The sequence below is a fragment of the Cnephaeus nilssonii genome (genome assembly GCF_951640355.1).
Source record: "Cnephaeus nilssonii genome assembly, chromosome: 5".
Classification (NCBI taxonomy): domain Eukaryota; kingdom Metazoa; phylum Chordata; class Mammalia; order Chiroptera; family Vespertilionidae; genus Cnephaeus; species Cnephaeus nilssonii.
This window is the reverse complement of record NC_137076.1, coordinates 87942202-88063441: the sequence shown is the minus strand read 5'-3', so window position 1 is coordinate 88063441 and position 121240 is coordinate 87942202. Positions and strand designations below refer to the sequence as shown.

Here is a 121240-nt window from a genome sequence, read left to right as displayed (position 1 = left end):
ACGACACAGCTCTCAGGGCCAGCCTAGCTCCAGGACTAGGTCCACTGCAGAGGCTGCCTTCTGGGGAACCCAGCTCGGGACGGCAGTTCCTCCCATTGTCGCAACTATGTCTTTAAGAGCTGGTTTGCTCAAATCTGACCCAGACACGTTCTACACTTGTAGCCGTCTCTTAAGTGGGTTTAAATCCTTTTCTTGTTGCAGGGTGTCAGCTGGCCCATATTCTGGATGTGTCCGTTTGTTTCCTCTGCCCCGGATTCTCCTACAAGCGGGTGTTGGCTCTAGGAGCTCAGAGGAAGAGTACACGGTTCCTCCGAACTGTCCGTAAACCACGGATCTGCTCTCACCTCCCTTTTTTTTAGATAAACGAGGAGGTCGCGGGCCAGCCAGGGGATGGGCTGGGCGAAGTTCACGGCACCGTTCCCTGGCTTCCCTCCAGGAGCCGGAGCCCACGCTCAGAGAACACAGTGTACGGGGCACGGGTCCCTGGGACTCCCACAGCAGGTCAATCGGAGCTCCTGACGCACGAGCCCTGCCCAGGGTTTCAGTCATGTCAACAGGGAGCTGGGCCTGGAGCCCTCATCTCTTACCTCCCACGCTAGATTTTCTGGCCTCCTGAAGTGGACACTCTCAGAGCAGGGGTCTTTTAAGCAAAGGCATGTCCCTACGCACGTCACACGTAGTGGTTAAGAGGCAGAGTACAGAAGGGGAATATACAGGCGATGCTGCTGGTGCAGGTTCCCTCCACTCTCTGTAGTCCTCAGCCTTCCCTCCTGGGTCATGATCCTTGCCACACACGATGAGGGTTGCACCTCATGTTGACAAAGTACCTCGAATGTCGTAGGTACTGTGCACAGTCTAAATTCATCCTCACAAACAACCCGATAGGGTGGGAACGATTACTAGCCCCATTTATCACATGACGAGGAAGAGACTCAGAGAGGTTAAGAAACCTGACCAAGGACACCCAGCTGACAAGGTGTGAAGTCAGGACTCAAAGCCAAGCAGCCTGACACTCGATCCTGGCTTATCACCATTTTGCCTGCAACGTGCTGCGTCTGAGAATCCGCCTGATTTAGGACCTTGGAGTCCATCTCAGCGGGTCATCTTGTTTCATATTTGGGGAGGCCAGGGGCCTAAGAGGTGCCTTGTCTAAGCTTGCACAATACTGAGGTGGCAGAGCCAGGTCTCAAGCACAGGCTCCCATTCTATTACTTGCACCACCGACTGCACCTGGGACCTGGTGGCTTGGTTGCCTCCCTGGCTCTGCAGTCGCCAGGCCATGGACAGGCGCCTCTCACTCGCCCATTCATGAGTTCCTGACGAGTGGGGCTGGGCACCCTGCCATGAATGGAGAAGCACCCCGTTCTCCTGGAGATGAGCATCTAGTAATGGGGTGACCGATACTGAGTAATCAATCACATAACCTCTCTAAGGACTCTCATTCCTGCCAGGGAACCCGCCACTAAGTGTAGGCACCCCAATCATTTTTATTTTTTTAAAATATATTTTATTGATTTTTTACAGAGAGGAAGAGAGAGGAATAGAGAGTTAGAAACATTGATGAGAGAGAAACATCGATCAGCTGCCTCCTGCACACCCCCCACTGGGGATGTGCCCGCAACCAGGGTACATGCCCTTGATCGGAATCGAACCCGGGACCCTTGAGTCCGCAGGCCGACGCTCTATCCACTGAGCCAAACCAGTTTCGGCATCACCCCAATCATTTTTAAAGGGAAAAATTATGACGCGTTCCCTTCCCACCAAAAAAATCAAGACAAATTCCAAATTGAAAAAAATAAATCCCCCCAACAATGACAAACTATTTCTGTAGGCAAAAAAACAAACAAACACCACATCAATCTGAGAATCGTTTGCACATAAGATGGAATGGCTTACTGTACCGTTAATTATATGTGATCTTCTTCACCAGCGTTTCAACCCTCTGGGGGCACATGGGTATCATGCTCTCAGACTGCACTTAAAAATACGAATGTTAAAAAACAAAACAAACGCAGCTTTAGGGCAAAATAAAGGCTAGACACAAGAGTGCTTTGAGACTGAGGACATATCCACACACCCAAGGCTCAGTCTTGGAAAATGCCACTTCGGCGCTCAGGCCGGGGGTAAGTGAGCAAAGGGAAACGTTTCTAGCTCACCTAAAACTACGGCGCACAATTCAAACCTGTTCTCTGCCGCCTCTGACCGAAAGCTGCTTAGAGCCGTCAGTTGGTGAGTGTTTCTGCCTGAAAACCACAATGTCAAAATATCGCATCCAGCACACTCATTTAGTGTGCCCGTGTGAAAAAGCTGCTACACCCAGACAAGGGAGTCCTTGTGCGGAAAGTGGCAGAGCTTTCTAAAAGTCACGGCCAAAGCCGGTCATGGGACATCTGTTACGCGAGGGGAGTCTGAATGATTCATTATGAGCCAGGAAAAGCGCTGTGAAGGAAAGCAAAGTGAGCTCGGAAAATTCCAGACGGGGTGCGGGACCCACCTTGACTGGGGTCTTTGCTGAGAAGGTGACGCCAAGACCAGAATCCTTTCCCCAGCCCCTCAGTGAGCACGCAGGACCCACAAAGAAAGACACACCTGGGCAGGGCGGTGGGTGGTATTTCCTTTTTAATCTCCATAGTGTATTTGTTAAGTTTATTTATAAGCAGATCACTTCACTATTTACAGTACATGAGCATAGAGATTCTACAGTTTCTGTGATGTAAACAATAGCTCCACAGTGGGAGTCAGAAAAGAAGCCAGTTCTGAAGTATTTACAGACGTTAAAATAGAACTTTATACTCACAGAATAATAATACATAGAGCAATCTGGTTAAATTACCTATGAAACTATAGAATCTGACAATGTACAAAGACAGGGAAACATTTTCTCATTTAGAAGGTAAGACGGATGAATCACACCAGAAATAAAATAGGGACGGTGACGACCACGAGAATGAAAAGCAAAGAAGGTTTCTTCCTTGCCTCGTACGGACAAAGTATTTATATAAATAAGGACACAACCCAACAAGATGGAAAAAAAATATATAAAAATCCTCTACCAATTAAAAAAAAATAGCAAAACTAAAAACTCGAGATTCCCAATCATTAGCAGTGTCCTTTAAAAAATTAAAATTTAGCTTTCTATTATAAATAACAAAGCGATGTGTCCCTCTGTGTAGGTGAAATTCTTGCACCTTTCTCAAGAAATGCATCAATGTAATTCCACACGTACACGTACACACAGACAGGCATGCGGGTGCACGCACACACAGACACACACACACGCGCACACACACACACACACACAGCCTTGCACTCACGCACCCCAGGCTGTAGTTACCTTGTTGAGCTTCCTAATAAATAATGCCCCCTACGAAGTACCCCTGGGGATACCCAAACCTCACAGGGTTAGCCATTCCCTGGTTTGACCCTGTCGCAGAGCCGGGGAAAGCCCTGGCTTCCTATTGCTCAGAATTCTCGAGGGCAGGCTGCATGGTCACACCAAGAGAAAAGGATTTGGGTCCAAGATTTGGAAATGCTTGGAACGCGGGGACCACCTCGCCCAGTGGATTAAGGCTAGCTACAAATACTGTCTCTTTAGAAACCTGGGGTTGGGGAGAGAGAGCTGATGTTGGTTTCCACATCAGCCGCTGCCCCTGGAAGAAGCAGATGCTCAAAGCCAATATTAAGACCGTGGCACAAGGAGGTGTAGGGGGTGGGTGTGAAGTTCCGGAGCAGATTGCACTGAGCCGGACTTCTGGATTGGCCACTGTCCCCAGAAACCACCTGGAGAGCAAAGTGGCCCACCTCCCTGTCCCACTGACCAGCCTGACCACACGCCCCTTGAGATTTCCAACCCGTTTCCCTCGGAATCGGAGCATCCCTCAAGAAACAAAGTTGGGAATAGTTTATGACTTTTTATTCCTAACACAAAAACACTTGACAAGATTTTTAAATACAAAATACAGAAACAAAAACGAACTAGCAACACAAGTATATAAACTGTTTGGCTATTCGGTGGACCCTATCAAAGGCCATGGCAGCCCCACACAGAATCCTGACACCCAATCTCGCGGCTTGTCCCGAGGGGACAGCGCGGGCCACCCACCAGAGGCTCACTTAAGGTCAGCAGCTGGGCGGCCACTATTGCAGTTACAGTAAACCCCTCCCGGGCACCTGGACACGGGGCCCACTCCTCTGCCCACAGGAGAGTTAGTGTGCTGCTCAGTCCGTGTGCATCGAGGTGGTTGCTTAATTCTCCTGAGCAGTGTTCACCGGGCTCTAAATATTATAGACAGTTCACTCATGACATTACACTTCATTCCCAAACTGGGTGTTGGACAGCATAGTGGCAGAAAGGATTTATTTGCCTTCCATCTGGGTAGCTGGTGGATACAGTCTTTGGCCACTAGATGGCGACTAGACGTTGATAAGGCAAAGTGCTGAAGTGGAAGCGAACCAATCCTTTCAAAAATCACCCAGAGCAAGGCCAGCGAAGTGGAAAAGGTTTTATTAGGCTTCCTTGAAGGATCCTTTGACAAGAAAAATACAGCACAGAGGGGCTTCTGGCTGCATAAACACCTTTTTGAGGTGCTGCTGCCCAGCCCGGGGACTGACCACCTACAAAACTATTTTTCCAAGCTCCCGATTCAGGCAGTTGGGTCTATGAGCTGCTTCCAGATGTGCAAAGTGTTCTGATGAGACAGAATATCTGATCAGCTGTCCCTCCAAATCATGAAGCTCCAGTCACCGCCGCAATACCATTAAAGAAACGAAAAACAAAAGCTGCCTGAAACATACGCAGCGTGATCGAGGCCTCCTGTTGCCCCGTATGTTTTACAATCATTTGAAAAAAAAAACCAAAAAAAAAAAAAAAACACGTGTGAAAAGTGCCTCTAAGTTAAGCTGTTTTGAAAAAAAAAAAAAAACCACAGTGTATTGCTAGTATTGTCTGAGAGCAAGAGAGAAACAGCCATGTGGTCAGGACATTCAGGGTGAGAGCTGCTTGGTGGGGATGATGACAAGGCTAATGTGAGATGGCACGTCGCCACCTAGCCACGCTGGGGTGGGACGTCCCACCCTCCCCACCAGAAACTATGGCTTAGATCTGTCCTGGGGAGCCGGCCTCCGGGGATACGGCTGCCCTGCCAGGACCATGTGTGTTTGAAACTGCTGCTGGTTGGTTCCCTTGCAGAGAACTTCACCCTGAACGTGAGCTGGGCACAGCCAGAGAAGGGAATCGGAGCCTATTGGGTGAACTTAAGCGTTCGTCCAATATTCTCATATGTCGGATGAGGAAACAGAGGCCCAGGGTCACAGAGCAGGGAAGACACATCGACTTCCTCAGTCTGAGATGGCTTATAGTTAAATGACTTGGTCTGCAAATCCATGTCAATCAGCTGGGCTGTTGTGATTTAAAGAACGAAAAGGTACCGGAGGTCTAAACTCACCGTTCCCTGTTTCTAGGGCCTCCAACAAAGAGGCCAGCCTAGGATTGGCTCTCCTGCCGCTGATGACTCAGAGGTGTCTCCGCTCTCTCCTCCCTCACACCAGCCCCCTTCCCTGCCCAGTCCCTAGGGGAGCACCTCACCCAGCCAGAGGCGACACATATTTGCCAGTGCAGACACCTGCGGCCAGGCTGACGTGCTGTGGTTTCCTCAAAGTGCTTTCATTGGTTCAATGCACAGTCAGCCAGCCTCTGCCTACTTCTGGGCATCGTGCAGCAGGCTCCCACGGGCTCTCCTCCCCCCCTTGTTTTGGGCCAAGGGCATCCCTGTGCCAGTGGGTTTCCCAGCTCCCAAGCCCTCCCTCCATTTACCCTGTGCCTCCGGCGTTGGCAAACAGCCCTGGAGCCCATCTGTGTGTGCAAACGCCTCAGGGACTTGGGACCAGCTTGAACATATTGCACGTAAGTACTAAGCGGTTTCCTTTCGCCCCAATGGGAAAGGGTGAGGGGGGGGGGGGTCCCTCTTCTTTGGCCTATGAAACCATTAGGTTCACTTTATTTGCTACTGTACATCCAACTTCCTGCCTCGATCGTGTCTGAAGGTGACTGCTAAACCGCAAGTGCTAAGAAAATTACCGCGGTTCTGACGTGAAGTGAGTCAGTCAGATCGACAAGTCCTCTGGGGTGGCTTCTGCTTCACAGTGGGAATGACCCATCTCTCGAGCTGCAGGCTCAGCTGTGAAGTCAACTGAACTTGAGCCCAAGGTGGGGTTCTGACCTGTCCAGGCATAAGAATCTTGCTGCCCATGTCCTCCCTGCTCCCTCCACTCCCCACCTGCACAGCGGCCTGAGCATGAGTATGGCAGGCGCGTGCCTAGAAGAAATCGCTGTCAGAACATCTAGGCGCGTAGGCTGTGGGCGATGAAGGCTTCTTATTGCATCATCTCCTCCCACATCAGGACTTGGGTGTTGCGTCTTTGAGCTCAGAGCATTCCTCCCTCCTCCTCCCGCCCCCGAAGCCCTGCCTCTCTCCCGAGCGCCTCCCACAGGCAACGATGCCAGATCTCATGGTAGATGCAGACACCCAAATGGTGCTTTTTGACTCCAAGCAGTTTTCTGATTAGGGGGACAAGGTGTGAAGGGGCCCGGGGGTGGGGGCCTTAGCTACACTCCATCCACTCATATTCTTTACCTCTTTGATGCATTTTCCTTCGGTAACCAGAGCCCCCGAGAGCGAGGATTCTGATTCAGCCTTGTACCGACTGAGGAAGGAGATGGAAGAATTCCACTTAGCGGTTGGATCGGATATTTTTGGAAAACATCAGCACGGCACAGAGATGGACAGTACAACCTGCCCTGCGTGGGCGGCGACCGACACAGTCTACAGGAAGCTTTATGGCAATCACATGTAAACATCATCGAGAGCAAACACTAGGACAGAGCGACAACGAGATGGTTGCCAACGGCAGCTGCTCCCTCTGGGCGACTCCTTAAGTTGGTGGGAAAGAGCCCCAGGTTGACCAGTTTTTCTGAAGAGACCTTGGAGTCTCCTTGGTGATACACAGCACCGAATGAGTCTTCTGGATAGAGGAGGTCTGCAGGCCAGTCAGCTTTAGAACCTGTGGCCTTTTATGGAGAGGGCGGGGAGCAGAAACTGCTGGATGTCCTTGGCAGGCCCTCCCATCAGCGGCCCCCCCAGCTCTGACCTCAGGCACATCGCGCTCCCCTGCCATGCTCCAATCTCTGCTCTGCTCAAGGGCCAAGTTTAAGTAACTTCAAGAGCCCTGTGTTCATCTTAAGGGAAAGGACAGCATCAGCTGGCCTGGCAGAGGGGAGAGGCCTGCCCTTCACTAAATCTGCATTTCTTTACCCTAAAGTACCACCTGCCCATGCCAGAACCTCTGGCCTAGTGCAATCGCGGAAGAAGCCCATTGGAAGGGCTTAGAGATGGCCTAGTCCAACTCTGAATCTAGAGTTCTTTCCTACTGGCTACCACAGGGCGAAATCTCCAGGCCCTCCTTGGTGCAAAAGAGGACTCGGGAGGCTTTAAATTCCATTCCATAGCCATTTATTCTGTGCCTACTGTGTGCTAGGCAGTGAATAGCTATAAAAGGAATTTAGAATGTTCAGGTCTGAGCTGCGGGAAGTCCCTTTATTCGGTCCATCCTCATAAGCCCTGCCTCCCCCAAACAGGTTCACGCCTGCTTGTTCCAGTCTCCACCCCGACCCCAAATTATGTGTCACAGTAATATTGGGAGTCCTGTGCCAAGCAATGACTTTAGGGAAATTTTCTCTCATAGGTCAGGACATGATTGACAGGAATGGGCCAGCATGAAACCCAGCCACCATAACTTTTAAGACGATTAGACCAAGATGTCAAATAGGTTAAACTCTGATCAATTAGTAATGTCTGCCCAGAGCACTGTGATGAAGATTCTAATAGCACAACCAGGTTCAAAGAACTTCAGTGCTGTGGTCAATTAGTTATGTCTGCCACTGGCCAAGGATGTGGCTGCAGTGGCACACATCTGGAGCTAGATACTGCAGAAGCTAAGGCTGTAGAGCTGGCAGGGACCTTGGGGACCACCTTGCCTAATTCTCCCCCAGTCTATTTCACAGAAAAGGAAATTGGGGCCCAGAGAGACCAAGTGACTTGTCACGCAGGAGCTCAAATTCCCTCTTCCTTCTAAAGCCTGCCTCCTCCAGGCTTCTCTGTGGGCCTGGAGTATGCTCACCACCCAGGACAAGCTCATCGGCTTGAAAACCTTAAAAAAACCCCACCAACTATCAATTCTGAAAGGACTAGGCCTGGCGTTAGCAATAGATTAACTTAGCTTGTTTAGTTTAATGACTCAATCTCAAACTTTGTTAAAGCAGCAGGACCTGTTTTCTTTTCTTTTTCAATGTAAAAATTTACCAAGGAACACTGGTGTCTGAAAGGGAACCAGCGGGAGCCGCTCTTTCTGCAGCAGAAGCCACATGCTCAGCCCCTGCCCGGCCATGCTCTCCCTCCCGAATGGCCCCCAAGGCACCTGCGGAACATCCGACCCCGACATGGCTTTGACATCCCCCGAGAACACAAAATTTACAGTAAAGCCCAATTAGCAAATTTTCTGAGTTGAAAAGAAGCTTGGAGATTGTTTTATCCGTCCCCAACCCTCTTCCTGCTTCCCTGTCCCATGCCACCCAAACAACTTTACAGCTGAGGCCAAGGAAAGACCAGCTGGAGGGAGTAAGACGGGGTGGCGACTGGTCCAGGAAGGATGGCTGCTCCCAGACTACCTGTCCGTGATGCTCCAGGTGTGTCACTGAAGCTCTGGTGGCATGTCCACGGGAACAGGCAAACCGCGGGACCCGTGGATCAAAACGCACGCCACAGCTTGGACTCACCCGATGCTGCCGAGACGGCTGTTGACATAACTCCCGTGATGAGCCCGTAGGTTTCTAGTTTGTTGCCCAATGTAGCTGACCTCACCTCTCAGCAGCCCTGGAACGTTGCATCTGTACCCCGGCTACGGTGGCAGCATGGGACCAGGAATCAGGAGGCCTGGGCTGGGTCCCTGCTCTGCCTGGGGGACCTCGCAGGTCATTTCACCTCTTGGGGAACTGCCTTCCTCCGGCGGATCCGAGGACTCATGGCCAGGCAGAGACTCTAAGTGTGAGCGGGGCACCGGACGAGGGCTCTGATTGTCATCGGACCCAAACCCGCTCCTTGAGAGACAGGGCCGGGCTTGGCAGGTCAGGCCCCGAACCCTCTCTTTGGGACTGCAGGCCGCACCTCCCCAGCCCCCCAGCACCCGTGGGGCATCCTCGCAAAGGGAGCAGAGCAGCTCAGTGGCAAACACCTCAGGACAGTGCATAGTTAAAAAATCAAGGAAGCGATACAATAACCCCAGGCACAGCACATCTGAGCCATAAATACATTGTTTTAAGGATATACTTTTTCTTCAATTAAAAATGAGTTTATAATCCTGATTCTATTCACAAGTAACAATTTCATCATCACACGCTACAGACAAGAAATGCTATGGTGAGTACGGCTGCACGTCTACGAGGGGAAGTCAGTCGGGGAGGGAGGGGGGCGGGTGGGTGACTGACCCAGCACTTGGAGACGCACCCGGGACAACCCGTCGGAAGCGAGGACACTAATGTGGCAGTGGAACGTCAACACCATGGAAACTCACAGACAGAAGCAGCTTTGTTCAATGTAAACATTGATTTTTTTTTTTTTAAAAGGACAGCAGTTTCAAGTCTCTCTCTCTCTCTCTCTCTCTCATGTGTATTCTCTCATGCGCTCGCTCTCTCTCCTTCTCATATACTTATTTTCTTTGAAAGCGTAAACATATTGAAAGGGCCTTGTCTGAGGTATTGAGGTATTCCTCGAAGGTTAAGGCTGTGATCAGTGCAGGCTCTGCTGGGCCTCCTTCAGTAAGCTGTCAAAATCCATGGCTTCGTACTTGCTTTTCACTGACGCACGGAGGGCCTCTTCGGAGTTGGAATCTGGGCAGGGGGCGGAGGAGTCGGTGAGTGGGGAAGGCGGTGAGCAACTTGGGAAGGACGTACGATCAGAAAATCTGCCTCGGAGAGCCCTGGACAGCGGGCACCAGCTCTGCCACGCTGCTGTCACACGTCTGCTGGGTCACCAAGGTCTCGGGGCCGTTGGCTGCCACTGGTAGAATGGGGGGCTGACCTAGAGCACCCCAGGGTTCTTTTACATCCTATAATTCTACTTCCCTCAAGAGCGTCCTGCCCATTAGCAAGCCGTTGTGCATGTCGGCTAAGGCAGCCTACAGAACTAGGATGCCCTCCCTGTCTGGCGATGAACCCGGGTCCCAGACATGGGCATGCGCCCGGTGGAGCGCTGCCCGGCCCGGAACCCTCCCAGCCCTCCGACACGCAGCCCCGTGCTAAGGAGGCTGCAGCGGACTCTCCCCTGCAAATAATTCTCTCCTAGACTACACTTCTTTGTCTTTCTTCACTATCTTGCCCCCAAACGGGGAGGGCAGGGCCACAGTATTGTTCATGGACAAGGCTGCTGCCTGTGGGGGCCACCACGGAATGCCCCCCCAGGGGGGCAGGGCAGCCAGTGGTGCTGCCACGTGGCTGTGGGCACAAGATTGGACCTTCCAAGAGGTCCCGGGAGACCTGAATCTCTTTTTGGTGCCGGTCCTAGGACAGGACGAGATGGGCCAGAGACCAGAAGGAAAGCAAGGCGGCAGCCGCGAGGGAAGTGGCCGCAGAGCTGTCCGAATTGGCACAGGGAGCCGGGGTTGGGAGCTGTGTCCAGATGGGGTATTAGGCCTGGGTTTCATGAAGGGAGGTCTCGCCCTTTGTGCTTGGGTCTCAGGGATCGTGGGGGCCCGCGGACTTACCGTAGTCCGTGTACCTGGGCCAGCAGAAGCCCCGGAGCCCCCCGCAGCTCAGCCGGAACGAGGGCTCGTTGTGCTTGCGCAGGGCGGCGCCGTTCCGCAGGGAGAGGGCGGCGTGCTCGGAACACCGGTAGGTGATGAAGCCGTACTTCTCGCCTCTGCGGGACAGGACAAGGGACTGTGACCCCGGGCCAGCTTGGTTGACCCTGTCAGACCACCCATGACTGGATGAGGGGTAGAAAGCCAGTGACCCAGCACCCATGTCGCATGACCCCCCCAAACAGAGACGAGGACAATGGCTAAGCTGGCCTCCGTGATGTAACAACAGAGCAGGCGCTTTACGGGATGCCTGCCAGCGCTGGCCGCCACCCACCACCCACCCCCCTCAGCGGGGCTGCTGCCAGCTCAGCGCAGGGAGGAGGGAACAGGTCAGTGGGCTCAGGGGGTCCTCACTCAGGCCTCCCGCCATGAAGGCTGCTGCGCTTCACACTCCCCTTCGCCCCATGACTCCTGTTTTCTGGGGTTTGCCATGCCTTCCCCCCCATCCCACCACTTCCTTGGCTGCTAACCTGGCCTCACCCTCCCTAATATCGCTGGTACGCATCTCATCCTTCATGGCAGACATCTGTGACATTTGCCAAGGCTCGGGGAGCCCAAAGTCAGTCCTACCCCACCCCCAGCTCTTCGAATCCCGACTGATAAATCCACTGCTGTGCAGACTCGGGGGCAGAGACAATGTGGAGGTTCCCCTCACCCTGCGACAGGCTTGCCAACAGCAGGTGCCTAATAAACACTCCACTGAATCCTGGGTCCTGACACTTGTCTGAGCCAGGCCAACGTCGAACCCCTTCTGCCTCTTTAAATATGTCTGAGACTCGTGTGTGCATTAAAAATATTAACTGACCCTCCTCTTTAAAAATTAATTTGCGCCGAAACCAGTTTGGCTCAGTGGAGAGAGCGTCAGCCTGTGGACTGAAGGGTCCTGGGTTCGATTCCGGTCAAGGGCATGTACCTTGGTTGTGGGCACATCCCCAGTGGGGGGTGTGCAAGAGACAGCTGATCGATGTTTCTCTCTCATCAATGTTTCTGACTCTCTATCTCTCTCCCTTCCTCTCTGTAAAAAATCAATAAAATATTTAAAAAAATAAAAATTAATTTGCTTTTTGCTTTGGCATGTGATCTACATATGGTATCCTGAAGACTGCACAGAACTTTAAAGAGTTCCATTTGTATGATGGCTCTTTTAAACAATTGTGGTAAAAACACATCACATAAAATGTACCATCTTTACTATTGTTTTAAAATATTTTTCTTAATTTTTAGAGAGGGAGAGAGAGAGAAACACTGATGTGAGAGGGGAAACATTGATCGGCTGTCTCCTGCATGGTCCCAACCAGGGGTGGAGCCTGCAATCTGGGAGTGTGCCCTGAACAGGGATCAAACTGGCAACCTTTCGGTGCATGGGCTGATGCCCAACCCACCGAGCCACGCCAGCCAGAGCCATCTTTACTATTTTTAAGTGTCTAGTTCAGTCGTGTTAAGTATATACACATTGTTGTGCAACAGATCCCCAGAACGTCTTCATCTTGCAAAACTGAAGCTCTATACCCATTGAATAACTCTCCCTTACCCCCTCTCCCCAGCCCCTGGCAATCACTATTCTACTTTCTGTTTCTATGACTTTAACTGGTCTAAGGACCTCAGACAAGTGGAATCACACAGTATGACTTTGTGAGTGGCTTTATTCCACTTAGCAGAATGTCCTCAAGATCCATTCATGCTTATAGCATATAACAGGATTTCCTTTCTTTTTAAGATTGAATAACATTCCATCATATGCATATACTATTATTTTCTTCATCCATTCACCTGTGGATGGACCCTTGGGTGCTTCCCACCTGTTGGCTATGGTGAATCATGGTGCTATGGACATGGTTGTGCAAATATCTCTGTGAGATCTTGCTTTCAATTCTTTTGAGTATATACCCAGAAGTGGGATTGCTGGATCCTGTGGTAATTCTATGTCTAATTTTTTAGGCAATTTCATACTGTTTCCCACAGTGGCTGCACCATTTTATATTCCCACCAAGAGTGCAGAAGGGTTCCCTTTCCTCCACCTCCTTGCCAACACTTGTTATTTTCTGTGGCCATCCGAATGGATGTGAGGCATACAATGATTTTTATGCAGACGCTATTTTCTCATTGAAGCTTTAAAAATTATGATCAAATTAGGATTTAAAAACTTTAATAACGTAGCTTGCAAGTATAATAGGAGATACTTCAGAATTATTTCAAAACTGACCACGTTTTTGACATCTAAGTTGTACCTTCATATACAACCTAGTGTTGCAGACCCCTGACAGAGGCAACACTGCTTGCCCAGGTGAGTGAGGAAAAACCAGGCTGCCCAGGAGAACGGACCGTCTGTGCACGGCTGCCGCAGAGAAAGGGGGAGGGGTGAGCAGCGTGGAGCTTGCAGAGCAGCGAGGTCCCAATGCATCGATGCCGTTCACCCCCACGGGCTGTTGGCTGCCCTGTCTCCGTTCTAGGGCGGGGAACCTGGAGCAGACACGTGGGCTGCTGATCTGGCTCTGCCACGAACCAGCTGCTCAGGTACCTTGTCTGAGCTCCCCAATAAAAGGTCAGCCCTAGGAAGGATGGGTGTATATGTCACAGGCACAGTGTTGGGAAGTTTAGAGAATGCACGGAAGCTGACTGGTACTTAGCAAACCCTCAGCACGTGTCCCCTGCTGTTACTGGGCTGCACGATCCTTATTGGTCCTTCTCCAGGTCCAGGCTGTGGATTTCCTCCAATTTGTTCCACAGACCTTCTAGGGCATCTTCTGTGTGGCCAGCCCTGGATGGGGACCTCTGCCCCTCCGCACCCCCCTGCTCCGCCAGAGCTTGATTCCACCCACCTCTTGCTTCTCGTCAGCACCTGGCACTCCACAATCTCGCCAAACACTTCAAAGCGCCTCTTCAGCTCGTGGGAGCTCATGTCGCTGGAGAGATTTCGAACATACACCACTCGGCCTTCGCCCTGCTCGAGAAGGGGGACACAGAGGGACCCCGTCATTGCCTGGCTTCCCGTCCCCCCCACCCCCCCGGCAGGCTCCCAGGGATTCCTGGTGCCCAGGCCATGACGCCTGGCTAAGCGAGTGGCACCAGCGGGGGCTGGAGTCAGAGAGGGCACTGATGGTCGCTCTCCCAGAGGACCTGTCCTGCTGGAGAAGGGGGCTTCGGGGTAGGAAAGTGACCCCCAAGGGAAGCAATTGCTTCCTTGAAGAATATGAGCAGAGACTGAGCGGAGAAAACAGAGGGGCTCATCACTGTTACTATAACTTCGTACTCAGGAGCTCCCACATTTGTTTTGAGTCTGAGACTTTTTTGGGAAGTGGGGGAGGTGTGGGGGTGGGAAGGCCAGGTGGCAGCGGGCAGCCCTTGGGAGCCAGGTCGTCCAGGGAGTCAGGTGGGCTGGGAGGAAAGGGATGGGATAGGAGACACAGGGCTTCTGGAGCCAGCATTATCCTTGGTTCTGCCAGGGCCCGTAGACACCCTGCCGGAGGCCACCTTCAGGTGAGCTCGGGACCGTGCCCAAGGGCCCCTAGAACAGCCCAGCAGAGGGCAGGGGTGGGGAAGCCCCGCCTCTCCTCTTCGACCTGTGGCTGCGCCCAGCTAAAGCCACTGCCAATGGACGAGTCGCTTGGACCTGCTTTGACTCCAGCTATGTCTCTGGGGACCTGGGAGCCAGTGCCTCCAGGGGCAACAGGGACAGGTTCTGGCTGGGACAGGCTTTCTCCAGGAGCAGGTCAAGGCCAGCGACCCTGGAGCCCTCCCAGGCTCTGCCGTCAACAGTCATGGGAACTGTGCACCCCACACCAGGACACGATGGGTCTCAGTTAAGCTCAGTGAGTAAGCCCCTCTCCGGGCCTCTGGGCGTTTCCTTGAATTCATCACACTCTTTCCTGCCTCTGCCCCTTGTTCTAAGTCTTTGCTTGGCTGGTACCTTTCATCCCTCAGGGCTCAGCTCCTGGAAGAGGCCCCGCCTCCAGACCACCAGATACATACATCCTCCCCAACAGTCAAAACAGTCAGACGGTCTCATTGTGACGGGATCACCCTCACGGCGCTTCTCCTAACCTGTAATTACAGTGCTTATTTCTTGTTTATGAGCCTGTTCTCACTCTCTCTTCTGCCCTCATCTGTCTTGTTCATTGTGGTCGTCTAGGGCCTAGGACCGTGCCACACACGTCACAACTCCTGCCTGGTAGGTCACACCTGGATTCTAAGACGACGCTCCACACACAGCTGTGGGGTTAAGCACCTGCTGGCAGACAGCTCTGTCCCTCTGTGGCAGGGATACCCCGTGTGTGCCCCCTTTCTCCTCCCCGAAGCACCCGTCATGGGGAAAGCAATCGAGTGAGAGTCCGTTTGTCTTTTTGTGCTTGTCTCACTCCGCCTTCCCTCCTTTCCAGTGACATGGAGGGACTGGCTGACCCTCAAACCCCACCCCCAGCGTCCCGATTAATGTTGTGAGGCAGGTGCTTTGCAGTAGGCTCACTAGGCAGGCTGGGTCTGTGTGATTTCTCTGGGGGAGGATTAGAGAGGTGCGTGGTGAGCAAGGGACGGGTTCTCTTGGTCCCTTAGACCTGATCAAGCTGGGGGACCCTTAGGAAGCATAAGGTCCAACTCTCTTGTGTACAGATGAGTAAACTGAGGCTCAGGGAAGCAGGGATACCTGCCCAAGGTCACACAGAAGGTGGAGGCGGGATTAGTGTGTGGCCTGGTCGGCCTGGCTCTGTTTCCCCAACCACACCTGCCCTGAAAGAGCTTCAGGCCTACAAAGTCCCGGTCCTTCCTGACACCCCTGCTGGTTCCCATTTGCTCTGGGCTCCGGGGCCCCAGGTCACTTACAATAGCCTTTTCCCGCCGCTTCCTGGCATGCCGGACGCTTGGCGTTCCGTCTGAACACGGCCCTCTGCTCTCACATCTGTCGGTGAACAAGCAAAGCAGAGGGACTCACTCTCAGAAGGGACCGTGTGGGGTGGGCGGCAGGACTGTGAGGACCCCCCTGGGCAAGGGCAGCCAGTGCCTCACGTGGGGCTGAACACTGACACACGCCTCCTGCCACCTTCTGGGACTAGATCGCCGGGAACCACCACCTTGCTGCCAGGCCCTTACGGATAAAAAGGCCCTTTCACTTCACTCTCGTAGTTGATCGGAGGAAGAAACCAATGCAGTCTTATGTTTCCCCATTTTCTAGATGAAGACCCTGAGGCTCAGGTGCAGAATGGGATTTGCCGAAACTAGAACGTGCAGAAGCCAGAGGAAGAGGGAGGTCTGCTGAGTCAGACCCACTGCCCTCTGGTGGTTGGTGCTGGGGTTGCCATCACAGCCCCATGTCCGGTCCGGCCATCAGGCTTCTCAATCCAGAGGCACAGCCCGAGGAAGCCCCCACGCCTGTGCCTTCCTGCCTGTCCGCACGCTGCCCTCTCCCCCGGAGGGAGCATGGCACGTGAGGAGTGGCTGGGTCTGGCTCTCCCACAAGCTGTCTGCACCCTTGGGAATGGGATACAGCACGGAGGGTAAGAGCAGGGCTCTGCAGTCAGACAGCCTGTGCTGGAAGCCTGGCTCTACCGCCTCCCTGCCGGGTGACACCGGGCCAGGTACCTAAGCCCTCTCAGCTTCAGTTCATCCGCAAAGCAGGGAGGTCGATGGTATCCACCTCCTCAGCCTTTTGTGAGGGTCCAATCAGAAAACGCACGTAAATGCCGAGCCCAGGACCTAAGTGCATAATAACTGCTGGCCCTGTATTTCTGCTGAACCTCTTTGGGCCTCAGCTTCCTAGTCTATAAAACGGGGATAGGAAGCAGATGCACTCTCCAAAGGCATCAAACAGGGTAAGAGAAGGGGACGCGACCGGCGAACTTTAAAGTGCTCTGCAATAACAGCATCATCGTCCATCTGCCATGGAATTGGCAGTGTCCCCCCAAGAGCTGAGAGCGACTGGAAGATGCTGCGGGGCTTGGGGTTTGTGTTGTTAAACCAGCTCAAAACGCTTCCTGTCAAGCAGTGTTTGATGGCGGAAGCACAGGGAAAGAAGTGTGGGCCTGGAGAAGGCTGACGACTAGTTTACCGGGCTCGCCAGGTGCTGAGCTCTGCCAGGCAGCCAAGCAGGAAGGCAGTCAGCTTCCTCCAGTGAGCAGAAAAGCCAGGCTGAACTTGGCCAAAAGCGAGCGGAGAAAAGAAGTCCTGGGGGTTTCTAGAAAGGCTCCCAACTCTTCGCCAGCCAGCCCTGAACGCAGGCCCTGCCTGAACACCCCAGAACCTGTCAGCGGGGAGGAGCCTGGGCAACTCCAGCTCCAGTGTTGGGGGATGGGTTTGACAGGAATAGAACCTCAGTAGCTTTGGAACCAGGAACAAACATGGCAGAGAAACCGCCTAATGTAAACCCGGAGTCATTTAGCTCCCAGCAGCCCCGGGGGGAAGGAGGACGGAGCGGGAAAGAGAGTGGAGAGAGGTCTAAGGGAGCCGGTCCTGACTGATCATCCTGGCTTATTATAGAGAAGGGCTTTTAGAGAAATCGCTGGGGAGCTCATTTTGAGTAACATAGTCCAGGGCTTCTAAACATCAGTGCCTGGGGAGTCCCATAAAAATTGAATGACCAGTTAGATGTATAAGCACATTTTTTAATGGGGGAGGAGCCTTTGCATTCATCAGATTTTCAAACAGTGAAGAGCTGCTGGTATAGATCTGTGAATAGGAAGCTGAAATTTTCTAAGAAAAGGTATCTTTCTATTCCTGAATTCTGGTTCTCAGAGTCATACTCTGGGGACTCTGGGCATCCTCACCTGGGAACTTGTTAGAAATGCAAATTATCTACCCCCAGACCTACAGAATCAAAAACTCAGGGGGTGGGACTCAGCCATCTGCTGTTAACAAGCCCTCCAGGTGACTCAGCGGCACTGCTCTAGACCCAATAGCACCATCTAGTGGTCACTCAGGTGCATCTCAGACAGAGGGTTTGGGACCTGCACCAACCCACCTCAGGCCCTCCTCCCCCAGGAAGATCCTGCTGGGATCAGGGAGAGAAGCAACCTGCCTCCACCAAAATATGCCAGACCTCCATGCTTTCTGCCCAGCAATCCACTGACTTTTGGACCGGCTCCCTCTGCAGGCCGGTTCAGTGAGCACGGGATGAGCAAACAGGCTCATGACGCACCATCGCACCATCGCACCATCGCACCATCCCTGAGCAAAGGTAAAAGGGGGGTTGACTGGAAAGTCACAGTGCAACTCAGCAGCACCGGAAAAGGAGATAAAACCTCATCACTGCTTTAAACCCAGGCATGTTTCAGAACACAGAATAGAATCATGCTAATTTTCCTTTTACATGTAAGTGTCACGTAGGTATGAAACGGTGTGGGTATGTATATGTTTCCATAAAAACCTACCCATCTTACAAGTATATAAGCAGAAAACAGATGAATAAGAAGTAAGTTCATTTAGACATAATGCTCCAAATGGTGGAAAGTAGAGGTTCTTCCCCTCCTGAGGCCAGGAGATTGGGGCCACTCCTGGCTGGCACTCAGCAGGCTCTGCTTGCCTCCGGGACTAGCCCACAGCTCCCCCGAGGAGACCACCCTCAGGCCTCTAACCGGGTCACGGACCACACAAGGAAACGCAGACCCAGGTTCAAGGCTCCTCCCTCCGCTGGTACCCTGGGAACTGGGGTCTTCAGCTGCCCGTCGTCCCTCCTGAGGCCACCCACCCATACCTGAAGGTCCTGCGGATGGCTGGTGACCGGGAGCGGCAGGATGAGGAGCCAGAGCTGGAGCGGCTGCGGGAACAGAGCTGCCGACTGGCCTTGCTCGGTGGGCTCTGGTAGGGGCAGTAGTCAGAGCGAGGGGGGCTGACCCCTGAGTCTTCATCATTGTCCTCCTCCTCCTCCTCCTCCAGGAGGAAGCTGCTCTCGCCACTGCTGCTGCTGCTGTCCTCAAAAACAGTGTCGTACTCGGGGCTCTTGCACAAGGCCAGGTCTTCGTCCTCCAGGGCGGTCTCCAGGAGCCCAAAGTGCTTGGTGAGGCTGGCGCGGATCTCGTGGTCTCTCAGCAGCAGACTGTCCTTGGCGGGTGCACCTGCGTCACCGCTTCGGTGTTCCTCCCAGCCAGAGGCCTGCGCCTCAGCCTGCAGGGCACCTTGCTGGGGCCAATCCTCCAGGTGGACCCCAGATGGCTCCCAGGACCTCAGCACCTTCCTCTGCAGGGCACCCTCGGGCTTGAGCACCTGGCAGTAGTCATGGTCTCCAAAGGAACAGGAGAAGGGGCGCTTCTGGCCGGCCTGGGAGGCGGGCTGGGCTGTGGGGTGCCGCAGGTGGGACAGGAGCTCACTCCGCTCGGGGTGCTGCTTTGGCAGCTTGTGGGCCGCCCCTGTGGCAGCCCGGAGCTGGGGGCCCTCCGGGGTGGGGAGGCCGGGAGCTATGTCTTGGCCTGGGCTGTGCTTGATGTCCGGCTTGAAGGGGTCCTCCTCTGTGGGCTTGTAGGGAGGGGTGGTGGGTGGGGTGAGTCCTATCCATGCGAGAGGAGAGACATGTGAGGTGCAGACAGATCACTTCTCCAAGAGACACTGAAACCCTGGTTTGGGATGGCAAAGTGGGACCCCACTTCCCAAACGCTATGGGATGGCAGGCATCCCTAATCGGTTACTGCACTTCTGGCTGAGCCTGGGCATGGCCTGGGACTCCGCAGAGTCCACCATCCATTTTTCGGAGCTGACGTGATGAAACCCATTTGCCATCCCTTCTGTAGCCTGGCAATGGCAGCCGAAGCCCCCGACCATCCAGGATACCTTCCTGCTCCCCATCCGGTCATTCAACAGGACCTCCCAGCTGCCTCCCACCTGGATTTGATCACCACGGTGTCCTTAGTGCTCCTGCATCTGACCTTGGCCTCCATCCTCCCCCACACACAAGAGGGGACTCGGTAAAACACCACAGATCGCTTCCTCTCTTGGGCTCCCGAAGGCTATAGGATCAACACCAAACCCCTCAGCCTGGCCTTCCTCCCAGCCTCTTGTGGCTGCTCTTTCCTGACCCCCCGGGTCTGCCACGTCACAACGCCAGGGGACCGGCCTCCTCCGGGGCCTCTGTACTTCCCCTCCTCTTGCCTTTGCTCGTGCTGATTCTGCTGCCAGAGATACCCTTCCCCTTCTTTGTCTCCCCAACTCCCACTCATCCTGCAAGCCCAGCTCAAATGCCCCCTGCAAATCTGCCCAGGCCCCACTTCCGCCCCTCTGCACCGCCCCCTGTGCTGCCAGAGCTCTGCACATGCTTTGGAATTAGTGAGAACGAAACAGTGCTTGTCACGGTGTGGGTCTGTCTCCCACACAGGACGGCGGACTCCTTTGCGGGGAGACAGTGGCTCTGCCTTTGCTGACCCCAACATCAGCTCACAGGCCAGTTGGCCCCTGAGTCTGCTCCTTAGAACACCCTCAGTATGCATCTCAAGACCCGGCACAGCCTGTGCCGCAGTGGCAGGGAGAGCTCAAGGGGCACCCCTCACCGCCCGAGGGGCTGCTCAGTGTGGGGGACTCGTTGCTAGGCATTGTGCCAGCTCCCCCGAGGGCAGCCCCGGCTCACCTGCCGTGCCACAGAGTTCCACTGTCAAGGTCTGCTCAAAACTCTTCTTGCCAAAAGGAGGGTCACTGGTGGGCGGGGAGGACAGAAAGGAAAGAGGCCAGTCAGCAGCAGGCCTCACCTCCCCGAGCATGGGAGAGGGCAAAGGGACACCGTGATAGACCCTGGCCCTGCTGCCCATGGAAGTGAGGCCTGGGGAGAATTTGCTGGGGACCCCTCCCCCGCCCCTTCCTGGCTTTTAGAGGAAATTCAAAGCTGCAAGAGAGATCTACTGGAGAGTGGAGAGAGGGCAAGGATCGTCAGCCTCCTTATTTTACAGATTGAGCACCTGAGGCCCAGAGAGGGAGACAGACTTGCCCAAAGCCACACAGCATTTCCAGCTTTCCCCCATCGAGAAAAGAACTCCCTCCCTGGTCCTGGAAAGGACAGCTTACAAAATGGTGGAGGCCTTGATTCCCCACCCTTCCCTGCAGAGACTAGTGCCTAATAGCAAACTCCCTTCTAAGGGAGCCCAGCTCCGAGGGCCCCGGGGCAATGAGGGCATGGGCATGGGGGCAGGGCCAGGCTCAGGACTGATGGACCACCCAGCTCCCTTCCCCCCCACCCCCGACGTACACCCCCACAAGGACAAAGTCTCATGGAATAATAAACCGATAATTTCCAAAACCTACCTTTGTGACAAGGTCAGCGTGAGGCACCTGGAAGAGTCTGAAATGCAGACAAAAGAGAAAAAAGTTAAGATCCCTCAACACGGCACCATTAGCAAAGGCTTCCCTCAGGAGGAGACCCCAATTGGTACCAAGCACAGCTCCCTTCAAGCACGCGACCCAAAAGCCTCTGCCATTTTTAGGGGACAACCCAAAGACACCTTCATCCCAGGGTCTCAGCAACATGAGCCCCTGGCAGATTTACTCCATTTCCCAGAAAGAGCAGATGAGTGCAAAGGGCGACCCCTCTTGGCCACACAGTGTAGCGCAGGGGGAAGAGCTGGGAGCCGAAGGCCAGCAGCTAGGGGCTCTGGCACCCATGGACTCGGGACTAACTAGCTGAAGGGATCACTAGATATCTCTGTGCCTCCATTTCTGTGTCTCAAAATGGGGATTATAACAGAGTAATTATATCCTTGCGAGGGGTCAGTGGGGATCATCCGTGTTAGACCAGGGCCTGGCACAGTAAGCACACAGGTACACAGAAGAACAGAGAACTCTTAATATTATCACCGCTACTGTTACCACTTAAAATTCACCTTCATTGTGGAGCTGAATTTACAGACACACCTTCTGTCACATCATCACCCACGAGGTCTTCTTTAGAGCACTGATCACAATATGTAATGATCTTCCTTTCGTGCTTACTCTTTGGTCACCTGCCTCCCCCACTGAAACACAAGCCCCATCAAGGCAGGCATCTCACTCCTTGTGCATTAAGTGGCGTCTGGCCCATGCATGGTGTACGGGCAATTCCTGAAGATCTGCCCAGCTAGCCCATTGTACAGAAAGGAAAGTTGAGATCCAGAGAGGAGAAGGGACTTGACCAATGCAGGGCTCCCGGCTCCCGGCTCCCAGCACAGGGGGGTTCACCACATCCCACCCCTGCCCCTCTCCTGCAGACGGACTCCGACTACCTCTGGAAGGGAGCCGCGGGCAGCTGGGGTCCTCATCCGTGTCCCCACACCCACTCTCACAGGGGCTCTCCAGAGCCGGGATCTGGGGTCCCCGGGGTTGCTGCTGGTCTTGGCCACTGTCCTCGTCCGTGGGGCTGCCCTGCTCCCCCTCCGTGTCGTAGGCCTCGGGAGCCAGGCTCAGCGAGGGCAGAGCTCCTTCTCCTGGGGGCTCCGAGGGGCCCAGCGACTCATCGGTGAACGTCAGCCAGGGGCCAAGCTCCGGGTTCAGTCTCCTGGAACGCCGCACGGGGCACACCGAGCTCTCCAGCTTCCTCCCCAGCTTGGTCCACGGCAAGCCTCTGCCCGGCCTTTTCCAGCCCCACTCTTCCTCCTCCTCCTCTTCTTTTTCTTCCTCCTCCTCCTCCTCCTCCTCCTCATCTTCCTCCCGCCGCTGCAGCCTAGCCAACCGGCTGACACGGCCTTTCACCTCCAGCCGCAGTGGGCGCAGGCTGCGGCTGGGCCCGGTGCTCTTGGGTGAAGCTGCGACCCTCACCTCCTCCACAGGACACGGGCGGCCAGGGGAGGCCTGACCATCTCTGGGCCTGTGCTGGGGCCTGAGGGAGGCGTAGACAGGTGTGGCCAGGCGGTAGGGTTTGCTGACATCACAGAGGACATCTTGAGCCAGAAGTTCCCTCAGGATGGAAAACTCAGCCCACGTGGCTTTGGAGGGGTGCGGGGACCGGGGTCTGACCTGCTTGGAGGGGTTGGTGCAGGGCTGAGGGGCTGGCTCTGAGGCCGGCGTGGGCAGCTTCCTCTGGGGGAGGCAGTAGGTGTGCATGTAGCGAATAAGCTGCAGCACGGCCTGCATGTCCTCCGGGGAAACCTGGGCGCCAGGGCCTGCCCTGCCCTGCGCCGCCGGGGAGTCCCAGGGAGAGGATGGAGCTGGCTGGGGGCTCAAGAAGTCCTTGCCCGGCTCCTCATCCTCCTTGGCGGGGAGCCGGGGAGGCAGGGGGGCTGGTGGCTGCAGGCCCCTCTCTGGGGAGTGGGCTTTCGCCTGGAGGCAGGATGGCACCGAGGTGAGGTGCTTATGCAGTTCCGAACAACTCCGGCTCTGAGGCTGCGTCGTGGGGGCCTTCTTCTCTTGGGTGCTGTCCACCTAGGAAGGAAAAGAGACCGGAGTGAGGAGGGAGGCCCACCCTGCTCCTCCCCTCGGCCCCACCCCTGCAGCCACTGGCCGGGCTCAGGAAGGGTCATCCAACACGGCCAGGTTTCACGCATTGTGTCCCCAGCACAGAGCCCGGCACCTGGCTGTGCTCAGGCGATGAGGCACGAAGGAACGCCGGCCACCCAGCCTGGATTTCACCCCTTCCAGAGCCACAGCAGAGCCTGCCCTGCCGCCCCACAGCCCTGCCCGCTGCCTCAGTAACAGCGCCAGGAAGACATTGTGGGTTGCCCGGGGCAGGCGTGGGAACAGGGATTAACTATAAATGGGGCACGGGATCTTTCTGGGATGGAGGAAATGTTCTAAAACTGGTTGTGGTGATGACTATGTGATCCTGCAAATTTACTAAAAATCATTGAGTTGTGTTTCCCAAACAGGTGCCTTTTATATGTAAGTGGCACCTCCATAAAGCTGTTAAAAAAATACAAAAGAGCCCGGCTGGCGTGGCTCAGTGATTGAGCATCGACCATGAACCAAGAGGTCACGGTTCAATTCCCGGCCAGGGTACATGCCCAGGTTGCGAGCTCAATCCCCAGTGTGGGCTGTGCAGGAACATCTCTCATCATTGATGTCCCCCGCCCCCCTCTCTCTCTCCTTTCCTCTCTGAAATCAATAAATATATATTTTAAAAAAGAAGAAGATAAACTCAATAGCTTCCCAGTGCCCATCAGATAAAGGGAAGACCCCTTGGCCAGGTACTGGGGGGCCCTCTGAAATGTGGCCCCAGAGACTCTGACCAGCCTCCCTGTCTCCACTGGTCTGTCCAGGGCTCTCCTCCAGGGCACCTGTGTCTGCTGGGCCTGATGGCTGTCAGGCGTGTCTCACATCTCCTAGCCTCCCGCAGGACAGAGAGCTTGCTCATCAAGGAGCTGAGCTGCTGCCCGCTCCACAGAACAGAACGTAAGGGGCGGTCCTTTGTTTTGGAACTCAGCCAGGGAGAGGGCATGGGGACAGGTTCCTACACAGAGCCAGGGTCCGAGAGAGGCCACCCCACTCTGCCGTGAGGTGGGACTGCAGGCCAGTCCCTGCAGGAGTGTCCCATGGCAAGAGGGGGAGGGCTGCGTGCAGGCTGTAACAGGGGCGCTGGGAAATCGCCCCTGAAACTGAAACCTCTCCTGGGAAGTCTCGGAAGACGGAGCCCAAGTGGGGGAAAGGTCTGGCTTAGCTCCTGGGTGTTCATAATACAGCTGCCAACTCCCCACGGCTCCCCCAAAAGAAACCCAGCTCCTTACTGTGGTCTCCAAACCACAAGATCTGTTTCACGCTGTCACCACATAGAAAAAGCCCCCTGAGGACAGGCCACGCCTCCCTTGTCCCTACTCTAGCCCAGTGTCTGACACTGCCTGGAACCCCAACCTGGCCTGGGTCTCATGAAGTGCCCAGCACACCAGGTACAAGGACTGCGGGAGGAGGAAGGGGGGAAGGTGGATGTCGACTGAACTTGAAACCCCTAACAAGAGCTGAAGGTTGCACCCCCACCCCCAGCCACCTGGGGGCCAGGTGGGTTTCAGGGCGCGTGCAGAAATACCTTGACACAAGGCCGCTGACTTTTGGACCTGAGGCTGGTCCGGCGCCAGGCGGCCCCTTCCTTCTGGGAATCGGAGCCGGACGCTGGGTAGGATGTGGCAAGCAGGAGCTTCTGCAGCTGCGGGAGAAGCAGAGAGAAGAGAAGCTGGGCTGAGCCACAGCCAGAGGCCATGGAGGACGGAGAGGCCCGAGCCCCAGCAAGCCCCTCGGACTGATCACGCCCTGACCCGGTCATCACAGGACCTGGGAAGAACATAGGACAGGCATTCAATGACCTAGACCCGTGGTCGGCAAACCGTGGCTCGCGAGCCACATGCGGCTCTTTGGCCCCTTGAGTGTGGCTCTTCCACAAAATACCACGGCCTGGGCGAGTCTATTTTGAAGAAGTGGCGTTAGAAGAAGTTTAAGTTTAAAAAATTTGGCTCTCAAAAGAAATGTCAATCGTTGTACTGTTGATATTTGGCTCTGTTGACTAATGAGTTTGCTGACCACTGATCATTAGTCAACAGAGCCAAATATCAACAGTACAACGATTGAAATTTCTTTTGAGAGCCGAAAACCAACTTCTGCGGATGGGCCATGAAGTTTCAATCGCACTGCACGTGCGCGCCCGCACATGGCATTTTGTGGAAGAGCCACACTCAAGGGGCCAAAGAGCCACATGTGGCTCGCGAGCCGCGGTTTGCCAACCACTGACCTAGACTATGTTCCCAATATACAGAGTGGGGCAAAAGTAGGTTTAAAGTTGTTTGTATGGAAAGTAACACCATAATGAATACATAATAATAATAATACAAGAATAAACTCTGTGTTTCGTGTACTCACAACTGGAGACATGCTTTTGCCCCACCCTGCACATCGTACTCTAACAGAATGGGCAGACATGACCCAAGATCTGGTTGGGTTTCTCTAAGTCACAGATAGTCTTCTTAGGTAATTAGTTTTGAAAAGGATTTACATTTTATTGGGATGCTTGTGTGTGTCTGGGGCTGTTAGACAATCAGCTCTCTGTACTTAATACTATACACGTAGCGCCTCCGGCCACCCAACGTTGCTACACAAGAAGAAGCATGTGACACTTCAGCTTGTCTGGCTTTTCTAGTTTTTCTATAAAAACTGCTGAGACACTTACACGTCTGCATCCAGAGGGCAGGCACACAACGTATCATAGCCGAGCTAGCAGGGAGCTGAGTGCAACTGGAGCCCTACCAGGGATCCGATCTCGGCCACGGCTGTGAGCAAAAGCCAGGAAGTACGGCAGGTTTTTGCTAAAGCACCGAGTGCTGCCTTGGGGGTCATATCCCCCAGGTTGTCCCAACAAGGCGTGCCAAAGGCCCAGGAAGCAGAGAAAAGGCCATCCCACACTCCTGTAGGAGCTGGAGGATCCCCATCTGGACCCCAAACCAACACACACACACACACACATCTGTGATTCTCTGACGTGGACAGGAAACGTTCTGCGGACTGGAGGGAAGGGGCCTGGTTCTGGCCCAGCTCAGCCCAACTCAGCATGAGACCTTGGGCAAGTCCTTTCCCTCTCTGGGCCTTGGTTTCTCCATCGGAATAACAGGGGCAGGTAGATTAAATAACTATACCTGAACCTTTTTTTTTTTTTTTTTACTCAGGAGTCCCTCTAAGAATATGCTGGAAGCTGCTGACCTCAGAAAAACGCACAGGTTTGTAGAGGGCCATGGGTCTTTGTCAAGCCAATGGTGGGCTCTCTGGCATCCATGACTCCAGGTTAAGAACTGAGCGTGTGGACATCTCAGGGCCTTTCTAACTCGGACAGTGTACTAGGAGTCTGTTTCCCGTGTGCCTAGCTCAGTGCCCGAAACACTGCTCAAAAACGTGTGGAACGCAGGCAGTCAAGGCACAGGAGGGAACAGTCTGTGACCAGCAGGGGTCGCTCTCTGCCTCGCAGAGGTTTGGTCCTGCTCCAGAGCCCCACACAGAAATGGCACTGAGAATTCCTCTTGTTAGGACTAGTAATGGTTGTGCCAGGATCATGACTTAGAGAGCATTTATTGAGCAACTTCTGTGTGCCAGGCCCTGTTCTAAGTGGTTTACGTGTATTACCTACTGCCTTTGAGATAGGCACTGTTTTTGACCTTACCGTACAAACCAGGAAGCTGAGTCAGAGAGGTTAAGGACACACTGGCGGTAAACGGTGGGGTGGGGATTCAAACCCAGGAGGTCTGATTCTAATCTTACAGGAAGCAGGGCCCTCTCGCAGGAGCCACAATGTGGGAGTGAACCTACTCATATGTCCAGCACATCCAAGGTGCTCACTAAATGGTTCACACTCCTTTGGGGAACTTAAAAGAAGCAGGAAAGAAGGAACGGCGTCCTGGGTTCTCGTGTGCCACAGAAGGGGCCCTCCTTACTCTGGGTCAAAGGCCTTTCCAGCTCAAAACTCTCCATGACCTAAGACCTCCCCAGTTCCAACAGGCTGATTTTCCGGGTCTCCCCAGCCTCCAGGAGTCACAGCACCAAGGTAAGGTGAGTGTAGCTGGACTTCACACCCCAGGACATCTTGGCATTTGTACCCTCAGCCTGAATCAAGGGCAAATGCTATGAGCAACTCGAGGTCCAGACCCCTTTGAGGATCTCATAAAAGCTGAGACCTTCTCCCCAGAAAGCTGTGACCCCATGTGCACATTCCCACATTCCGCATAGACTCACACAGAGAGCATTTAACTTTTGCTGATGGAAGTATAAACCAGTCCAACCTGTTTGGAGGACAATCTGGAAGTATCTGTCTAAACTGGGAAAAACAAACAACCATGTATCTGTAGACCCGAGAATTCCATTTCTAGGAAATTTATCCACTCACATGTGGCAAAGGCCACTGAGCCAGGGCAGTGACTACAGCACTGTAGCAATAAAGGAGTTGGAACAACATAAATATCCATCCACAAGGGGGCTGGTTACATAAGCCATGGTATGTCCTTACAAAGGAACACTATGCAGCCAAGAAAAAGGACGGAACAGAGCGGCCTGTACTCATCTGAAAGCACTGCAAAGACACGCAGTTACACTGTGGAAAGCAAGGTGCAGAGCAGAATGTAACGTAGGCTCCCTTTGTGTAGTAAAACATTTAAAAAGTGGAAGAGGAATGTCATATAACAGATCAGTAACCACAGCACACTCTGGGGAAGGAAAAAGCAATCGTGAGACAAGTAAGGAAGTTTTGCTTCTCACTGTCACATCTGCTTGATTTTTACTGTGTGTGTGTGTATAATATTTAGGAAAATGCTTGCATGTAATTTCAAGGTTTTGCAACACAATTAAGGTCAATCCATGAAACCTCCAAGGGCCTACAGATGTGTGTGAAGACTCTGTGGCCAACCCAGCTGTACGGGTGGTAAAGGTGAGGCCCAGGGAGGCCCCCCATCCAGGCTGTCTTCTGTGAACCCCATTGCCCCTGAGGCACGGAGACCTCTACAGGGGCTGCAGCCGGTTTCCCAAAACCCACCAGCCCTTCAACCAAGCACCACATCCCAGGCCACCACCGTCTCTTTGACTGGAAATAGGTTCTCACCAGTGAGAGCTCATCCACCTCTGGGGCCCTGGCCGGGGGGCTCTCCAGGGAGGGGCTGGGGGGCGCAGATGAGGGGGCAGGCGAAACGGAAGTGCAGGATGGTGTGTCTCCACCGTCCAGGGCCGGGAAGGCAGCCAGACCCACGTCATCTTCAGGGATGTCATCCAGGGTCTTGGTGAGCGCCGCCAGGAGGGCCTCATTCTCACTGTCGATTATCTGAAGTAGGGAGCATGGGTGGAGCAGAGAGGGAACACGGTTAGTCATACCTCGGCTCAGCGGTTTTCACGGCAGAAGCCTGCTGTGCACACGCAGCTGCACCATCATCACCCTCCTGCCAGACCCTCTAGGATGCTTCCCCCATCAGGTTCTCACAGAGTGCTGCGGTAGAAGATGCCCAGGAACTGTGTTATCAACTCCAAGAACCTCAGACGTTTAGGAGCAGGCAGCAGGAGAGAGGAAAATGGTCTTGCCCTGGGAGTCCCAGTCTGGGCTGTGCTCCACCAAGACCTGTCCCCCCTACCAAGGACAGCAGCTCTGCACCACAGCCTCCCGCATTCAACCCCTGGGACATAGCCCCGAGGCCGGTCTATGCCCCTGGTAGCAGCACCCCACTGCGGGTCCCAGCGGCTCTGACCCTTGGGTCCAGGCAGGCAGTGGAAAGGCTAGAAGCTTCAGGGTTCAACCACGACAAGGACAACCACAGCTACCATCTCCCTGCATGTTCCCAGGGCCTGCTTGCCTCACTCACTCACAGAGAGGTAGTTAGTATGGTGGTTAGGGGTTTGGGCTCTGGAGCTGAGGTTGAATCCCAGAACCCATACTTTTCAACCATGTGTCCTTAGGCAAGTTTCTTAGTTTTTTCACCTGTCAAATGGTAATACCTACTTCATAAGGTTATTATTGAGGACTAAATAAGTTAACATCTAAGTACTTATTACTACCACCACCACTACTACTACTTACTACTATAATTCATGTGATAATGGTGGTGATGATGATGATATGGTGGTGATGACGGTGATGGTGATGAAGATGATGACAGTGATGGTGATGGTGATGATGATGACATTGATAGTGCTGATGATAATAAAGATGATGATGGTGGTGGTGGTGGTGGTGGTAGCTACCATTCTTCCTTCATCTCTTTCCTCCCTCCCTTCCCCTAACACATACGGACTGAATGGCTACTCTGTGCCTGGCGCTGTCTGGGCACTGGTGACACAACATGCCAAGACCGGGACAGCCCCTCATGGAGCTTACACTCCCGTGGAGAAAAGAGTGAAACAAGGAAACAAACAAGATCATTTCAGGGAGCGCGGAAGGCTGGGAAGAAGATAAAAGGAAGCTGTGATGCAGAATAAGAACAGGGTGAAGATTCACAGGTTATTTTGGGGGTCAAAGAAGGCTGCGCTGAGCAGCTCAAACGTACACTAGGAGGCCTGAAAGATGAGAAGGCACCAGCCAGGCAGAAGGGGGAGGAACGAAGGCTCGAGGCAGAGGGAAAGGCAAGTACAAAAGGCCTGGGACAAAGAGTTTGGCTTTGTGAATACTGCCTCACAACAACCTGTAAGGGCGGGGTGCCATTCCAATCTCTGTCTCACAGTTGGGGAAACTGAGGCTCGTAGAGTTTGAGTGAGGTGTCCAAGGTCACACAGCAAATCCAGGACAGAGGCAGGGCACCGAGCACTCCACGCACAGATGAACCAGACCCTTCGTTCTCTGATGTCTACGATCCACAGCAAGGAGGGTCAGTGAGCAGGGGCCTGGACTGTGGGGCTCACCCTGCTTCTCGCCGAGGCAGCGAGGACCTCATTTAGTAATCCCTGGTCGCTGGGCCTGTTCTGGCAGCACATGCTGTCACATGATGCCTCCCCCAGCACGCTTTCCCATCCCAGGTCAGGCTGTTTATCCTTTCTTCAGGAAGTTCATCTGAAATACGCATCTCGTGACAGCCTTTTGGCCCCACTAAATCTGTTCCAGGCCTTGCAGCCGGAGCAGCAGCTGAGTGGTTCGAAGGGGGGCATGGGGAGAAGAGAACAAACGCGTTTGTCATTTTTGGAACACAGCTAAGAATAAAAGAAAGGTCAAAAGGAGGTTTTGCTTGGGCCTGACCCAAGCTCTGGGGATGGGGAGGACCAAGGGTAGATCTGGACCCGTGGACTCTGGCTCAAGAATGCAATGGAGCTCACTTGACTCCCCTCCCCCCACCCCCAACCCAAAGACCAGAGCCCCCTTGTTCCCAGAGCAATCTTGTCTAGCCTGACGGGGAGTTAAGGCCTTGGAACCTGGGGCTCAATGACCACTCTTGGGGCTGACCGCTCGGGGCTCTGATCTAAGCCTCACTGCTTTGCTGTAAAATGGGAAGCCATGATCCCTGGCCAGCCTCCCTCCAGTTCTACGAGGAAGGCAAGTCTGGAGGTCATGATGAAAGCGCTTCCATGCCCAGACAGATCCTGAAGCATGGGAGGCACCTGGGCAGATTTTTTGAGTGGAAGAATGAATGACCCACACGATGCATTCTGGCCACGAGGAGAGACTGAGATTAGGGTTTCAAAGAATAGATTCTAGAGGAATGTTACTCAGAAATGATGTCATCAAGCACTGGATGGAATGAGAATTCCCTTTCACAGAGGTGGCCGATGGCCCAGAGATACTATGAATTATCACGAATATCAGCTGATCCCTCTCGGATCACACAGAGACCAGGGATGTCAACCACGTGACCTAAGTGCTACCACGCCCCTCACTGCTCAGCAGATGTGGCTGTTCCTTCCTCGCCAGCATCTCTCTCTGCACAGCCTTCCAGGCAACAATGGCCAGTGCCGCCCAGGTGGCGCTCACAGGGAATCTTACTTGCTGTTCTTTTCAGGGTGGGGGAATGAAGGCCCAGGAAAGACACTTGTCAAGGTCACACAAGTCAGCCAGTCAGAGGAGGGGGTCAAGGACTTGCTGTGTGCCAGGCGCTGTGCTCAGACGGACACAAAAAGGCAGAGACCTCAAGAAGCCCCCAACAGGTTGGCATCAACAAAATGGCTAACCAAAGGCCTCCACCATCTCCTCAGCCCTCCCTGGGGAGAAAGGCTATTCCTGCCCACAGCATCATCCCATCAGCCCGGGAGGATAATACAGCACAGGGGGCTGTGCCACCCCGCTCCCCTTCCTGGCCCATTAGCTCGGCTCCCCCAGCTCTGCTTGGAAACGGAGTGTAAATTAATGGAGAGTTAATCAGCGGAGGAAGGGATATTAATAGACTCAGCCCCACCCCCAACCTTCCTGAGCTGGTTTCAAGCTAGAGGAAAGGCGTCTGTACGAAATCTGGGGGAAACGCTTCATTTTGGGCCTAGAGTGCTTGAAGGAATGTCACAGAACAGAATTTAGGCATCAGGGTGGGAAGGACACTCTGAAATCCTCTATTGTCTTGGGAGGGGATAAGGCGGGGGGGGGGGGGGCGGGGGGTTAACGGGAGCCTGGGAAACCCAGGAAATTCGCTTCCCCCTTTTTTACTGGGAGTTGGTCCATAGATTTCATCCGAATCTAAAGGACCCTGCGACTCTCCCCCAACAGATTAAGAACCACTGATTGAATCCATGCTCCCTCTTCATTGCTCACGTGGGGAAACTGAGGCCCAAACAAAGGAAGCTAGCTACTTGCCCAGGGCCACACGGCACAGCGTGAGAGAACAACCAAACGCCTGCTTCCTCCAAAAATGCTTACAAAGTGCCTGTGTGGCCCCAGCCCTAGGCCTCGGGGCAGACAGAGACATGGAAGGCACGGTCCCTGCCCCCGAGGCATTGTCCAACCTGTCCCAGTAGCTTGTTCTTCACTCTCCCGGTCTGTTTCCATAGCAATGGTGTCATTTGACTGTTAGTTCACACCTGTGACACAAGGCAGCACTGCTCTGAGTCCCACTGGTCGAGTGCGGAAGCTGCCCCAGCTAGTGGCAGGAGGGGGAAGAACCTATGGCCCCCGAGTCCCCGCTCAAGGTTGTGGACCGGCTCACACCTGGCCCTTGGTAGGAAAGAAACATTACAATCGGTGCCTTCATACGATTGAGTCCTGACAGTGGGTGAGGGCCCACACAGACGAATAAAATGCTGTTTGTCCTCCAAGGAGCTTGAAGTCTAAAGGACACATATAAACACACACGTGTGCACACATATGCACATACACACACACACACAAGATGCGAACCCATGAGAGGAAGTAACTGACCAAGTTCCTTGGAAAGAGCCAACATGAGAGCTGGGCACTGAAGGATGTAGTCATTTGGTAAATATGTATTAAGCCTGAGAAAGGGCCAGGCTCTGTGCAGAGCGCTGGGACTGTAACAATGCACAATGCCATCAGGTCCCCATGCTCATGGGGCTTACGAGGGGGCAGGGCGGGAATCAGGCACCGATCACATAATCACAGGCACAGAGGTGCATTAGTGTATAATGGGTGGAGCTGGCCTAGTCTTGGGAGCAGGTGGGGAGCACAGGCCAGCAAGGGGAGAGGGGCTGGGTGGGCAGAGTTCTGCAGAGTCCTAAGCATCTGTGAGGATTCTGCCTTCCTTGCCAGCTGGGAGCCCGGGGGGCCGCACCAAGCTGACTTGTGTCTGAGACCATGCCATGCACGTAGTAGGACCTTGGCAGGATCTTGCTAGTTGGACCGGCCAATCTCTGAGTAAGCAGGGGATGGTCTCCTTGCAGCATCTAAATCCCTCTCACTCATCAGTCTCCACACATAAAAGCATTTTCTGGAAGTTGGCGCCTTCTGAGGGAGGGAGCAGCATAGCGTAGGTCTCATTCCCTTTGTTCACGTAAAGAATGAAGGTCACCAGATGGAGCCAGACCTGGAGTCCAGCCCTGCTGGTCCTCACGGGGTTGGCAGAGAGGCTGGGTAGCAGTGAGGGGTGTGGGTTCCTAGGTTAGTCTACACCTTGACCCTTCCTAGCTGTGGGACCTTGGGCAAGTTACTTAACCTCTCTGAGCTTCACTGTCCTCACCTGTAAAATGGGTTATTAATAGTCCTTTACTTATATATCAGAATGGCCTGGGGGGAAAAATCAAACTCCTTACGTTAGCCCACAGACCCTGCATGATCTGGCCCTGCCTACCTCTCTGACTATCTCCTGGTCTCCCCTTAGCTTCTACCCCCGAGCCCTTCTGTTCCTGCTCCCCAGCTCTGCACTTACTGTTTCCTCTGTCCCTGCTCGTTGGTCTCCACGAGGCTCCTCCTCCTCACCGTTCAGCTGAGGCATCTCCTCCCTGAGGCCTTCCCTGACACCCAATCTTTAGAACCCCTTCTCATCCCAGTTCATTTCCTTTTGTGCCTCCAGTGCAATGACCACAGTTTATTTACGTGTCAGCTGATCCAGGATCTCTCTCCCCTCTAGGCTGCTCCGTGCACTGATGAACACAGTGCCTGACACACAGAGTGAGCTCGTAACCGTGTCTAGAGGCAATGATATCATCTTCCGGACCATCCAAGGTGACGCTATGGCGCACCTGCATGGCAAGTGGCACATAGGATGCTGCTGTTGTTATTACTACAGTGCCAGACAGGCGCAGGGAGCCAGGTCTCCTCCCCCGAGTCTTCATGGGGGAGCGCACTTCAAGGAGAGAATAATGAACTTGAATGTACCCATCACCCAGCCTCAACAACATGGCCAATCTCCTTTCATCTGTTACCCTCCAGGTCACCAACACACCCACACACGCAAATGCACGCAGAGCTTGCCTTATTCTTTTTTGTGTGGGAGTTCATTTGAGCCAAACTGATGACCTATGCCAGGAAGCCAGATCTCAAATGTTCCTGAGCTTGCTTTATTCTGAAGCAAACCTCAGGCATCCTAGTATTCCACGTTAGAGGGCTTCTTAAAGGAAACATCACCCAGTACGTGCCCCGGGGCTGGGAGCTCGCAGGATGAGAGGCGTATGTATACACAGCGGTTCTCAGCACTGCCTCTTTTAAAGACCCTCTAGGCTCCAGTTGAAAAATGGAGATAACTGTACTTATGTCTGAGAGTTGTTCAGAGAATTAAGTGAATTAATATACGCAAGCAGGGCAGTCCTGCCACGGAGCAGCTGCTCAGTAAATGTGAGGCATTCCCCTTATGGCATCATCGTGGCTATAAAGGCCTGGCTTGGGAGGCAGGCAGACTGGGTTTGAATCTAGCTCGTTACTGATTAGGTAATTGGCCCTGGCGACATGCCTTCAACCCCCCGAGCCTCAGTCTCCTCATCTGCAAAATGGGGAAATAATCATGCCTGCCTCACAGGAGAGAGAAGAGAATTGAGTAAGATATCACAGGGAAGGGAGGACTTGGAACCTGCCCTGACCCACAGAGGGACTGGGTTCTGATTGGGATTGGTGGGGAGCGGGGGATAGAGGGAGCAGCTCTTCCCAACCCTCACTTTCCAGAGGCCTGGCAAGGATGAGAGCTGCCGAAGATCAAGTGCAGATCCAGGGCAAGAGACACAGTCCTAAGAGCTTTGGTAGTCCCAGGAGGAGACCTCTTTGCGTGAGCAAGTGCAGAAGAAGGTGGTGTGAGCGGAGCCGGGCTTTCAGGGGCAGAGAGGGCCACGGCGGGGCAGGGGCAGCTGCGCGGGAGGTCATACCTGGAAAAGCTCCTGGTCGTCGGGGCTGTACTGGCTGGGCTCGGTATCGGAGCTCTCGGGGCACCACTGCAGCTCCCCGAAGCAGGTGGCCGAGTCGAAGTCGCTGACATCCAGCTGGGAGAGGTCAAGCTCTGGAAAGTCAGCGCAGAGTTGCTCCTCCTCGGACCCCACACCCTGAGGAGACAGGAAGGAGGGAGGCTGGTCAGAGCTGAGCTTGGCTAACCCCAAGCGGGGACCATCCTACTCATGATGCTGCCAGTCCGGCCGGACCTTCAGCCGCCCTTGGCCAAGGCCATTTTGCCAAATGACCAAGAAATGTCAAGTTCTGCCCCACTCTCTTGCATCTTTTGAATGTACCAGGAGCTAAGCCAGGCCCTGGCAGTACAATCCTGCCCGCTGTTCTCTCCCCTTCTCCTCTCACTCCTCTATATCCCTCAAGGCCCTGCCCACGTAGCACCTCTTTTCTCTTAGCAGCAATGTTTTGTTGAAAACTTCACGAGGATCTGTAAATAGAGACCTACTCCTTTCCGTGCCTGCCCCCAGCTGGAAGGAGATTTCTGGAAGACAACAATCCCTCCATATCCTATATAATAAAGAGGTAATATGCAAATTGGCCATCAGTCCAACACACAAGATGGCCACCCCCATGTGGACACAAGATGGCCACCACAAGATGGCCAGCAGGGGAGGGCAGTTGGGGGCAATCAGGCCTGCAGGGAAGGACAGCTGGGGGGGACCCAGGCCTGCAGGGGAGGGCAGTTGGGGGGGACCAGGCCTGTAGGGGAGAGCAGTTAGGAGGGACCAGGCTGGCAGGGGAGGGCAGTTAGGGGCAATCAGACCGGCAGGGGAGCAGTTAGGTGTCGGTCAGGCTGGCAGGGGAGTGGTTAGGGGGTGATCAGGCTGGCAGGCAGAAGCTGTTAGGGGCAATCAGGCAGGTGGGCAGGCGAGTGGTTGGGAGCCAGCAGTCCTGAATTGTGAGAGGGATGTCCCGGGATCGGGCCTAAACGGGCAGTCGGACATCCTCGAGGGGTCCCAGATTGGAGAGGGTGCAGGCTGGGCTGAGGGACACCCCCGCCCCCATGCATGAATTTCGTGCACCAGGCCTCTAGTTAATAATAAAGCAACAAATATCGAAATAATAATAATGGCGGATGTTATCGAGTGAGTACTATGTTGTGGACAAACACCCGTGTTCCCAGGGACTTTACAGGAATATCTGTAAAGTCTAAAATGTGGAAGACCACCCATTATTAGACAACATAAATAAAACTAGTATCACCTGTATCATGGACTCTTATGGTGCTGTTGAAGGGAACAAGGTAGCTGTATATACTCTTTAAGACATGTTAGACAAGAAACTAAACTGCAAAATACCCGTAGGCATTCCACATGTGTAAAGAGGAAAACCAGGCTACACGTTTCTCTGGGTACAATAACACGTATGCAACACACGGGAAAAGGTCTGGAAGGCCCTGAGCCCACCTGCCAGTGGGGGTGTGGACTCTGGTAGCAGCACTGCCTGAACCGGTGCTTCTCAAAGTGTGGTCCCAGGACCGGCGGTGTCAGCAGCAGCTGGACCATGTTAGAAATAATGCAGGTTCTCAGGCCCAACCCCCCTCCCCTTCCCCCCACCCCCCCTCCCCAATCAGAAGGCGATTGCTTTCTCACCCCCATCTCCCAAGTTTAACAGTTACCAATAGGAGGGCTCCTGCCAACTTGACCCTGAAATGGAATACCGTAGGCCCAGGGGTCTGGCGGACCTGAATCATGACCCCCGGTCAGCCGCTGTGAAACCCTGGGCCGGTCCCTTCACCTCCAAATCTCAGCTGCCTCACCTGTAAAATGGGAAACCCCTGCCTGCCTCATAAGGTTAAGATGAAAGAACGGTACAGCCTGGCTTGGCAAGTGCTCAAGCAATGGTAACTCACAGCAATAGTAACCAATTTTTTTTAAATAATAAAAACAACAGCATTTCATGGCAGGCAGAGGGGGCAGAACTGCATTCGAGAACAAAAAAAAAAAAGAGCTTATGTGACAGGAGAAATAGGTTTGGCGAGGCCTTTTCCTTAATTGTTCCCACTTACTAGGCCTCATAAATTATGAATAAATGTATATTATTAGCTCAACTTGACACAGGAAAAAGGCTTTTATCCGAATTTAGGTCAAATGTCTTAATTGGCATTTTGTAAGAGGCATGCATGGGTAGCACCAGAGCAAGCTTCTCTCGAGTGGCCCGTCCCCTGCTCAGGCCAGGGAGCACGGTGCTCGGGCAGCCTCTGCCTCCAGGGACACCCCAACCACCTGAGCCCTCCACCTGCCCAGCCCACGTGCATTCAACAACCACGAATACTGAGCACCGTGTCACCCCAGGCCCTGCCACCACCCTGACCACCACTCAACTGCCTCGGCCGCAGGGACATTTGGGTGGATTCTCAGTTCCCTCTTGGGGACTTCCTTAGATGGACAACTTGTTTGGTTTTAGTTTTTGGCTATTATGAAGTCTACAATATTTGTAAGCCTTTGTGTGGGCATATGTCTTTATTTCTCTTGGGTAAATACCTAGGAGTGGACTTGCTGGGTTCCATGGTAAGTGCGTGTGTGACTTACAAAAGCTACAACTTGTTTTCCAAAGAGGTTGTACCACTGGACATCTATCAACGGTGTGAGAGTTCCAGTTGCTCTACACCCTCACCAGCACTGGGCACTCACTCATTTTAATTGTAGCCATGCTAGTGGGTGCACTTAGTAAATGCTATGAGCCAGGCACAGTGACACAGAAGACTCAGTTCATTCCTTCACGAGTGGACATCTTTGTGGGGGAAGAAAACACATAAATATTTCATTATAGGTCATGGTAGTGCTGCTGAAACAAACCAGGTGCGCTGATGGAGGCTAACGGAGCGGGTATCTATCTTACTTTGGGGCGGGGCGGGGGGGGGGGGGCGGGCGGGCGGGTCAGGAAAGGCTTCCTGGAGGAGCCTATATCTGAGTTAACACTGGAAGGAGGAGCCAGGTGGTGGAAGAGGTGGGAAGAACGTTCCAGGCAGAGGGCCCAGCAAAGGCAGAGGCCCAAGTGGGGACCAAGCCCAGAGCAGGAGGCACTGACCAGATGCCTTCAGAGAGGCAGGTGGAGGCGGATCAGGTAGGGATTGTAAGAGATTTGGGGTTTGCTCCAAGTACGATGGGGGTGGGACCCGCTTAGAAGCAGGCAGATGGGTTCGGCTGGTATAGCATCCAAAAGAAGGGCAAGGAGGGACACAGGAGGGCCTGTGGAGTAGGCGGAGGGCCCAACGCAGAGACACAGGGTGCTGGGCAGCTGGGGCATCCCTGGCCAGCAAAACCCCCAGCAATAACCTCTGTGGGGAGCTATTCCTTTATGGTCAGGTCCCCTTCATCCCAGCAACAGAGCACCTGGCTCTGTAGGACTTGCTTCCTGAGGCTGAGCAATGACTTTATCATCAGACCCCCAGACAGGCCAGGAATCGGCAGCCCTGAGGGGCTGTCCCGGCGGGTTATTGTGGACAATTTGGGCTTCCGAGGCCCCTTCAAGAACCAAACAAAAGCGACGGAGAGCTTTGACGCTCTCCATGAAATACGTGTGTGCGATGCACACGTGTGCAAGGAATTGGTACTTAACTCGTAGGCCTTCAGAGATGCTGCCTAAGAACTCCTGTCTCCCTCCTTCACTCTGCAGACATGGAAACTGAGGCCCACGGAGGATAATGGATTCACTCGGGGTCACCCAGTGAGTATCCTTCCCATCAAAACCATGTCACCTCCTTCACAAACACCCATAAAATGCCCATGACTACTGCCCTTATTGATTACCCATAGCAGCTCGACACACTCCAAGTGTGTCCAGGACATAAAAATGCAGAAACCTCAGCTCTGCGGCCTTGTCGATTAGGGCTGAGGCCACTCTGGCGAAAAACCTTTAAGCACTGCATGAGCTGCGATCTCCCGGCCTTCTCCATATTTGGAGAGGTTTCTGAAGGGGCGCCGGGATGACCCAGTTCTCTCGGAAAGGTCTGACTTGAGGCCTTCTTGCTCTGTACCGGCGCCTGGGCGCCTGCCGGGGCCCCGCGGTGGAACTGGGAGGTCACAGCACAGGACCAGGCCACTGCTATTATTGAGCGCTCACTACCTGCCGAGGGCCACGCTGAGGGCAGTGCAGGCATCTTCCCATCAGATTCTTAAAACAACCCTTCAGGGCAGGTGTCCCAGTCCCCACGTGACTAATCAGGAAACTCGGAGATGGAGTCACTTGTATGAGCTTGCCGGGGCTTGAACAACAGAAACGGATGGCCTCACAGTCCCGAGGCCAGATGTGGGAGATCCAGGTGTTGGCTCCTGCTGAGGCCTGTCTCATGGGCTCGAGGACAGCTGTCTTACCCCTCTATCTATTCACATGTTTTTCCTCTATGTCTGTCTGTCCCGGTGTCAAATGTCCCCTTTTAATAAGGACACCAGTCATACAGGCTTAGGTGCCACCCTTGTGACCTCGTTCTAACTCGATTACCTCTGTAGAGACCCTATCTCCAAGTGAGGTCACATTCTGAGGTCCTGACGTCTTTTTTTTTTGGAGGGCACGATTCAACCCATAGCACCCAGGATCCCGGAAAGGTGAAGCTGAGGTTCAAATCCAACTCTCTTGGCTCCCTACAAAGCCTGCTATCATCCGACATCCTGCTTCTGAACGTGAGAAGGAACATTCAAGACCATTTATTCCCATTCAGAGATGGGGAGACAGAGCTTCAGACAAGGGCAGAGAAACACCCAAGTCACACCGCAGGTTCAGGGCTGAGCAGGACAGGTGTGGGGCTAGAAATGCTGTACTGTGCACCGGCCTCACCTGGACGGCCCCTCAGTCCCTCAGCCCCTCCCCCCGATAGGTCTGCTCACACCCCTGCCATGGGACCCATCTGGTTGCTGGGCCTTCCGCACCCATTTTTCCAGCAACACCACACCCTGCTCAGATAAGGGCCGTGGCTGCCCCAAGCCAGGGAGATAAATGCCCCTGGCAGTGAATTAATGGTGCTTCCTCCAGATTCACGTAAGTGGCTTCGTTGGAAGCCTGTGTATCTTGGTGGAAATCGATTCCCTGCTTAAGAAAGAATGCATCTTCCAGAGAAATTGGTGGCTCCCCTTTCCTGACTGCAATCAGCAGATCGCCTCGCTGAGTGCCTGGCCCAGCGAGCGTTTTCTGAGTTACTGAGTGGAAGGAAGCAGGAGGGGGAGGGGTGGCTACAGTGACAGAGCTTGGCTTCTGGGTCTGTCCCTCCTCACGATGCATCCTTCTATGAGTCACCGCCTCAGTCGGGTTCTCACTGCCCCTTCTGGAAAAGAGCACGTCAAACAGACAGACCATATGGACCCCTCTTGCTCAAGCATTTGATACAATTCTGATTGTGTCTAATCTCTGAAATCCACACAGGCTTAGAGGAGATGTTTAGGTAAAACAGCATTTAATGAACAAATAATTTACAGAGGGAAGTGAACGGTGCAGAGGGAAGGACTGTCTTGGAACGGAAAGAGGCCTAGACAAGGAGGACAAAGAACTAGCCCCTGGCTTTGCACTAACACTAGTCCTTTGAGGTCAGGACATACCTTTTGCCGCCTCAGTTTCTACTGACAAAATGGGGAGGAAAAAAGTCTCCTACCTCACAGGGATTTTACAAAGATAAAGTAACACGGGTAGGAGCCTCGCACGTGTCAGACACCCCAGCAATGACGGTCAGATACATCACTTGCAGTTGCCATTCAAGTGACATTCACAGCCATGGTCTCATTGGTACCTTCCCAAGATGCAGGAAGCAGTCAATGGTTGGCATCCCCATTTGACTGATGGGAAATCTGGGGCTCTCAGAGGGTCACTGCTTCTCGAATTTGTCTTCTGACCCTTCCCCTCAGTCCTAAACCTACCGGTTCTTTTATCCTGTGTCCCTTCAACCTCCACCAACCCCCCGACCCCAGTGTCATCAGCGCTCACAGTATCTGTCAAGTGATCATGACTCTATTTCCTGCTGAGCCTGAGCCTGCCCAACCTGGAGCCTTAGCAGCCACTACTCATGGATTAGACCTGGCCTGGTCTGGCCCTGTGGCCCTGTGACTTGCCTTCTAGGAAGGAAGTGCGGTGTATTCGTGAAGTCCCCACAAAGCCATTTCATTATACAATCTTCTCCTCCCACCTCTGCTCTTCGGCTGGCCCCCTACCTATGCCCTTCCCAGTGGTGGCAGCCCAAGCCACCCTACCCCTCTACCCGGGAGGTCCACAATCTGGCTAATTTATGTACTTCATCCAAGGACCACAACTGGTTGGATTGGTTCAGCGGTGATGGGAGGGAACACCAGGAATTTGCTGGAGCATTTGGACAAGGGGGCTGGAGAGGCGGGCAGTCATCTTTGTCACCACCCACGAAGAGCCTGACTAAGAACGAAGCCGGCACGGGGAATGCAGAACCACGACGTAGAGAGAGAGGTAGATTCCCCACATTAAACAAGTAACTTAAACACTTGGATCCAGCTGTGCCCGAGCCAGGCTAGTGCCCGTGCTCTGCAGTTTGTGAGTAAATTTCCTTTCTAGATTACATGCCAGTTGGAGTTACTGTCACCTATCAGTGAAAAAAGTGGTGACTAATTCATCTCTCTTACATTAAAAAAAAAAAAAATCTAATCTTTCCAATCTATTAACTTAGTTGAAAACTTCTAAAGAGGCTTCTAGGAGAACAGTAGGAAAAGTAATTGGTCTTAGCATCCTCTGAAATAAGACTCGGGAATCCTCAACACAAGGTCCGCTCCAGAAAAATTAAGTAGAAAACGGAGGGGCCCTGAGCCCAGCTTAAAAAAGCAAGAGCCTGAACTTAGAGATGAACCAGACCGTTGAAAGGATCTCCCACAAAAACACTCACACTTCAGCCTGACATTCAAGACCTTTCCCATGTGGAAGCATCTGGCCCCACACCTGCCGGCACAACCTCGTGATGCTCAGCCCTTTACAGTGCGGCCCCAAGCCCCAGCCATGCAGCTGTGAGGCGACCCCACAGAGGGTCACCAGATCTGGCGAGCGTGGGTTCTCCAGCCCAGAGAGCAAAATGGGGTGCAGTGTTCAGAACTGAGCTACAAGGCCAGGCCAGACCCAGCCAACCGGAGAGGATGGCAGTTACCAGTGACCTGGGGAGGGCAGCTCTGCCAGGTAGGCAGGGCAACAGGATGGAGGAAGTTGGGGTCCCAGTGCTGTGACATGCCAAACTGGCCCTGGGACATCTACCTCTGATGTGACAGAAGAACTACTTGGAGCTTGTTGAACTTTTTGGTGATTTGGGGGGCGGGAGGGGGGTGTTCTGTTATTTGCAGCCAATGCTAATCCTAACCAGGCCCCCTCTCAGGCCTTTGGTACAGCGGAAGCTCCCCTGACCAGCCTCCACCGAATCAACCAGCCAGGTTAAGCAACATCCTCCATCTCCTCCAGTAAAACCGTCCAAGGTGACCTGGAGCCGCAGGAGATGCTCTAGGTCAGTGGTCGGCAAACCGCAGCTCGCGAGCCACATGCGGCTCTTTGGCCCCTTGAGTGTGGCTCTTCCACAAAATACCACGTACCCTAATTAAGTTAATAACAATGTACCTACCTATATAGTTTAAGTTTAAAAAATTTGGCTCTCAAAAGAAATTTCAATCGTTGTACTGTTGATATTTGGCTCTGTTGTCTAATGAGTTTGCCGACCACTGCTCTAGGTCACTCGCACATCTGCTCCCACCACTGGGTTGTTTGTTTACTGGGAATCAGTTGTGTTTCTTCCCAAACCCATTGATTACTATAATTACAAAAATATAATTAAATGGTTCATACACAGAAAATACGAGTACAAAAGAAGCGATTTCAAGGGAAACTACGTTGAAGGCTGTGGAAGGATTCAATAAAGTTGAGATGTGTGTTTTTTTTAAAAAGTGCTGTGTCCAGCTGGTGTGGCTCAGTGGTTGAGCATCAACCTATGAACCAGGAGGTGACGGTTCGATTCCGGATCAGAGCACATGTCCGAGTTGCGGGCTCAGTTCTCAATCGGGGAAAGGTGCAGGAGGCAGCCAGTCAATGATTCTTTCTCATCATTGATGTCTCTCTCTCTCTCTCTCTCTCTCTCTCTCTCTCTCTCTCTCTCTCTCTCTCCTTTCCTCTCTGAAATCAATGAAAAGTATTTTTTAAAATATATTTTTTATTGATTTTTTACAGAGAGGAAGGGAGAGGGATAGAGAGTTAGGAACATCAATGAGAGAGCAACATCGATCAGCTGCCTCCTGCACAGCCCCCCACTAGGGATATGCCCGCAACCAAGGTACATGCCCTTGACCAGAATCAAACCCGGGACCTTTCATTCCACAGGCTGACGCTCTATCTCCTGAGCCAAACCAGTTAGGGCTAAAAATGTATTTTAAAAAATAAATAAAATATGCCCTAACCGGTTTGGCTCAGTGGATAGAGCGTCGGCCTGGGGACTGAAGGGTCCCAGGTTCGATTCCAGTCAAAGGCATGTACCTTGGTTGCGGGCACACCCCCAGTAGGGGGTGTGCAGGAGGCAGCTGATCAATGTTTCTAACTCTATTCCTCTCTCTTCCTCTCTGTAAAAAATCAATAAAATATATTTAAAAATAATAAAATAAAATTTAAAAGTGCTATAAAAGTATGTGCTGGTGAGATAATAGTAAAAGATTAGGAGAAATTGGCAAGGATCTGGAAGGACTCTGCACTCAGATTTGTTTGACAAGATCCTAAATTCTCGATCCCACTGACTGGATCCCCACTCTGGAACTGGGAGCCCTGGCATTGGGGGTGTAGTCTACGCAGAGACGTCCTGGATTTTCAGTGCCAGCACCAGTCTACAGCGAAAGACTGGCAAAATGAATGAACGTGACATACGGCTTCATTAAAAGATAATATTAGGTATTATGTTTTATGATTTTGTGTTTTCACTGACACTTCCCTCGGAATTCCCCTCCCTATACCTCCACCTCCAGCCACAGTTCCCACTCTCATCAGATAAGGTGACTATTGTATAGGATTCCCACCTCCACAGCACAGGAAATAAATCCGCACCATGGACTGCCACGCCGCAGAGCCAGGGGGCGGGGCCCTGGAAGAGCCTGCATTCTAGAGACTAACGCCTTATTTTGCAGGTGGAAAGGGCGAATGGGGAGTCACCCAAGATCCGCTTAGCCAGCTTCTTCCTGGCAGGGCCAGGACACGAACTGGGATCTTCAGGGTCCCCATCCAAAGCTCTTTCCAAAATGACCGGCCACTTCCTCAACGGCTGAGGCCTGAACACCAAAATGTTTTCTGTTAGATCTTTCCCCTTTTAAAGGCAAGGGAAAGTAAGACACGAGAGTCTCCTGGGACCGGTGTTCTCTTACTCAGGCATCTCCTTTCCCACTCCCTGTTGCCTGCAAGCAGCCCTTTATCCAATGTGTAAAGCCTCTTGTAGCGGTGCCCAGGTGAGGTTACCGAGGATGGATCAGCTCCTGGGTATCCTGGCAGCTGGCTGTGCAGAACCCAGACTCCTCTCCCAGGGCACTGATGTCTCAGAAGTTGTCATCAGCTATGCCTCCCTTCCCTCCTCCCCTGCCCCACTGCAGGTCCTGGTACATGTTGGGGCTGTATTTTAAGGGGTAAAGGCTGCCTCAGGCCTGGGAAGGTGGTGTGAGTTTCATTTTTTTAAAAAAACACAAAAAAAGCTTGAAATATACTCTGTGACACAAGCAAGCCAGCGAGCTAAGGTGTTTTGGGGCAGCGTAATACACACAATTGTATTCACCTGTGATTGCAGTCAATTTTATGCACTTGAATTCAAGGGCCTCTTGAATTCAAAAGAGAGTGGCAGGAGAAGTGCTTGGTAAACTGCAAAGCCTGTGAGGTATCCATTGTTAAGCTCTGTTGAGGCAGGGCCCCCTTGGCTCATCGCTTGCTGGTTATGGGGCATCTCCAGAGACCAGCTCCCTCAAGAACTGTAGGAAAGCTTGAGTTTCCACCCTGGGGCCTCTGTGCTGGCAGCTCCCTGGGCCTGCGCCACCTCCTCTGTCTTCCATCTTTGCACGGTTGGTCCCTTCTTATCATCCCCGGCCCAGATTAAGTGTCCTTCCCAGATGGGCCTTGCTGACCACCGTATGCTCAAGTGGCTACCCCATCTCCCTGACCCATCCCCCTGCTGTCATTCCCTCAATTAGTGCTTCTAATTCTCTGAGATCTACCCCTATTTCCCAGTATTTTAAAAAATGATGGCAAAGTCTACATGACAGAAAAGTTACCATTTTAACAAGCGTGTGACTCAGTGGTATTAAGTACATTCACATTGTTGTGCCACCGTCACCACCGCCCCGCTCCAGAACTTGCTCCACTTTTCAATTATCTACGTGGGTGTCGTTGCCTTCCCTAGAGAGTAGCTGCCTGTGAGCAGGGCCCATGTCGGTCTGGTTCCCTGCTGTTTCCCCAGTGCCTGGCATGATGCCCAGCACGTAGTAGGTGCTCAATCATCCAAGTGAAATAAACGTGGCGGCACCTCGTAAAGGGCAGTGCACAAAAGCAAGAGAACGCAACACAGACCTTTTGTCTGTAGATGAGGCCAAACGGCCTGGCAGCCTGTTACCAGACAACGCTGAGTTCTGTCCAGCTCCGGGGGGAGCAAAACCAACGAGAGCTACTTTGCTGGTTCCAGGCCCCTTTGCGAGGTCAAGAATGAAGATATCCGATCACACAAACCACCTGACATCGACACTCACCATTTCAGCACATCAGCTCTACCGAGAGCAACATTTTATCAGTCGCTGAAGGGCAGGCACAAAAATAGACTGCCAGGATCAAATGCCACCCTCAGCTGCTCTCCTGACACTCAGGGGGGGCTGCAAAGGCCTTAGCATATGAGGACCTGAGGCTGGGGACCCGGAGGGGGCTCCTCTGTCACGGGAGGCCCACAAAGATTGGAAGTGGGATCAGAGCCAGGATTAGGAGAGAAAGGCACCTGACTTGGGCACCAAAAAACTCAGTAGTCAAGACAGATCATATTTAATGCAATATTGTAAAAAATCAAAATCAATGCAAAATTAAAAAAACAAAACAAACACAAAATCCTGTGCTGAGCAAAATATCAAAATATAAAAAATTATGCTGAGCAAGATATCAAAATATAAAAAATTATGCTGAGCAAAATATCAAAATTCTCAGTAAAGATGGGGTCAGTGATACTGATTTTTCCTTTGGCTGTAGGCGCCTCTATACCCGGGCATGGCACTCTTATTGTTGCTATCCTTTTTCTTTCTTTTTTTTTTTTTTTAAATTTGGTATTTTTGTTCAGATTGGATATTTTGGCACCCATTGTTATTATTTTAAAAAGTTGCATTAAAATGGGATTTATCTTGATTACTGATGTTTTGGCATCTCTGTAAATTTTACGCCAGAGCCAAGGCATACTCCTTGACCTTACCCTAATCCTGGCCTGGGTGGAATGAGACAGTGAGAGTTACTATAGATGCAAGTGACTAAAATGATATTAGATCACATCCTAGATCACTCCGTGCCTCAGTTTCTGTATCTCTACAATGGGGTCCATAATTCCCTGGTTGTTGGGGAATGAACTGTTCCAGCCTGGTCCAATGAGGTATTTTGGATGGGAGAGTGTTTGGGAAAACTCTAACATGCTGTAAGGAACTATCATTAAACTTTTATCAAAGGTATAATCAATGATCCAACAAAGTGGTGAGTAGCATTCAGTTTTGCAAAATACTTGCCCTATTTATAAGGAAAGGAATAAAGTTTGATAAAGGAATAGATTTTGCTTAAGAAGAGAGAGAGAAGAGCAGATTCAAGGTTCTCCCTGCACCCAGGACATCCTACACCCCCCCTCCCACCGCCCATCGCACTCACTCGGGTTCTGATCCTCTTCCTGAAGTGAAGGAAGGCAGAGGGTACCACTGGCCCTGGGAAACCTGCCCATCCCACACTGACTGAAAGGGGCAGCCACCGACGTTCTAATCGAACGGTGGCAATCATCAACCGGCAGGCGCCTTCCTTTTGGAGTTTCCTCAAAATCTGAATATGCCCGGGGGGCAGGGGAACTGGCACATGCCAGCCATCCTCATGTGTCAGGTGGACGAAAAAAAGACCTGCCTTTGGATAATGAAAAATTTCTGGGAATGGAGAGTGATGACTTTGAACAACATTGTCTGTGGACTTACTGCCACTGAATTGCCCACTTAAAAATGGTCCAAATGGTAAATTTTATGTTGTGTATGTTTTACAACAATAAAATAAAAATAAATCTAAAAAAAGTGCCAGAGACCTAGAGAAAGAAAGAAAGAAAGAAAGAAAGAAAGAAAGAAAGAAAGAAAGAAAGAAAGAGAGAAAGAAAGAAAGAAAGAAAGAAAGAAAGAAAGAAAGAAAGAAAGAAAGAAAGAAAGAAAGAAAGAACCCAGCACACTCCGTCAGCAGGTGTTCTCTGGGGTCCTATAGTGTCCGTGTTCTTGGGTTCTATTTATGTGTCTCTTGCCCTGGCTGGCAGGGGAGGCTGAGGGAGTGGGGCCAGGACTCGGCTGGGAAGCCTTTTTTTTTTTTTTTTTTTAACCTGTTAACACTGTTATAAATAACCCAGAAAGAGGCAGAAAGGGGGTCCTGGCAGGAGAGTGAAGGTCAGGCAGCCCCTTCATGGCATTTGAGGAAATGTCATGCTCAACAGGCCAGCATGGTGCCAGCTCACATCTTCAGCCCAGAGCTGACTGTAGCCTTGCCATTGTGCCAGGAGCCCATGGGGTGGCCCTGCCACCCAGGAAGGGCAGCCCCAAGGTGGCTGGCTCCTGCGGGATCTGAGCAGAGAAGGGACTATCACATGGGTGAAAAGGCAGTAGATAGCTAAGGATTCCCCCAGCCCAGTGGACAGGGGCTGAAGTCAGCTCCCCAAGAATCCAGGACCAGGGTTCTGCCACTAATACACCAGTCTCGGCTCGTCAGCCAACACATGACCTGACCTGTGGAGAGATGACTCAGCAACATTCAACCCACAACTGCCCCTGCTGAGGCTGCTGCACAGCGTGGGAGCCAGGAGGGGCCTCACAGCCCATCTGGCCCTGTGGTTCCCACGCTGGGCTCCCAGGGGAACCCCCTGCAGAATCTCCACCCCCACAGCCCACCAGGACGTTGGGCTTTGAAGTGGGAGGGATTATGAGGAAGCTGATTAATTAGGTTTTCCATTTTTATGAACTAAAAACCATACAGGGCAACTCATCGTACTCTTATTTAGCCTGAGTGAATTGAACATTATGAACTTGGCAAAAAACAAATACATATAAAACCAAATTTCTATTTCTTTCTTACATATTAGAAATATGGTGACATTATATTTTGCACATGAATGCTATATCCTCCCATGCCCATGTACTCATAGCTATTATTCATACACACTATTTCATGGGCAATTTAAGGGCTTTACCTGGCTAATTTGAATCCTCAGACTAAGAAGCCATTCCCTCAGTAGCGGTATCCACCCACTCAAAGTGCCTGAGTGGCACATGGGAGCCCAGCAAAGTGGATATTTAAAATCCAGCCATTCTGCCCTGGCCCGGGAGCTCAGTTGGTTGGAGCATTGTCCTGCACACCAGAAATGTTTCTGGGCACACACCTAGGTTGCAGGTTTGATCCCCAGTCAGAGCGAATACAGGAGGCAACCAATCCATGTTTCTCTCTCACACTTCCTCTCTCTCTCAAATCAACTTTTAAAAAAGAAAGAAAACATATCCTCAGGTGAGAATTAAAAAAACTTTCTTTAATTCACCTATTTTAGCCCTGGCTAGGTGTGACTCAATTGGTTGGGCACTGTCCCTTGCACCAAAAGGTTGCTAGTTCGATTACGGGTCAGGGCACATGTCTGGGTTGTGGGCTCAAGCCCCAGGAAGGGGTGTGCAGGAGGCAGCTGATCAATGTTTTACTCTCACATTAATGTCTCTCTCTAAATACATTACTATTGTTTTAAATTCACCTGTTTTACAGAAGAAGCTAAGGCTCAGGAATGTAGCATGACTTTGCTAAGCAAAATGTGAATCCAGACTCAACCCCCAAATTCTTTGCTGCCACAACCTCCAGCCGTCTATCCAGGTTGACCACAGCTGATAATAACACAGTGGGGCAGGGGAAGAGAGCTCTGTCCCTTGCTCTGAGCAGGTTTATCTACTGAACTTTGAAATGGGGCGGAGGAGGTGTGTGTGTGTGGGGGGGGGGGGGGGGGGGGGAGAGTCTCAAAGCCCTGCTAGTACTTTGCAAGTCTTTATGAGTTTAGGAAGCCCAGGTAGCAAGTCGCTGGTTTGGACCACGGGAGAAAGAGCCACGGCAGGGGACACATCCACCATCGGCAGGGAGCTCGAGGCAGAGCTGAGACTAGAGATTGTTGCTCACTCTCCGCATAAAAGCCTTCCCTGACTTCTCACTGACAAAAACCTGAAGTCATCACTTGCCTGCAAGGCCCTGCACAGCCTGGGCCTGCCTCCTCTCCCACCATCTCCTGGATTCTCCCGCCCTCCCCGAGCGGCAGACAAAGCGGTCTTCTTCTCCCCTTGGGCCCCACCTGGGACACCTAGGCCACATACCCAGCATTCAGTCTCGGTGACAGAGTCCTTCCCCAACGTACCCCACCCGGTCACTGTAGATTGCATGGCCGTGTGTTAGCCACAGCATGAACCCAGGGACTGTCTGTGTCCCCTTAGAATGTAAGCTACGCGAAGGCAGGGTCCCGGGCTTGTCCTCTGTTGACTCCCAGCACCTGGAGTAGTACCTGGCACAGAGTAGGTGCTCACTAAACCTTTGTGGGGTAGGTGGGGGCAGGTGGTGGGTGAGTAGAGCTCCCATTTCCCAGGTCGGTTTGGGCATCTCTGCTTCACATTATTGTGATGCCTGCAAGGTCTCCCTCTCATGCACTCCCCTTTACTGGGGCGGGGGGGGGGGTGGGGTGGTGGTGCTGGTGGTGGTGGTGGTGGTGGAGGAGGAGTTGGTTTCCTTCCCCATCCATTTATTCCCTGATGGAAATTTCTGCCTTTCCTTTTCCAGTAGTCAGATGATGAGAATCCCAGATCTGTGAGCTCCCAGATAAAGCTGGTGGGAAACAGATTCTCTTGGGCCCCAGCAGGCCCTCCCTGGTCATGTGGTCAGTGAGGGCCAGAGAAGGGAGGCCAAGGAGGCCTGCTTAGCAGACCCCCACTGACTCCTGTCCCATGTAGCCACAGGTGAGTCTGCCTTATGTAAAAAAGCACGTTCACTGAGCACATAGAGTAAATGTATGTCAAACAAATAACACGTCTTCATTCCCTTCTTTCGTGTACCAGTGATGTGTCCCGTGGGGTGGTATTACCACAGAGTCCTTCCCCCCGCCCCCGCCCCAGGGCCAGGTCCTCTGTCTTATGCACTAGCGATGGAATTACAGGCACTGAACTGAAGAAGGGGAGCCATCTGACAATGCTTATCACCAACGCCTGACGGAAGGCAGGCAGGAAGTGTGGCGCTCTCAAATAGAGAACAGTGAGGTCTGTCAGGGAGTGAGGTTCCCGCCACCCCAGCACCTAAGTGCCACCTGAACCTGCTTCTCTGCCCTACTAGGTTTCTCCCACCTACTGAGATTGGGGGTCTTGGGGCTCATAAAAACCCTTTATGCTGTAAACTAGACATTCTCCCATTGGATCCTCAGAACAGGGCAGAGGTAAAGGCATTTTTCCGATGGGGATGCTGAAGTTCAGAGAGGGGAAGTAATTTGCCTAAAGTCACACAGCAAGTTAAAGAGGGACAATACTAGAACCCCGAGACCCCTGACTCCTAAATGAAGCAATAATGGAGAGCACTGATTGGGCGTCACAAGCCTGAATTTTCTGCCCTATTGGCATGGGGCCTCCATTCCCCACATTCCAACAATGGTCAGCCTTGGAGACCGTGGTCTGTCCGCACGGAGTCTGGGACATACAGAGTCAGCCTGGGATGTCTAAGCATGGTGGAAAGCCTGTGGAGGCGGCAGGCACTGAGGGATGGAGCGCCATGGTGGCACGCGTCTGCACCAATGTTGTTGAGGAGGCAGTCGAGGCGGGCGGGGAAGGGGGGGGGTGGGCGGGGGAGATCTGCCAGCTCCTTGTGATGCTACTCAAAGCGTGGTCCCCGGATCAGCAGCATCAGCCTCCCTGGAGCCTGTTCAGTTCCGCAGAATCTCACGCTGAGTCCCTGAACACCTGAATCAGAATCTGCATTTTAACAAGATTCCCCAGGTGACTCACATGCACAGTTTGGGAAGCAAAATATTTTAAATCAGGAGTCAGATCGTAGCATGTGACCTTGGGTCTGACACCTAAATCCTTTGAGCCCCAGTGTCCCCATCTGTAGCGTAGAGATGATGTGTACACCTCACGGGACCGCTGTGAGGGTTATGTAAGATCACGCATGCCCACAGCTTAGCCCAGTGCCTGGCAGGTAACAGCTGCCCGAATTGCCAGTTTCTTTCCTTCCTGGAAGACCAGGAGGGAGGAGGCCTCTGCTTCCATCCCACGTCCTGCCTGGACATCTGGGAGGTGAGGAAAGACCCCCATGGGGCAGCAACAGATGGGGACAGGGTGGGAGCAGAGGGAAAGAAGGAGAGGAAAGGAAATAAAGAAGCAAAATAAAAACAAGCAGCAGAGACCGTGTGACTCCCCAGGGGGCAGGCGACATGTGAAACCCAGAGATGTGGCCACTTCAGCTCATGTCTTAAAGCAGGGCTATCAAGCACTGCCAGAAACCAGGGGCTGGGAGGGAGGGATGAGCGAGGAAGGGCCATGGGGCTGTGTCCCTTCAGGTCACACATGACAATGTCTTTGCAGCTCAGCTCTGAACCAGTTCTCTGTGTGGCCAGGGCAGACCCGATGCTGAGGGTCACTACAGCCACAGACAGAAGCCGAGGGCTTGGGCCCCGAGGACACCAATCCCGGGGACTGTCAGCCCAGAGGAGCTGGACAGTGCAGGCTGAGCCATGTGATCTTCGCTGAGTGATTTAACCTCTCGGGGCCTCGGTAAAAGGGGATAAAAATAGCCCCAGCCACTGCCTTAGGGTTCTAACGAGCATTTAATGAGAAGGGCTTTGCCTAGTGTCTGGTGCAGAGAAAGTGCTCAAAAGACAACGGCCATTAGGGAGATGACTGCATGGGAGTCTTGAAGCAACTGCTGGAACAGCTGCAGCTTCTCTGGGCTGCTGGAGTGTCCTGGCCACCTAATCCGGGGGCAAACTCTTCAGGCTCTGATGGACTCAGGGCATCACAATCAACTCGCCCCTTAATGGCAGCCACAGCCTCTGCTTCCACTCCAGCCCGCTCCAGGCTGCTGGACACAGAGCAGCCACATCCATCTTCCCAAAATGCAGATAAGCCTGCTTGGGATTTCTCCCAGATAAAAGACCAAAACCCTCCCTCAAGCCCGTGATCTGCGTGATCTGCCTCCTGCCTACCTGTCCTGTATCATTTCCCAGAACTAACACACCACCCTCTATTCCAACTTTTGGTCCCAACTGGCTTCTTTCCACCTTGGCATGTGCCAGAATCTCCCCCCACAGGGCCTTTGCATGTGCTGTTCCCTCTGCCTGGAACATTATCCCCACACGTGGATCCGCTTTGCCTAGTTATCTCCTATCTATTCTTTACACCTCGGGGGAAGCTTGCATTGAGCCCCAAAGACCAGATGAGGAGCCCTACTTCACCTGGTCTCAGCCTGCTGGAGCCTATCACAATTGGTAAACATTTATTTGCATGGGCATTTGATTAATGCTCACCACTGTATTCTCAGCGCCTGGTGCATAATAAGTGCTTAATAAATACTTGGGGAGTGAATGAGTAACCCCATTCTCTGGCCACCACCTCACCCCCACCTCCTAGGAGGTCCCACCTTCCCTCTCACTTGATATCCTAGGCCTTAACTCCCCACACACATGGGACAGTCCCCCATGCTGCCTGATCCTCAACTTACATCCATGACTGGCAGGCCCAGCACCGAAGATCCAAATGTTTCTAGATCTGATTTTCTTGAAAGCAGCGTTGGGCCAGGGCCAGGGGAGACATGTGCTGCCAGCCCAGCAGTAAACGCTGATGAAGCTGTCTGGACCGGCTAAGCTGAGATGAGAAAATGCCAAGATTTAAAAGCACCGGAACCCATTTATTTATTGTTGTTCTTGTGCTTCCCGGCTATTTTAAGCTTCAGATCGATCTGTTGGCCCTCCTCTCTCTAAATATCTCTCCAGAAACACCGAACATGCACCTGGCCTTACCTGTCAGCCTCAGCTGCCCCTGCCCCATCCGACACACAACAGCGACACCAGCAAAAACGGGGGGGCCCGTTCGCATGTGCTACCTGCCTCTGTGAGGGGTAAGTGCTTTCCCTGAAAGTCCCCAACAGTCCTAATGGGAGGTAGTATTAGCTGCTTTTGAAAGGTGGGGAAATTGAAACTCAGAGAGGTGAAGAAACTTGCCCAGGGTCACACAGCTGTAAAGTGCTAGGATGGGGGTTCAACCCCAAATCTTTCTCATTCAAAGATCAGGCTCAGTTCCTAACCACTCGGCAGAGCTGCTTCCCTCATTCCCTGCCCAAGCTCCTCTTGCGTACTGTGGGTTTTCTCAGCTGGCCCATGCCCTTCCAGCTACCTGCAAGGACCACACCACGGTCAAAGCCACCTGCCCCATGTGCATCTCCATGGGAAGATCACCAAGCGGGGCTGTTAAGAAAAAAGGGGAAGTTAATGTTATATGATCCTGTTTGTACTTAAAAACACACACACACATGGATGGAAGGACAGATGGATGATTTAGATGTTCAGAGATTATTGCTAAAAGACTACACAAGAAAATATTAACCTTTTGCACTGGGATGTCGAGTATGACTCGACACGGTTAGCATCGGTAACAGCTCGTATGTCAAATTGTATTGAATGTATCAATAATTTGAAATATAAAAAAATCCAAATAAATAAGTTTGTATGAAAAGAAACTCCAGTTTTTTTATTCTACTGCCGCACTTTGTAAAATCTAGGGTATTTAAAAAAATTAAATCCCGAGTAGAATAAAGGAATCGAGAAAAAAGCAAGCGAGTGCAAAGGGTTAAGAGTTCGGCCATAGGAATAAGGAATTGGTTGGAGACAGTGGGAGGTGAAACAATTATTACTTTCCATTTTATGTGTTTCTTTCCTCTTTGAAGGTTTTATTTTTATTTAGTCATACACATGCTTCTGCCCATCCTGCAAAGCCCAATTCATATGCCACCTTCGCGTGGATCCTGCTCCGATTGTCCCAGCTTTTCCTTCTATCAATTCCTACCGTATTCTGCCTGCATCTTTCTGGGCTCATAGGCCACTGAACCTGTGTCCTCAACATGCATGTTAACCTGGGAGCCCCCATCCAGGCAGGAGCCCCAGGTCCGGGGTCAGTGTCTCAGGCCTCTGGGGTCTCCCCCGACACTGAACCTGAGCCTCTGATGAGGTGGGGGCATGGACGGCGCTAGTGAATGAATACCTGTTTTGCTTTCTATCATGGTCTTTGGCCTTCTGAAGACAATGAAGTTGGAGACTCTATAATGGAGCGTGGGGGTGGGGAGGAGGAGAGGAATGCAGAGAATCGGAGGGTAAATTCAGCTCCTGGAAGCCTGCCCAGCGCTCGTTCCTGGGAAATGACTCAAGCACCACTTATGCCAGCAGACAGTCCATTTGGGCCCTGAGGTCACCAAACCTTGTCATGGTCCTGCTTATTAAATATAGAGGCGCGTGAAATGAAGCTGCCACTCTGGTGCTGGGGCTCTGAGGAAGGGACAAAGAGTCAGGGATAAGAGGCTGAGTCTGTCCCCTCTTCCCGGGTCCTGATTGCTCACTTAGGAAGCATGGGGCTATGGTTACACCCCAGGTTGAACTTGGCTCTTGGACTTGGCGGGAACGTGGTGACCGTCCCATCTCTCCTCCCAGGCAGCAAGGCGGTCCCTGCCCTCCTCAGCACCCAGCCCCTGCCTGAGAACCTCTGAAAATTTGGCAATACTTGGCCCATGATAATCACTATCCTTTGTTGAGCCTCTCCTTTGTGCCACGCATTTCACAGTCATCTCATTCATACTGTGTAACAACCAAGTAAAGACAGGTAGACACACTGGCCAGTCCATTTCACAGATGGCGAACCTGAGTGCCAGGGATGGTAAGTAATGTGCTTAAGATCCCGCAGCTGAGTTTGTGACATTGGAACCGGACCAAAGCGGCAGCCAGGGAAGAGCTTCAACTAGAATTGCATTGGCTGAAGCTACATGGCCGCAGGCAAGCCACCTGATAGCCCAAAGCCTCAGTTTTCTCGTCTGCTCAAGGGCTGCCAACAAGGAAGCATGAGAATCAACTGAGCTGAATCACGCTTCTCTGTCTCTGGTCACATACCCACGGGGGACACAGGGGTGGGCTGAGACACACTAAAGGACACAGGATGGGCATGGTACCTCTTCTCAGACTTCCATTTCCCTCCCACAATTCAGCATCACAGAAAATTAAACATTTTCACTAGTAAGGAAAACTATCTTCTATTACTAAAAAACACAAGTGTATTCTAGGAACTAGAATGCAAAAGCTGTATTATTTTTTTTTTTCAGATAAAATACGAATGGTTTTTGTGCTTGTAGATTCTGCTTAAACTGGTTGTGGGTTTCACTGATGGGGCCACTGTGGAGGCGGTGACAGGACTGTTTGAACATCAAATTTGGAATCAGAAAGATCTGCATTAATGTGGGCTCAGTCACTCACCAGCTATGTGACCCCGGCCATGATACTCAACCTCTCGGAGACTTAGCATCTTTATCTGTAAAATGGGAATAAGATCGTGCTTTAAAGCAGGAATCCTTAACTTTTTTTGAGCCATAGGTCCCACTGGCAATCTGGGAAGCCTAAAATAAAACAGGATTATAAAGGAAACCTATAATATTTAAAGAACATTCATAAACGATTAAAAAGAGTATATTTATGTTACAGTAATAAAACAGGCTTCCTTATTGCTGTAATATCTAGTAGCAAGTGCAAAGATGACCGGTAATTTCAAAGTAGCGATGAACATAAATAGTTCTAGATGTCTGAAAAACTGTAATGCGATATGAAAATATCTATGCTTTCCATTAGTGACAAAAATCACAGGTACCACTCATACTTTTACGGTTTGTCACCTACATTCACAATGAAAGAAAACGCTAAATTTCACTTAGAGGTTAGCGAAAATAAAGATGTAGTATTTTTTTTCCCCATCCAAGTTCACAGACCCCCTGAATTCTATCCGCTGGGATTGGTTGATGGACATGAGGTTAAGAAGTTCCGTTGTAAAGCGTGTTACACATGCCTGGCATGCTCTGTAAAGGTTCTTCAGGGCTAGCTGCGTCAAGCTATGCCAGCGTCTGCCCCCAGACACAACAGGGCCCAAGGTTCCACCTGCATGCCTTTAGGAGTCCTCCAGGGTTGTGGTTTGAGCAGCCTTGAGCCCTTCGGGAGCTCAGGGAGGGATGTGGGTCATGCCGGGCTGTTGGGTGAGTGGGGGAGGCCCTTAAAGCTAATCCAGAAGCTTAGGGCTGGAAGAGGGTTAAGCCCCAGTTAGATATGCACTCAGGCTGTCTCAGCTCAAAACAGGCTGTGTCCTGCCTGTGTCCTCAGCTGCTCCTGCAAAAAAGCCCTTTCAAATCTGCCTCTTTGACACCTCCACTTGGGGGGGTCTATTGGCATCTCAAGCTTATATCCAAATGGAATTCTATTTCCACCCAAGGCAACGTTTCCTTCAGTCTACCCCCCCCCCCCCCCCGCCGCCCGCCCTGCCGTCAAGTAAATAGCACAACCTTCACCCGGCTGCTCAGAAGCAAAACTTAGGATTCCTCTCTCCCTCACCTTCACATTCAATCCATCAGCCAGTCCTGTCCACGTCCTCTCCAAAGTCCTCTTCTCTCCATCGCTGCTGTCACCATGCTATAGCTCATGCTGTCACCATCTCTTGCTTAGACTCTTACAATGCTGCCTAATGGGTCTCGCACTTCCATACCTGCCCATCTCATCCCAAGCTGGTCTCTCCTAAAGTTGCCAAACCTTTAAAAAATGGCAATCAGACCATATCACCCCACTCTCTATTCAAAACTCTACAAAGACTCTCCAATTGCATGTAGAATAAAATCCAAACATCTGGGGCTTACAAGGCCCTTGCCTATCGTGCCAGCATCCTCTCCAGCCACTTTCTGCCTCACTCCCTATGCCCCCAGCATCTTGGCATTCTTTACTTCAGAGCATAAAAGCTGGTTACTGCCCCCAGGGCCTTTGCACAGGCCATTTTTGCATGGCTGGCTTCTTCCAACATTTTGACCAAAATGTCACGTCTTCAAAGAGGCCACCCCTGACCACTCACTATAAAGTGGCCATCCCTCCCTACTCTGGTACACTCTCCAGCACATGGCCATGTCTTATTTTCTTCACTACCCACATCACTGAAATGATCTTGTCCATCTTTTCATGTTTGTTATCTGTCCACCCCCACTCGCATGGACACTCCTGATACCAGGATCTAGTCTGTCTTGCTTCCTACTCTATGTTGGCACATATTAGACACTCTTCAGATTTTACTGAGGGAGCTTATTTTGCGTGGGAAATGGGCTGGGCTCTTGACATACACTGTCATTTAATCTTCACGGCTTGCTATTATTTCCATTTTACAGAGACAGGAAGAAACTGAGGAGGCCCACTGAGGTTCCTCAGCTGGTTGAGGTCCGTCTGAGGCCGAAGCCAGGTTCTTAATCACTGCACTATACTGCTGTAAAAAAAACAACCTTCCAAAAATGATCCCTCCACAGGAGACAAGGGAAGGATGATTCTACAGAAAGATGCAGAGGAGCAGGGCTAAAGCGAAGGTATCCCAGGTCTCATGATGCTGTGGCCTCATCCTATTCAGAAGCCATTCCCTCCGGGACCGCTCTGCCTAGGGGAGCAGCTGGTAGGGATGTGGCACCCACACCTGGACTCCCTCTGCCTGCAGTGCCCTGGAAAGTCCCCACTCTCCTTTCTCCTCACCTGCCTCTTCCGGGACTCTAATCTCCCCATCAGGTTTCCAGAGCTGTGGAGTGTCCTCTGAGGAAATTCCCTAGTCACACTGGGGCCCAGGAGGCCGCAGATGGAATCCTAGAACCGGATGTAGGAAAAGACCTTGACAACCACATAGTCCCACCCCCTCCTTATGCTTTAACCAAACAGTAGCTGCAGGTACTTCCTGGGGTAGGTTCCCTCTGTATCTCCATTTTACAGATGCAGAAACTTGAGGCTGACAGGTATGCTAACTTCCCTGGGAGACACCCAGGTAAATAAGTCTTTGAGCTTGGATGTAACCCAGGAAATCTGACTCCCTAAGCTGTGACATTTAACCCCCATGCTAGAATAAAAACAAAACCCCTTTTGCCTTAGCCAGTTTGGCTCAGTGGATAGAGCATCAGCCCGCAGAGCGAAGGGTCCTGGGTTCAATTCCGCGCAAGGGCATGTACCTTGGTTGCAGGCTCAATCCTGGGCCCTGGTCAGGGAGCATGTGGAGGCAACCAACTGATGTGTCTCACATCAATGTTTCTCTCTCCGTGTCCCTCCCTCTCCCTTCCACTCTCTCAAAAAATCAGTGGGAAAATATCCTTAGGGGAGGAGTAACAACAACAACAAAAAACGCTTTCTGATTCAGAGCCTCTTCAAAGGAGGCACAAGTGCCAGAATTCGAGAACAACAGAATGAAAGGGGCCCTTAGCACTGGTTCTAACGCTCCGATTTACCATGGGAGGAAACTGAGGCTCACGCCTGCTTGATGCCGCTTCTGGTGAATGCCCCGAGGCCCTGGACACAAGGCAGGGCGTAGAGGTGGCCGCTGGGGGGTGGGAGACACTGAACCCCCCCCCCCCCCCCGCCCCAACGACCCACTCCAGGACTGTGCACCCCTGGTGCCTGCATTCCAATCTGGTTACGGCAGGAAGGGCAGGTGCTGAGCAGACAATGCTGCATCCACAGCAGGCGGGAGGCAGCTGTCGTGCAGGAGCTGGTCTTCAACACAACTCCCTGTTTCCATTTTAGCCCTGTTGCTATGGGATGGGCCAGGAGGGGACAGCGGCCTCCTTATGTAGGGCAAAGCAGGAACCCTGGCCCCCCTTCTCCTCATGCAAAGGCAACGGACACAGAAAAGACAAAATAAGCAACTGCCCTTTAGAGGCAAACACGTCTCTGCCATTTTTCTGCTTAGAGAAGTGTGTGTGTGAGTGTGTGTGTGTGTGTGTGTGTGTGTGTGTGTGTGTACGCGCACAGGCGTGTGCCATAAAACGGTAAATCAGAACCGAGTGCTCTGGCCTGGGTTTGAGACTGAGAGCTGCCACCTATGCTCCCAAGCCAAGTCCTCTTGCCTCCCCAGGCCTCAGTTTCCCCATATGGATATGCAAGAGTCCAACTAGACACTGTCTGACGTCCTTCTTGGGCTTAACATTTGATAATTCTATGAAATCCAGACAATCCGAAACCTTTCCCACTCAATTAAAGCCCCAACACATGAGTGGCAAGCCATTAGCCAGTCTTTCTGCAAGTCCTTCCCCAAGAGACTTCACACCTCCTGGGCTTGCTCTAACTCGGGCTGAATTTTAACCCTTCCTTCAAAACTCACATCATCAGGGGCTGGCAAACGTCTTCTGTAAAGAGCCGGGTAGTAAATATTTTAGGCTTTTAAGCCATAAATAGCAAGCTGCTCAGCTCTGTGGCAGCAATGTAAACGTAGCCACAGACAACAAAGAAACAAATGGGTGTGACTGGGTTCCAATAAAACTTTATTTACAAAAACAGGCAGCTGATTGAATTTGGCCCTCGGGGCCTTCGTTGTGAATCCCCAGAACCCTTGTCTTAACCACCACCCCCTCAAGGCGGTCCTTTGCCCTGACACAGCACTGCTCCGCCCCTTGGGGCCCTGGGGTCTTCAGAGCTGCTGGTCCCTGCCCTTCAGTCATCACCTCTGGCCTTTGGGTTCTCGGTTGGCACGTCTTCCTGCTGTGGGCCTGCTGTCTCTGAGCTCCACTTCTCTCTGCGTGGGGGCCGTTTCTAATCTGCAGTGGACTGGTCCACCAGATCTCCACGCTGAGGCTCTGTCTAAACCAAGAACCAGTGGCCTCTGAAGGAAAGCCCTTAGGAACAACAGTGCCTGGTCCCCACCGCAGTGGTTTTGGCTACCACAGGCTCTTCGCTGGAGTCCGAAGGCAGAGGCTGCGGGATGAGATGTGTCTGAAGGCATGAGGAAGCCGGGCTGTGAGCTGTCCTCCCCACAAACATCTGTTGCATGGATGCCAAGTGCAGCAGTGCAGGGGCATTCTTTTCAACAAGGGGCTACTTATGCTATTATTAATGGAGCCCTGGGATTTTCAGAAGACAGAGGATGCTCTGATGAACCAACTTCCTTCAGTCGTTCCCCTGGGACTTGTCACTATAACCACTTCTCCCTTCTGACAGGAAAACACCGCCTATGAGTCAGGGGCTTCTCCTGGCAGGCAGAAACCACTCTCCTGCCCAAGAAGACCCTCCCTACTGCCTCCACCCAGTTCTCAGGAAGACGATGAGGAAAGAGCAGGCAACAGCAGCTGCCCCCGCAGGCTGTCCTGGGGGAGATCCAGCAGACCAGCAACCCGGATCGAGGGAGGGCACACCCACCACCAAACCCAGTGGCCTGGGCTCCACCTCGCCTCTGACTAATAGCAAGTCCTTCAGAGGATGTCCGGTCCCAACGCTGTGGTCATTGTCCTTTTATCTGCACATCTCTGAAGGTCTTCAAAGAAAAGGCACGTGAACTTTTTCCACGGAGCCCCAGGGGCAGATCCAAGACACCAATGGGTGGAAGTCATATTTTTCCCGGATGAGAAAGAATGCTTCAATGAAGGCGGTGATGTCCTCCACTTGGCTGCGATTTATAGAGGCCAGCAGAGCGAATTGCAAAGGGTGCGCACGCACCCAAAATGCACACTGCTTTAATTAATATAACTGTATATCAAGTCTGTGCTCTTCCATTTCTTATCCTTCATCAGTATATTCTTTAAGGCTCACAACAATCCTCACGGCAGAAATTAATAGTCCCCCTTTGCAGATGGGAAAATTCAGGCTCAGTGATGAGAGGGGAAAGTAGGGTAGGAAGCCAGGATAAGACTGCAACTTCCTAGCATCAGTGTCTGCACAAAACCATGTTCCCTGAATGATGCTAGAATCCAAACTCCATCCCCCTCCATCCCGAGTACAATGAATTCATTGGGGAGGTGGTCTGGGTCTTTCTTTGACCCTTCCTGTGTCTGGGGCAAGCTGCTGATGTGAGGAATGATGGGATGGGGACTCCACATCTTAGATGCCCCAAGAGGAAAGACTTCCGCACACACACACCCCACCCCACCAAGGATCAGAAGTCTCCACCGGAAACCAGGAAAAGCCCTGCTGGCTCCAGGACTTTCCATGCTAATTCCCATTTTACAGCTTCCTGCCCTGCCCCTCCCCACCCTTTAAACACCCTGAATGTTCCCACTTCAGCACCTTTGTCCGTATCTTCCACCACTCAGCCCGCTCCCGCCTTCCCTGCTAAGGTGACTTTGTTCTCTGCACCACGTCTTCAAAGCCCTGCCCTTCCAAGTATTGCCCAAGGACACCCTCTGCCCTGTTTCCACCCCTCCAAGGCTTTCGCATCATTTCCCAGTGGGGAGAATTGGAACCCAAGGCCAGGGGATGATGGCATGTGTCTTGGGGTCAGCTGCAGGGGCGGAGGGGGGCGTCCTGGGACCAGCAGGTACTCATTCATCCCATGTTTATTGAATAAGTGAAACTTTATAGATGTAGCCTTTTATATTTGAACAGAAAAACCACCAGGCACTGGGATATGGGCTGGCACTCATTAACTTAATCTGTAAAAGGCTGTAAAAAGGGGGGAAAGGGACTGAGTAGCTCTCCTTGTCTCCTTAACTCATTGGGTCTTCAGGGAAGATTCTGTCCACAGAGGAAAGAAGAGCATTCCTGCAGTGAAAACAAAAACAAAAACAAAAAACTCCCTTCTCGCTCCAATATCCACTAATCACCACCCATTCTGCAGATACTGACTTTTGCTCTAAAAGACTAGCCTCTCCAGGCAATGAAATCACAGAATCGCAGAATCAAAGGAGACCTTGCACTTGGGTGTCGCCCTCGCCCCAATCAGGAGCAGGAACACTCTGCAGGTCCTTGCAGACTTTCTGGGATGGGGAGCTCATGAAGAAGCTGGGGGTCATCTTTAAAAACTCGTAAGAGGGAGCTCCAGGCATCTTGCAGGGTCTTTGGCTGCCCCAAGAGTTGAGGGTAGGTGGCTCCGGGAAGGGAGCCGAGGAGAAACCTCATAGAATCAAAGGACAGCTGTTGTTTTTATTGAGGCATATCTGACATGTAACATTATATTGGTTTCAGGTACACAACATAATGATTCAATATTTGTACACATTGTGAAATGATTACCTCAGTAAGTCTAGTTAACATCCATCACCACAGTTATACTTTTTTTTTTCTTGTGATGAGAACTCTTCAGATCTACTCTCTTAGCAACTTTCACATATGCAAAACAGTACTGTTAACTATAGTCGTACGGCACAATACATACAGGATTTATTTATTTTATAACGGGAAGTTTGTACCTTTTGAAGTTAGGGACTCAGCATTTCCCAAGGTGTGGTGCCTGACCGACCCCCTGATGCAGAATCTCCTGGGGAAGTCCTAAATCCATCTCTGGAGGAGACCCGGGAATCTGCTTTTGAAGCAAGCTCCCAAGTGATGAAACAACCATTACTGCCCACTGTCCAGACTCCTGCCCCAGCCCAGGAACCTCTCTATGTCACATATTCCTTTTGGATCCCCAGGTTCCATTTCACAGTGGAGTCACTGAGATCCACTCCCAACAGAAGGAAAGTACCCAGGGTGATTGACAGGAAAGCAAATCACCAACAAGCTTTGTCATTCATGTCTTTGCTTATTTCATCTGGTCCAAAGACAAGAGCACTTGTACACTCTCAAGATGCCTCATCGTAGCATCAGACTCTCTTCCGACTGTGCTCCTTTTATTACAATCTTTAAGCCTCAAAGGCCCCCAGGAAGCACAGGCTACAAAGCAGCTCACTCTGGATTTGGATGGTTTGGGCTGTTGCCGTGTAGCAGGGTGGGTGGCTGCCTGTTGAGCTGTCTGTGGACAGAAGGTGGTCACAACAGCATCCATCAAAGGAACCCCCTCAAAGGAAAGCACAGTTGAGAGATGGCGCTTCTGGATCCAATAAGTTCCCTTTCTTGGGGTGGGGTTGTCGGGGGATGACTCTGAGACAGCTCTCTTTCACTTACAACCAAAACAATCCTGGCAGTTACATACTCGCATTCTGATGTGGGTGGAAAAACATCCAGCAGGCATGTGGCCCCGCAGCTTCCTCTTATCCATAGCTGCTAACGAGGGGAGTGAGCCTGCATTCTCTCACACGCATGTTGGGATAGAATTTAAAAATCATTGAGTATAACCCTGTGGGTTTTTTCTGATGTCTTTTTTCTTTTCTAGGCACCTAATAATATTGATAAGACGAGGGGGCTCGTGCTCTGCTTCTGAGGCCTGGGAGAGGATTCTGTTTCTGTTGGCTGAAGAAGACCTTTATTCATTCATTCATCTGTTCATTCATTGCTTTATTCATTTTCCTGACATTTACTAGTACTGCTGCTGGATGGTCTTCACTCCAACCCTCTGATTTCTTCTCCACCTTTCCTACCACCTAGACATTCCTCCTGACTGTCTCAATTTCTGGTTTCTGCAGCGTCGGCAGCATGCAGGCAGCTGGGGTGTGACGTGAGGCCATGCCTGTGACAGGGTGTCTGGGAAAGCATCTGCACAGATACACCTGCCTCTAGATCCTGGATCCTGCCCCTGGAGTGTCTTCCCACAAAGAATGGGTGTCAGGCTCAGACCTCAGTTTGCCTTTGCTCTGAGCCAAGGCTGGCCTAGACCCTTGGGCAGCTAGCCTCGTAAATGTGGGGGGAGGGCGAGTGAAGGATTCTATTCTCTGGCCTCTTTTAGTGTCAACCTGGGTTGGAGTTGCCACCAGCCCCCAACAGTCACAACTGTAAGCCAACAGCAGGCTCCAGAGACACACCTGGACCACTCACATGGCACCACCAAGTAGAAGGCAAGACCAAATGCACAGCAGGCCCTTTGTAAATACTTGGCACTAAAACATATGGAGAGAAAATAATTTCTGAATGATAAAGATTTATGAGTCACTTGAACTGCCACGTTCCATCATCAGACTGTAAACTATGAAGGCGGGAGCCCCTGTTTATTGGGTGCTTACTAAGTGTCAGGCCCTGTGCTGTATCATTTGAGACAGTAGAAATGATCATTCCACCCTCTCCTTCACAGAGGAAGAAACCAAGGTTCAGAGAGGCCCAAGATCACCCGGCCAACAAGAGATGAAAGCCAAGATTCAAACCTGGGTCTGGCTGGCTACAAAGTGCATGCCTTTAGCCTCTGCCTTTTTCCTGTCCTACCTTTAGAACCAAAAGGGCCCTCGGACAAGGGCATAGGGTCCAACCCCTTACTGCACAGGCCAGACTGAGGCCTCAAAGGAAAAGGCCTGCCTGGGACCAGGGTTCCTGCAGCCTTGAGTGAGGCCTCTCTCCAGACCTCCTGAACCCTGACTATCAGTATGGAGAACTCTCTGTCACTGAAAGTATCTACACTAATAAAAGAGTAAGATGCAAATTGACCGTACCTTCCCAACACCCACCAGCCAATCAGGAGTGAGTATGCAAATTAACCCAACAAAGATGGCCGATTAATTTGCATATGCAGGCCCCGCCCCAGCCACTCTGGGCCTCTGGGCAGCATGGGAAGGTGGAAAGGCGGCTCTGGGCCAGAGTGAAAAGGCGGCTCCAGCTGGAGCAAAGGCAATGCAGGCAGCCAGGGGAAGGAAGGCCCATTCTTGCACGAATCTTTGTGCATTGGGCCTCTAGTTATATATAAACACCTTCCTCTTTCACAAACAGCTATTTCAGCGCTGACCTGGGCCAGGCAACTACCTAGCACTGGGACTATAGCAGTGATAGAAAGATGGGGTCCCCCACCATTCAGTCAGGTGGGGGAGCCCAGGTGATCAGAACACGAGAAGGAACTGAGAGCTCAGTTGGCTGGAGTGGGGGTCAGGGAACCTGGGAGGGATGAGGGGAAGTATGTGGGGCCAGAGCCTGAAGGACTTCGAGGTCACGGGGGTGGGGGGAGGTACAGTTCACCTTTGCCCTAATATCATGGGGCTCCACTGAGGGGGGTTTCTGCAGGACAGTGACATGACAAACCTGGACTCCAGCTGCCATGGGGAGATGGGGACACGTTGGCAGCAGGAACTCCAATTAGGAGGCTGTCTCATGGGCAGTGTGACAGAGTGGCCTCTGAGGAAAAAGGAAGTAAAATGAAGAGAAGCAGGTAGATTGGATAGATTGTGATCTGTATTCTGGGGTGGGAGTGAAAGACTTGGTAAGGCCAGGCTGTGGGCAGTAAAGAAGGAGGTGGAATTAAAAGAGGGCTCTCTGGTTCAGTGCTGCGGCAACCTGGGTGGAAGAGGCAGGGGGAATGGGGCTGGGGTGGGGGTGAAACGCAATAAGGAGCTGTACCCTGGACCTGCTGGGTTTGGGGCACCTGAAAACAGGTGAGCAGTGCAGCCAGCCTCGGCAGGCAGTCTCCTGCGCTCCATCTCTGGTCTGGGCCGAGCACCTGTGTGTGTGCATGTACACGGTGGGGTGTGAATAAGGCTGTTGCAATGCTCCTATTTATATAATGCTACAGACCCTCTCTAATCCTCTCATCTGGTCCTCAAAGCATCCCAGTCAGTTCTCCCCATTTTACAGAGGAAAAACCTAAAACCCAAGAGATCAGATGAGTTCCCCAAGGTCACAACCCCAGCCCACGTCTGCTGTCTTCCAGGCCCCATGCAGTCACCATGAAGGTCACTGATCCCCTTCCCTACTCTCTTTATGAAAAACTCCGCACAGCTTTAACTGAGTTGCCAGTCAAGCAAAATGGGGCAGGTGTGCTGATTGGTCAAGACAAGTTCCCTAATGCTGCTGGTGGCTGTGAGTCTCAGTGAAAATTAACTAACTGGCTTCTAGGGTGTTGAGTGTGGCAGGAGGGAGAGGCGTGTCCCCAGGGTGAGGAAGGCCTGAGTGGGCCGACGGTCTCTTCGCTCTGTCCTATTCCAGGACCCAGGAGTTCTGGTGCCCATTCCAGAACCTCTGCCCTAAGCACCCTGACCTTCCGTCCACCCTGTGAGCTCAAAACCAGTGGCCTTCACACAAGCCCTTTCTTCTCTTCCTCTTCTCTGCCCCCTCCCCACCTCTGTCCCAGCAGGCACTTGGCGGCACCCCAGAGGCCTGCTGGGAGTCAGGAGGGAATGTTGAGCATCTGGCTAGAGCCCAGGCCAGCCCTGTGGGTTCACGTTAGGGCACCTGCTAATATGCAGGACCCTGGGGCCAGCCATCCTCTGATTGGCTGGAAAGATCTGGCATCTGGCCATCCTAGCACCCAGGGCCCCATGACCCCAAATCCCAGCTATAAATAGATGAGAACCTGTCAGCCCCCTTGCACATACCCAGCCTCCCCGTCCTCTTGGCCAAGAATGAAAGGGCGCCTTGAAAGGGTGCAGAGCCCAGACAATTAGCTCAGCTGCTCTGGACCCAAACCTTCTGCCGACCTAAGGGAAAACGCTCCATCCTCCAGAAATTCAGGGATCTGTCAAAGCCCAGGTCCACTCAGCCCACATCTTGCTTCTTTACCCAATAACTATCCTGGTGTAGCTACTGCTTCCAGCCTCCAGATTTCTGAGTCATTTGAATCACACTTTAATATGCTGCCACCAACAAGGTATTCATTAGGGACCCACTGGCCACTCTTAGGGGAGTGTGTGTGTGTGTGTGTGTGTGTGTGTTGGGGATGCTGGTCTTTGCAGAAAAAATTTTAGAGCTTCTTTACAGCGTTGAGGATATAAGACCAACTATTGTCCCTTACCTTACACAAAGGGACTAAGCTTTATTCAAGGTTACACAGTAAATGACTTGCAGAGCAGGAACCCGACTCACAGGTCAGCACTCACGCAGCCTCAAGCTGATCACGAGCCCTACTCCCAGCATCACTGGGGTTTTTGCTTATGCCGTGCCAATGGCCCGGAGTGCCCTTCTTGCTTCTCTCTCCTTCTCTTAATCTCACCCCTTCTTGGGTTTAGCCCAATACCACCTCCACCAAGAAGCCGTCACAGCTGTCCTGACCCCCTCTCCCCACCAATACATACACTCCCCTTAATACTGCATTTACTGAGTCATTTGCTTGGCACTGGCCAAAAATGTCATTAATAATTATTTTCCTTTATTTAGGAGTGGTGAATAGAGTCTATTTCTTAGGCCAAATCCTAACAATTAACAATAGCTGGGTAGGGATTGTGAGGCCATATCCAAAATCAGCAGGAATGAGTGCGGTAATTGATTAGTGATGTCTGCCCTGGCCACAGAATATGTCAACCCTCATGCCAGGTTTTGCTATCCCTGCTTTAGTACTTATTCTTCACTCTGTTGCCCCCAAAGACTGAATTCCTTAAGGCAGAAGTCCAGCTATATAGATCAGTCCGCTTCAGCTGTCAGAATAGGGATTCTCCACTTCCTGCCCACCACCCAATGTCAGCAAGGGGGCAAGCAGATGATGCAGGGAGGAGGGGGGAATGATAATTATCCCCTGCCCACATCTGGATGCACCACACAAAGAACTCTATAGCCACCACCTCAACTAATCTGGAAAAGAAGCCTGAGAGGCAGGCAGATATTCCCTCTCCTTTTCACATGAGGAAACTGAGGCACACAGAGGTTAAGTGACTGTCCCATGTCATGCTACAGGAGTTGGCAAGTTCAGACCTCCACCCAGGTCAGAGAATGGCAGCCATCCAGAATTGGCAGGAATCATCCAGTCCAGTGCCCCAAAGGACATAGGACAGCCAACCTGTCAGGTGACCGCCCACCGGCCCTCTCCTATCTCTCATGACAGGAAACTCCCTAACATCCAGTGCAGGCCAGCCCATTCCATCTGGGGGCAGTTCTGACTGTTTGGCAAGCTCCTTCTTAGCCTGAGCTGGAACCTCTCCTCATGACCTCCATTGGCCAGTACCACCCCTCACCCATGTCAAATATTTGCAGGCAGCTCTCGTGCCCTCCCAGAACCTTGTTTCCTCTAAGTAACACACTTCTACAGCACCTGCCATTGGGAAGAATAGCTGGTTTAGAGTCATCTTGCTCTCCATTGCTTTCTCTGAGAGCACATCTGTTTGCCTACTTTGGTGACCGAATCATCTCCTCCCTCATTCTAGATCCGAGACTTCTATGAATACAGCCAAATGTTTGAAACCATCAATAATTTTTTGAGTTCACCATGCTTCACACTGTACATCTCTTTCCCAAAATACCCCTTCTCTACAAAACTAGAACAAACTAGAATAACACTGTCAGAGCAAGAAGGGCCTTAAAGACCCCTAGTTCAAACTCCTCAGATGAGTGAGAAGGGCCCTGTCTCAGGTTCGATGCTGAGATGATGAAGAGCCAGACTAGAACCTAAACATCCTCCTCCCAGTCTTGGCTTCTGCCCACCAAACACTAGGTAATGTTTGACTTGAAATCCTGCACCCAATTCAAGGTCAGGAGAGCCGACCTGGGTCATACAGAGGACTGCTGACAGGTCAGGAGGAGAATCTGAACTCTGCAGGCCTGGGGCCAGGCCTGGGGCTCCCGCTGGTCTCCACACAGGGCTCATCCTGTGTTAGCACTCATGCTTGGCGCTTTGCCCTCCTGGGTGGGCTGAGGATGCTCCAGCCTCACGTGGCTCTGTTCCTCCTTTCCTGTGTGCCCTCAAACAGGAGGTCTCAAAGTCATTCCTGGAACAAGCCTTCCCTGAAGGCCCTGCCCCTCATTTTTTCCTCTTTCTGCATCTCCTCATTGTCCCAGAGCTTGTCACCATTTTGTCTTTGTGTCTCTAGAGAGCATCATGGATGCAGCGGTCTATCCGTCTTTTCATGGAGTTGTATCTTCAGAGTCCAGAATAATTACATGTTCAATAAAAACCCAAAGTCATGAATGTTCCATGGTTACTGAGGAGGTCCAATGATACTTTTGGGGAAGAGGATACCAAAACTTGACCTTGAGGACAGAAGACGTGTCCTCTCCCCCAGACACAGGAGTGCCTGTTGTTTTCCAGTTACTGAGCACTTATGATGCGCTGGGCACTTGCACTCATCACACAGATTCCTAACCACCCTCATCGCCATCTAAATGATGGGGAGACTCAAGCTCACAGAGGCTTAGTGACGTACACCCAAGATGTGGCAGAGACAAAAAAATTCAAAATTCAGGCCCCCACTGTATGACGTTTGAATTGTCATATAGATTTTGGAATCGGCTTGAAAATTACTATCAGATTAAAAAATGCCTGCTGAAATTTTTATTGGAATAGCTTTAAATATATATATATATATATTAGTTCAGAAAAAATTAACCTCTTAAAAATATTTAGTCTTCCTATCCATGTATGTGGTATATCCCATTTCTTTGAGTGTCCTTCCTTATCTCTCATTAATGTTTTGTAGTTTTCAGTGTATAAGCTTTGCACATCTTTTGTTAAATTTATCACTAATTACTTTATATTTTAATATTATAACTTATTGTTTTTAATTTTACTGTTTATTGCTTGTATACAATTGTTTTTATTGCCTATAAATAATTAATTTTTATGTATTCAACATATATTCTGAAAACTTGATAAACTCATCCATTAGTGTTTGTACCTGTTTTGATTATTTAGTATTTTCTACAAATACACTATGCCATCTTCGATAATGACAATTTTATTTATCTTTTCCCAATTTATATGGAAATTTTTATTGCAGTGGCTAGGACTTTTAGTACAATGCTGAAAAAAAGGCATTGAGAGCAGGTGTTCTTAACTCCCCCCCCCCCCCAACCAAATATAGGGGGAAAGCATTCGAACTTCACTATTAAGTATGTCGTTAACTGTTAAGTTTCTTAATAGAAGCTCCTTTTCAGGTTGAACAAGTTCCTTCTATTTCTAGGTTACTGGGAGTTTTTAATCATGAATAGACAATGAATTCTGTCAAATGTTTATTTATTTTTTAGTCTACTAAAATGGTAAGTTCCACTGATTGACTTTCAAATGCTAAAGGAACCTTATATTTCTGTGATTAATCTCATTTAATTATGCATAATGTATTAACCTCTTTCTATAAATAAAATTTGCTAAAATTTTGTTAAGAAAAAAATAAAAACATAAAAAAAATTCAGACCTCTTCCATGAGCTGCATTCAGATTTGGAGCCTGGCCCTTATCTGGACTTTACCTAGTAGTTAATGGAAATCGAGGAAAGACCCTACCGAGGAGGGGCTGACGTGAGCCCTTAAATTTGTGACACTCAAAAAATAGACTTATTAGGGGTAACTCCTTTCTAGGGCACCTACTCCATAAAAGACTGATCTGTGAATAAACTCCCTGTCAGACACTAGGCACAGGTCATCTCTCTCCTGTGAGATGTTTCTAGAACCTCTGGATACGATTTATATATATAAAAGGCTAAGTGTCTGTCCGACCGGTAGCTATGATGTGCACTGACCACTAGGGGGCAGATGCTCAATGCAGGAGCTGCCATAAAGTGCACTGGCCATTTAAAAATAAATGGCACCACTGACCTGGTGCCGACAAACCAGCACTTGGCTTCCCTCAAGTGTGACACAGGCCCCGCCACCACCCCGGAGCGACACCCCACCAAATCGCAGCCAACACTGCCAAGACCCCATGGTGCAAAATGCAGCCCACAGCCCAGCCCAGCCCGGAAATGGTGGCTGTGGGTGCCGGGTAATGATGTCACGTAGCAACGCCTGGCTTCCTCTCTGTAGCAAGTAGCCTCCTTGGAGTTTCTTCAGCCCAGGAACACGACTTGCTTTATAGCTGGGTGCAAATATTTTACAGTTTAACCAAATGTTTGCCAAGCGTTTTCTCGTGCCTCATCTCATTTGATCCTCACAGAAGACGTGGAGTAGGTAGATAGGAGACTCGGTAGAATTCTATTTTCATTAGCAAGACGTGAATAGCGATATTAAAATATTTCTTCTAATTAATTTCCTTTTGATGTGCACGAATCTGTGCACCAGGACACTAGTCTTTCCATAAAATCCTGGAAACTGAGGGATGGTTCTAAGATGACAGAGTCAGTCACACTCCCCTTTTTTTATTATTTAAATTTTTATTGTTTAAAGTATTACATAAGTCTCCTTTTTCCGCCATTGACCTATCCCCAGCCGCCCCTACCCCCCAGCACATGCCCTCACTTCCCCCTCCCCTCATCTGTGTCCATTGGTTATGCTCATTTGCATGCATACAAGTCCTTTGGTTGATCTCTGACCCCCTCACCCTCTGCTTTCCCTCATAGGTTGGACAGTCTGTTCAATGCTTTTATGACTCTGGTTCCATTTTTGTTCATCAGTTTATGTTGTTCATTATATTCCACAAATGAGTGAGATCGTGTGATATTTATCTTTCTCTGACTGGCTTATTTCGCTCAGCATAATGCTCTCCAGTTCCATCCATGGTAAGAGTCCCTTCTTTTTTATAGCAGCATAGTATTCCATTGTGTAGATGTACCACAGTTTTCTAATCCACTCATCTGCTGATAGGCACTTAGGCTGTTTCCAAATCTTAGCTATTGTAATTTGTGCTGCTATGAACATAGGGGTGCATATATCCTTTCTGACTGGTGTTTCTGATTTCTCCCTAGAAGTGGTATTACTGGGACAAATGGGAGTTCCATTTTTAATTTTTTGAGGAAAACTCCAAACTGTTCTCCACAGTGGCTGCACCAGTCTGCATTCCCACCAGCAGTGCACAAGGCTTCCTTTTTCTCCGCATCCTGGCCAGCACTTGTCGTTGGTTGATTTGTTGATGATAGCCATTCTGAAGGGTGTGAGGTGGTACCTCGTTGTTGTTTTGATTTGCATCTCTTGGTTGATTAGTGACTTTGACCGTGTTTTCATATGTCTCTTGGCCTTCTGTATATCTTCTTTCGAAAGTGCCTATTTAGGTCCTTTGCCCATTTTTTGATTGGATTGTTTATCTTCCTTTTGTTAAGTTCTATGAGTTCACTCCCTTTTTTAAAACAAGGAAACAGAGGGCACAAGTGCCAGGTCTTGCCTAAGATTCTAAGCCACCTCTGGACAGTTACAGATACAGAATGTCTGGAGGAGAAGGGTGTTGGTGGGGAACCTGGGTGAGAAGGGCAGGAAGAGCTGTGACTTGTAGGAGGGGGGAGCTTCACTCTGAGGTCCCAGGAGGCTGAGCCAGGGCCAAGGGAGGGAGCTGAGACTGCAGCTCATGTATCCTAAGGAAGCACCTGTGACAGTCTGTCTGCCCAAAGATGGCCACAGGCAGCCCTGGCAGGCACTGAGGGCACTGGGCCTGGGCGTGCGCAAACACAAGCTGCTTGGTGGGATGGGAGGGGCTGCAAGCACTAGATGGTGGGCAGTCTCCATGAGACAGCCTTGAAAGTCCCCTTGACCAGAGAGCCCTGCTCTGAGCCTCTCCTCACTCACTGCTTCTAGGGTCCCTCTTGCTGCTGGAGGTCTAGGAAGCCCCACAGACCCCCTCCCCCTCCTGCCTGCCAAGGTCTAGGCTGAGGGTAAGAGACTAAAGTTTTCCTGCCAGGAGTGTGGGCCTCCCCACCACCTTAGTTCGGGGGCATCTGCTGAGACCCAGCTGATGCTGGTCCATGCATGTAAGCATCTGGATGCCGTGTGTGTGTGTGTGTGTGTGTGTGTGTGTGTGTGTGTGTGTTAAGAAGAGAGTTTTAAATCCCCATATCCGAGTGTCCTCCTCATGGGAAGCGGGAGCTCTGGGAGGAGGATGGGGCGGTGCAGCCCTCATGGGGAGAGAGGACCAAAGAAGGCAAGAAGTTAGGACAGAGGGGGCGGGGGAGGCCACAAGCAGTCTCCTGAGGAGACCCAGGCTGTAAAAGGAGTGAAGAGGCCTCTGTGATCCATGAGGGACGAGGCAGACACTTAACTCTTCCCTGCCAGCGTGGGACAGTAACAGAATTTCCCAACACATTCCGGGCACTGAGCCAGCGAACCCCCTCCCTCTCCCGGCTGTCAGTATCACTCCGGCCAGGCCCTACTACTGGGCAGGGCTGGCAATGGCCCAGGGTGGTGGGCTTTGGGAAGAAGGTGGAAGAGTATGGGGACGAGGGAAACAAGCTCTAAAGACGGTGAGAACGGATCCTGACTATGCCAGCCTGGGCAACCTGGGCATGTGCTTGGGGACTTCTCTCAGAAGTTTCTCCATCTGTAAAGTGAGCAGCGTGTGTGTGTGTGTGTGTGTGTGTGTGTGTGTGTGTGTGTGTTTCAGATGATTGAGAAAATTACTCTAAAGCCCTGGCGCATATGAAGAGCTCCATAAAAAGTAGATAAAACAAACCACAGAACTTCCTGGGCAATAATGACAACAACAAAAATGGATGCCGACTGAGTTCTAGCCCTGGCCTCGCTGCTTAATTAAGACAAGTCCCATCACCTTTCTCAGGCCCTGCATCTGCAAAATGGAGATAATAACCTCCCTTTTGTGAGCCCAGTGCAACAGACCAGGAAGTGGTTGTTTCTGTTGTCAAAGAGCTGGGCAGAGGGTGAGGTTAGCACTCAGGGCAGGAGCTAGGCAGGAACGTGAGGGTGTGTGCACGTGTGTGGGTCTATGCACGTGCAGAATACAAACAGCCCAGAGAGCCTTACCCTGTCTGCTGCCAAAGGGAAAAGGTTACTAGGCTATTCCCATCCTCAGCTGAGAACCACACACAGCCCTGGTTCAAACCTGCCTGAAGCCTCAGAGCTAGCGGCAGAGCAGGGATAGAAACTCGGGTCTAACTGCTCAGGTCTCTGTTACCCTACAGCGCTGGCCTCTGGGTGGGTCAGTCCCAGGGCTCCTGGATGAATTCATTGCAGCCTAGCTGTGGCTGGCACCAACACCCACCTTACACATGATCTCAAGATCCCCTCGTCTACCAGTGCCAGCCAAGGATGGTACCACTGCCCTTCGGGGGGCGGGCATTTGGGAGTCCAGGTTGGTGCAATGATTTGATTTGGGAGCCTGGAATGCTGTGTGTCCTGGATATATGGGCAGTCCCAGACAACAAAAAGCTGTCCAGCTTGAAAAGCTTTTGGCACTTCTTTTGGGAAACACTGAACACAGGCACACTTTTCATGGTGCAGATGGGGAAACTAAGGCTCATAGAGGGAAAGGAATGTGCTCATGGTCACACAATAAGGTAGCAATGGAAATGAGGCTCTTCCTACTCCCATTCTGTGCTCTACTTTGCTGTCTTTTCTACAACATCTGTAAGGGTTAGAATGCAGTGCAGAAGGGGTCCAAACGAAATATATATGTATGAGGAAGCTAATAATGATGGAGGAAAAGGGGTGGGGTTATGGTTGGTCAGGGAAAAGAGGAGGTGATGGGAAGAGGCCTGGGCAGTCAGTGCTCTCTTGATGCTAACCACTAGGAGGCAATGTTGGCCTCAGCCAGCTTGGTTGTGTTGGAGACTGTTAGGAGGAGGCAGGGAGGGGAAGACAGGAGGACCCATCAGTTAATTTATTTCTATCTCATTTGATTTACTTTCCTTACAAACTATCCAGTGTACCTAATGCCCCAACTCCCTTCAGTGCTGCCTGTAGAGAGAGGTACGAGGAAATGAATGAATTGGAGAGACCCAGAGCCCTGAGCACTTCCCAGCTCCCATGCTAGGACAGAGGAAGAGGAGTAGGTATCACTAGCTGAAGCCTTCAACGCAAGATATGCCCAACTGCAGACTCAGCATCCCTTTCTAGATTTCTTAGAAAAGGCCTATCTCAAGTGTCAGCTCTGATTGAAGCACTGTTTTGCAAAGGATTCTGAGGCCTGTCCAGATCCAGGGGGAAACGTGTGGTGATTGATTAGTTCTGTCTGCCATGAGTGCTGAAAAGGAAGTTTCAGCTCCTGTACCATCTCAGGCTTGACTTTCTCCCTTCCAAGAATCCTCCGCAGGCCTCACTCTATTGCATCCCTCAAACAACCTGGGTAGTGGGCAGAGCAAGAATGATTGGGTCCCGCCTGGCCAATGTGGCTCAGAGTTGAGCGCTGAACCATGCACCAAGAAGTCACTGGTTCAATTCCCGGTCAGGGCACATGATTGAGCCCCTTTGAAAGAAAGGAAATTGAAGGCCTACAGGTCCAGGGAAACTGTCCAAGGCTACACAATGCGTCAGTGATGATTACAGGGACAAGAACCTGGGACTCCATCTCTCTTGCTATTACTGCTCCGTCCCTTGCTCCCTGGGGACCCACAGAAGTGCCTTCTCAGCAGCCTCATGGACCTGTAGTTATGGCTTCTGTAGGAGGGGTGAGAGTTCAGCCACGTGAGGCTATCAAGAGACTATTAGAGGCCTCCACGCAGGGATCTGCCCTACCTCACCCCTACACACCCCTCAACTGCCCATGAACACACCCCACCAAACGAGGAAAGGGGAGGCCGGTTCAGGTGAAGCTGTGTGACCAGTTCCATCCATCTCTGCCACTCACCCACTCTGGCGCCTGGCCAAGTCCCCACCCCACCCTGAGCCTCAGATCCCTATCTGTTCAACGAAGATGCATGGCCCCAAATGCCAGTATGTAGACCAGCCACCTCAGAGCCACCCATGCATGGGGACTTGTGAGCACACATAGGCCAATCCCAATCCCTGACCGGAGCAAATACCTGGGCCCAGAGCCTGGAATCTACACTGTGCACTGGTTGCTCAATGGACTCAGATCTAGGGACAGAACACAATCCCTGGGCAAAAGGCCCTCACAGCTCCCAGATCAGCAGCCTCACCTCCATGACTCCATTGAGTGGGTCCTAGAGAATCTCAGCCACTTTCTGAGTAGGCCGACAGGGCCAGGGCCTAGCTACAGAGGGGAGTGTCCATGACCAATGCAGGGCAGAGGTGAAAGGGAGAGGAGGTGAGGCTCAGACCCTGCCCAGTCAGATCACATGTGGGGCAGGGACCCAGCCACACACATCCTTGAATACCTGGCACCTGAAAAGGGCCTGGCTTCTAAGGGATACGGTCTGCATGCCGAATGAATGAATAATGTCACAGCTGGAACCTCAGAGGTCATCCCATTCCTCCCTCAATGCTCAGATGTGACAACTGTAGTCAGGCAGGTCATCATGGGACCAGACCCCAGAAGGATGACAGCAGTAGCAAATCTTTATTGAGCCCTTATTCAGTGCCAGGCCCACTGCTAAGCACTTTACCTGTATCATCTCATTTAGAGGATTTGTCCAATGGTGTTAGTGGGGTATTAAAGTCCCCTACTATGACTGTATTGCTGTCAATCTCTCCCTTGATATCCTCCAGAAGTTTTTTTTAATGTATTTGGGTGCTCCTGTATTGGGTGCATATATGTTTACCAGAGTTACATCTTCTTGTTGGATTGCTCCCTTTACTATTATGAAGTGGCCTTCCTTATCTCTTGTTATGTCCTTCTCTTTGAGATCTAATTTGTCAGATATAAGTATTGCTACCCCAGCCTTTTTTTCATTTCCATTCGCCTGAAATACCTTTTTCCATCCCTTCACCATCAGTCTGTGTGAGTCCTTTTTTCTGAGGTGGGTTTCCTGTAGACAGCAGATATATGGGTCATGTTTTCTTATCCACTCAGCTACCCTATGTCTTTTGATTGGGGCATTTAATCCATTTACATTTAAAGTCATTATTCATAGGTACTTGTTTGTTGCCATTTTTATTTTTTATGCCTGTTGTTCCTTCTTCACTTCCTATTTCTTCTTTTTACCGCAGACCCTTTAGCATTTCTTGCATTGCTGGTTTGGTGGTGATAAACTCCCATAGTCCTTTTTTGTCTGTGAAACTCCTTGTATCATCTCATTTAAATTTTACAACCCAGGAATTTTCCGCAGGCCTCACTCTACTGCACCCTCAAGCAACCTGGGTAGAGGGCAGAGCAAGAATGATTGAGCCCCGGACGGTGTGGTTCAGTGGTTGAGCATTGGCCCATGTACTATTTTCAGCCCCATTTTGCAGATGTGGTGAAGTCAAGGGTTTTGAGATGGGAGATTATCCTGGATTGTCTGGGTGGGTCCCATGTAATCACAAGGATTAAAGCAGGGGCATCACAGTCAAAAAAGGAGAGGTGACAATGGTAGCAGAGGTCAGAGCAATGTGACCACAAGCCAAGGAATGTGGGCAGCCTCTCAAAGCTGGAAAAGGCAAGGAAATGGATTGTCTCTTCTTGATCCTCCAGGAAGGAATGTAGCCCTGCCAATATCTTGATTTTAGCCCAGTGAGACCCACTTTGTACTTCTAACTTCCAGAACTATCCTATATAATAAAAGGCTAATATGCAAATTGTCCCCTAGGCCAGGAGTTTGACCGGGAGTTCGACCAGGGGACAGGGCCGGCTGGCCAACTGCCCACGGCCCCTCCCCCTGGCCAGCCCGGATAGGCCCTGATTGGGGCGGGCTGGCCACACCCCACTCATGCACGAATTCGTGCACAGGGCCTCTAGTAAGATAATAAATATGTGTTGCTTTCAACCACTGAGTTTGTGGTAATTTGCTGCAGTAGCCCTAGAAAGCTAATACAACCCTCATTCCATGTTAAAGTGAAAAAAAACCAAGGCCAAGAAAGAAGAAGGGAGTGGCTGACATCCCTCGACTGTGGGACAGGGAGGACCCACCTGTTCTGCAGCTCATCATTCAGCCATCTCGATCATCATTTGTAAACGGAAAGCGTAAGAGAGTACAGACAATAAAAACAAATGCTAGAGAGTTCCAGGGGAGCAGAGTTCAGCTCAATGAAGGGAACACCTAAGCTGTCCGATGCCCAAAGGGAAGGCGATATGCCCAGTGGGAAACAATGTCCTTGGAGGTGACAGCTGAGTAGGTACGGCATTTCCAGGAACGCTAAGAGAAGCGTTCTCACTGTGGGAAGAAAGGCAGACCAAAGGACATCCACAGAAATTCATGATTGGAGAAGATTCTAGATTTCAGAATTCCGCTACACTGAGAGCAAGCCTCTCGAGACCACTGCAGTTTGAGACCCAACTCTGCCCTTCAATAAAGTCTGAGACCCCCTGCCTCTGAGACATCCCAAAGCCATCCCACCACACACCCTCAAAGCTTCCAGGTGGACTCAGAGAAAAAGGCAGGCAGACTCGTCCCCCGGGAACCCTAAATCAACCATCATTTCTAAACAACAACTTTACTATCAAGGAATCTTTACAGACAGCCTCCCCCAGAGCAGGGGAAAAGGCTGGAGACACATGTCTCTGTGGGCTCTTGTAGCTCCCTGCACAAACACCCCGTCAGGCCCAGGAGCCCACCTCCCTGAACTTGACACCCCGGCCCATACCCTTCCCTCCCAGCCAGGCCAGCGTGGGAAATGGACCGAGACGTCCAGTGTCACAGAAAGAGGACTGTTGTTCCCTAGCGCAGGGCAGACTTCCTCCCCTGGCGCAGGGCATCCTTGCCAGGGGCCAGGAAGTTGCTAGGACAGCTCTCCCCCCACTCCAAGCAGGGACCTTGCCCTCATCTCCACACCAGCCACGCCAGGCCAGCACCACCAGCCAAACTGACTTGGAAAGAAATACGCTGGTTTTGCATATTCCTCACACCCTGCCATCTCCCACTGAGAGCGGGCTGGGTCCACATTCCGGTTCGCAACGTGCAAGCAGGTACCTGCTTCTCTCTCAGAGCCACTCAGTGAACGTCCACCTTCCCCAAAGAGGCCAGCCACCTGCCCTGCGGGGGTCAGGAAGTAGGGGAACTGATCATTGCATCATCTCACACTTGCCTTCCGTGGAATCCAATGAAACCACGATGGGTGCTACTGTGCTCTGTGAAGGACAGGGGCAGAGCCTTAGGGTATGAGCCCAGGTTGGGAGTGACACGTGGCTTCTGTAGGCTGGCTGCAGACAGAAACCGAGAGCACGTTAAACCCTCTGGCATCCAGGAGCTGGAGGGAGACTTGGTCTGGGTTTGGTTGAGAGGCAGTAAGAAGATGAATACTCCTGGGTATTTATAGGAAGGAAACAAAAACACTAACTCAAAGTGACAACTGCATTCCTGTGTTCCCTGCAGCATTATTTACAATAATCAAGACATGGAAACAGCCTAAGTGTCCACCAGTGGGTGAGTGGAGAAAGAAGAAGTGGTACATACATACAATGGAATATTATTCGGCCATAAAAAAGAAGGAAATCTTGCCATCTGTGACAACATGAGATAAGTCAGACAGAAAAAGACCAGTACCATATGATCTCATTTATATGTGGAATCTAAAAAGACCACAAACTCAAAGATACAGAGACCAGATTGGTGGAAGCCCGTGGCAGGGGCGGCAGGGGTGGTGAGTAACGGTGGCCAACAGGTACTTCCAGTTATAAAATCCGATGTAATGTACAGCATGGGGACTAGAGTTAGTGAAACGGTATTATATATTTGAAATTTTTACTTGAAAAAAAAAAAAAGAAGGTTAGGATCACACACAAGCTTTGGAATCGGACTGCCTGTTCGGCTCGGGTTCTGGAGAGAAGCCCTAGTAGCCCTAGCCCTGCTGGGCCCCTCCTTCTCTGCATTATTCTCGGGAGGAAGCCCACCAGGGAGGGAAGCAGGAGCCTGGGTGTTTGGGCCCCCTCCTTCCCATCCTCAGAACCCAGGGATCAGTCATCGGACCAGAGTGGTGTGGAGTGCCACGGTCCCCCTGTCAGCTGCCCGAGTTTTACCATATCTTTGTACCCCACCACTCTTTTTTATTTAATATTTGTTTGCCTTTAAATCCACTCATTTTTTGCTCCTTAGACTTATCCTTAGTGACAAGGTAGGTGTACCAGCTATATTTCCTCAGATGTGCACTTCAATACTTAGCTATTAAGATAAAATTGCCATCCCAAATCACCAAGCAGACCATCCCTGCCCGGCCATCCCAAATCACCAAGCAGACCACCCCTGCCCGGCACACTGGAGACTGAATACACGCCCGCACGTGCACTGACTTTATCCCAGCTACTTGTCCTTGCTGAGCCTCAGCTCCTCTCTGGGGAAATCCTGAAACGGTGGCATCTGAGGTCTTTCCAACCCAATGCCTTGTCTCCCTTGGTCTGTTACCTTCACTGGCCAAGGATCACGTCATCCTTGTACCAGAGCCTGTCTTAATTCGACCATAAATTAATTCACTGGCTCCGTATCTTTCACCAACTCCCACCACCTCTCTCTAGCCTGAATGACTGACCCAGCCTCCTCTGCAGGGCTGGAGGCCATCCTGCCGGGCCAATGTCCCTCCGGGTCCTTGTCCCTGCTCATCTCCCCATTAACCCGGTCCCCGCGCACACTCCACCCCACCACCACCTCAGCTCCTGATCCGCAGCCCCCGCCCCTGCCCTCCTACCAATTACTGTGAAGTGTGGAGTGCATCTCTGGGCCTAAGTTTCTCTGCCCAATGAAGACACAAGGACTCCAATAGAAATTCTTATTTTGGACCTGTGCCTGGCTATCGGTCTATGAAATTACACGCCAACTATTTTGTGTTTTGAAATTCTTATCTAAAAAGAGTCCATACTGTCTTCAGAGCCCCGAAAGGAAGTTCTGCCCATGAAAAGGGTAAAAGCCCCAGGCGTGATGGAGTCTGAGGCCTTCGGGCTGTCTCTGGACTCTAATGTCCTCATCTAATGTCCTCACCTCTAATGTCCACATTCCACACCTGGGACCAAGTGCAAGGGGCATCAATAAGAGCAAAACACCCTCTCTTTGCCCTGAACTCCACCCTGTGCAATCAACATGCCCTGACTCCAAGAAGAGAAAGAGAAACACAGAGTGTTTGATGCCTTTCATTCAACTTAAAAGCCAAAGCGAGCGATAACTTTAATAGGAGAAGAAAAGAAAAGGTTAAGAGTCATCCCAGGACCTGGGGCCATGAGGATACTCTCAATTCCACTGTGGTTCCCCCAGAAATCCAGAGTGGAAACGGCAGGACCAGGGCCAAGGGCCGGGGATGCAGAAAGGGAGCAGGGGGCAGGCAGGTTCGGAGCAGAGGGCTCGAGGGAGAGCCAGCCAGAGGACAGGAGTTACAGATTCAGCTCAACGCCCACACGTCACCAACACTGTCCCCCAAATATAACAGGGGCCTCCAGAGACAGTGAGCGCCCTGACCTTCCACGTGTGCAAGCAGCAGCTGGAAAATGCAAGCCCTGCCAGGGAGGATGCCGGATGAGATGCCCGCTAAAATCTCTTCCACTCTAGTGAGAGTGTTGGAATCCTCCCTCAGGGCCAAGGAGGAGGCTGGGGCCTGGGAAAGCGGGAGAGACTTCTAGAGCGGCGGTCGCAAACCTTTCAAACCTCACGGGCCACCAGTGGTCTATGGACCACCGGTTGGTTGGGGACCGCTGTTCTAGAGAGTCCCCGGTGGGTGAATCTGCAGGGAGGCTGCCGCAGGGACTCCTGGCCAAGTCACTGCACCCGCTCCTCCAGCTGTCACTGCCCTTGCATTTACACCCAGCATCTCACCTACACCCTGGCAGGAACCCAGAGAGGATGAGGGTCTGGCCAGAGAACAGGACGGGAGTAGACTGAGCTAAGGGGGGAACAGCAAGATGGAGGCAGACATCCTAGTTGTGAGAGCAAAAAACGAGTGCACATGGTGGCAAGCACAGTGCCAAGCTCTTTAAGTACGTTTTATCCCGGTTCACCCCCAAGGCACCACGATGAGGCTGATGCTCCTGGCATCCACGGGGTAAGGTGCGCTCCCCTTGTTGAGGAGGAGGAGACTGAGGACAGCGGGGACCCGCAGCCTGTCAAGGTAATAAGCCACAGAGGAAGGATTAGACCCCACGCCGCCTCTGCAGAGCCAACGAAACCAAAACAGCGTTGTGAAGTGTGAGGAGCCGGATGCTGGGCTAGTGCCAGTCACGGATTCACCCAGGTGCCCGTGCTGCTTTATTAACTAGAGCAGCAGGAAATGTGCCCCGATTCCAGAAGCTTTCCTGCTCCCCCCAGCCTGCTCCCCGGTTCAGGGCACGAGCCTTTTCTTTCACATTTACTTTAAGGTGGACAGGCTCTCCTTGAGTGCTCAGCTAGGTGTGCACCTGGGACCAGGTCAACTGGGACCTGCTACCCCTCGGGGCAAATTCCAAAAATGACTCCGCTCCTCCCCTTCTTAAAAGGCAGCCAGGCCCAGCAGGCCTCCGTCCCTTCCTATTTGTGTGGCAGGTGCATGAGATTGTTAGTAGGGCAGTGTCTGTCATATTTGCATAGCATTTGGGCTCCACTTACATTGTACTCCACAAGGTACAAGCAATGCCAATGCCAAGCGGATCCCAGACTTCCGCACACCTGCTGTCACCGCCGTCAGGGACAATGACATAAAGGAGGCGTGATGATAACCACATGGCTGCTGTAGACTCATTAGGTCCCTTTATTCTCCTTTCATTCTTACACCCTTTGAAACAGGGTAGAAGGCTCAGAAAAGCCAAGCCACTTGCCAAGGTCACACAGCATGTTAAATGGCAGAATCCTCAGACCCAGCACTTACGTGGGTCAGAGTGCAAAGCCCTGCCCTTAGCGACTATTCAATGCCAAGGCCCTGCCTCTGGCTTCAGGGGCACTGCAGCTAGTATCCAGCCCAACACCAAGTCCCACCCAAGAATTCAATCTTCTCCTGCCTGGGCCCATCAGCCTTGACTTTCCGACAGTTGGCTGATTGTTGGTCAATGTGGTCTGCTGGCCCAAGGCCATGTCCAGGGGACTGGCTCAGCATATGGCTACGGAAAGAACCAGTGGGCATCCAGGCCATGGCCTTGACCCTTGCAGCATCTCCAGTGTTGTGTGTATGTGCCGGTGTGGCAAGGACCCTACTTTGTCTGTCTCCCTCCCAACCCGCCCCCCCCCCCCGCCCCCCGCCCAGCTCCTTGCATGAACAGATGCTCCATCCCATGGGGTAAAGGAATTGCAGGGAAGGAAGACACTTTTCTCTACACTCAAAGTTCTCTTGGCTGATCTAATAATCACATAGACATGAGACCAATTAGCAACAGAAAATAAGCAAATGTAATTACATACATATGTATGGAACCCCGAATACATGAGAGAGTCAGACACACACACACACCCGCCGCGTGCACGCCCTGCCCCATAGATAAATCAAAAGAGGTTATCTCTGGTAATCTCTTATGAGCAAGGCCCCTAATCCAAGTTCTACTAGGTAGTTCAGGGTGGGCAGAAGTTTCTCTTGAGCCTCAAAACAACCCGCATACCACAGAGACACATCTTGGGGTGGCTCATTCTGAACCCCCACCGAATCTAACATGAAAGATGTGGTAGGAAAGCCCTGGGTTTGAATTCCAGTTCTGCCACTAACACACTGCCTGATGGGTCGGCAGCTTAGTCTCTGAGCCTCAATATCCAGAGCAGGTGTGGGTGGCCCCCAGCCTGGGTGGGCTCTTGGCGGCCAGGCCCTTCACCAACTCCCAAGGAGTGCCCCACGCTGCTGCTGGAAGCCAGCCTGGTGAGGGATGTGAGTCATTCTTAACCAAATGCACTTCCTCTGGTGGGTGAGGAGGAGGGGGGAGCAGCAGGCGTCCCACTTTGCCCTGAACCGCCCTTCAGGTGCTGCTTAAATTCCATTCTGGTCAGCAGCTGCTTAAGGCAGGTGACTTAATGGTGGCAGCACCTCTTCCCTCAGCTCCAGGCTAGCAGCTACTGTTATGGCTGCTGGGTAACCCTCCCACATCTACTCCAAGGGGCAGATAGTCATTTCCCATTTTTACAAAAAAATGGAAGACAAAGGAGGAGTCAATTACTTGCCTGAAGGTATGAGTAAAATCTAAGTGACCCACTGGAGGAGAGACCAAACCACACAAAAAACAACACAGAATCTCAATCAACATCCTCAAGGAACATCACCTGCTGTCATCAAAACAGCGAGTTAAAAAATGGAAGGCCATGGACAAGACCTCCCATAAACCTTAATAACGATGAATGAGACTTCAATGAAGATCTAGCATCCAGTATAATGCTAAGTGGAAACGTCACAAAGACAATCTGACTTTTTTATAAAGGAAAAATGTATATGGCAAGAAAGACAAAAGAAATATTCAAGGATGGTAGCTTCTAAATAGTGAAATTACGGGTGGTTTTTATTTCCTGTTGGAGGTTATATTTCTTAAAAAAAAACAATTTTATTATTTTTTAATATATCTTTATTGATTTCAGAAAGGAAGGGAAAGAGAGATAGAAACATCAATGATGAGAGAGATCAAGCCTGCAACCCTGGCATGTGCCCTTGACCGGAATCGAACCCCGGACCTTCAGTCCGCAGGCTGACGCTCTATCCACTGAGCAAAACCAGCTAGGGCTAATTCTTTTACAATAAAAAAATTTTAAAAAACAAAGCAGAAGTTAGTCATATAAATCAGAGTGATTGTGAATGTATAAAATTAATGGCCAATTCTTCAATTAATTATATCTGTAAGTAAAATGTGGAAATTTTATAATTAGTAAATATTTGTTAACATTTTTTAAAGCAGGCTATAGCCCCACAGTAGAGACACAGGACGTCATGGAGCCTGGGAGGAAGGTCAAGTACAATGGCCAGAACTAGTGACCACCCAGGAGATCCCATATGGATTCGGATCCCCCAGCCTCAGAAGACCCGGTACTCATTTTCTGAGGTATGTCTCATAAACGTACTGACATGTGCCGTTTCAGTGACAAGTATAATCAAAATGATGTTAATATATGCAATGCACAGGCCCACTTCTATCGCAGTAGTCACTAAGCTCTAAGACAGTGGCATGGTCTGTCCTGTTGTGACTGTGCCTCACCTATCACAGAGCCTGACATGGACTATGGCTCCATAAGTACTTGCTGAATAAATGAATGTCAAAAGATGTAAGTGAATACGGTGAGAGGCAGGTTACCCAGCCAGAATCCACCCCACAGTGGGATATGAGTTGGCGGAGTGACCTTTAGCCTTACACCATGTTTCCTCACATGACCATCATGGTCCCCAACACCAGCTGGCACAGACCACAGACAGTGTTATGTGTGGGATGGGGGCAAGAATCATGGTATAAAGGGGGTGGTGGGGAAGAAAAGGTCCCCATCACCCAGGCTCTTACTAGGAGAGAGTAATCCAGGTGAGAAAATGCCCCAAGCTGCCTACCTGGGCAGTGGCGTCCATGAGAGTCCGACGCCTGCACATTAATCCGTGTCACTCCAGCTCTGTGACCAGCAGGTCCCTCTGGCAGGGCCTCCCTTCCTCCTCTGAGCCTATCCCCCCAGCCCCCGAGAGGCTAGCCCTGCTGGTTTCTCTGCATCCTGCCCCTGCCCCAGCCCAGCTATTCCAATTCTAAGAACCTCTTTCTTATTAAGCCACCCAATTAGCCCCCACTGACCTCAACTCTCTGCAGCTATCTGAGCAGCCAGGCGTTAAATCGCAGATCCAAGAGTGGAAATTGACTTTGTGTCCACCGTGGCTGTGGATGCTGACACCATTAGATGGAGAGCCAGTGAGGAAGTCCTCATTCGTTAAGACAGCCTGCCGGAGCTACTCGGAACTCGGGAAGGCCTCGACTCTACAACTCACAAAGATCTTGAAGATTTTACTCATTTCAAAGATATACGATAGCTCAAGCGATGACCTAAAATGCATTTATTCACTCACCTCACCCAGGCTCACTGGGCGATCCCCTCAGGTGGGGCCTGCTCTGATTTATAACTAGCACATCACCTGCTCGGAAAAGAGGCTCAAACACCCCAGGTCCCCACACGGCCTCCCCTTGGATCTGGTTTGCTAAAGTCGTGGGTATATTTCGTGAGAATGATAAGCTCAGCCACTCACGGCCATCATCCTTGCTGTCTTCAGTGCCTTGAACCCCTTTCCCCCAAAAGGTTCCTTCCTTTCTGCTTTCTCAGGCCTCAGAGTGAATATCACATCAGAGGGCTTTCCAGACCACCCCTCGTCGCATGTCCTTGTCTTACTGAGTCCCTTCTCAGGACTTATCCTAGCTGAGGTCATCCGGCCTATTGCCTGCCTGCCTGTGCTAGCTCGCCACCGGCAGCACTGGGTCTAGCTCATTTGTTGTGTCCCCAGGTCCAAGCTCGGTGGTGGCACACAGGAAATGTGCATTAAATATGGGCTGGATGAGAGGGACACCCCCATTGGCCGAACAATCGGTTGGACGTCAGATGAGACACTGGACCATAGGGCTGGAGGGCCCAGTCAAGGAAGCTCTGATCACAGGTGAGTGGGTGAAGCCCACGGGTGGTCAAGAGAGGCAGGCTGAGTCAAGTTCCCCAAGGTTACTGGAAGTGACCTGCTGACTCTATAGGGACAGGAAAAATCCCCGAATCCCCTCAGCATGTGTGTCCTGGAGTTTCTAGGCAGGGGCTAAGCAGAATCTCCATCAGAACCTAACATTGGCCAGAAGACTACACTGCCATTATGACCAACAACAACGAGAAACATAAAGCATCAATAAATTAGGATGTACCTTCCCCAAGGCCAGAGCCCCTGCTTCTTATCTGCTAAATCCCCAACATCTGGACCAGGGCCGGCACATAATAGGCACTTCTGTAAATATCTTTTTAACAACTTATTCTTTTATTAACCCTTTGCACTCGCTTGCTTTTTTCTAGATTCCTTTATTCTAATGCTAACCATGTCGAGTCACACTCCACATCCGAGTGCAAAAGGTTAAGTGACTTCTGCGTGGTAAGTACTTTTTATACGAAGTCCATTGGTTCTTCCAATCAACCCTGTACAGCCAGGACCCCTATCATTTCCTCAGAAAGGTGAAGTCAGATGCCCAACCATCAAGGGAGGGCAGGGCAAGGCCTTGAACCCAGGGTGTCAGACCCCACGGTGCCTGGATCCCTGACTACAGGCAGCATGCCTCCTGCAAAGCCAAACAGTAATAATGACACCATCAGCCAAGCCCTACCATGTGCCAAATGGAGAACCATTGTGGTCACAGTAATCCTCTCAACAGCCCTCTACGTTCCACAGAGAAAGCAACTGTGGCCCAGCAAGTGACATCTCCTGGTGTGGAGTCTGCAGCCAACAGCAAGTATTGTTCAGTTCTGAAGTACCGGCTTCCCGGGGCTGTGCCATAGAGCAGTCCCATGGCAGGGAAAGGTTGTTGTGGAAGTTGGGACCATTTACCATAAAAATCAGGCTGCTCTCAAAAATACTGCACGTCACCCTTGTTCCTACCATAGGAAGATCCTACTACAGCAAGGCAAGGACCCCATTCCCGGTCAGGCCCGCCTCTGGCTCAGGACTCCAGCAGGTCCATTCTCTCTGGCCTCCCTTTGCCCACCTGTTTAACCACATGCCTGGGCTCGGAAGTTTTAGGAATTTAAAATCTTATCACTCATTTGAAATTAAGTAGATATTAATGTGATGTGATGTTTTCACAGCTTTCTACAGTTTATACAACACTTTTCCATTGATTATCTCATCTATCCAACAACCTTGCAGTAGAACTAACAGCCTCACCTTTCTGGGAGACCGTGAGTGACTCAAGAGAGTGTAGGTGAGTTGGTCAAGGTCCCACAGTGGGTAGGTGGCAGGACGAGGATCTAGATTCCTACCCGAATCCCAGTGGGTTTTCTCCTCCAAGCCAGGCTGCCAGAGCGGGAGGATGGAGCCTGAGAAGGTCCCAGGGTATTGTGAGGGAATGTTGGGGAAAACAAGTCAGTAAGTAAAGAATTAACAGCAAAATAGGTAATTAATTGGAGAAGAAACAAAAACTCCAAAGAGACCACCAGATTGACAAAGATCAAAAAAGTTTAATACCATTCTGTGTTGGTGAAGGTGGGAGGAAACAAGCATTTCTTATTCATTTCTTTGGGAATGTAAAACTGATGTGATTTCATGATGGGGAATGTGGGGCAATATTCATCATAATTTTAAATGCACCCACCGGTTAACTGGGCAATTCCCCTCTGTGGTATTTACCCTATACATCCGCTCACACGCAGACAAAACGACACTCAAAGATATTCATGCAGACTACTAGTAACACTAAATTAGGAATAACCTAAATCCCTGACAGAGGACTGGTTAAAAGAACTACAGTTGAGCCAAAAAATGAAGTGGACCTCTCTTTGAATACTGGTATGAAATGATCTTTAAGATATGTGATTAGAAAAAAAGCAATTGGCACAGCAATGTTTTTAGTTTACTACCATTTGTGCAAAAAAATGGAGGCAGGAAGTCAGACTATACACACACACACACACACACACACACACACACACACACACACACTGGTGTCTGCATGGTTTATCTCTGGAAGAACATGTTAGAAACTGATAGCAGGGTTGCTCTGGGGATGGGAACACAAGAATGGAAGAGGGGACTTCTATTTGTAACTTTTACAAGGGCTTCCATTTGTACTTTTACAATGTTTTTCAAGAAGGATCATGTATTACATGTTCAAAATAAATACAAAAGCAAGTGTATTGTCTCTTGCCCACTAAACAACACTATATGTCGAAACCAGTATGAAAATTAACTTGTTAGGTAGCTGGCTCTTCCTGGGGTGTGCTCTGCATGACCCTGCCCCCCAAATCTCTTCCCCTTGGGTTGGCTCCAATGGCAGCCTGAATCATAAGGTGGATCAGTTAACACTTCAAACAGCCTGGATGAGTAATAGATTCTAAATCAGGAAGCCTTCTCTACCAGCAAGAGTGTTTATCTTGGTCTGTACATATTAACAAATGTATATATAGACGGTTGCGGTACACACGCAGTGTGTGGAATAGACGCCAAATCTCGGGGGTGATTAAATTCTGGGGTATAATGGTGATTGGTCATGGGAAACGCTTAGAGGTGATCAGACAGTGTTCAAGCCAGATACACAGCAGCAGTCGCTGAGGTGGTCGCAGGCTGGCAAAGGCCCAGCACGGCCTTCCCTCTGTTTATGACTACAACTTGCAGAGAGCTCTGAAATCCGTGACTCGTGCATCCTCACAGCAACGCAGGGATGGTTCGCATTTCATGAAGAGGAAGAAAGGCTGGAGAAGGTCACAGGGTGAGCCACAGTTAAACCAAGACTGCAGCCTAGGCTCGGTCCCTCTCAAGGTCACAGGCAGAAATGAGCCCACAAATGACCTCTGGGAAACAGGAGAAGTGTGTCCAAGGAGGGAAACATGGCTGGAGACGGGACCTATGTTAGTTTAAAAAAAAAAAAAAAAAAAGGCACTGCTTTTGACTGATTAATTCTCGGTGCTGGGTTATTGTTTTTTTGGTGTTTTGTTGTTTTTTTTCCAAATTGTACCCTCTTGAATTGCAGTAAATTAACACTTGCCACTTCTGTAATAAGAAAATACAACATATATAAAAGTTTTAAAAAGCAGATAATCAGATATTCGATTGAAAGGTGGTCTCACTTTCTCTAAGTTAGTTCTTAACACTGGAATTTTTTTAAATTATTACTTAATTTTTTATTTAAAAAGATTTTTAATATTAATTTAAAAATATAAATTTGTTGAACAACCAACAAAATATAAAATGAAAAAGGAACTTAAGACAATCAGTTATTTCTCCAAAACACTTTGGGGTTAATGGTGAACTATGAAGCAATTAAACAAATGTCTGAGTTACAGCAATAGACAATTTTTGTTTTAAATTCCATAATTTTTAGCTTCCCTTAAACCCCAACAAAACTGTTTTTAAATTAACTTGCTCTGTAAGGCTCAGAGCAGAGCTTCCCCTGGATGTAGGCAGAGCCTGTCTTTCATGCTGAAGCAGGGCCAGGCCGCCTGCGGGCACCCAGGGCACCCACCATGTGCACATGGCCCTGCCCGTCAGTCCCGCCCGTCACCTAATCCATCGGCTGCAAAACTCGGCAGCTGGTGAGGGCCGGAGGGAGTTAGGTAGCTCTGGTGTTGAATTGCCTACTGGCCACATGGTATGGTAAGTATGGCCGCTGTTTTTCCACTTGATGTGAGCTTTCTTTAAATAATTGCAGGCCTCAAGGTTGAGCCAGCAGCGGCTCTGCTGGGTCCAGAGCCCAAGAACCGCCATCCTGAGCCTCAAAGAGCACCCAAGGCCAGGGGTATCTGCAAACTCACTGACACTTTGCCTCCCCTATTAAAATAGGTTTTAGCTGAAACAGAGAGCTAAAAGGCAGCTTTCCAGATTTAAAATATATATATATGGTCCAAGATGGATAAAACAGTACTGTGGGGAAAAGGAAGAAATCAATTTTAGATAGAATCTATCAGTAGAGGATTTTGAATAATTGGCTCCTTGAAGAAAAAAAAATCTGGCCTGCAGTTCCTGATTTTCACCCAATCTTTCCACCCCCATGAGTGACTTATCCAAATGTTCCGTGATTCACTGGGGAGGTTGGAAATCGGGGATTCTCTCGCCTGGAGTTCCTCCTCCGTTCCACCTTCTCCTCCTTCTAAACCCACTCATTTAAGGCACATGATCCCATGACAAATTTCTTCCAACTTGCAGTTCAAAGGGAAGTCAGTACCTATCACCAGGACAGGGGATGCAACGGGGGAGTCCAGAACCTGCAACTGGCTTTGCACACTGGATGTAGGGAAACCATGTTGCCCGTTCCAGGTGTGACAGTTCCCTCGCTCCTCCAGTCTTCAGTAGCCAACCTCCTCCCTCTCTATCCACGACCTGGCAGTTCTGCCCCAAGCAGAATTTACAAAATTAAGAGACAGCCCCCACGAGAGTGAAATAATGAATCACAGCATGGCAGAGATGGCAGGGATGGCAGGGATGGGAGAGATGGCAGAGATGGGAGAGATGGGGAAACTCAAGTCCAGAGAAGGGGCCAGACTTGTCTAAGATCACACAGCAAAGGGGGACAGGCAGGACCTGAACCCAGCCTCCCAGGTACAATACTTTCACCATCTCCAGTGCAGCTACAAAATTCTCTCAACAAGACTTGTCTCTTCCCAACTCTAATGTCAAGGGGAATCTATGGAAGTCACACTCTTCTGGGAGAGTTGCAACTATTGCAAAACCACACAATAGAAGGATGTTGCAACTCCAAAAAGATTATCTCCTTAGAGCAATGGGGATCATTGCTCTAAGGAGATAATCCTGGGAACTCGGTCTAGACAAGGCACAGACATGAATGGCTGGGGGCCCCGGTCAAACACCATCCCTCCTCCAACAGGTGGACTTGGTGGGTGAGTCCCCGTCGAGTCCCTGCAACAGTGACCTTATTGGGCAAGACACTTCAATATCCCTGGGCCACAGTTTCTTCATCTGTAAAATGAAAATGAAAACCCTCGGGAGGATGTGAACCATGGATGTGAAAATGCTCTGTGAATTTCATAGTCACGTGCTAACGGGATAACAGGAGTAACAATAATTATAATTATGGTAATAATTACCATGATTGCATTTATTGAGGGCTTACTCTGTAGAGCTACTAACCTTCTTGCGTACCTGGTGGTTGTGTGGACCTGCCCCTACCAGCCACCAGGTATGCGAGACTGCAGCTTTATTGGGCAAAGGACTTCAGTCAGGACTGCAGGTGGGAAGCTGTGCCCCAGCCTTGCACCTCCACTCCACGCCTAGGGCCTGGGTTCGAGCTGCCCAGATAGCAGGGTGATATCACTCATTCCGTTCTGCCTGTGAGGCCCGGGGAAAACCTAGTCACTGTCAAAGTCACCCTCCCCAAGATTTCCCCACTCCCCCAGAGCAGCCTCCAGCTAGATTCTTGGGCTGGAAATCGTGGTGCTCCTGCTGGTGACTCTTCCGAGCAATTAGTATATCTGTTTGTTCTTCATCCTCACGGGAGTCTCCTCCAGCTCATGTCTCCCCCCAGTCATCGCTGCTCATTCACCAGCCACAGGACGTGCTGGGCCTTATGACAGGCTGCTCTCTGCCTAGGATGCCCTTGTCAGCAGCTCCTGCTCATCCCTCATACTCTTTCTGCTACCCGAGCTGTCTGGACACCCCGCTGCACTGGCCACCCTAAGAGGCCACCGCAGATCTGTTCTTCCTGGGACAGGGAATGGGCCTTGTTCAAATCTGCAATCCTAGCTTCCCTCCCAGAGGGAGTGATTGCCGCATGGATGGAAAAAGAGGCATCAAATGAGAATCTGGGGGGCTGTAACTCATGGGGTCTTCCAGTTTCCTCCAACAAACTGCCATCAAACCATTATTATTGTTACTAACACCCAGACACTGCACTAGGCTCTTCAGACAATGTATCTTCTTGTCATTTCAACCACCCAGTGAAATACATATTATTATCCCATTTCACAGGTGAGGAAACTGAGGCCCAGGCAAATTAAAGGACATGCCATAATTCATTCAGCTGCTAAATGGCAGACCCTGCCTGACTCAGAGCTCTGGTCTTCATCACTGTCCTAGCCTGCCTCCCACTGACCCTCAAAATCCAGACCTGGGCTGAGTCTATCACCTGGAACTGGCTGACGCGGCTCCTCCTCGGGTGGTCCCCCAACTGGATCACTAAAAGTTTGCAGTGAGGTCATCTGAGCAAAGGAGGTCCTTTCTTGTCATTCTGGGGTGGATTCTAAATCCCCCTCTTCCCTCTCATGCTTTTCACCACATCCTCCACCCACCTTGCTCTTCCCACGACTTGATTCACTAATCTGGGCCTACTTCCGCTCTGGGGAGAGGGCCTCTCCCTCTTTAGGTTCACCTGCTACCGTGCCCAGCCTCCAGACCACCCCCAGCCTCCAGACCACCCCCACCCGCACCCCCAGAGGTGGAAGACTGCCATATTCCCATGTAGCAGTGGTCCACAAAGTGCACGCCAGGCAGCCACGCCCTCAGCCACGAGGACAAAGAGCAAGTGCTGGAGAAAGCTGGAAGGTACCCTTGACTGCACCCACAGGACCAGGAGGAGCGGCTGCCCAACCCTAAGGAGAAAGTGGTGTGAGGTCAACAGGGCACTGGGGCATGGCTCCTTTAGGGCAAGGCCCTAGTCACACCAGCCCGCAGGGCCCCTGGGGGCTTTTGCATGGCTTGGTCAGCAAAGGAGCTAAATCCCCAGGCCCACCACTCACCCTCTGAGCCTCAGGACCCTCATCTGAGATTGGGGCTAATACTATTTATCTCCTGGGGTTGTTGGAAGTGAGCTCAGCACAGTGGCCAGTACAGATTAAGAGCTCAACCAGAACTGAATGAACTCATTCATTCAAGAAACATCCAACAAACACCAATCATGAACCAGCCCCTAGTCTCGGCCCTGGGGATACTGGGGAGCCAGACAGGCAAGTCCAGTCGTCATGGAGCTTCCGTTCCCACAGGGGCAATGGGTAATCAATGAGGAACAAATGCATAAACAAGGAAGTGTCTGGGAGAGGTACATGCCTTAAAGAAGACAAACGGGTACTAGATAGAAAGTGGACCGAGTGGGGTGGGTGGGGGGTGAGGAGAGGCCTCTCTGAGGAGGTGATGTCTCAGCAGATGTGGAGGTGAAGGAGCAGCAGGCCACGGTGCAGCCCCGCATTCCCGGAAGAGGGAACAGCAAGTACACTAGCTCTTGAACTACTTCTATTATCACTTAAGCCACGCCCTGCCCATAGAGCAAAAGCGGAACATAGCTGGTCGAACAGCAAACTGGGCATCAGGATAAGTGGGTTCTAATCCCCTCGCCTTGCTTTCCCTAAACCGCCCTACAGCCTGGGACATGGAGCACCCTCTGATCTTTAAGGGTCCCGATAAATAAAATGATCTCCCATCTGAGCGTCCATAGATGGCTTGCATTCTCCCAGGCTCCCTCCTTTCCCCCTCTTCAAACCCACTCACCTCTGAGGTCATTGTGAACCCCCCCTCCACCACCACCACCTCCTGAGTTGTCCCACAGGCAGAGACATGGCTGAGGATCAAAGAGATCAAGATACAGGGATAAAGACAAATATTTGAAAAGTGATTCACTTCAGGATCCGATCAAATCCTTCCCTGAGCCTCCATGTCTCCATCTATAAAATGGGAATATTCCTCTCCTCCTGCCCACAACGCAAGATTGATGTGAAGACCAAATGGATATGCCAGCTAAGGAAGGCACCCTGCTTTACACAGGCCTTATACAGATCGGTACGGCATGGTCATCTGTATCCTAAGTGCTACCCTATAATCTGGACAAAGGCAGGAAAGACAGAGGGAGGAGGGGACCAACAAAGTTAATGCCAGACACTCTGCAAATAGTACCTGCTTGTTTAGGACCAAAGCAGGGGCCGCCATGAGAGGGAGCTTCCTGAAAACAAAGAAGCTTAGGGCCTGCTCTCAAAGATTCTCAATCAGTAAGTCTGGGGTGGCCCCCATGTAGAACTATTATTTTTTTTTTTAACTACATCGTTGATTCTGATATGCACTCATGGTTGACAACCACTGATTAGTTCTACCAACGGAAGGAAGGTAGGACCTATTATGATTCCCATTTGGTAGCTGACTAACTAGAGCACAGAGCAGCTGTCTCACTCCGTGGATCACACAGCGATTAAGTCATAAAGCTAATATTTGAACCAGATAGTCGGTGCTCATTAATCACTAAGCAACATGGTTTCTTGAAGCCAGTCAGCATTTTTCAAAAATGATTTGAGAGAGAGAAACACTGATTTGTTGTTCCACTCACTTATGCATTCATTGGTTGATTCTTGTACGTGCCCTGAGTGGGGATCGAATCTGAAACCTTGGCATACGGGGATGGTGCTCTAACCAACTGAGCTACCCAATCAGCACCTGCCACATACTTTTTCTACCACCTCGTGCAGCCTTGGAAATACAAAAGACAACATCTCACATTAGGAGACAGCATTCACTTTCGAAGAAACTTTTTATAGCTACACCAACTCCTTAATCATCTGGCATTCTCAAGGAATAATGTGTTCTTGCAATAGCTAAGTTTATAGCTGACTATGAAACTTTTCCTGTTTTTAATAGACCTCCTATTTCAGACGATAATACCCAAATGCATGTCACTCTTCCTTGCTTCCTTGCACAGAGAACACTGAACAGAATACACCTTTCCTTGGGGAGGACGCGCTGCCGCGGACCCATTCGCTCGGTACTTGCACACAGTGAGGTACTCAAGACCAAGGGGCCTCCTTGCCCCTTCACTTAAAGGACCCAAATGGCCTTCGGTGACACAGTCCACGTGTTTCTGACTCTAGTGGAACCACACCCCTGACCCGTGCCTGCAGAGACACACACTAACAGAACTAACCTGCTGGTTCTAATGTCACAGAGGCCAGGACAAGACTGCCAGGCTTGTAAGAATTATGCCTAAACTAAGAGCTAATTGGTCCTAAGCAGAAAGGGTGAGGGGTGATCAGATGTGGGAGGACCTGAGTCTTAAAGGGAAAGATTGGTATGGCATGGAGTTCATCTTCTTGGGCTGGAGAGTGGGTCACTGGTCTCAAGTGCTCCCTCACCTCTTTACCTCCCTGGATCCCCCCTTTCTTCCTCTAGAATGGAGGCCAACCTGCCCAATCCCACTGGAACCAGCCACCGGGCAATGGGCATGAGCCCAGTGTAAGGTGCTGGTTTCAATCTCTTTGGAAGGTGTAAGGACATTTGACCAGATGCCTTCCTGCAGATATTGAGACTCCAGAAGCTCTGAGCTCCTCCCCAGTTGGGTCTGAGCAACGCCCTACAACAGACTGGATTCCTAACAGTGGTTTAACATTCCACAAAAACCTGCCCGCTGGAAGTATGTTCTGACAGAAGGTTCTGGACACTCCAAAAAGTGTTTGCATTTCATTCCTTTGTGGGCAAGACTAATCTTGGAGACAAGGCAGTGGAGTCCTGTGGGGACTGGTACAACCCCCCTAAACTTCCTTCACCCATACATCCCAACTCAGCTCCAAGCACAGAGACTGGGTCTCTGGAGCCAAGCAAATGGTTGGTGAATTTTCTGAAAGATCAAACAGCATGTGTTTAGTCATTCAATATTCAACAAATATTTATTGGGGGGCCTACAGTGTGCCAGGAACTGTGAAGGCACTGGGGGTTTGATGGTGAACCAACTTGATGAGGTTCCTTTCCTTAGGCAACTCCAGTCCTGGCTGGGTAGAGAAGAGTAAAGAATCTTATATATATAAAAGCCTAAGCAACTGAACCACTGGACCGATTGCTATGACGCGCACTAAGCACCAGGGGACAGACACTCGACACAGGAGCTGCCCCCTGGTGGTCAGTGCACTTCCACAACCAACTTCCTGCGGCCGGCCAACCTCCCTCAGTCCCTCCCTGGGATGGCCGGCCAACCTCCCATGGTCCCTCCCCCAGGCCAGCCAGCCTCGATCTGGGCAAGAAGGCCCTGATGGCCCCAAATGCCATCCAGGCCAAGGAACCCCACCCGTGCATGAATTCGTGCACCGGGCCTCTAGTAACTACATAAACAAAGGTTATCACAGGCTGGGATCAGAGTTTTGCATTTAACAAAGTTCCAGAAAGGCCAGGGATGGGGACAAACCTGGCACACAGTGCACCCTGAATAAATGGTTATTCCCTCCCCACACAGATCCCCCCAAAGCAAATCCTCTTCTGCAGCCTTATCTCAGCTAGCGGGATGCCACTCTGAGCCAGCCCCTTGCACTCCACCTTCCTCCCACATCCCACTCACTTCCACCGAGCCCCCCACCAGAGCCAAGAGCAGATGCCTCCTCCCTGCTACCCAGCACCCCCATTCCAGTCCTTTCTACGTGCCCAGTCAGATTAGGGACACTGCAGTGGTTTAGGCCATGTGCTCTGAAGCCAGGCAGACCAAATCCCAGCCTTTTTACTTACTATCTGCCTGGGTGATTTAGGGCAAGTCCCTGGACTTCTCATAGCTTCAGTTTTCTTGTTTGTCATAGTACCAACCTCACCAGGTAGTTGAAGATTAAACAAGAACTAGGAACACCTAACCCCAGTACCTGGCACATTCCAAGTGGTCACTTAAGGTGAGCTATGTTCTATGATTACTATTATTAACAACAATACTAATGGAAACCTTTGCTGACTCCTCACTGCCTGCCAAGTCCAAACTCCTCACCAGGATATTCAAAGCTCTCCCTTGAGCTCACTTCCCCTCTGTTTTGTTTTTGGTAGGTTGGAGGGCAGGGTGATAGATACAGAGTGCAGGCAGAGCATACAAGCTGTGGATCACAGAGCAAAAAGGAGGCCACTTCTGAGAGGGGGGATTTGGGGAGGTGTCCTTGAAGGGGATGAGGACAAAAGTCTCATGGTAGAGACCCTCATGGTTGCCTAGTCTAGGGAAGGAACTGCAGAGCAGCAACAGCATCACAAAGTCTGGAGTTGGCCTCAGTCTACTCAACTGTAAAATGGGGGTAACAGTGGGGACTACTTCATGGGGTTCCTCTGAGATTAAATGTGATTGTACATGTGACTAATTCACTCAGGGCCTGGAAGAGTAATTGCTTGAAAGGGTTAGCAGTTGTTAGCTGTTCTTAACACCATAATTGTTAAAGGATGAGGTTGAACAGGACACCAGGCTGGGAACACCTAACCCCAGGGTCTATGTTAAGAATATTATGTTGTCCTGCTCTTGCAGCAGTGGGTCACACAGTATTTGATGAGTAGTTGGATGGATATGCATCTGAGGCCTTGAATGCCATACCCAGGAGTCTGTTTTGCCGGTTGTGCAGGGTGGGCCTGCAGATGTTTTGACCTGGGGTTGCTGTGGCCTGGGATGGTGGCCAGTCATCCTCAGTGCTAAGGAACCAGGGCAGGGTACCACACTTCCCTGAGAGGAGCCTGAGACCAGAAATAAAGGCTCAAGCAGCCACGTTGCCAAGGCTGTTTGCCATGGCAACATCAGGGCCCGGTTTCTACCGTCTCCCTCTGCTACATGACTATGTTCTGCCAGGCAAGCACAAGGAAAAAACACAGCCGCAGAGCTGCTGGGGAGCATCCATCTCAGCCAACCAGGGCTCGCCCGGCTGAGTTCCCAGACAGTGGGTCCCAGACAGTTGAGTCCCTGCCACACAGAGCCAGCCCTGGCCACGCAGACAGCAGACGGGGGTCTTGTCCTGCCGGGGCTGGGTGGTCTGAAGGCATCCCTGGTCTGCTTCCAGTCTGTTTTCCTCACTTCAAGGTAGGGGCACTGAGCAAGATGGTCTCTAAAGCTCTCTGAACTCCCTGAAAGCTCAAATTTACATTAATGTATTTACCTCACTGTCATGGTCATCATCATAGCGGCTACCAGTTACTGAGCGCTTACTATAGGCCCGGCAATGCTGCAAGCATTATTTATCCTCTGCAGTTATCCTAAGAACCTACTATTATGATGTCCAATTTTTAGGAGGCAACTTCAGTCAGAGAAGACACGTGCTCAAGGTCACACAGCTAGTAAGTGAAGACCCCTGATTTAAAGCCTTGGCAGTTAAACTCCAAAGCCAGAGCTCTTAACCTCTATCTGACATTTCTTCTCCTCACTTGAAGTGGCATCTAACTGAATTTGGTTTCCTCAAAGTCAGTATTATAACACTTGCTAAGGCTGGATAGATTCCTCTTCAGTTACCCCCAAGAAGTTTAGGGGGAAGAACATAACACTCAGAAAGAGGAACCCAGGGTCCCCAGACAGGATCAAGGGCCTAGAGTTTGGGTCTGCATGACATTTGACTGTTTTTAATACTAACAATGGCTCCTATTGACTGAGTATTTGTAAACACTTGACAGGCATCAATTAGTCATCACTAAAACCCTTTGAAGTATGTGCTACTATTAGTCCCATTACCTAGATGAAAAAAACTGAGGCACAAAGAAACCTTGTGCCAAGGCCATGGAGTTCAACCCTGGGATGCAAAACCCTCAGCTACCAAAAGGAATAATGGGGCAAAAGTTTGTTTTCTTACCTAAAAGACTGAGCAGTAATTACAGCCTTTGAGGATAACTGATCAATGGCTTTGCCCTCCCATTTGTAAAAGTCACTCTGGTCTCCTAATCTAGACCTGGCAGTAACTCAGTTTCTGCCCTAAGGAAAGGGCAGGGTGGGAGCCCATGAATCCAGCTGCCACCAGGAGCCTGGCAATCCTATGCCTAGCCCAGCAGTGTGACCTCAGGCCAGGCCCCTCCTCTCAGCTCTGTGAACCCAGGCTGCTGACCCTGCAGCCCCGTCTCTGCCATTGGGTGGTCCTGAGCATCTACTGAGAAAACCCAAGGGCAAATGCAAGGGGAGAGGTGAGGCCTTTGGGATGAGAGCAGAAAGAAAATGATGCAGCCTGTCCAGGGCTAGTGGGTGGGCTGCACCCCAGGGTCCCACAGCCACCACAAAGCCCAGCTACCCTGCACAACACAGTCTCTCCAAGACTACCCCCCCCACCCACCCACCCCACCCCCCTCTCTCTCTCTCACACACACACACACAAAAGTCCTGATACTGAAAAAGAACTGGCCAGGGAGTCAGGGACCTGGGCCTCCTCCAGCTGGGTGTCTTCTCCTGGGCCTCCGTGCCCTTTCTTTGGGTAGATCTGATGCTCTCTAAGGGCCCTCCCAAGCCTGGGAGGAGAGGGAGCTGCTCAGGGGCCAAGATTCAAATCCCAGGTTAGATGCTCACTACTGCAAGACTCTGAGTAACTTACCCTCTGTGCCTCCATTTCATCACTTACTAAACAGGGAAAATAGAACCAAGCTCACAGTTACTGGGGAAAACCATGCAATAGTACTCAAAAGTCTTCTGGCAGATGCACACTGCAGAAGTCACTGATGACAGATGTGGTGTGAGGGTGGGTGGACAAGCCACGGGTCTAAAACGCCTAAAGCCGAGTGATGAGGCCATCGGGATGTCCTACACCATTTTTGCCACTGGGTCCTTCTGTATACGTTTGACAATGTCCATAGTAAAAGGTTTAAAATACCAAGTTCTTTTCAGAGAACCTGACACCTTGTCATATGAAACTTGCTTCTGCTCAAAACCTCGTCTCTTTAATGGATAACCACAATGCTAGTCTAGGCTAAAAATACGATTTCTTGCCCTCCTAGATAGAGCTGTCTACCCAGTCGGTAAGGATAAAGGAATGCAGGTACCCCAGGACAGTAAGTGGCACCCTCCACGTCGGAGGTACCGGCAGAGAAACAGGTAACTTAAAAGTTAAAAGGCTTTCCAGAGAGGACAGGTGTGAGCAGAAGCTTAAAGAGCAGGTAGACTATGAATGCATTATAATGGTGAGAGTGCGGGTCTGGGGAGGATATTCCAGGTCATTCCACAATCATCGATTAGTCTGTCCCTTCTCAGGAACACATGGACTGAAGATACAAAACGAGAAGCAGTGTCTACCCTGAAGAGGCGCATGGCCTAGCACAGTGGTCGGCAAACCCATTAGTCAACAGAGACAAATATCAACAGTACAACGATTGAAATTTCTTTTGAGAGCCGAAAACCGACTTCTGCGCATGGGCCACGAAGTTTCAATCGCACTGTACGTGCGCACCCGCACGTGGTATTGTGTGGAAGAGCCACACTCAAGGGGCCAAAGAGCCGCATGTGGCTCGCCAGCCGCAGTTTGCCGACCACCGGCCTAGCGTATCTGTTCACTCGGGGAGGATGTTGAATGACTGCTGTGTTCACGCACTTGTCTATTCACTGTGGGGAAAACACGCTGAAGGAAAGAAACAACAGTCCTGCCCTTGTGGAGCTTCACAATCTGGAGTGATTTCCTGAATAACACTTAACGTGGCCTGGATTAAATGAGATGCATCTATTATTTGGGGATTATTGTTAGGTGCTTTACAGCCATTTTGTCATCTGATGTCCATTGACTCCCTGCAACAACCTTATAAGGGAATACTTATCTTTACCTTTACAGATGAGGAAAGAGATGCTCAGAGAGGTTATGGGACCCACCAAAGGTCTCCCAGCCAACAATTTGTAGAACCAGGACTCAAATCCAGGTAGGCTGACTTCAAAGTGAGTGCATGCTGCCGCACATGGGATGCAGCTATGCCCGGAAGTGAGTGAGAAGGTGTCACCAAAACAACGGGTTGGGAGCTGGGGCTTGCAGGATGATGGAAATGGTGGGAATGGAGACAGTGCACACAGAAAAGAAGAGATTGAGCCGAGGCTTCCAGGAAGAAAATTCATAATCCTGTGTGGACCAGGATCCCAAAGGGAAAAGCACACAACTGAGGATAAAGGTGGGGGCCTAACTCTCCAACTTCAAGTACCTGAAGGCCCTTGAACATCAGGTTTACTTTAAAAACTTTAATTTAATTTAATTTAATTTAAGTTAAGTTAAGTTAAAAGCACTGGAGAGCTATGGGTGATGTGTGAGCAAGGGAGTGACTTCAGACATGCACTCTAAGAGAACTGATCTACCATTAGGGCCAAGGACAAGTAGAAGAGGGTAAAGTCTAGTGTGGCCAAGATCTGTTTGGTAGTAATTGCAGGAATCTAGTTATGAATAGGCAAGGACCTAGACCAGAAGAGGGGGAGAAGAACAAGAAGTTCAATCCATCAACTGCGATCTTACATCAACTGAGTGTCCATAGGATGAATATGAGGTGTATGACTATCCTGGAGGAGGAGAGATAGTAAACTCTACTCATTATCTTCGAAATGACTTTATTTGGGTTTTCTTCACCCTCGCATAACAAGAATTATGCTTCCCATTTTTTACATTAAAAAAAAAAAAGATTGAATGGGCCAGCTGCGGTGGCTAGGATGGCTCAGTGGATTGAGTGTGGACTCATGCACCAAGATGTCAGTGGCTCAATTCCCGAGTTGTGAGCTCAATCCCCAGTGCGAGGCATGCAGGAGGCAGGCGATCAATGTTCCTCTCACATCGATGTTTCTATCTCTCTCTCCCTCTCCCTTTTTCTCTCTAAAACCAACAAAAACATTAAAAAAAAAGAAAAGACTGAATGGATGGGTGTTAGCTCTCTACTGGATGCTGCCCTTCTAAAGTGCTTCAAAGAGAGAATACCAAGTTTTCTGAGTAGCAGGCAGATGCTCATTTTATTTACATTACCTAATGCCCAACCCTGAGAGTTAGGGCCTATCAGCCCCATTTCACAAATTGAGAAACTGAGGCCTAGAGAAGCAAAGAGATTTCTGAGTTCTGTCTTCACTCTATACACTGTGCCTCCATTTGCTCAAGGTGCTGGAAATACAATGAAGACAGAAATAGAAAGCTGTCCCTAGCTTCACAGAGCTTGGAATCAAGCAGTCTGGAAACCTCACCCATTGATCCTGCTTCTTCTACTTACTCTACAGGTAGTGTAGGTAGAGGGTCATCAGCTGGTCAGTGAGTTCTCTGAGACTACAATCCTCATCCATTTAATGGGGATATAGCACCTACTCTTTGTAGAATATTTATGAGAATGAAGCATAATGATGCACGTTGAAAGTTCCACAGAGTGCGTGGCATCTAGAGGATGCTCAATAAATGTCGTTGCGGATGATGATAGTGATGAAGTGTTACCTGCAATGCTCTTGCTATGGCCTAACTTCTAAGCCCAGGCCCCCATCTGCAAGGCTGCTTCTGACCCACAGCAGTATCCTGTTATTCCAGAGAGAAGGAAATGGGTGACTCACATCCAGGAGCTTCTGGCTGGCTTGCACCAGCTGGAAGAGGATGGCCCCAAGGGGAAGGGGAAATATGAGCCCCCCCCCCCCCCCCCCCCGGGGCCCAGTTGCTGGGCTATTGCCTTTCCTGGGTTCATAGGCATCCTGATCATTAGCACCAGTGAGAGAGCCCCAGGGAAAGTAGCCTCTGGGCTTCTCATAAAGCCAGCAAACTTGTCCCCTTCTGGGCTCAGGTGAAGAAGTGACTCCCCCTGATCTCACACAGGTGAAGGGTGGACAAAGGCACCCAGCAAAGGCTGCAACTTCAATTTGGTCCTACAGATGGCTAGGCTAGAACTTAGACTTGGAAAAGAAACTGTTCCAGACCTCGCAAGTGAACACAAGGACTTCAACCCATTTTTTCAATGCTCCATGTGGTTGAGGGGCCCCTTCTGAGAGCTCCGATCCAGTTTTAGAACAATGAGGGGAGAGGATACCAATTGAAAAATGGGCCAAGTTTTTACAAACACAGCATTTTACAGAACAGAACCATAAATGATCCATAATCATTGGGGGAAAGGTTGAGCATCACAAGTAATCAAAAAAAAATACACATTAAAACAGTAAGAGTGACAGAGAATTTATTGATGAACAGACTGGTTAAAATGAAAATATCAAGAGTTATCTGGGAATGGTGAACCAGGCATTTCCACACAATGCTGGTAAGCGTGTAAATCAGCACAATCTTTCTAGAAAGCAATCCAGAAATGTGTTTACCAAACGCCTGCATAGTTCCTTTGACAGAGTAATTTCACTTCTAGGAATTTAAATGAAGGAAAGAAGACATATGCAAAGACATTCATTTCAGCATGGCTTACAATAGCAAAAACATAAAAACAGCTTAAATGACTAACAATAAAGGACTAATTAAATACATTTTGGTTCAACCCTCAAAGAAATACTATATAACCATTAAGATATTACGATATTAAGTAGGATATTTATTATTGAGGAAAGGTAGTCACAGTATATTGTTTGGAAGAGGAGGGGAAAAAGCAAGTTATGACAGTGTGATTCCAAGTTACAATTAGTATATAAAAGAATGACTCCATTTTTCTACAAAGATATCATCAATAAGAATCAAGAGGAAAGAAAAAAGTCTGGAAGTATACATTAAAAATAACAGTGGTTATCTTTGGGTAAGATTACATGTTTTCAATTTATTTCTCTATGCTTGCCAGTATTTTTTACGAATTCTACAATTAAATATTTTCAAATGATAAGGGGTTGGACCATATGATTTATAAAGTTCCTGCCAACTCTGACATTTCAGCCATATATGACTGATGTCCCAAGCGACTTCAAACAACCCATATTTAGTGTGGGCTTACGGTGTGGCCTTCCGAGCCTAAGTCCTTGCCCACAGCTGCAGCCCTCTGCATTCCTCTCTCTTCATACTCGCTGCCCAGCTGTCTCCCCAGCCAGCCTGGGAGCTTCCCCTGAAATTCATGTGCCTCGCCAAGAGCTGAGCAAAGGAACTCAGCACAGTGACAGGTGCCATGGGGGCACAAAGAGATGAAAGGCACAGCTCTAGCTCTAGAATCTTACTGGGACACAGGACTCACAAACAAAGAGCCTGGTGGTATAACACAGACTAAGAAAACCAGAGGAAAGAGAAAGAAAGCAGGGCAAGCCAGGCGGGGAAGGCCTGCGAGAAGAGGCCATGCAGGGTGGGTGGATGAGGGCATTGCAGGCAAGGGGCACAGCCTGGGCAAAGGTGAAGCCAAGCCAAAGTCCTTTGGAATACATGTTCCAAACCTTTCCAAGAAACTTTCCCAATCCTTGGCCTGCTGGGTTTCTGAACTTTGGCCCGAATGAGTAAAAGCTGTCTCCTAAACAGAACTCTTCCCTCCGTCTAACCCTGGATTAGCCACCAAAGGCAACTTAAGTCTTTTGGATAAAGACAACACGTACCTTCCCTTTTTATTCACTTACCCCACCCCTTCCAATGGGAGAAGAGGACGGAGAGGAAGGGTCTGGGGAGGAAAGAGAAGTGCAGAAACCAGACATCTCACATGCAAAGAGAGCTCACCCCCACCACCAGGCAGCCTTCGCTTCTCTTACCGACACACCAGCAGCCCCATTTGACAGATGGAGACAAGGAGGCTCCCAGGTTAAAGGGGCTTGCTCCAGGGTCACCCAGCCAGAGAGTGGGGAAGGCGACTCCACTCAGGCCTTCTGACTCCAAGTCCAGTGCTATTTCGAGGTAACACACAGGACCTGGAGTCAGGAGCCCTGGGTGGCTCTGTCACCCACTGGCTGCATGGTCCTGCACAAGTTGCTCACTCCTCACAGCCTCTATCCCCAACTGTAAAATGAGGAGGGCTGGCGATGGCACGCCCAAGTCCTCTTATGCTGAGCTCCATAAGCCTTCTAGGGACGGCTGCAAAGCTCTCCCTATCAATTACATTTCCCAAGTTGGGCCGGCGAGGATCGCCAGAAGATCCTCAGCCTGTCACGTGGTTAAATAAAAAAAGCAAACGTCCCAGATTAACTTTCACTGCACTCCTTCTGCTGACACCTGATTACCCAATTTTCTGGTCTCCTTGGGTGAAATATCCCTACTGGGTAGGCCCGCTGGGGGGCTAACAGGGCAAATAATTAATTATTGGTGAACCAAAGAACCCCGAAGATGGAGTTAAAACCTGGAGTCGGGTCCAAAACGGTCAGTTCTTGCTCTGGGCCCCTGAACAAGTCTCCGGCTATTTCAGGCTTTCTTCACCCGCGTCTGAGTCGAGAGGCTTGGAAACACTCCCAGACCAGTGCGACGGCGGAGGGCAGAACTTTCCCAGGGGCAACTCCGTCCCGCCCGCACCTAGTGCCCCCGGTCCCCCGTGGTCCGCGGGGGTGGGAGACCAGGGGAGCCGCGGTGGTGCTGGGACGGGGATCTGCAGTCCGCGAAGACCTGGGCTCTGCGCTCCGGGCGGGTGACGGCGCCGGCGACCGCCACGGAAGCTCCACTGCGGTTTCGTCAGAGGTAAAGGTACGCGCCCGGCGCGCGCGGCGTGTGCACCCAAACACACACACACCCGCGCGCAGCCCGCTCCGCACACACTCCCCCTCGCCCTGGGAAGCGCGATCACCCGTCACCAGCCCCCTCGGCCCGACCAGAACCCACCCAAGCGCACCCGCCACCGACCACGAGGCCCCGCGGCTCCCTGACGCATGGACGTCTGCAAGGGACGAGGGCTGGCCTTCCCCGGCGCGTGGCGGGCTTCCTCGCGGCGACACCCAGCCACGCCGCGCCATCCCAGCCGCCAGCCGGGAGTCGCCTCCCGGAGTCCGCCCGGAGCTGAACCTCTCGGCCGCTGCGTCCCCTCCAAGTCGCGTCTCTCGGCTAGGAGTCAGCTTGCAAGCCTCTCCCCGCCCACCCGGTCCCATGACAGCTGCTGCCGCCCAAAGACAGGCAGATTACAACAAGAAGCAAAGTTTCCCTCTCGGCCCTCCTACCCCCGCCCCCCTCCGCCTCTTCCCCCCCCCCCCTCCCCTTCAATGTTATGCAAAACGAGCCGGCACTGGCGCTCCGGCTCCAGGTACCAAACCAGCCTTCGGGAGCCGCACCCGGTTCCGCCGGGCGGCCCCTCTCCTCGCCCGGGCGTGCGCCCGCATCCGGGGTCTCATTCTCGGCTCTGCCGCATCCCCATTCTCCCGGCTTCCTGCAGCCTGGTGCCCAGAGAAAAAGCCCTAACTATGGGGCCAAACTTTATGCTTTCAACAGGCATGGGGTTGGGTCAACCCCGGGAAGGGGTGGGGGGCGCGCACGCCGTGTTCAGGCATTTTCCGCGGCTGCTTGAACCAGCAGCCCCCGTCCCCTGCCCGCCGCCTCGGTCTCTAAGTCACCAGTTTCCGAGGCGCCCACTCCCTCTCCCCCCGGCACACCAGAGCACCCTCTCCTGTCACGCGCGTGTCGCCGGTGGGGCTCCCAGGCGCTGCCAGCGCCGGGGACTGCCGCCTCGGCTTCCCTTCCCCCAGCATCGCCGAGCGCGCACCGGGGCCGCGCGCCGCAGGGGGACCCAGGCGCCCCCAGACAGTCATTCCGCCCCCATCCTGCCGTCCCCCGCCCCCCCACCCTGGGCGCTCCGCCGAGAAGCGCAACCAGGAAGGTGCTATACCCGCCCGCATGTCCACGTGCCCCTTAGACCCCTATGCCTTTAGCGGGCAACTGGCTGGAAACTCCGCGCTGCGGGCGCCGCTGAGGAGCACTGGGCCGATGGGGAGTCGAGGGGGAACCGGAGACTGGAAGAGCAGGTGACTCCGAGGACGGGGGTAGGCGCCCGTGCCGGGGCCACAAGTCCACGTGAAAGTACGGCAGCAAGTGCCGGGAGCCTGAGGGCGCGCCTCCAGCACCCAGAGCTAGCCCGAGGGTCCCCCACACCTTGGCGCGGCTCCACCTCCCCAAGGAAACGCGGTACACCCCCCTCTTCCAGCTCCGCTGGCAGGAGGGGGGGTGGCGGATTCCAAGAGACCAAGGCTAGACCCTCCTCAGCAGCCTAGCGCCCACCACGCTCCGGCTAGCGCGGGGGCCGCCAGCCCCCTGCCCCCTCAACTGAGCGTATCGCAGGGTGCACGGAAGGGGGCTCTGCAGCCTGGAACCCCCTATCCCCTCGATGCGCCCACCGCTGTCTCCCAGCCTCCGCGGCTGCCGCGGCAACCCCCGCAGCTCAGCACCCCTGGCCCCGGGCCCGCGGCCCCAGCGGGCCGTACCTGCGTGTCGGCGAGATAGTTGAGGAAGAAGGAGGAGAGCTCTTCGTCCAGCAGCGCGCCGCAGTCGTTCCCCGCCATCTTCCAGCCGCGGCTGCAGCGTGCGGCGGAGTCAGCGCCGAGCCGGCCGGGGGGAGGGAGCGAGCCGGCGACGGAGGGAGGCGGGAGGAGGGAGCGAGGGAGGCGGAGGGCGGAGCTCAGGCCGCGGCTGCCGCAGGGCCCGCTGGCTGCGGGGGCGGGGCCGCGCGGAGCCGGAGCCAGCCGGGGGTCGCGCCCCCACTTTCTTGCTCCAGGTCTGGAACCGTGATCCCAGCCGGCAGCCCCCGGCCCGCAGAACAGCTCCTGAAACGGGGTGACGGTGCCCCAGCCTGCAGCCCGATTTCTGCGCAGCAATGCGGGCAGCCCCCAGGTTTTGCCAGAGCGAATCACGTTGCCTTAGCGCTGGGCGGGTCCGTCTAAACAACCTGCTTCTGCACTGATGGGGAAACTGAGGCCCGGGAAAGCCGCGGGCCACGTTTGAAGCTGCAGTACGCTTCAGTAGATGAAAGGCAAAGCCTAGATCAGACTGCCCCAGAGTTTCTCCAAAGCCAGAGAAAGAGGGATACCATAGTTCAAAGGTGGAGAAATCAGGGAAGGCTCCTCAGAAGGGGTGGCATTTTTACCTTTAACTTGAAGATGTGTTGATCCATATTCTGTTAGGTTTGGCGATCTCTCTCTCTCAAGTCTTCCTTCAATCCCCTAAACCCCTTCCAAAACAACAATAAAAGAAAAACAACAACCTCTCTTACCATGGCCCACAATATCTTGAAGTGTCCAGGCTTCTGCTGACTTCCCCAGGGCCACCGGCCTTCTCTAAGTTCTTCGGATGAACCATCTCATAATGGGCCTCTACACACCCAGTACTATCCCCTGCCCAGTGACCGTTCACCTAATAACCACATCTTCAGGGCATCCTCCCCGCACTGCCCCTCAGGCTGTCAACCCGATCCCTCTTTCCCCACCCCCACCATGATGGGCTTTCTTAGCTCTGCAGACCTTCATTTAAAACACTTGGTCCTATTTGCCAATTTACATTTGTTTTCAGTAAAAATTTGGTCTACATATCTCTCCTTACTAGACTCCAAGACCTAGGGAAGCAGGGCTTGAATCGGCTTTCCACTTGCCATGTCTCCAGTGCCTGGCACAGAGTGGGCAGTTCATAAATAATGTGTTAGCTAAAAACCGGCATGGTTTTGATTCCCACCACCCACTACCAGCACCACACACTGTATAGATAAGAAACCTGCCCAGAGTCAAAAGTGCACATAGACTGAGTGCCTGAGCCAGAATCTGAACTCGGGCTTCCTGGCTCCAGCCTTGAACTCTCATCATCATGACCTGCTGTTTGCCAGGCAGGAGATGAGGGCATGGCCAGGATAAAGTCAGGAAAGGCGGGAGGATTTAGACCTGGTTTATTGGGCATGCCTGCCTCCTGCTCTTCCCCCACCTCCACTCCCAGGCTGCCCCACCCTGCCCTAGCGTGGACTCCCTCCCAGCCAGAGGAAGAATCGGGGAAGAGTCCCAGTACACCTGCTCAGACTTGAACACCAGGGCAAGAAAGAGCCTCCTTCTCCCATCTGAACTTCCCAGAACCCCAGGGTGTGATTTCACTCTTTGGGCTTCAGGCCAACGCACTTTTAAGGAACAATGAATCCAACAGAGCGTTCACATCCAGCCTGGGAGTCAGGAGTCCTAGGTGCTGGACCAGCCCTGCCATGTTTTGTTCCAATCTTGGGCAACTCAGAAAGTTCAGCGCACGGGGCCCTCTAGTCAGACTGCTGAGTGTTGAACAAGTCATTTTGTCTCAGGCCTCAGTTTCCTCATCTGCACAAGTGGGGATCGTAGAGTTACTTACTTCATCGGGCTGTTATGATGACTGAGCAGATAATATATGGAAAATGCTTGGCATGGTGCCTGACCTCATGGGAAATACACGAACCTCTCTGGCCCTCTGTTTCCTCATCTGTAACAGTGGCAATACAATATGTATCCCTTAAAAGCACTGGTCAGTGCTCCTTGCCTTTCTTCCAGCGCTTATGGGCTGCTGGCTACCTCGGACTCCAGTAGATCTAGATTTGAATCCTGGTGCTCACCAGCCGTGTGCCCTTGTCACTTACGTAACCTCTCTGGGCCTCTGTTTCCTCCACCCGGGGGTCTTGGGAGATTTGCACGAAGCAATGCATGTAAAACAAATTGCTTGACTCTGAGCCTGGCAGAGTGGAAATTCTCATCCCCACGGTCACCGTCACCAATGTCCTCGCCATTAGCAGTAAGGACTCGAACTCTCCGAAAGCCCATGGACACCAGTCAGAGCCCTGCAGGACCGTATCCAGCGATGTTTCTACGAGATCCAGCCTCAGGTTGTGTCCCTTACAGCCCAGAGGCCAGACTTGGAGGGTTCCCAAGGCCAGCCATCTCCGGCCGTGACCTTGCAGAGCTGCCAGATCGGATAAGGCCTCCCAGGGAAGGCCTCAACAGTGCTCACCCAAAGGTGTTTGTCTTTAAAATTGGGGTTGATAGAAAAGCCAGAAATTGCCCAGCTTCAGGAACTTTCGCCCCAGTCACTGTGTCCTCAGGATGGAACTTCTGGCTGGCAGGAAACTCAAGTGAGAAGGCACCTCACCTGAGATATCTAGCTTCCTTTTCAAAAGCCTCTTATCCCAGGAATTCCTTCATCAAGGCCATCCACAGCACCAGCCTCATCACCCCCTCTAGTCTATGGAGGAATTGGAAATTCTTCATTGAGATGAAAAGCTCTCAAGAAATCTAAGGCGCTGTCTGCAATTTGCTTACCCTCTCTGGGGCCATTTCCTTACCTGGAAAATGAAAGGGCTGGGCTAAATGACCCTCTCCTGAACCTTCCAGCCTGAATAGGAAGGCAGTTTATAGGTAGCAGCCAAAACTGTGCAGTGTTTTCTGTCCTGGGCATGTGCTAGACACCTGAGTTCGCATCATTTTGACAATCTCGAGAAATCGACATTGCGATGTCCATTCTGTGACTGAGGAAACTAAAGCTTAAAAGGAGTTAAAGAGATTAGCCCAAGGCCCAGCAGTTAGAGACACGCTGAGATCTGAACCCAGGTCTGTGCTTGGTCCAAGGCACAGTCCCTGGAAAGGGATTGAGAAAAGCCTCACGCTAGGTAACCACTCTCAGGAACGGTGGCACATTTCTTATTTTATGACTTTCAAGTGAAGGACAATAATAATGCCAAGCCTGGATTTCATGTGGCTCAACTCCTATCTCCTCAGCCTTTTTATTGGCCTCGCCTCTCCCGAGATTAGTGAGAGTTCGCCCTGCGCATACTCCGGGTGAAGCCCAGACTCCTCCAGGCTCCGCGGAAATGGCTACAGCAAGATGAACCTATTTGACTTGAATATTACAGTCACTACCGACAAATGCTCAAAAGTAAAAACATCAGCATTTTCTCCCTTCTGGTAATAGGAGAATGCTTTCATCAGACACACGCTCCAGCCGTGGCTCTCCAACTCTGGAGGGCATGACAGTCACCTGGGCCCTGTCGCTAGAGATTATTATTTAGAAGTAGTAGGCCTGAGGTGGGCCTAGGACTCTGCATTCAATACGCTCCCCTCGATGACCTGTGGCAGGAAACTACCCATCATTCAGCAGATGGTTAAGGAGCCCCTACTATGTGCCAGCCACTGTGGTAGGTGCCATGGGTAAATTGGTGAACACAACAGCTGCCATCCCTGCCCACATTCTATTCAACACTAGTGCTTAGTAAATTTTTGTTGAATGAGTGAGGGAGGTGGGACGTGAGTCTGGATAATCACTGAGGTTTCCTGCCAGCCACCCACAACTCTGTAATTCCATGACCCAGGCCAGGGAGCCAGACACACACCGATTTCCCAGCTTCTGTCCAGGAGGCAGGGACTCCAGCCAAGATGAATTTAAAAGGCACCTGTACTGTATTGTTAATTCTGAAAGCCAGCTCTACCTTCCATTGAGTGATAAGACTTACGGACTGTGGAGGGGCAGTGCAGAGCATGTTAGCCACTGACTTTACTGTCCAGGTTCAAGAATGTGGAATAATGAAGTGGGAGGCATAGAAACGTGTTTTTTTCCCCTCCTCATCTGCCCACAGAGCAAAAAATATCCTAGACAGGGCCCTTCTTAAGCCCATTTGATAGATGGAGAGAAAAAGCCCCAGATATGTGAGGTTTTTAAATAGAAGCATAAATACTATCAGTTTATTTTATTTATGTGTGTATGTGTGTGGCGGGGGGGACGGGGGGGCGGTGCGGTATGCACCAGAACAGCAACACTTAAAGAGACAAGTCAACTGACATGAAAGGGCAACATCTAAATTTAGCAGCCCTATCAAATAAGGCAAACCGATGGCAAGAGTACTGGACTACCTGTTGTTTACACTGTCACTTACTGGCTTTGGGACCTTGTGAAAATCAGTCCTTGGTGAGGATCATCCTATCTGTACTCCCTGACCTAAAGTTTTGTGTGGATCAAGTTCACTTGCAAAGAGCTTTGAACTTTGCATTCATTATCCTAAGTCATCAATAATGCTCCTTTGGGGGGATTTATACTAAGGGTCTGATTCAAACGATGGGAAAACTATAGCATGATGTATACTTTGATAGATAGATGTATATATACTTTGATTCAATAAATAGAATCAAAGTATATATATTTTAGAATCTGCTACATGCGGGCACTGCTGCAGACCCACAAGTGATACAATCTTTGCTCATGTGTAACTCACAGCTCTGATCTCCACAATGTGCAGGAGAGAGGAGGCCAGTCAGCATGCAGTTTGCTGGAGGGGCAGGGGGCAGGGGGCGGGGGGGGGGGGGGGGGGGGACACAAATTCTTCCAAGGAGGAAGTTGTGGGGCTGGAGAGGATGAGGGACCAGATAAGAGCTGAGAGAGGAGCCCAGGGGAGAGGTGGAGTCTGGAGCCAAGACAATGAAAGGAGGAGCGATGTGGAGAAGAGGATGTGTTAGAGCCATTGTTTGGAGTGGGAAGCAATAGGCTTGGGTCATAGTTAAAAAGTGGTGTTTCTGTCTTCAGTGGATGATGGGTCTTAGAGGAGAGGCAACTTGTGTGTGTGTGTGGTGGGGGGGAGTCCCTGTCGGGGGGTTTTCAGATGACTGTGGGCCATCCAAGTGGAGGCATACAGGCAGAACACACTGATGCCAAGCAAAAAAATGGGAAATAACCTCAACATCGAGGAAGACAGACAGCTGGGTTGTGCACCGAGTTACACACAGTAGACAAAAGCTCACACGTGCACAAAGACCTGTGTTCACTGCAGTGTTTTTAATTGTGGTAAAAAAAAAAATAGAAGGTACTGGAAAAAATGAACTGTGGTGAGATCACACACTGGAATATTAGACAATAGTGAAAATCAATAAAATCTACACGAACCCACACAGATAAATCACAAAAACAATACGTGAGATAAGCAAGCAGCCTAAGGACACACACAGGATTATGCCACTTATGCAATATGTTTAAATACACAAAATAACACTCCATAATGCTGGCCAATACCTGGGTATGAAGTAAAAGCATAAAGGTGGGACCGCAGAGACCCAGACCAGGATTAGGAAAGGCAGAGGAGAGGGGGAGCCAGACCTGGCAGCAGGGGTGCGGCCTGCGCAGGCACACCGGGCCCTGCACTTAGAAGGACCGTGCTGGGTGGAATGCTCTGCGGTCACCGTCTTAAAATTCATAATGATTTTTGAAAACATCCCTGCATTCTCATTTTGCTCTGGGCCTTGCCATCTATGTAGCTTGTCCTGGGAGGATTGGAGTACATTGCACAGACGAGAGCTCCAATGATACCTTGTAATGCTTCATTTCCTTAACAAATCTCAAAAATATTTTAAATATTAATATTTGTTGAATCTGTGCAGTGTATTGTTCCTTATGCTCTTCTGTATGTTTGAAGTAGTTTATAATGTAAGAACAGTGACAATGCAGTTATGTGTGATGAAATACCCTGCAGAAGGTAGAATGCTATACGGAAAACGCCCAGAAAAACATGTACAACATGAAGTGAAACGGGATGATAAAACATTTGTAAATGATTATAGCTCTCTGCATAGATGCACATGTAAAGTGTGTATTTTAGGGTGACATAACTGTGAACAAATGAAAGATGATTAGGATGGCGGGAATAATTTCTTTTAATATTTTCACTTGTGTTGTTACAATTTTGTTTTTATAATAAATCAAGTAAAATGTAGCTGGCTTTCTGCTTTTTATATTAAGAGCCAGCTCCTCTGATAAACTGTTTCAGGTGCTAAATGTGTTATTTAAGGAACAGTTACACACTGGAACAAATATTTTGTTGACTCAAGATCTCAACATAAAGGAAGAGCTATGAGGGTGGACCTGTAGGGAGTCTCCCTTCAAATAAGCTCTAACTGGGACTCAGGTTGGAGTCCCTCTGGCACTGAATTCACATTTGGATTATTCTCTTCTCCACTCTGACACTCAGATTCCCAGTCTGCACAATGATGGGCTTACCCTGGATCAGCCATCCCAAACATGCCTCGGATGGGTGTCTTCCCCGGGCCTCTGCCCTGACGGTGAGGTGCTCTGATTCCCTCTCCCGTTTGCGGGAGAAATCATCTGGGCCACGTGGAGTTTGGCAGCAGAGGTGGTTGGAGTCAGGATACTGAGAGGAGAATCCAGGTCAGTAGGCCACCCCAGGACCGCTTTATATGGGGTGGAATCTCCTTGGCTCCTGGAGCAGCCAGAACTGCATAGTCCTAGGGAAAAGGCATGGCCTCACAGGCATGGCAAAGTATAGAGGGCACAGCATGGCATTATGGGAACAGCACAGCATCATGGGCACAGCACAGCATCATGAGCTCAGCATCATGGGCTCAGCAGCACAGCATCATGGGCACAGCATCATAGGCATAGCATCATGGGCATAGCAGAGCATTATGGGCATAGCCCTGCTCTTTAGCTTTCCTGAGAATAATGACAAATACCACAGGGGATTAAAAAAAAAAACACACAGCTTCTATCAGAGTTGCTATATTATTTTTCCATTTTAAATTACACAAGTGGCCCATATTTATTTTATTCTTATATTAAAAAGTGTAAATTAATTACACAAGGAACAGCTAAACTTCTGTGACCAGCCCACCCAATACCACTCCCTCCTCAGAGGTGCCCACTGATCGTGTTTCACAAGTGGCCCTTCAGACCTTTTCTTTGATTTACATACTTATTTTGTATAAAAAGGCTCAAAGTTTTGCGTGGGAGATTTTGTTTTTAATGAAAAGGGAACCTTATTGTGATTACTGTTTTGTGATTTTCTTCTTAATGTGTTTACAGGTCTTTTTATATCAGTACATACAGATCTACCTGATGCCTTTACATTGCTGTGTGGTACTCCCCAAAGTGCGTGTGCCACGGCCCTGATTTGTACCTGTTATCTGTCCTAATTCTGGATTTGTGTTCTCCAGGTGGTTATATGGTCCTGGTGATGTCACTGATGAATATGCAAAACTGGGGATAGAAAAGGATGACAGTGGACACTTTCCTTTATCCATTCAACCAATGGAATGCTTACTTTGAGTATATCCTTCACCTTTTAATACAGAATCAAGCCAGATCTGCATGTAAGAGTTTAGCAAATAATATTAATCACGTGGCTACACTATTTGAAATTCATTCATCATTCTTTCATCAGCAAACTACTTTGTGTCAGGCATTCTACTAAACTTTGCAGGATGTTAGTTGCAACTGCTCTTGTTGCAATGACGGAAAACCCTACTGAAACTGGCTTTAACAGATAATGTATTGGCTTCTATAATTAACACATTAAAAGGAGGAATGTTGCCAAGAAGATGTGGATGATCACTTCTCAGTTCTGCTTTCCTATGTGTTTGCTTCATTCTGCATCTTGGTGATGGCAAAGCGGTGTGCTCCAACACTAAGCCCCATCCCCTTAGCAAGTCCAGCAGAAGGGATTGTCCCAGTTGACCAGCAAAAGTCCAGAATTCATTCTGATTGCCTCAGTTTAGCTCAAATGCCCATCCCTAAGCCAATTCCTGTTTTGATTGGCCAGCACTGGGTTACATGCCTACTTCTGAATCCAGGAATCAAGCAGTTTTATATAAACCCCCCAAACCAAGGTTTCTCAACAATAGACCATTAATTTGAACAGGAAAAATTTATCTCTTTTTGCTAACTTTTAACTGAAATTTAGCATTTCCTTCTATTATAAATGTGCAAATAAGTCATAGTAAATTAGTAAAAGTACCTATAACTTTATCACCAATAGAAATCACAGATATTTCATTTCACATCACAGTTGTCATAGATATCTCAAAATACAATTTATGTTCATCACTATTTTTAATTGATGATAGTTATTAGACCAACTAGATCTTGTTATTTAATGTGTTAATAAAGAAATATATTACTATATTATAAACTTGTTCTTCTAATCATTTGATAGCTATTTCAATATAATTGACTTCTTTTAAATCACATGTTGTTGATATTATGTATTTAAAAAAACATTCATCTGAGGAGAGGTCACTAGGCTTCTATAGACTGTCCAGGGGTCCATGACACACAGAAAAAGGTGTCAATATAATATGGGGAAATCAGGCACCTTTAGCAGAGGGAGAGGTGTTGAGTAGGCAGAAATGACAGATGTCTACTCCACAGGGGTACAGAGGAGTGTCAGATAGAGCCTGTTAGAGAGAGAGAGAGTTAGAGAGCCAGTTAGAGAGAAATGGATGTGAGAGACACATTGATTAGTTGCTTTCAGCACAGACCACGATAGCAGGGGGCGGGGCGGGGGGGGGGGGGCAGTGAACCCACAACCCAGGTATGTGCCCTGATCCAGGAATCAAACCCAAGAACCTTTGATGGGCAGGCTGACATTCTAACCATTGCACAACACTGGCCAGGGAGGTGGGTATATATTTTTGATATAAGGTGCCAAGAGGAAAACAGTGAACTTGTCCTTATTCTGTAAGATTCTTGAGACAGGGACCGTGTCTGTCTGGTTCATGGCCATCTCAGCGTCTGGGCCACTCAAGTAGGTGATAAATCAATGACACCATGCCTGCATCTCTGTGATGTCAGAGTTCAGGGTGGAAGTTTCCCTGAGCTCTCTGTCCTACCTACCCACTCCCTCTCCCTAATCACCCCTAGCTGGAAAGAGTGCGCTTCCCTGTCTTCCGAGCTTACCTTACCACTATTAAAACACTAATACCTTCAGTGAGAAAAATTTATTTTATTTATTTTTTAAATATATTTTTACTGATTTCAGAGAGGAAGGAAGAGGGAGAGAGAGATAGAAACATCAATGATGAGAGTCATTGATTGGCTGCCTCCTGCACGACCCCACTGGGGATTGAGCCCACAACCCGGGCATGTGCCCTTGACTGGAATGGGACATGGTACCCTTCAGTCTGCAGGCCGATGCTCTATCCACTAAGCCAAACTGGGTAGGGCAGTGAGAAAATTTTATAAGATCAAGACCAGGGACTGGGTCTTCTTCTTGTTGTCCTTCTTCTTCTCCTCCTCCTCCTCCTCCTTCTCCTCCTCCTCCTCCTCCTTCTTCTTCTCTTTCTCCTCCTCCTCCTCCTCCTCCTCCTCCTCCTCCTCCTCCTCCTCCTCCTCCTCCTCCTCCTCCTTCTTTTTCAAATTGGTCCATATAGCCCAGCTGGTGTGCTCAGTGGTTGAGCGTCAACCCATGAACGAAGAGGTCACAGTTCCATTCCTGGCCAGGGCACATGCCCAGGTCGCAGGCTTGATCCCCAATGGGGAGCATGCAGGAGGCAGCTTATCAATGATTCTCTCTCATCATTGATGTTTCAATCTCGTCCTCTCTGAAATCAATAAAAAGAATGTATATTTTTTTAAAAATTGGACCATACAAGAAGAATATTGATATTGGGCTTAATTAAGGAAAATGCCTGTGGTGAAGTGGTAGGAAGATGAAAGGAACAAAGGCAAAGATGGAAGTTGGAGTTTTTAAAAAGTCAGTTCAAATTTTAGCTCTGCCACAATCTGTGCCCGGAGGCAACTGGACCTATCTAAGCCTGTTTTCTCTCTGTCAGTGGATTTGAGCTCACTCGTGTTACCCTTGTAACAGTCTGAGCCTTTTGCCACTGGTGCGTGCCTTTTAGGCCACGCGAGACCACACGGGTCCAGGCTGAGGGGAGAGGGCCACATGGTTGAGGTGCTTTGAGGGTCTGGATTTGGCTCCATAGGCTTCCCTGGGTTTGCTCAGCTGGGCCCAAAGCTGGACAGCTTGACAGTCAGGTGCCACCACACCCAAATCTTAGGTATCCGGGAGCAGAGAGATGGGGAAGGATCAGCACCTATTCTGGAGTGAGGACGTCAAGGAAAATAAAACTCCTCGATTCTTTCTGCTTCTAATTTTTCTACCCAAGTTCTGCCCAAATGAAAAAGAGCTGAACTCTTCTTCAACCTGTCCTCCCCCATCTACTAGTGTTTGTCTGGTTTTAAATCTTTCTGTCTTTGTTTTGACAAAACTCTCAGTAATCAGGACATAGGTGGTGCCTCTAGTCAGGGACTGGGTCTTAATGTTAGATAAATCAGACCTCACCGTGAATGACATAAAGTAAGTGATCAGGAAATATTTGTTAAATTGAAATAAAGCCATAGAACGCGGAGATTTCTAACAGCAGAAAATATTGTTTTTAAAATTACATTTTTTGTGTGTTTTTTTTGTTTTTACAAATAGCAAGCAAGCACATGGAAAGATGCTCTACATCATCAGTCATTAGGGAAACAAATGTCAATCACAGTGCAATACCACCACCCATTTTAATCATTTTAAAGTGTACGATTCAGTGGCGTTTAGTATATTCACAGTGTTGTACCATCATCACCACTATTTCCCCATGGTGACTAAAAATTTAAAAACATATCAAGTGTTTGCGACAATGTGGAGCAACTGGAACTCTCAGGCAAGATTGACAGGAATACAAAATGATACACATGCAAAATGATGCCACTTTGAAAAATAGGTTGGCAATTCTTTAGAAAAGTTAAACTTTTACCTTCTATATGACTCGGAAATCCCATTCTAGGTATTTATAAAATAGAAACGTTTAAAAAGTAGGTGTCGCTAAGTGCATATGTAAATTATCATAGCAGCTTTGTTAGCAAAATAACAAAAACTGGAAAGAACCTAAATGGTGGGTTGAATAAACAAACTGAGCGAATGAACGAGTGGTGCTAAAAGCTGTTCGATGGAATACTATTCAGCAATCAAAAAGGAACAGGTTTCATGCAATAACATAGATGAATCTCAAATGCATTGTGCTAAGGGACACATACCAGACTCAAAGGACTAAGTAGTATAAACTCCTTTCAAATGGAATTCTAGAAAAGACAAAATTATCGTGACAGGAAGTAGAGGCCAGGGGTGGGAAGAGCAGATTGGCTACAAAGGAGGACAAGCAAACGCTGACACAATGGAAATGTTCTGAACTGTATTGTGGTGGTGGTCACATAACTGTATCCATGTGCCAAACTCACTGAATTTTCCACTTACGTTGGTGCATTTTATCCTATGTAAACTATGCTTCAATAAAGATGAGCTTAAAAATTCGTTAACTATTGTTTGTTTTAAATACGGATTGCTCTTTGAAGTCGTGAGTATCCTGTCCCTGGAGAATTCCAAAGACAGGCCAAATGAATATCCGTCAGGCATGCTGTAGAGGGGATTCCTGAGTTGGTTGGAAGCCCAGAATAGCTGGCCGTTAGAGTACTCAGGGTTATGGAATTTAGGCTTAAGGTCAATATTGCCTAATGTGTAGTAGCAAAAACAATGGTCTGGGAGTCGAGAGCCATTCATTCTATCATTCATTCATCATTCACCAAACACATACCATATGCCTAACACTGCTCAACAGTGTTGAGCTTGAGCTAGTTTGAGTTGGGTTTCTGTGCAATCATACCTAAAAGAATCCTAACAAATATAAGCCCATTACTAGGTATTGAATTGAGTGGTACTGTCTGTAAGTGCCAGAGGAGACCAATGAGGGCCTGAAGGAGTGAAGGAGACCACCCACTTACCTCCATCTCCATTGCCACAGCCTCGGTCCAGGCTGCCATTGCTTCTCACCCGGATGATTCCAGCAGCTCCCTCAGTGGTTTCCCTGAGTCCACTCGAACTTCTCACATAGGAAATTCATTCCATACATAGCAGAGGCTCTCAGTGGCCACCTGAAATCTACAATCTGACCCATTGCCCTCCCGCCTAAAACTTCTTCCATGGCCTCTCATTGCCCCTGGTTAAAGTCCAAATTCCTCAGTGCGGTTTTATAGGACCCTTTGTGACCCAGCCCTGGGCCAAAGGAAGATCCACTGGGAGGTGTTGTGGCATCCCTGTGACAGGTGTGGGAATAAGGACAGGAAAGGATGGCATGGAGAGATGTTTAGGAAGCAAACACCGCCTGGGTTCTGGCCCTGGCTGTACTGCATCGGCCTGTGCCACCTGAGCCTCAGTTTCTCCCATCGTGGCTGATGACACAGGTGATCTCAAAGAGCTGTAAGTGTGTGCTCTAGGTATGCTTCCTGGCTGCCCCGCTGCCTCTGTCTCTCTGGGGGTCCCCCTCACTGAACAGACATGTTTATAGAAAGATTTTTATCTGCAGATATGAGTCACAGATTACAACTGGCTCAATCTGCAGGAGGCTTCACAGCCCATCCTGCTGACATGATTCTCTGCCCAGAGGAGCTCAGGGGTCATGTTACTGACCTGAAGTGCAAAAGGAAACCTGGTGAGTGTCCTTTGAAATGGGAGAAGAAGGAATGCACTTCTAACCACTGGCACTCTCCTGAACATAGTTCCTGGAATCTAGCAAAAGGGAGTGAACGGGAGAGAGAATGCTCCAATTTTTTCAGCTATTTCAGATGGTGTGTGTCCGAAGCACTCAGAACACGACTGGGGAGGTATTTCCTTCCAGTCAAATGGAAAGGTCACCGAACTGGCCGTGAATCAATGGGCCACTCCGCCTTGGCTTGACCTTGACAATGTCACTTCAGCTGCAGCTCAGTTTCTTTACCACCCAGTCAAACGCAGTAAAGACAGCTCAGGCTCATTGAGTACTTCACATTATTTTTAATTTCATAGGCATTACATGTTCATTAAAGAAAATGCAAAGCATAAATAATCATAAAGGAAAAACATTCCTTAACCTCACCATTGCAACAAGAACAGATGTTTTTCTACTTTAACCAAAATGGGGTTGCAATTGCACGTTCGGTCCTGCACCCAATTATTTTCCTTAACAATATATTGTGGACCTCTTTCCACATCATTAAATTTTCTTCTACATTATGATACTCAGATGTGACTGGATACCCATGGGTGTTCTCTGATTGAGGCCAGTCTCTGTATTTCATTTCACCCTTCAAAAAACATCCAATCCCCAAAGCACTGCCAGGCACCGTATATTTTACTGAAGACTTTGTGAGCCGTGGAGGAGAGACTTACATTGCGCGTCATCCAGTAAACACCCTCAAACATCCCACTTGATAGCTCTCTTCTCTCTAGAAGCTGACTTTCCTGCTCCCCCCACCCACAGCCTCTCAGAACCGCTGCTAGCTCTTCTGGTCCATTTGTACATGCCTTGCAGCAAAACAATCATCAGTGGCATTCTTCCAGGATGTCCCTGGGAAATTAATTTACAGCATTTATTTATTCATTCTTTTAATAAAACCGAACCCCTATGACAGGTATTGTTTTGGGTGCTGAGAGATGCATCATTCAACAAGAGAAAAATAATTTGGTTCTCACGGGACCTGTATTCTTCACTGTTTACAACCCTATTGAAGGAAGTCTCATAATATGTTTCAA

General features: G+C 50.6%; 1 protein-coding gene across 1 annotated transcript; it reads right to left on the bottom strand.

The window, feature by feature from the left end:
- Positions 1-2611: 2611 nt before the first annotated feature.
- PPARGC1B (PPARG coactivator 1 beta) lies at positions 2612-107459 on the bottom strand. Its single transcript, XM_079771631.1, has 12 exons — positions 107352-107459; positions 34939-35112; positions 28337-28552; positions 24797-24913; positions 22068-23202; positions 21115-21151; positions 20447-20511; positions 18587-19376; positions 15724-15799; positions 13728-13849; positions 10813-10967; positions 2612-9940 (listed from the first exon to the last, which is right to left on the bottom strand). Exons 1-12 carry the CDS (start codon positions 107427-107429, stop codon positions 9840-9842), a joined length of 3066 nt encoding a protein of 1021 aa, XP_079627757.1. The 5' UTR covers positions 107430-107459; the 3' UTR covers positions 2612-9839.
- Between the last annotated feature and the right edge of the window lie 13781 nt (positions 107460-121240).

Coding starts and splice junctions, on each gene's coding strand:
- PPARGC1B (XM_079771631.1), bottom strand. CDS start 107,429: ATGGCGGGGAACGACTGCGGCGCGCTGCTGGACGAAGAGCTCTCCTCC. Junction 28,553..34,938: donor ACGACCAGGAGCTTTTCCAG/GTATGACCTCCC, acceptor TCCCTACTTCAG/ATAATCGACAGTGAGAATGA. Junction 19,377..20,446: donor GGAACTCTGTGGCACGGCAG/GTGAGCCGGGGC, acceptor TCGCATGGATAG/GACTCACCCCACCCACCACC.